The sequence below is a fragment of the Rhinolophus sinicus genome, linkage group LG13, assembly GCF_036562045.2.
Source record: "Rhinolophus sinicus isolate RSC01 linkage group LG13, ASM3656204v1, whole genome shotgun sequence".
NCBI classification, from domain to species: Eukaryota; Metazoa; Chordata; class Mammalia; order Chiroptera; family Rhinolophidae; genus Rhinolophus; species Rhinolophus sinicus.
Window position 1 is genome coordinate 34,076,748 of NC_133762.1, and position 136,733 is coordinate 34,213,480.

The 136,733-nt window shown below is 47.7% G+C and overlaps 2 protein-coding genes across 3 annotated transcripts; one reads left to right on the forward strand and one right to left on the reverse strand.

The window, feature by feature from the left end:
• Positions 1-3,754: 3,754 nt before the first annotated feature.
• LOC109457388 (bactericidal permeability increasing protein) lies at positions 3,755-32,345 on the reverse strand. Its single transcript, XM_019750246.2, has 15 exons — positions 32,127-32,345; positions 29,299-29,413; positions 27,918-28,046; positions 26,298-26,459; positions 24,991-25,054; positions 20,413-20,476; positions 18,922-19,013; positions 15,760-15,936; positions 14,607-14,666; positions 13,053-13,220; positions 11,881-11,948; positions 9,615-9,657; positions 7,011-7,074; positions 5,863-5,939; positions 3,755-3,986 (listed from the first exon to the last, which is right to left on the reverse strand). The coding sequence occupies exons 1-15, from the start codon at positions 32,254-32,256 to the stop codon at positions 3,948-3,950; spliced, it is 1,452 nt and encodes a 483-aa protein (XP_019605805.2). The 5' UTR covers positions 32,257-32,345; the 3' UTR covers positions 3,755-3,947.
• A 15,556-nt stretch (positions 32,346-47,901) lies between these two features.
• Positions 47,902-96,044, forward strand: KIAA1755 (KIAA1755 ortholog). 2 transcript variants are annotated; one of them, XM_019750244.2, is made up of 16 exons: positions 47,902-48,001; positions 50,031-50,194; positions 59,385-60,084; positions 70,498-70,695; positions 74,200-75,538; positions 76,015-76,212; positions 77,580-77,703; positions 80,273-80,366; positions 81,221-81,307; positions 82,647-82,763; positions 84,544-84,642; positions 85,584-85,732; positions 87,884-88,022; positions 89,294-89,416; positions 89,945-90,166; positions 94,009-96,044. In XM_019750244.2, exons 3-16 carry the CDS (start codon positions 60,082-60,084, stop codon positions 94,708-94,710), a joined length of 3,594 nt encoding a protein of 1,197 aa, XP_019605803.2. In that variant the 5' UTR covers positions 47,902-48,001; positions 50,031-50,194; positions 59,385-60,081; the 3' UTR covers positions 94,711-96,044. The 2 variants fall into 2 exon arrangements, with proteins under 2 accessions (XP_019605803.2, XP_074173429.1); XM_074317328.1 differs by lacking the exon at positions 70,498-70,695.
• The last annotated feature ends 40,689 nt before the right edge of the window (positions 96,045-136,733 follow it).

Consider the following 136,733-nt stretch of genomic DNA (forward strand, 5'->3'; position numbering starts at 1 on the left):
ATTTCGCTGTGTCTTGATAGCTTTGGTGCCCCAAGGAGCTTCTGTTCAAATGAAAATTTCTCAGCAAGGAAAGATTCTTTAATATTTGCCAGAGCTCATTTCACTGGATTCTTTTCCTGGAATTCCACAGGGCCCTTGCTTTCATAGAAGGGGAAACTGAGACCTAGAAGGGGAGAAGGACTGGTCCAAGTCACACTGTAAGTTCAGCACTGAACCCAGATTTCTGGCCAGGCTGCAGTTCTGATTCTTGGGGCCAGGCCCATCCAGGCAGGCAGCCCTGGATCATACTTTGAGAATGACCGACATAGTGGCTTTGAGTCACTCACACGTGAATTCAAACCCTAGATCATTTTGAAAGTAAATATGTATTGAGCACCTATTGTATGCCAAGCATTATGGCGAAGAACTGGGTTTACTAATGTACCGTGTTTCCCCGAAAATAAGACCTAGCTGGACCATCAGCTCTAATGCGTCTTTTGGAGCAAACATTAATATAAGACCTGGTTTTATTTTACTATAATGTAAGACTGGGTCTTATATAATAATATAATATAATATATAATATAATATAATATAATATAATATAATATAATATAACATAACATAATATAACAGGTAAAATATAATATACTAGGTATAATATAATATACCAGGTATAATATTGTAATTGTAATATAATATAATATAATTTTTGCTCCAAAAGACGCATTAGAGCTGATGGTCCAGCTAGGTCTAATACAGTCTAGAACTAACTTTGATTACGACTTGTCAGGTGCTGTACCACAGGTTTCACATATATTTGATTCTCATAACAACAGGTACTATTATCCTCACTTTACAGATGAGAAAGTAGAAGCCCAGAGAGTTAATTACCCAAAGTCACACAGCTGGTAAATAGCAGAGCTGGGATTTGAACTCGAGGTGCCTGGGAGCACAGCCCATGCTCCTACCCAGCAGGCCACAGCCTCTTAATGACATACTGACTCTTCCCAACAACCTGATGCCAAAGACAAAGGCAAGGTTTCTGTCTCTAATTTTCAGAGGAAGCAATAGAGAACCGGGGACGTTAAGTAACGCCTGGAAAGTTGTGCAGCCCCTGGGGGGTGGGGTTGATGTTTGAAACCAGGCCCAGGTGTCTCCACAGCCCAAGCTCTGAACACTGAGCTGAATGACTTCGGGCAGGCCATGTCACCTCCCTAAACCTCAGACTCCTCATCTGGAAAATGGGGGCCCCTCTTCTACTTTTGGGGTTGTCATGAGGATTGAATGAGGTGAAAAGCATGAAGAGATTGGCCCAGGGCAGGGGCCCTCGTGACCGTTAACAGGATGTAGCAAAATGGTGAACACAGGGATTGTTTCCTCACGACCCACCCCCTCATCTCCCCACATAGGGTATCCCTTCATCGTATTTAATGTCACCATTTCCAAAAGGAACCCCAAGCTTAACCCAGAAGGCAAGCTTTCTAAATGGTGAGCTTTGAGCCGGTCTGGAGCGGGCAGTTCTTTTTGTTTTTTAACAGCTTTATCGACATGTATCTCACATACCATAACATTCACCCATTTAAAGTGTACAGTTCAGTGGTTTTTACTATACTCACAGAATTGTGCAACTATCGGCACAGTCTAATTTTAGAACACTTTCAACACCTCCCTCCCCACAAAGAAACCTCATACACACCAGCAGCCATGTGGAGCAGGCAATGCTTAGCCTGAAGGGAGAAACGGCTCACATAGTGGTTTCTAGGCAGCCTGGCAGATAATTTGGATTGTCTTGAGGAATGCTCCTCACATCACACCTCTAAACAACTGCCTATTTCTCAGCCATTAGAGAGAGGTCCCCAGGGCACAGTGTGTTCCACTCAGCAGTCTTTAGCCACAAGAAATATTGCACTTTTTCCCTACAGAGGGGGGCAGGGGCTGTCTGAATGTTTTGGAAAGTAGAGGGTAGGTGTGGCAGGGGGCCAGCTATGTCCAAAGAGAATGGTGGGAGAGGAGGTGAGGGTGGGGGAAGGCAGGGTTGTGTCCTTGTACTTATCAGCTCTGCTCCCCCCTCCAGCCAGAGGGGTCTTTTTAAAATGTGAATTGGATTGTGTTATCCTCCTGCTCAAAACTCTCCAATGGCTTCCCTTATTTATTTTTTTTGGAACAAAATCCAGAGTCCTATAGAGTCTTTAAGACCTCCCAGCCTCATCCCACGGTGTACTCCCACTCACTGTCTTCCTTCCAGCCTCACTGGCTGGTTTTCTGTTCCTACTTAGAGCCCCCACTGGACAAGTAGAAAAAGGTACATCGTCTGGGTGGACAAATTAGAGAAAGGATTTTGTTCCTTCAGCCTGGTGCCTTTTTACAGTGCACAACCTATGCAACTGAACACAGTCCTCCTGCCTTAAACATGCCAAGCGCCAAACATACAAGATTTTGACACCTGGGAGGAGTGGAAAGAGCATGGCAGAGAGGCGGGGGGGAATCCCAGGTCTGCCACTTGCCAGCTGTGTGATTCGGAGAGAGTGATCCACTCTAGAAGGATTGAACCCTTCCCACCTTGGGGATGGAGAGTGTTGAGGGATTCAATGAAATCATTCATGGGCTATGCTTGATCAATGTCCCTCCCCTCCCCCGTGTGGCCCCCAGAGCCTCTACCTCCATTTAGTAGAGAATTGATGATGTTTGCAGACACATGTACATTTTTCTTTAAAAACAAAAAATTTTAAATACCTTGTATGTATCTGCTTTTTATCATCACAAATGCTTCTCTCCATTGTTACTATCACCAACCTGGATGAAGTCAGAATGACAATAATAGATTCCTAATTTGTGCCCACTTTTTTCCACTCTTGCCCCTCCGATGCTTTCAAAAGTCACAACAAAGCATTTTTAAAACTAAATCACTCCGCTGCCAGCCTCAAACTCTTCCTCATCCTTCTGGTCTCAGACCAAATGTCAACAGCTCAAAGGGGCCTTCCAGGAGTGCACAATCAATTTGAACTAAAATGCTATTAGGACCCGTCTCATGGCCTGAGATAGCCATACCTCATGTCCCACGGCAGGAAATGTCCCAAAGCCCTGGACGAAACTCTCCAAGGGCCCAAGGACAGTCTGGCCTGGTTATCTGGCTTCTACCCCAGCCTGGAGAGTCATGGGGAAGTGCTAACTGCAGCTGAGGATGTGACTGACTGAAAACTCCAATGGCCTCTGTCCCCTGGCCCAGTGTTCTGCGTTGGGCCCAATGGCTGGACAGGAGAGGAGAGCATAGATTACGGGAACCATCACTATGGAGCCCAAGCGTGGGTCTGGGGAAACAGGCTGTGCAGGATAGCGTTCAACAGCGACACCTTGTGGCAGTGGAAGGAACAACAGGACTAAGTAAACCCCAAGTACTCTTGGGCCATGTGAAATGAGGGGTGTCCTCAAAAAGGAGCAATGGCATGTTTTACCAACAAAGGTGTGTGAGGGCTGAGGAGAACAATTAGAGAAATAAAAAGGCATCTGTATTTGTGTTGTACACTGGTCCTGCAGGTCATGCTGGGTATGGCCAGTGAATGAATGCATGGACATAAAACAAGAAACAACAGCATCACACAGAATTCCACAGGAAAATAAAAAACAGGGTTTTTTGGTTATTTTTTTTGTGAAGCACCCAGAGAAATATTGTGGTTACAATTAAAATGCAATTTTTGGAGGAAATATCCGTGCAGGCTTAGCCTTTGAAAGAAGCTCATAATCCCTAAAATATACACCACACACATTTCTAAGGGACAGGGAAGTCTTCTCATGTTTATAGATCCTGTCTGAACCTGAGTTCAGAGAAGTTTGCAAGGGTCTCTGGGTCAAGAGCTAGAGAGGGATGCCTGAAGAAAGGTGGCCTGTGCCCCACGGGTCCGTCAGGAATGGGTGCTGACAGCCTCTTGCCTCGGTGTGGCTGTCAGTTCCCAGGACCCATGGTGACTTCAGCCGTAGTGAACATCCGCTCCGAACAGCAAGAAATCCTAAGGAGAGAGGAGAATGTTGTCATCAGCTAGAAGTGCACCCCTTGTGAGTGTGAGGCTGCTGGGTTTTCTGAAGGAAACTTGGGAGTCTGCCTGTTGGAAAGGAGAAAGCAGAGTGGGGCCTCTCTGCTGACAGAAAGGCAGGAGTGAATGGGGGCCACGCCAGGTCTCGCCTCTGGGGTCTGCGCATCAATGGCTGCCAACACCTGTGAATCTGTCAGCAGTTTCCCTGGCAGCTGTTTCCTTCTCAGATGTGGAAACCCCGGGGCAGCTCTGGAGGCCTTCATTTATCATCCCGGCCTCGTGGCAGCTCAAGGGAGTCCTCGCTCCAGTCAAGGCTGCAAAACCACCTCTGTTGGCTTCTTCGTGCCCTTCACTTAGAATTTTCAGGAATGAAAAAATTAAATTGTGCCACAGGCCTTTTTTTTTTTTTTTTTTAAGGATGAACTTGGTAAAATGTGGGGAACATAGGGGTCGTGTTTCCTCTGCTCTCTCAACTAATTTTCTAGTCTCTTAGCCCCATTAGTTCCCTGGTCTAGAGAACTGGGGATTGAATGGACGCTGGGAGTAAGGGAGAGCGAAGAATTGGGGTGATAGCGGTTTCCCATCAAGGCCACGAGTCTATCGGGAAAGCCATTGACCAAGGTAAGGAATGCAACAGGAGGTGAAGGTTTGTTGCAGAGTGATCAGCTTCGTTGGGACGTGCTGGGTTTCAGGGGCCTCAGGGTGGAGGCACTGAGGAAGCTTGCAGATACACAAGTCTGACGTTCAGAAGAAACTGGAAATGCAGCTGAGGCACTGGGTGGCACAAAGGTGGCTGTTAAGATTGAGTTGGTGGGGGTGGCCGGATGTCTCAGTTGGTTAGAGTCTGAGCTGTGAACAACAGGGTTGCCAGCTCGATTCCCACATAAGCCAGTGAGCTGCACCCTCAACAACTAGATTGAAGACAACGAGCTGCCACTGAGCCTCAGGAGGGGCGGGAGGGTGGCTCTGATGGTTAGAATGCGAGCTCTCAACAAGGTTGCCGGTTCAATTCCCGCATGGGATGGTGGGTTGCGCTCCCGGCAACTGAAAATTGAAAATGGCAACTGGACTTGGAGCTGAGCTGCATCCTCCACAACTAGATTGAAGGACAACTACTTAGAGCTGATGGGCCCTGGAGAAACACACTGTTCCCCAATATTCCCCAATAAAATATTTTTAAAAATAGACTGAGTTGATGGAAGTGCCCAAGCAAAGCCTGTAGTGGGGGAAGACAGAAGCCTGGTCAGAAACCCTGGGGGAATTCCCTGGGGAAGGAAGGGGAAGGAGGAAGCAGCAAAGGAGAGATTGCAAAAATCTGGACAGAGAGTGGCTGGAAAACTGGGCGGGGTTTCTTTGAAGCTAAGAGAAGAAATCTCCCAAGGACGGGGTAAATAGTGTCTGATGCTTTTGGAGGTCGGGCTGTGGGGAAGCCAAGAGGAGGCCACCCATTCTGGTATCTAAATCGGCCAGATGCTGACCACGCTTTCTACGCCACGGGCCTCGAAGAACATTGGATGCAAAGGAAGGCATGCAACACACGTGTCAATATTTAAACGCAGGCACCTTGGAAAAGTGGCTCTGGCTGCCAAGCGAGCTCCGTTTTTACCAAGTGTCGTGTGGGAATGATGTAGCCAATGGTTAAAAGCAGGAACCTGGCTTTGGATCCGGGCTTTAATAGCTGGGTGGTAGTTCTAAGTCTTAGTCTTCCTTCTCTGTTTACTGAGAGTCCCCACCTTTCACGGTCGTTGCAAGGATAGAATGCACTTGCCACGAGGCTGGCGTAGAGAAAGCGTTCAGCATCCAGTCGCTGTTGTGGTGGCAGATTTGGTGAAAAGGGACCTTTGGTACTTACTTGGTGAGACTGAAGCAGCAGGTTGAGGAGCTGGATGTGGGAAGGCATTGGGAGAGGGAAGCCTTTCTGCAGCCTCTCTGCAATGGAGGTTGAGATAAGGATCAGGGGAGGAGAAGGTAGAGGGAGCCCAAGAGAGCCTGAACCTGTGTGCCCAGCTCTGGATGGGGATTGCCACGGACATGCAGGCCTGAAAAGAAGCCGCCCCTGGAGTCTCCCACCCTGTTCTCCAGCAGGGTCCAGAGACCCGGGACCCTCGCTTTTCTGCCCCATCACCCCAACTCACATCCAGGACCTGTGTCTTGCCCGTGACTGCCCTCCTGAGGGTGATGGATGGCACTGCTGGTAGACACCAGGCCTTAGTGACCCGGGCAGCTGCTCACAGGGGTATGGACAGCCCATGGACTTGTGATTGGGGGTATCTACTCGTGTGCACTTGAAGCGCCTCAATGTTGGGAGGAAACCAGAGATGGGCAGTGGCCAGGGCCCAGCTCCTCCTATATCACCACATTCGGAACTGGAACTCCAGAGAATTCTAAATTCAGCCCTGGTCTCCTGGGTCATTATGAAGCTACATTTGTTAAGGTGGGAGGATGTCATAATCTATATAATAATTTGTTGTCTTAATTTACCATGTCTAAATATTTTAGTTACACATTATGTGGGTCTCTATGTGTACCAATGCCCCTGATTCTGCAAGGGTAGGGGCAGGCTGCCTGGAGCCTTTCCAGTGTGGCGGGCATAAGCCCTTAGTCAAGCACCTACTTCCCTGGCCCTCCTCTCAAGGTTGAAAAAAGACTGAGGGCTCTGGCTTCAGAAGTGGGATCAAACCCAAGCTCCATCTCTCACCTGCTCTGTGACCTGGAATAAGTCTTAACTTCTCTGATCTCCCATGAAAATTGAAGATATTAATAATCTCCCATCTCACAGGGCTGTCACAAGGGTTGGACGGGCGTAAGGATTGGTAGGAACTCCACCCATGTGGGTTCCCTTTTCTCCACTCCTTTTCTGGGTCAGAGGTCATTTGAGGTTCATTTGAGGTGAGTATCCCTCAGCCCCCACAACTGGGGCCAGGTATTAGAGGGCTCTAGGAATTAACCCCCTGACTTCCCGTAGGACTGAAAATCAATCGTTTCTCCAACGCTCCTTACCGTTAACCTTGGGAAGCACAACAGAGGGCACCACATGATTCATGACGGTCTGCAGCAATTCAACCTAGACATCAGGAGGATGGGACCCACGTCAGGGCACTGAGGCATCCGTAGTCTTCCGTCACCCTCCCTCCCAGGTGGGGCAACCTCCCAGATGGAAAACCGCTGACAGATGGACCCAAGCGATGACGTGAAAACCTTGCGCCCCGATCAAGTTCACAGAAATGACCTCTTTTGCCCTAAGGGTTCCAGATACAAACCAAGTTCTAGACTATAAGGAACAAGGCAGAGGTAAGGAAAGTCAGCAGAGAGTATTTAAATGTGAAAAACCTTTGTGTAATCTCATGTTCTCACACTGTGGCCTAGAGGGCAAATTGGTTCAACTTCCCCAAGGGCTATTCAGCAATGTTCATCAAAAGCCTTAAAAATGTGAGTGCCTGGTGGGCTGCAAACCCTCCTTTAAGGCATTTATCTTAAGGAAATGATGAAGGATGTGGGCAGAAACTTAGATGCTCACTGGAGTGATAAATATAACCAAAACGATAAATTAAAAGCAACCTACATGTCCAACACTTGGGGAATCATCTGCGGGACAGGGTGGCATTTTGATACTAGGAAATATTATGCGGCGGTTATGAATGACACTGTAGAAATATACTTAGCATCACTGAGATATTCATGATATATTTTTGAGTATGGAAAAGCGGGCTGTAGAAACCACAGGATTCCATTTTGTCATTAAATATGCATAGCAAAAGGTCAGGAAGGATATCCTCCGAATTATTAACTAAGTGGTGAAAATAAGAAATGGGTTTTATATTCTCTGTTTTGCAAATATGTAGGTTCTGATTGTTCTACAATGTATATGTTTTGCTTTTGCCATAATAAAAAAGTTCAACAATAATGTAACACCCTCGAGAGGATTGACTGCTGTGGTGACATTTACAACCTGGAAATGTGTACATGTTTGTTCCTGGAACAATCGTTTCCTTCCCTAGGCTGTAATTTTCTGGGCTCATCAAATGTGATGCCTTTCTAGAAACTTAAAGTTTTTACTTTCTGCAGAAGTAGAAGTTAGTTGCCCACTGAGTCAAGCTACCAAGAGAGCCTTGGCAACCGTAAATCCATGAAAATACGGTGAGGTTGCTTTGGGTCCTTGAGTTTGTTGTAATCTCATCAAACGGAAATGGCTGGCTGGGTTTCCATCAGATTTGGAGGGGACATCGAGATGGTCTGACTTTGGGGTTGGGTGGATTACAAGGTACCCACTAGGTGGGGATCCTGGGGGTTCATTTCAGAGATCCAAGGAAATGTCCTCCAGGGGTTCAACAAGAACCCCTGGAAGGTTCAGGCCACATGTAGTAAAACTGTAGACAGAATCAGCATGCTGCGACTTCTCATGAAAGTCACAGGGCAATGCTCATTCAGGGCATCTGTTGATGAGCATCTGAGCTGCTATTTAGTGGGCAACCCGCCACCAGTGCCCTCCTTGGGTAAGGGAGGCAGGGGTGAGTCTACTTAATGATGGGCAGTGATTCCGGGTAGTGCAGTCATCTACCTGGGCTGGCAAGATACTTGCTTCTCTCCCTCCCACCTGCCCTTCTCCATCCCAGTAAGTGACTCTGCTATTCATGCCATTGCTCAAGACAAAACTTATTCTTCATCGCCCTTTCCCTCAGCACACACATCAGGTCTCTCACCAAGTTCTGTCTAATGCTATGTCCAACATACTGTATGTGCCCAATCCACCATCCTTCTCCTTCCTTCCCAGCCCCCATCCTCTCTCACAGAGGAAAATGCACCCACCTCCCCACTGATTCACGTGGTCTAACTCTTGTTCCCCATAATCCATTCTCCTAACCCCAGCCAGGGGCATCTTTCATACAGGTATAAATCATGCATGAAACAGTTCACTGCTTTTCACTGCCCTGGGGATACAATCTAGTCTAGGCCAGACGGCCTGGGGTGAGCCATCCCCAGGGCATTTGCTCCTGCTATTCCCCTTGCTGGTTCCCTCAGCCCAAATATCACCTCTTCAGAGAGGCTTTCCCTGATTACACCATCTAACCCTCACCCTTCTCATCCTGTCTCCCCCACCCCCATTTTGTTTTTCCTAGTGTTGATCTCAACTGAAATAATCTTCATTTCTTATTGTCTGTTTCCCCACTGTGATGTGAGGCTCCAGAAGGCGTGGCTTGCCTGTCTTCTTCAGGAGCGTATCCCCACACCTGGACCGGTGTCTGCCCCCTACTGGGTGCTCAATAAAGTAATTTACTTGTTCATTCAACAAACATTCGTTGAGCAGATTATCCAGACCAGATTTCGCACATTTAATCCCATTTAAATCACACCACACTAACTCAAGTGGAAAGGATTGTCCCTGATTTTGGGGGAAGTTCTGAAAAGGGAAGTGACTTGCCCAAGGTCTACAGTGAGTAAGAGGGAGCAGCAATTCCAGTTCAAGTCTCTGCCCACAAAGCCCCTGCCATCATTATTTCACATGCAAATTATATGCAAATGACCCAGTGGCCTCCTGAAATAATGCCAAGAACAGTCATCTCAAGCTCAGGGGAAGGAAGGAGCCACGAAGGGCCTCAGACTCACCGAGAAGTTGCCGATGTCTGAGTGCTCCAGTTTCAGGAACAGCCTGTAAGAAGGGGTTGGGGAAGCTGAGACACCATTTGCCTAGCTCATACTAGAGTTTAGTTGCTGGCGAGAAGGGGCCCACTCTGCTGGATGTTGCCTGGTTTTTCCACCCAGTACCCATCCCCCTTCCTCTAGTTATAGCCCCCTGATTTTTCCTTTGGGAAAGTCACTCATTCTCTGCATTGTTAGTGGTGAGCTCTGGGATGGGCTGGCCAAAGGGCAGAGTCCACCTCCCTTGCCACAGTGATTGCTTCAGGGATGGATGGACCTGTGACCCTTGCTGGCCCAATAAGAGTCGGCCCCAGGACTTCTGCCAGAAGGACTGGGAATGAGATGTTATCTTTTCTCCAGGAAAATTAGGGAGCTGCTGGTGATCATTTTTGCCACCACTTGGTGACAGGGTACTAAGACCTGAAGCCAACATAGGGGATAACTGAGCCAAGAGATGGAGAGAGTCAGAGTTCCAAAGGTATCATTTAATCACTTGAATCCACCCTTGCCTGAAACCCTCTGACTTTTCAATTACCTGAGCCAATAAATTATCCCTTCTTTATAGCCTTTATGGCATTCTAACAGTGATCTCAGAGAAAGAGGGAAATAAATGGTTGCTTATTGAATCCGTATCATTCACCTTGTTGGGTGCTTTATCCCAATGAATTCCTTTAACACCTCAAGAGGCAAGGGCCATCCGACTCCCATGTTACAGAGGAGAAAACTGACACTCAGAGAGGTCAAGCAACCTGTCCAAGGTCACGCAGCTAACAATTAGCAAAGTAACATTTCAAACAGATCTCCCTGATGCTAAAGCGCTTGTCTCCAATACCCTACAAAGCTTGAAAACTCACTTGCTCTTGTTCACCACTTGGGAGCCCCAGGACTCCTGCCCGATGGATTCTCAACCCCCCACCCCTGCATACTTCAGAAAGTCTGTGCTCAGCTATAACCCAGCTGTATCCTCTCCGGCTCCTCTGCTTGAGAGGCCCACGGGTGTTTCAAGCAAAATTAAACCCACATGTTTCCAAAGCAGTAACACTTGTCAAAATGATGCCACAGGAAATGAGCAGCATGTAAACCTCAGGAGCCAATCTCAAGATTAAGAAGGACAGCTCTGTGCCAGGGAGAAGGTGGGTATGGGCAGGAATGTGGGTCAAGGCTCAATTTAAACAGTGTGAACGTGATTAAGAGGTAGATGCCAGGTCTAAATGTTGAAGTTATCACATCTACTCTCTCCAAGTGTCTCCCTCTCTCTCCTTTGTCTATCACCTTCTCTCTGTCTCTCCCTCTTCCCTCCTTTTGTGTGTCTGTCTTTCTCTGACAGGCTCCCTCTTAATACGTCTCTCCATCTGTCTGTCTCTTACTCTCACTCTTTCTCTGTTTCTCCCCTTCCTCCTTTGCCTTTGAGTGTGTGTGTGTGTGTGTGTGTCTTTCTCTTTGAGTGTCTCTCTGTCTCTCCCCCACATTTCTGCATTTCTTTTTTTTCTGTGTATCTCTTTCTCTTTCCCTCTTGCTTACTGAACACTTATTTTATCCCTTGAAGTGTTCCAAACACTTCGACACATATTAATACTTCATTTCATCCTCACGATGATGCTGTTGGCAAAGAACAATTTTGGGGCTTATTTTAGAGCCAGGGACCCAGAAGTTTGGAGGGTTTGGTGCTCGCCAAGGTGAGCTGTGCTTCACAGTCAGGCAGCCTCAATGTCAGAGCCCAACTCCTAACCACAACCTTCTCTGCTGGGATTCAAACCCAGGCACATGGATCCCAGCGTCTCCCAGCAGGAGAGGGCTGACAAGTCCCAATTATGGGGGTGAAGTAATTGAAGTGGGTTTTCCAAGTGCCAAGGAAGGTCGGGGACGTGGGGTGGCTGGGGACTGCTGCGGTTCAGTGTGGAATGAAATCATCAGCGGGCACTGTTCAGCCACAAGTGGGCCCAGGATGGAGGGGTTTCCTGGGATGCAGGACTTTCAGGGCAAAACTGGGACACTCTGGGTAAATTGAGCTGGTTGGTCACCCTGTGATGTGTGGCCTTGGGCAAGTCACCATCTCTGAGCATTAGTTTTACTGTCTGCAAAATGGGGATATTGTGCCCTCTGCACACTGTTTGAAGCTTACATGTGCTGGGGAACAGGAAAGCAATGACACAGTAGTTGGCACATTGTAAGGTCCACGGACACTAAGAAGGAATGGGTAGCCCCTTCCTCCCGTCCCCAAGGGCCCACTTACTTGTCCACGCTGAGCTCTCCGACAAGCCTGTCAGACTTGACGCCGACCTCCACAGAAACGTTCGTAGTCTGCAAAGCAACAGCCTAAGAGGTGAATCCTGATCCAGGGGCCGGGGGCTGTGGAAGGCCTTCCAGCCTGGGATGATCAGCTTCAGAGAGGCCGTCCGAGGAGCCCACACTCCCAGGTCACACCCACAGAAACCCAGGAGGCAACAACTCTTCCTTGTTGCTCCGTGCTTGTGGATGAGTCCTGCACTGTTGACCAAATACTATCTTCTCCCAGCTTCCAAGACCGTTTCAAGTTCCCAGGCTACTCCTGAGCTATGTGAGCTAGACTGCAGGACTGGAGTCCAGGCCAGCCCTAGTCTCACAGCCACACATTCAACAAATATTTACTGAGTCAGAAAACCAGGGTTTCCAGCTCAGCTTTCCGGCCTGCTGTCTGTGTGACCTTGGCTGACCCCCTGAGAACCTATTTAATCTGCAAAGCAGAGAAAAGGGGTCTCAGCTCGAGACTGGGCAGATCTGCCTGAGGCCTGTGAGTGCTTCCTGGTGGGGAGAGAGTCTGGCCCTCCCTCCCAGGGGCTGGACTGGGTGCCACCAAATGTTCGTGGAGTGACAGAGTGATCCGTTGAATGAATGCACAAATCAACAATAGAATAAAAACTTGAATAAGTGAAGGATTAAAAACACAAATGAAGGAATAAACATAGATATGTGTGGATGAATAAATGAATGAATGAACAATCATATGCAAATGAATGCTCAATTGAACAGAGGTAGAAGTGAATGAATAAATGAATAATAGTGCATCTATGAACCAGAAAAGATCTAGCCTAGTTCAAGTTAGCCATGTAATGAGTCATTGAATAAATTAATAATTGAATGAATAAATGAACAACACACAAATGCATAATTGAATGACCAAAGATACGAGTGAATGAATCAGAAACAGTACCCATATTTAAAGCCAATGTTGGAATGAATAATCGAATGGATGAATTCCTGTAGGAGCCCGAAGCAGTTAGTATGTCTCAGGCCCTAGAGCCAGCCAGGTTCGAACATAGTCCTGGTTCGAATCTGGGCAGGAGTCACACTGGTCGCCTGACTCCAAGGGCAGTCTCACGGCCCTGTCCAGAGCTCCCCATCTGCCCACACCCGGGAACAGCTTACCATGCCAAGCAGGAAGAGAGGGGCCAAGGAGGAGTTCGGGAGGACAGCAAAGGCCTGGGCCTCCAGAACAGGGGTGAGGGCCAGGCCAGCGGGAGACATGGTGAGGTGTGGCGGGGAGGACGCCCAGATGAGCAGCTCCATCATCAAGTCAGGGAACATCTTGGCCACCTGCACTCCCCCGTGGGGACAGCCAACAAAAGGGATGATTTTATTGAATTGTTTTTAAATCCTATCTTGTCCTGGCCCCACATAAACACCTCCAATGTCTTCCTATTGTTTTTTGACTAAATCTAAAGACTGCATGATCTGGCAGCTGGCGCCCTGCCAGCCTCACTCCACACGCCTCTAATGCCAGCCACATGGGACCCCTGTTCTTTAAATATGGCCTGCTGTCCTCCTAAGACTCTTTGCACTCTCTGTTTCCTCTCCCTGAATGCTTGCCCCTCCATTCTTCCCTAGCTTGGCTCTTTCCCTTCCCTCGGGTCTTAGTGCGAATGTTACTTCCTCAGAAAGCAGTGGTGGCTTTTCAAGGAGAATGAGGAGGGCTTTGGTGGCACCCCATCTTTGCTGGCCTCCAATCCTCCCCCACGTAAACTCACAGTCTGAGTAAAACTAATGTGATTGTTATGCAAATCAAGCTTCAAGACAGTTCCCCTGGCCCCCTTCTCAGTGACACCTTCTCCACACCAGTACCTCCTGTGTAAAAGTTTCTAGAAGTATCATAATTGGAGAGGTCGTTAAGCACTGAATGTTTGTGTCCCCCTCAAATTCGTATCTTGAAGCCCTATCCCCCAGTGTGGCTGTATTCAGAAATGGGGCCCTGAGGAAGTGATTCAGATTAAATGAAGTCATAAGGGTGGGGCCCTGATTCAATAGGATTAATGTCCTTATAAGAAGAGACACCAAAGAGGTCACTCTCTCCATATGTACTCCCAGGAAAGGCCATCTGAGGACACAGCCAGAAGTTGCCCATCTACCAGCCAGAAAGAGAGCCCTCACCAAAAAAACAAATCGGCTGCCACCTTGATCTTGGACTTTTCAGCCTCTAGAACTGAGAAATACTTTCTGTTGTTTAAGCCACCCTGTCTGTGGCATTTGGTTATGGCAGCCTGAACAGGCTGAAACAAAGGCTTTCCTTGGCCACCTTGTCTAAAGGGACCACATCAACCTATTGGATTCACTTATCACAGTCTGCATTTCCTTTTGCATTGTTTTGGGTACCTGGATAATAATTTTCTCTCTCCACTGGACTGGAACTTGGGGAGGGCAGGGATAATGGCCTGTTTTGCTGGATGATCAGCACAGGGCCCCTGGCAGATGCTTGTTGAATGGATGAGCCCCAGCAGCTACCCTCACACCTGGGCACCTTGCTACTGGAAGCCTTTCTCTGTTGAGGGGACGGGCTGCACAAAGCTACTGCCACTCTCTTAGGCTGGATTGCCTCTGGATCTGGAATGGGGGCTCCCATAAGGTCACTCAGCAGAGCCCCATACTCCCAGCACCCCCAGACTACTTCATGAGCTGATGAAAAGGAAACAGGAGGCCTTTTCTTACCTGGGGTATGAGGACTCCAAAGGATTTGGTCGTCAGTCGGAATTTGGATTCCTTTGGAATCTGTAGCAAGGGAAGAAGAGAAAAGGATTCTGGGGGATTATGTTATAGATTGGGTTGGGCAAATTCCATATGATGGGTGAGAGACGGAACATACAAACAGACAACGGCCAGACCACGTATGACAGTGGAACGCTGACCTACAGTTTCTGCAGCAATCAACCCAGAATGGTCAGGACCGGTCAGTGACCTCCAGCTTCCCAATTCTTTTTGCCTTTGAACAAGTCAAATATGCTCCCAAACCAATCACACAGGATGCCCAGCTTCTATTAACCCACATCCAGCTTCCCCCCAGTCTGTAATGTCCCTAAGCACATCCCTGAAGCCCTCTCTTTTTCTCACTACAAAGTTTTCCCACCCCTTTGCCTGTCTTTGCGTCTCTGCCAAATGTCACATGATAGTTGCTGACCCCCTTGCTCTGAAGAGTTCTCATGCGGGTGGTCTTTGTTTATTTCTGCAGGGAATAGGTGGGGGCTCAGCATCCCTGAGGTGCCCCTACAGAGAGGGAGAATCTGGCATCTCTTCCAGGAGCAGCATAGGAGGAAACCCATACAGTTGGTGACTGGGTTGGGATCAGGTCATACCTAGACTCTGGAGAGGTTGGTCATCTTCTCATTTTACAGATGGGTAAACTGAGGCCCAGAGCAGGACTCAGCCACGAATATATAGACTGAGACAATGAGGGTGGTGATAATGATGATGATATGATGCTAAGACTGGATTACAGAGCGTGGCGTGTGGCAAGTACCCCGTCAATGCTGCCTGTCACCTGTAGTACTCATCGAGTGCTTCCTACCTGCTAAGCCGGTGCTGAGAGCTTTTCATGCATTTATATCTCATTTAATCCTCTCTACCCTCCTTTGGAGTAAGATACTGTTCTTTGTGTTTTACAGATGAGGAAATTGAGGTTCGGAGAGGTTGAATAATTGGCTGAGAGGGGACCTAGCTGGAAAAGTGGGGGCTGATGTTCAAACTCAGGTCGGGCTGACTCTAGCGTCCAGAACTTGATCTCCCCTAGTGTGAACAAAGACTCAAACCCAGACCATCCCTTGCACTCTGAGACGTCTTCCCACATCCACCCCCAGCCTGGCCTTACCATGTCGTCCTTGACGGTCAGGTTCAGGACTCCCGCCTGTTGGTACACGAGCCCGGCCGTGTTGAAGAAATAGTCGGAGATGCCCAGATACATCATACGGTCGTGGTCGGTGGGAAAGGCCAGTGCCGGCGGGGCAAAGGGAGGGGGGTTGCGGTGGGCCAGACTGAAAAACTCCCCCTGGGGGTGGAGGCAACAGAGTGAGACCGGCATCCTTCAGGAATTAGAGGTCAGTGTGTCCATTCCAGGAAAAAATAGGCTGAGGAGACCAACCATGCGTTCACAGAGGAGAAAGCGATGGCCAGAAGCCAACAGAAGCCATCCAATGCCTCCTGGGTGCTTGTGTCTAACTGTTCTTCCTGCCAACCCTGTGAGGCAGGTGCGACAGTGTTCGTTTTACAGGAGATGACACTGAGGCACAGAGGGGTGAACTGACTTGCCCCAGGCCCCTTGGGAGGTAAGTGCCAGCCCAGAATTGAACCCGAGTATCCATGGTCTGGCAGCTCCCAACCTTTCCACCTGCTCTGCCTCAATCTTGCCAGGAAGCACCGAAATTCTACTAAAAGAACAACAGGTTCTGTTTGTTTGTTTTTAATCTATCAAACTAACAATCATTTTAAAGAAAGAGGTAAACTCTTCTGTGTTGTGGGTGTTTTTTGAATCCATATTATCCAGTTTTGGGTGAGAGTTTCATATGCTGCTGGAGAATATAGGTTCATATGTGTCTGAAGAACAATTTGGCACCATGTTACGAAAGCAAATCATTTATTTAGCTAAAAAAATAATTCTGAGTTATAAAAAAGCACATTGCAGATGGATACATATGGTAGGATACCATTTATGTAAAATTTAAAGACCTATAAAACATATTGTGTAAGAATTATTGACAGACATAGATATGGAGTAAAAGTACAAAAACACAGGCAAGAAGGACACACGACGTCATCAGTGTGATCACCTCAGAGGGGTGGGAGGGGCAGGTTTGGAGAGGGGGTACAGGGGGGCCTGAGCTATTTATTTCTATGATGTTTCATTTTTAAAAAATCAGAGGCAACTATGACAGAATGGTAATATTTCTTAAATGTGGGTGGTGGGTATGTGAGTGTGTCATACTTTCCGTACCCTTGAATCACTTCATCATTGTAAGTGAATAACCATGACACCCACATTGTAGATTACCACGTGACTCTTAAAAATAGTAAGATGGACGTGTGTGCCAACCAGGACTCCTCTCTGAGACATATTGATAAGTGAGAAAAACCAGCGGGAGGAAGAAGAGTGTGGATCCATTCAGGGAAACAGGTCATCAGGAAAATCGAGATGGGTTTTCATGGGCATGTATTCAAATGCTTAGAACCAGCAAACTGGAAGGTTAACACACCCCCTCCCCCCAGGGCTGACAGTCATTACTTCTGGGCAGGAACCTGGGGGCGGGGGGTTCTCCAGCGATGGGGGGATGGGGCGGGGAACAGGACCTTTTCATCTCTCATTCTCTGGGGACAGTTTTGTATCCTTGAAGTCCTTTATTCTGCTGTATTACTTAGATTCTTTTTCTTTTTTTCGTTTCTTTTTTTTTGACATTCAGTATTATTTTATATTCGTTTCAGGTGTATAGTAGTTAGATATTTATATAATTTATGAAGTGATCCCCCGATAAATCTAGTACCCACCTGGCACCATCCATAGTTACTGTAATATTATTGACTGTATTTACTTAGATTTTTTAAAAAAGTATACTATTGGTCCAGCAATTCTATTTCTAGGAAATATTCAAGGATGGGCAGGAATCCAGCTACCAGCTCTGCTTGCATTTATGGGGGAAAATGACAAGAGCCCAAATGTCCGAGGAAGAGGCACTGTCCTTATCACAAGCTGTCTATGGATCGACCCAACAGCCAGTAAAAGGGCTGCAGGAGGACATCCCGGAAAGGTGCTCACAAGATATTGTTCTGTTTTTAAAAAGTTATAAAACAGTATGTCGAACACGACTCATGTAAAAATATGTATGTATTTATGTCTATGTCCACATATGTGGTTTTTTCTGTGCATTTGTTTCTGTATCTTTTATGCATGTATAGGTATATTGTCCTGTTTTTTGGACTAGACAATGGCTGGAGGGTTGGAGGGATCTAATTTGTGTGTCAATAGTGCATTCTCTGAGTTGTCATATTTGGGTAATCTCTCTGTCTTTCTTTCTTTTCCATCCTTCCTTCTTCCCTTCATTCCTTCCTTCCTATGTATTTATATCTCTGCTCCTCTATAGTTTCTACACTTTCTTTTTTTACAACACATGTGTTTTAGAACAAACAAGTAAACAATAAACGAACAAGCTAATCACGATTTGGGGAGGGACTGAATGAGGCACACCAAGAGGGAATTCAGGGAGTGAGACTACTCCAACTGGGACAGTCAAGGGAAGGCTGCTGTGGGAGTGACATCTAGCACAGGCCCACCTGGATTGTCAGAAGAGCCAGCAGGTAAAGGAAGGGAAGGGAGGGAGGGCAGTTCAGGCAGAGGGACAGGATAGGACAAAGTCCCTGATGAGGGAACAAGCTTGATGTATTGAAAAGGTGTCTGGTTGGAAGGTGGTGAATGAGGGGGAAGTGGCATGAAATGAAACTTCAGCCAATCCACATTTATTGAGCACTTACTATATGCCAAGCGCAGTTCTAGATGCTGTACACACAGTAAAGAACAAAGCAGTCATAGCCCCTTCTCTTTCATCCTAGTGAAGGAGACAGACTCACGATTCTGTGTGTATGTGTTAGTAATAAGTGCTGCTGAGAAAAAAAAAACAACGGGTATGCGGGAAGAAGAGGGAGCTAGCTATTCCAGCAACAATGGTCTGAGAAGGCATCTCTAGGGAGAGGATATTTGAGCAGACTTGAAGGGAGGAAGGGAGAGCTTATGTGGATATCTGGGCGAGAGCCTCCTGGGCCGAAGGAGCAGTAAGTGCAAAGGCCCAGGGGAGAGAGTAGGCACAGTGCACTTCAGGAATGGCAGGGAGGCCAGTGTGACTGCAGCAGGGGAAGATGCAGAGAGTGGAGCAGGGGTGGTGATGGTTGAGGACAGAGAGGAAAGGGGTGGGGTCATTGTAAGATTTGTTTCAAATGGGGATGGGAGACCCCTGGAGTGAGGGCATATGATTCTCAGAGTAAGTCTCACCTTCAGCTGCCCATCCAGGGTCTCAGCTGTGGCTGTAGGAGGTGCCAACAGCGAATAATCGATTCCAGCCACATCATCTATTTTGGCTGTCACTAGAGGGAAAGAAGATGGACCATGAGCTGGCTCCCCATGGCAGCGTCTTTGGGGCCTGGGATGCAGGGTCAGCATCCCCTAAAGTTGAATCAAGAACTGCAGTGTTATTCCATTCACACCTCCTCCAGGGAGCCCACCCTGAGCTCCCTTTAAAGGAAAATGAACACATACCCCGTATTCACAGACACCATCTTCCCCCCAGATGAGGCTAAAACACAGTGTCAAGGAGCAGAGACACCTGGGCTTGAATCGGACTCTATATGACCTTGGACATGTCCTTTTGCTTCTCTGAGCCACTTTTTATCATTTGTAGAATGAGGTAATAACTGTGGCTCACAGGTGCTGGAGGAGTGAATGAGAAGGTGTGTGCCCAATGCCCTGTACATGGTAGGGGCCCAACAGCCAGAAGGCATCGATATTAGCAGTGATAATATCCCAGGCTGAGTCCAGGTTGGCTCAGGTTTGAACAGCTTCTCTATTTCCCAGTAGTAATCAGTGAGAATTAAATGAATATTGGCTCCTCCTTTAGCTCCTCCTTCCCATGTTAGAGGCTCAAAAATGGCAACTTGTCCAAGATGGCACAGCTGGTGAGTGACAGAGCTAGGACTCAAAACAACATCTTTTTCCCGTCTGATGAGGCCAAACCTTGGACACTGGAACTGCACTGAACATCCCCAGGATTGGCTCTGCCCCGGGAGGGGTTGGGTGGTGCCTGGAGGACGGTAATGCATTGTCGGTGGGCACGGACTTTATGCGTGCCACGCCAGATTTCCCAGAGAGGGAGTCCAGGTAGCAGTTTGGGGCACAGGTTCTGGAGGAAGAAAACCTGAATTTGGAGCCTGCTTCTGCTTCTTACTGGCTTTGTGACCGTGGGCAAGTCACAGCTCCTTTCTGTGCCTCCGTTTCTTCGTGGTAAAGTTGGGAGGCCGAGAGGGGATAATTCTGCTGGGTGCATAGCATATGGTAAGCACTCAGCCAGAGCAGTCGTCTCGCACATGCTGCAGCTCTTCACAGTTTACCAAGCACTTAGGGATAGAGAGTATTGTCCCCATTTTAAAGATATGGAAACTGAGGCGCAGGGAGTTGAAATGACAAGCCTCAAATTTGAGGCCAGTTATGCGTGTCTGGCCTCAGAAAGCTAAAGGTATTTGGTTGTTTGGCCCCTACAGGGGTAGGGGAATGAGTGGTTATGGGCTGCTTTTCCACCTCCTTCTGTACCCGCCACAGGACCTGGACCATAGGGCTCCAACGCCAACTGCCATTTGAAAATAATCTGTTCTACCCATTCCCACCCACATCCAGTCCTGTCTAGAAAATTGCTGACCTCATCATACTTTTTCTATCTACATCCCTCTTCCCCGCTTTATCCTAGACTCTTCAGTCCTACCCAGCACTCACCTGGCAGTGTCTGGAAATAAGGTTCCAGCTTGGAGGACACAGAATCGGTCACAGCCTTGCAGATCTAGGGAGAACAAAAGAAGTGATCAGTGAGGGCTGCCCACAGTGGAAAATATGCTTTGGGAATAATGATCTGGACACATTTTGCTTTCCGGGAATGTTTCCTTGAAAATCATGAAACTAATCAAGTTTCCCTTTTCTCTTTGGCTACCAGGAAGCTCGGAGTCCAATATGCAGTTTAGAAATAGTAACTGTATATGACTGGGTGACCTGTGTATCTGCATTTTATTTCCTACTCTAGAGTGGAACTTTCCTAATGGGTATTTATGGTTTCTATTATTTAATGTGGGATTTTTTGTTTGCTTGTTTGTCTGTTTGTTTTTGCTGCCTCAGATCCTTTGCAGGATGAAGTGGAGAAAAAACAAACAGGAGGTTTCAGTGGTCAGCCTTCTCCTATCTGTGCTTCTGGGAGCTAGTGGCAGGCCCTCTCCTCAAGTCTGCATGGGACCTCTCACATGTGCTGAGTATGGCCAGAGAAGCCCTCCCTGCCCCCCACATGACTCACAGGGGAACAAGTACAGGTCTGAGAAGACCTGGGTCACATGGTAATTCTGTCACTAAGAAAGTTACTCCACTTCTTTATAACTCTTTTTTTTTTTTAATCTGTAAAATGGAATGTGGCGGGTTATATATTCCATTCCACTTGCTCTTCTGGACTAGGGTCTTGCTCCACCTCATCAAGAGGTGGAGTCTGTGAATTCTCCCCTAGAATCAGGGAGGGTGTAGTGACTTGCTTTTAACAAAAGAACATGGCAGAAGTGACATTGTGTAACTTCAGAGATGAGATCATAAAAGGCTGTGCAGCTTCCACTTTGTCACTTGAAAGGCTGCCTCTCTGGTTGCTCCCTCTGGAAACCTAGTGACAGGCTGTGAGAAGCCCCAGCTCCATGGAGAGGTCACGGGTAGTTGCTCCTGTCAATAGCCCCACCTGAGCTGAGCCTCCAAGTCTTCCCAACCCAGGCACCATGAGCATAAGAGAGGCCCCCTCCAGGTGGTTCCAGCCCTGAGCTTTGGGTCTTTCCAGATGAGACCCAGATATCATGGAGCTAAGCTGACCCCACCGTGCCTATTAATTTCCTGATCCACAGAATACGTGAGCATTATAAAGTGGTAGTTGCTTTATGTCACTATAGTTGGGGCTATTTCTTTTGAAGCATAGATAGCTGGAAAACAGGATTAAAATCACAGGCTTCCCTTACTTAAAGGCATTGGGGCTGGGGACAGTGGGGTCCCTACCTTCCCTCCAAGTGTCACCCCAAGTCTCTTTGCCTCATTAATCCAATTGAGTCTCTCCAGTCCTTGCCTTTCTCAACTGTTGGCATGGTGGATCACTGTCTCCTAGAAATGCTCCTTCCAGAGTCCCAGGACCAAGGACAGTTCCCACTCTCTGACTCTTCCTGGGACACCCTGATGAGCTCCTCTTTGCTCTTAAATATCGGAGCTCCTCTGGGCTTCCTTCTGGGCTCCCTGCTCCTTCCACTTACGGGCTCCCCCAGAGCCATGTTATGCAATCCCATGGCCCCTGCTATGGTCCATGCAGAGGTCACCGCACCCTTGCTCCCAAGTGCCAAGGAATTAAACCTGCCAGTAACAGCCCCAACCAAAGAGGGCTGAGGGTTGGCGGATAAACAACCCAGCTTCCTTACCCCTTTGGGGCAGTTCTGAGGCGTGTGTTCCAGGTTCCGCTGAGACCCATCCACAGGACTGCACCCCAGTTGCCCACAGCAGTCGCACACTCAGTGACGCTCCTGTCCGGGCTTCCTTCCACACCCCTTGCTATGCTGCCTGCACCTGAATCTTTTCCCAGGAAACTACCTGCACCTGAATCTTTGTCTCAGCACCTGCCTGGGGGTGGGGTAGACCCAAGCAAAGTCGCCTCCGCCATATTCCCAACATGTGTCTAACAGACAGGCCTTGGTGTGCAGCCCAGACTTCTCCCCTGAGCTGCAGCCTGAGGGCCCCGCTACCTCCTGGCCACAGGCCCCCAAGGCCAACCCATCCCAACCAAACCCCTCAGGTGCTCACTCCTCCTCAGGGTTGCATCCCTTTCATTTGCCCAGAGGGCGCCCTCCACACGTTCCTCCCTTTTTCTCTTCTGTCAATCAACTTATTGTATCTCGGGGAGGAAGGGAGGAAGGGGGAGGCAAGGAATGAAGGAGGGAGAAAATTTGGTTTCTTGGAGTGTGTTTTTATCACATACGAATCTGGATGTCCCAAGAGGACTTAGAACGCTGTTCTCTAAGGAGCCTGTACCTCTTCTCCAGGTGGCCCAGGGGCCAGGGCAGCACATCTGGAAGCTGGAGCCAGCTGGACTCCTGAGCTGCCGTCCCCCTGCCACTAGCCTCCAATACTGCTTACCCATGAGCCACCAGATGGCTCCAAATCACAGCAAATCACATCACAGCCTGGAGCCTGGCTTCCTGCTGCTGGCCCCCACTTCCCATGCTCCATCCTACCCGACCGCCCACATGCACACCTGACAGACTGAAGCAGGCTCCTTCTTCTCTCAGATACCCACCCTTCACTCTGGATTCCTTGGGAGTCCACTCCCCGGTTCACACCTCCCCATTTCTGGCCTTTCCTAACATCATAGACGCCCTGTCACCTTGTTCATTCTTTCACCCATCTATCTGTCCATTCATTCGTTCATTCAGGCCAATATTCGTTTCTAAACAACATCTTGCTATGACTAAGAGCTTCGCCTCTGGAAGTGGGGTGGCCTGGGTTTGCATCCTAGCACTATCACTTCCTCTCTCTGTGTCTCAGTTTGTTTATCTGTAGAACAGGGGTTATCATGATACCCTTCTTGTAAGGATTTTGTGTGGATTAAATGTTAGAATCCTTGTAAAGAGTTCTTAGCATAGTGCCAAGCCCACTGTAAGCACTTGACCTATATAGGCCATTCTCTACCTCCTCCTTCTCACTGTCACCACCGTCATCTTCACCATCATCATCTTCACTAGCAACAGCATTATTACTTTTTCGCTTGGGTGCTACTGAGAGGCCACCCTTAAGTTGCTACCAAGAAATACCGTGTTTCCCCGAAAATAAGACCTAGTCGGACAATCAGCTCTAATGCGTCTTTTGGAGCAAAAATTAATGTAAGACCTGGTATTTTATTTTGTTTTATTTTATTTTATTTTTTTATTTTATTTTATTTTATTTTATTTTATTTTATTTTAGCCAGTCTTATATTATAATAAAATAAGAGCGGGTATTATATTATATTATAGTAAAATAAGACTGAGTCTTATATTAATTTTTGCTCCAAAAGACGCTTTAGAGCTGATTGTCTGACTAGGTCTTATTTTCAGGGAAACATGGTAATCTGTTTTAATAGTTGCAAATATTAAATATATCCTAACACTCCACTCATACTATTACTTAATTGCACAGACAGTTGAACCATGGGTCTGCTGGGCTGGTGGATGAGCACGCCGCCTCCATAATCTCAGTAATCCATACAATAGCTTCATGAAGAAGATATCAATGTCCCTATTTCATAGATGGTGAAAATGAGGTTCAGAAAGGTTAAGTAATTTACTCAAGGTTACACAGCTAGTTAAGCCCTAGGACCAGAAATAAAATCCAGAGATTCTGACTCTGAAAGTCATTCTATAATCCACTGTGTTATGCATTTTGACAACCATGCATTGATTTTTAAAAAATTAAAATAAAATTAAAAGCTTTTGACAGAGTGCCTGTCGATAAATGACCTCACTTGGTTGATGTCTACCTACGCACACTGTCGGTGGCTTCGACAGGGAGACACGTCTCCCATCTGGAAGACTGCACAGCCTCCTCAGTCTCCCCAAGACTGCTGCCCCCACTCTTGGCCCCTCCAGCCATTTCACAGCAACCAGAGAAAGTGTTCTAAAACACAGATCTGGCCAGGTCCCCCCTTTGACCAGAACCTTCAATGGCTCCCCACTGCCCTCTGGAGAGAAAGCTCATGCTCACTTAGCTTGTGAGACAGGCTCACAGGATTCCTGGAAGCTGATGGTCTATTAATAGAAAACAAGCCCAATGAATGGCCCTGTTCTCCACTGACAAAGTTGCCGGGAGATTAGGATGTAGGCAGGGTTGGACACTGGCTGGTGCCAGTTCCAGCCTCAGGAAACAGTTTAGCCACACACCAGACTAGCAGCTTCCTCAATTGCACGTTTTCTGGGTGGGGAGCACACTGAAGGGGGTTTGGCATGTGATGGGGCTGGGGAAGGAGGCCTGAGGGCTATGAGAGGCGAGGGTAGGCAGGACTGTTGGGGAGAGAGCAGAGGTGGCCCAAGTGGACGTGGTAGGGGGTTGCTGTGGGGATGCGACCCTTTCTTAATCTCTCACTGGACCCCTCCGAAGAATGGACATGACTGCATTTTAGAGCTGGACTTGTGGTTTCAAAGGGTTGTAAGGACTGCCGGAGAGGTTGGGGTGAGAGCAGGAGCGTCCGGTGATGCGTGAGGTGTATGGACATGGAGTGCCCGTCGGGCTCGGACCGGTGAGGACAACCTGAGCCCCTCCTACCTTGCTGTTCATGGTGTCTCGGAGCGAATTCTCGATTTTTTTGTGGAATAGTTGGATCAGCCACCTGGAAATTGACATGTGGGGACATGCATGAGGCTTCCCAGGGGTCCCTGGGCTGCACTGGGGAGGCTGCCTCATCTGGGAAGCCTTCCTCCCTCCTCCAAATAGGACTAGGCACCCTCATCTCTGGGCTCCAACTGCACACAACCCATTAGACGTCTCGCACCCTGTGTGTGGTTACCTGCGTATGAGGTTGTATCTTCCAAAGGGCACGGCTGGGCCCCTGCCCTGTCTCAGCCTCATTCCTCACTACTCCGCCTCTTCTCTGCACTCCAGCCACACTGCTCTGTCCTATCCTCTTGTGTCCAGTGCTTCCTCCCACTCCAGGGCCTTTGCACACGCTGTTCCCTCTGCTTAAAACACCCATTGTCCCCAATAGCTGCCTAATCAACTCCTACTTATTCTTTTCATCTCAATTCAAATGTCTTTTCACCCAGGAAGAGCTGGTGAGCCCCCAGATTAGGTCAGATCCTCCTGTACGCGGTGTTCGCAGCACTCTGTACCTTTTTTTCTTAGTTCTTACATCCTTTTGAAAATTCCTCATGAGCCCCTCGTTAATGCAATGATTTGATTAATGTTTGTCTTCCCCACTGGGCTGGAAACTTTAAGAGAACAGGGACTGTGTGGCTAAGAATCTGGGGCCATGTAGTCCTGGGCTGAATTCCTTCTCAGCGCTCACTAGGTATGAAAACTCAGGTGATTTCCTGTCCTTTCCATGCCTTGGTTTTCTTGCCTGAAAATGGGCAATGATAACCTCATAGCCATTGTGTGGATTGAATGGGACACGACACAGGCTTGAAATAGTGCTGGGCACACCGTAAGCCTCCAGTTGCTGTTAGCGATTGCTAAATTGTTGTTGGCCACTGCTGTTTCCCGGGCGTGCTGCACAAGCCTGGTACATAGTGGATTCTTAGTCGATACTTATGGGCTGGATGGATGGGTGAACGCTTATACCTTTGTGGTGAGGAGTGTATAACTTAAGTCCACATCCAGTGTTTAGCCCAGAGCCTGGGCAGAGTAAGTGCTCAGTAAAGTCAGCTGAATGCATGTTGAATGAACGAGTGACCCTTTGAGGCAGGGAGAGTATCCACTCCATGTGGGACCCCTGTTCCCTCCCCTATACCCGCGGCCTCTGAATGAGGCCTGGCATGGAGGTGGCGCTTGGGGTGTGTTTTCTGAATATGGAGAAGATTAGGACAGTTCTCTGTGATGTCCCGCCTCCCATCCACAGCCCCAGGAGGTCCTACCCCAGGCTGCTGCCTGAGACGTGCACGCTGACGCTGTCAATATGGCTACTGCAGCTGGAGCAGGTGACGGTGGAGTGGCCTGAGGTGGGGTCACAGCTCAGCTTCAGACCAGCCGAAATGGAGATGCCCTCCACTTTCAGGTCAAAGTTGCCACTGATTTTGCTGAAGGGAGACAAAAAGAAGACTTGGAGCAATCACTTTCTTCCCCACTGCCATTTGAACGTTGGTTTTGCTATTATCCCCACTCCAGGTGAGGAGACAGAGTTCAGAGAGGGAGGTAGCTTACCCAAGGTCACACAGCAGCTGAGTGAAAGAGCCAGGATACCAAACTAAAGTTTCAACGCATGTCCTCTTGGCAAAACCCTGCTCTTACTCACTGCCTCAGACTCTATCCATGCTGTGTGGCTTTGGGAGTGTTTCTTAACCTCTCTGAGCTTCAGTTGCCTCACCCGGACCCTGGATCCGAAGTAGGCACCAGCTTTGCCACTAAAAAGCTGGATGCTTGGGGCCAATGACTTTAATTAATGAATACCCTTGTTCATTAAATGGGGTTAATAATGCCTCCCTCAGAGATGAAATGCATTTTGGATAAGACAGTGAACATGAATGTAGTCTGTCAGCTCTTCTATAATGTGATGAAATATCGTTATTATTATTATTTTTTTTTGTGACCAATAAGTGAAATGAGATGCAAAGGAGCCCAAGTGAAGAGTTAAGCAATTCTTGTTGTGGGGACCAGACAGACCCAATGGCCCTTGTAAGGGAAGGCAGATTCACAGTCTAATTCTCATCAACGTGCCTTCTCCATTTTCTCCCTGGATTCCCCACAAAGAAGTCGCTAAAGTGATTGGTCAGTCCATGCCACTGTCATTAGTGGACAGAGTCACTGTGGTGAAAGTCCAATATTTAGATTTAGAGTTGTGGTTTGCATGATTTGCCCCAAGTTTTCACTCCTCTCTGCACCCGTACTCTCGCCCTGGCTTATGTTGGGGGAATGGTGCATTCCCATGGTCTTGACTTTGGGCGTGGCTACATGACTTGCTTTGGCCAATAGCGTCTGACTAGAAGTGACCGTGGGCCAGTTTTGAGTCTAGGCCTTAAGGGGACCTGCATGTTTCTGGTTGCTTTTTTTGCATCCCTGTTATCACCAGGAACATGCTCTTGCTAGCCCACTGGTCCAGGGAATAGGAGGAGATACAGGTGAAGCACAGCTGCCTCGGCTGAGCCCAACCTAGACCAGGGAACCCCAACTGACACACAGATATGTAAGTGATAATATATGACTTGCTTTAAGCCACTGAGTTTGGGATGTTTTTTACACAACAATATAGCTAACTGATAAGGGGTAACTTAAAGGTACCAGTTAGTCTTCCATCCTAGGCAGATGGCACCAGCTTAGCCTTGCCAGTGTCCTGCATTGAGATGTAAACAAATGTTCAACTATTAACCAGGGGTTATGTTGAATCTTCTTATGTGGAAAATTCCCCCAGGAACCCTGTGAGGACAAGTAGTGATGTGCAAAGTAAAAATTGTGCATTCCTGAGATCTTGGCTCTCATCCCTTTCAGTACCACCAAGAGCTCACCTATACACTCAACAAACCCCAAGCTTGGAAACGTACATGAAATCCTTTCGTGCCTTCCATTTTCCATTGATCTTGATATTGGCATTTGTCATGGAGAGTTCAAGGCCCTCATTGGGTAATAGTTTTATCTGGGAACTGGGAAGCTGGACTCCACGGATAGCCATGCTGCAAAGAAGAAATGTTCAGTTAGCCTCAGTCAATAGCTAAAGTAGACTCACCACACCCCACCCCAGCTCGTCACCTCATCCATTCCAGGAGAATCCAGAAGCTATGAGAGCAGCCTTGGGAATTCTGTGGGCATTGGGCAGAGTGGCTAGGCTTTGAAGTCAGACAAATCTGCATTTGAATCCTGCTCTTCAGTTTACTGTTGTGTGATCCTGGGCATGTCACTTAATCATCCTGAGCCTCAGTGTCCTCATTTGTAAAATGGGTACAGTAATCTCTATCTTTCAGGGTCTGTGACTATCAATGAAGATAACAAATCTTATTCCATTGACTATAGGTTCGATAAAGGGGTGGAATGTGTCTGTCTTTTTTTTGCTATTGTAGCAAAGCCTACTGTGTCAGACATATAGTAGGTGCTCAAAAATATTTGTTGAGTGAACAAGTATATAAAATTCTCTATAGGACATTTATGGGTTGTTTGCCCAGCATCCACACCTTCTTCTTGTGGTTATAAAACTGTCATTTAACTTTGGAGGAACATCCTCCCCACATACATGCCATGTTGTTCCAAAGAAAGTTGATTTCACCTCCACCTTCAGGGGGTGGAGCTTGGGCGTAAGCTAATTAGCATATCCTATTCCCCTGGCCACAGTGATTGGTTCAGGAGTATGTACATAACCTAAAATGGACCAATCAGAGTGAATCTTAGGGTTTTTTGCTTCAGTTGCAAGGAGAAGGTGCTCTCTTTCCACAGCACTGGCAGTGCGGAGGAGATGCTGGCAGCCATCTTGCCTCTTGGAGGGGACATCCTTGCTGGGAATTAGACCTCCCAAAGGTAAGTAATACTGAGAAGTGGCAAGAGAGAAACAGGGTTCAATGACATTTGATCTTGTCTCAGGCTGAACCCAAAGCCAGACTACTCCAGGGACATCTCAGTAATGTGAGCTGATAAAATAGGCAGTTTTGGATTAGGTTTTCTGTTCTTGAACCCCCTCCTCCAAATCCTAATTGATATATGGGCCTGGCATAGAGTTTTGGGGTTCATGACATCCCCCAAGGAGTCATGGTGAATGCCTGACAGACAGTTTTCGTGGCTTCCTCCATGCTCAGTTTGGGGGATTGTATCTCCCTGGGATGGTGTAAACACTGCCTTTGGGATCCTACTGTCTCCGAGTTTAGCAGTTGGTGGCTCTGCAATTCAAGAACTTGGTGGCCCCAGAACACTACAAAGTTCTGCATACTGAGGACTCACCTGTAGAAGTTATATGAACCTTTCCCCAAATGCTTGATCTTAAAGCTTCCTGAGAAGGAGGGAATCTCCATCTTCTCCAGCTCTTTCTGCAGCGAGGCCACTCCCTGCTGGCTGGCTGAGGGCAGAGAGTAGGGGTAATAGTCAGAGGCAGAGCCTGGGAGCCTGGGCTGGCAGGTCAGGGCAGGTTCTGGGCCTTTGCCCCTGTCCGTTGCAGGGACAATGGGATTGAAAAGGTCTAAAGCTAAGGTTTTCTGTAAAGGGCCAGATAGTAAATATTTTTAGCTCTGTGGGTCATACTGTCTCTGTCACAGCCATTAAGCTCTGCGGTTATTGCCCCAAAGTAGCCATAGACAATATGTAAACAAATGGGTATGGCTGTGTTCCAATAAAACTTTATTTATGAGCACTGAAATTTGAGTTTCATATAATTTTCACATGCTGTAGGATATTATTCTTCTTTTGACTTTTTTTCAATTATTTAAAAATGTAAAAGCCATTCTTAGTTCATGGGCCACACAAAAACATGTAGTGGCCCAGATCTGGCCTGTGGGCTATAGTTTGCCAACCCCTGGTCTAAAATATCACCCCCCAAACACCCAATCATGCATCCTATGGGTATTTATTAAACACGTACTCTGTGCCTAGTTCTGTGCTATGCCCTCACAAATACTGCATCTCTTTGGCTTTTGGACTCTCTCCCCACAGGACTTTTGCACGTACCATTCCTGCTGCCTAGGAAGCCCTTCCCTCCTACTTCACCAGGTCAACTTGTAGTCAGCTCGGTCATCACTTCCTCTGGGAACTTTCTCTGACCCAGCAGATGAGAGCAAACCCCCTCGTTACCATGCTGTGGGCACCTCCTTTGGGGAGCCCATTACTGTTTGTACTAATGCATTTATTCATGTGACTTCTTGATTAATGTCTGTCTCCCCCCAAGGTCAGTGGCAATGTCTGTCTTATTTACTAATGTAAATAAACGTCTCCTACACTTACCACAGTGACTGGCACTTAATATTAGAAGGCACTTAATATTTGTTGGATGAATAAATGAGTGAATGCCCTAATGTCAGGAATTCTACCATCCGTTATTACATCGCTAACAGCATCAAAGAACCAATGAGAAGGCAAATGTTACCTGAGAAGGAGTAATTAGTAAACTGAGGGATCCCAGGTTTTGTGTTTTCCAAGAGCCAGTTAGGAAATAATAATAATAATAATAAAACATTTTTCAAGCTCTGACTCTGTGCCAGGCACTGTTCTGGGCTCCGTACATGTATTAAGTTACTGAATTTGAATAACCTAGGAAGTAGGTCCATTACCACCCCCAATTCTCAGGTAAGGAAGCTGAGATTCAGAAAGGTGGCCACACAGCTGACAAGTAATGGAGGCAGATTTGAATCCAGGCCTTCTGGTCCCAGAACCCCTGCCCTGGGATAGGCCTTTCCAGGGGGGTTCAAAAGTAAACAACGCATACATTGTCAGTATGTGGAAGAGAAAGAAAATGTGGGATGGCTGGGATCGATGTGTCAGCAGAGGCCAGGTCTTGAAGGGTCTTGAATGCTATGCTTAGGTGTCTAGACATCTGAAGGCCTGAGGGAACCACTGAATAGGGTAAGTCAGGAGAGGACATGAGCAGATTTGCTGCATTTCAGAAAACCCACTGTGATTGCCACCTGGGATATGCATAGAAAGGGAAAGTGAGTCTGCCGTGACAGAATCAGAAGACTTCTGGGTTTAAAGTCTGAGCCCTAGTCTCTGTTCCCATGAAGCCTTCAGGGCAACCCTGGCACTGTGTTCAGAGCAGGGCCTGAACTCCTTTCTTTTAGCTCATGTGGAGCTTTCTGTTTGCCCCCTCGGGATTCAGAGGTGTCCTGCCTGGGCTGAGGTAGGAATTCAGGGATGATATACCAGGTTCCTCTGATGTCCTGACGCCCCTAGTGGTACACCAGCGGGTAAGGTTCTGCCTTCTCGGTGGGACTTCTCCGGGGCTGGTTATGCCCCACTGTTCTGCCTTTTTGCCACTGGGAGGCAGCATTGAGCAGTTTCACGCTGGGCCGTCAGACTAAGACCACAACTCAAATCCAGGCTGCGGTCTGGCCTACGCAGTACCTTGTCCAAGTTTCAGTTTGCTCATCTGCAAATGTTGCTAGGAACAATACGTCCGACCCAGGGGTGACACGAGAGTGAAACGAGATGGTGTGTGTAAAGCTCCCAGAGCAGTGCCTGGCACAGATCTGAGTGGGTCAGCAGGACTGCTTCCTGGCCCCTCTCCTCTATCGGGGCCTGGAGGAGTGGCCTGGGGGACCCTCTCTGGGACACCCAGATGGGTAGTGTGCACAATATGGCTTCTAAGCCCTGCCTGGAGGAGACCATTAAGAAGGGCCCTCCCCACACTCTTCCTGCACACGCCCCATCCCTCGCCCCCCAACCTTCTCAAAGCCTGAGTTATGCTCATGCTGAAAACTGAGATAGTGATCTCCAGGCAAATGTCAGGGCCGAGAACCAGCTTTGGAAGAAGTAAAAAGCCTGAAAGCTCAAGTTGGGGTTTGGGTAGAGGCAAGGAGGGGACTGTGAAGACCCTCAGAGGCCTCAATAGCAGACTTGGCGTCCTCAGGTCCAGCACCTCAATCTCAGCACTGCCACTTCCCAGACCTGTGATCTAGGGCAACGCACCTCGCCTCAGTTTCTTCCTATGTAACAGGGTGAGAAGGCCTATTTTGACGAGCCGTGAGCAGGCCATACACTGGATTTAAAGGGCTGCACACAGCAGGTGCTCAATAAATGCCCCTCAGGGGTGGGAGAGGAAAGGGAGGAAGGCATCTGATTACCGTAGTCCAGGCCCTTCTGGGTGATCCTGGCCACAATACCGGGGTTGGTGGTCGCTGTCACAGCTGTGCCCAGGGCAGCCAGCACCACCAGGGTTGCCCAGCTCGGCGTGTTGTCAGGGCCCCTCGCCATGTCTTCGTGCTCCAGAGCTGCCAAAGCCTTGAGTCCTTGGCAGGGAACCAGGGACTTATAAATGAGCAGGCTGGGGAAACGCAACTCACTAGAATGTGGAAAGGAGGAAGGAACCTGGGTGGGGGCGGGAGAGGGGGAGGACAGCGGCCTGTGGTTCCCCACAGTGGTTGGGGCCACAGGCCCAGAAGACAACCAAAAGTAGAGCCTCGGAGAGGTGTGTGTGTGTGTGTGTGTGTGTGTGTAAGTTGGGGTCTCTGACTCTGGGCATCGTTCCCTTCCCAAAGCACTCCATCCCCCTCTCTGAGTCCCCACCCAAAGCCCTTTATCTAAGGACTTTCTTAAAGCTGGATGGTGTCTGCAGTAGTGTTCATTATATTTTTCTTAATTTTCCTGCTCTACTGAGGTACAACTGACATATATAATAAAGTTACATATATTTAATATATACAATGTGATTTGATATATGTATACATTATGAAATGATTGCCACACAAAGCTAATTAACACATCCAGCATTTCATAGTTATTATTTTTGGTGTGGGGTGAGGACACTTAAGATTTACTCTCTTAGCAAATTCCAAGCCTACAATATAATCTTAACTATCGTCACCATGCTTCACATTAGAACCCCAGAACTTACTCATTTTTTAAACTGAAGTATACAGAGGGTGCCAAAAAAGTATACATATTTTAAGAAAGGAAAGCTATTAAAATTGTAACACTCAATATATACCAATAACAAAAGATGAATATAAGTCACGTTTGACTTCTGCAATTATAAGAGGTGATCAGAGTGGTTACCATCAGCGTCCAGACACTTCTGATTACGGCGAACTACTGCTTGAGCAACACTGACCAAAGTGTCCACTTGTATACATTTTTTGTCACCCCTGGTATATTTTTCTTTCTACTTTTGATTTCCTTGATATTTTCTACAGTAAAACATTTAAGAAAACAGAATCGTTATAATTTTCTTGTCCTGAGAGGCAGTAGTGGTAATAATTAAATGCTTGAATTTTGGAATCCAGTGTCTTCGTGTGATTTTAAATCTTAGCTCTGCTACTCTCTGGCGGTTTGACCTTCCCTTACCTTCAATTTCCTTTTCTGTAAAGTGGGGATAATCAGAGTGCTCTCCCTCCCTGGATGATTGTGAAGTCAGAAAGGGCTTTAAACCATGTAAAGCACAATGCCCCTGCATAATAAGCACACAAATGGTAGCTATTAATGTCACTCTGATGTTAAAAGTAATCCATGCTCATTGACCAAAATTTGAGAAAGAACCAAAAGGATAAAAATTAGGTGCAATTCCAGAGACAACAAACGGAAGTGAGAATTTCTCCCCCAACTCTTTTTTGTTAAGCATAAAGAGAGTGTTTGATTTTCTAACAAATAAAAATGGGATCACCCTGGTCAGCTTTGTAAAGTTCCGTTGTTTCAATAAACAGTATGTAGTGAACGTTCTCCCCCAACACTAAAAATCTTACATTCACAATATTTCATTGCTTCCTCATCCCACAGTTTTCTTCATGAAGCGTTTCTTCTTGTTACCCCTTTTATTGACAGATGTGGGACCTGAGGCTTCCAGAGGGGAAATGTTCCTTCCACAGTCACACAGCTAGCTGCTAGCACAGCTGGGATTCAGATGCCAGACACATCCCCCACTAGCCTGAGTCCTTCAGTGCCTTGGGGGTTGTGGGGTGGGTGACACAGACATTCTGCCTCAACCTCAGCTTTCCAGACGGGCCTCTGTCTGCTCAGCTCCTGCCCCTCCCTCTGCAGCAGCCTCAGGCCCTCGATGGGTGGGAACCCTGCCGGGCAGCCAGCTTGGTCTCCATGGTGATGAGAGGAGGGGTGGGCCTGCAGAGGGGAAGGCCAGCTTCTCTCCTGCTGGGTCCTCATCAGCCCCCTGGCATCCTGTCTCCATGACTCTGAAAGTTTAATGAAGCCCCCTGAGCTTGGAGGACATGAGACCTACTGAGTTTTTTTTTTTTTCTTCTTCGCCTGTTTCTAAAAGGGTCTCGCTTCATGCCCCCATCCACAACAACAAGAATCCTTCTGGTTTGCTTAAGAACGAATACAAGGGCAGCCGGATGGCTCAGTTGGTTAGAGTGTGAGCTCTCAACAACTAGGTTGCCAGTTTAATTCCCGCATAGGATGGTGGGCTGCGCCCCCTGCAACTAAAGATTGAAAACGGCAACTGGACTTGGAGCTGAGCTGCGCCCTCCATAACTAGATTTAAGGACACTGACTTGGAGCTGATGGGCCCTGGAGGAACACTGTCTCCCCCAATATTCCCCAATAAAATTAAAAAAAAAAAAAAAAAGAACGAATATAGTGGAGGATGTGGAGAAAAGGGAACTCTTAAGCACAGTTGGTGGGATTGCAAATTATTGCAGCCACTATAGAAACTATAGAAACTAGAACATTATGACCTAGCAATTTCACTGACCCAGCAGTTTCACTTCTAGGTGTTTATCTGAAGAAATCCAAAACACTAATTTGAAATGATATATGCACCCTATGCTCATTGCAGCATTGTTTACAATAGCCAAGATACGGAAGCAACCTAAATGTCCATCAACAGACATTGGATAAAGGAGATGTGGTACAGTTATGCAATGAAATATTACTCATAAAAGAATGAAATCTTACCATTTGTGACAACATGGATGGACCTGGAAGGTATTATGCTAAGTGGAGTAAGGCAGACAGAGAAGGACAAATACCATATGATCTCATATGTAGAATCTAAAGAACAAAATAAATGAACAAACAAAACAGAAACAGACTCTTAGATGCAGGGAACAAGCTGATGGTTGCCAGATGGGAGAAGGGTTTGAAGGTGGGGTGAAAAAAGTGAAGGGATTAAATACAAATTAGTGGTTACTTAATAGTCATGGGGTTAGAAAGTAAAGCATAGGGAATATAGTCAATAATATGGTAATAACTATAGTGCCAGGTGGGTACTACACTAGTAAACTATATAAATGTCTAACCACTATGCTGTACACCTGAAACTACTATAAAATAATATTGAATGTCAACTGTAATTGAAGAATTTAGAAAGGAGGGGAAAGGTGAAGGGGAATAAGAGGTCCAAATCTCCAGGTATAAAACAAATAAGTCATGGGGATGTAATGTGCAGCCTAGGGAATATAGTCAATAATACTGTGATAGCAGGTACGGTGTCAGATGGCTGCTGAACTTACTATGGTGATATTCTCTAAGTATATAAATGTCAAATTACTATGGTGTACACCTGACACTAATTTAATATTGTATGTTAGCTGTATTTTAATGAAAGTATTTTTTAAAAAAAGAATGAAAACAGTGGCTATCGACAGCATCTACTATATGCCAGACACCTTACACATGTTTTTTCCAAACAAAAACAACCCATGAGGGAGATGAAGAAACTGAGGCACAGAGCGGTTATATGCCTGTCAAGTTCTCACCACCTTTCCTCAGAGAAGACTTCCTCCCCCTACTTGGGGCAGTTGCCAGGAGGACTTGTCACCCTGGGTCCTCACCCCAGCTCTACCCTTCTGGGGCCCCAGAGTCTGTATCTGTATAAGGAAGATGGCTAAGAAACAGACAAAACACAGAGATCAAGGACCTGTCAGAAAATTAGATTTTTGAAAAATTATCTTACACAATTTTGAATACCTGCAGTGCTAACTGCACAGAATTCCTGAGTCCCCTGGGCCTGGACAGATACTGCATTTGTGAGGGTGTCAGACAGGAAAGGCGCATTTAAGAAGAAATTCACAGGGGCGGCAGTTACCTCAGTTGATTAGAGCACTGTGCTCTTAACAACAAGATTGCCAGTTCAATCCCCACATGGGCCACTGTGAGCTGCGTCTTCCGCCACTAGATTGAAACAACTACTTGACTTAGAGCTGATGGGTTCTGGAAAAACACACTTTAAATAAATTAATTAATAAATGAAATTCACATGACTGTGACTTACATTGCGACAAAATCAGAATCTTAAACCCAACTGGCAAGTTTACGAGTAAGCCACCCCCATTGGCTTCCCTTTGATGGCTGACCCCCAGCCAAATCCAGATGAGTCCATCAGTGACCCCCCCACACCTCTTTTTTAGTACTGCTGCTGACCATGGAGGTTACTCCACTGCTTCAGATCTGACTCTCCAATCTGTTTGAGTGACAATGTCTTCAACCCAAGTAACAGAAATCCCAAACCCATATTGGCTTCAACAATAAGCATATTTATTATCTCAGAGAGGAAGTTCAGAGAGGGCAGTTTTGAGGTTCTGGTTAATTCATCAGCTAACAGACATTTACCATATTGCCATCTCTCTGTTCTGCAATCTAAGTGTCTCAGATTTACCCTCACACTGGCTTCTTTCATGGTTGTAAGATGGCTGCCACAGCTCCAGCCATTGCACTAAACAGACTTATTCCAATGTCTCCTCCTCCTTCTCCTCCTCTTCCTCTTCGTTTTTGGTCTTTTTATTATTGTTGTAAAATATTTCAAACATATAGATAAGAATGGACCACAATGAGATATCACCTCACCCCAGTCAGAATGGCTATCATCAACAAGACAAATAGTAACAAGTGTGGGAGAGGCTGTGGAGAAAAAGGAACCCTCATACACTGTTGGTGGGAATGCACACTGGTGCAGCTGCTGTGAAAGGCAGTGGGGAGGTTCCTCGAAAAATTACGAGTAGAATTACCATATGACCCAGCAATCCCTCTCCTGGGTATCTACCCAAAAAATCTGAAAACATTTATACATAAAGACATGTGCTCCAATGTTCATTGCAGCTTTATATATGGTGGCCAAGACATGGAAACAACCAAAATGTCCTTCGATAGATGAATGGATAAAGAACTTGTAGTATATATACACAATGGAATACTGTTTGGTGGTAAGAAAAGATGAAATAGGACCATTTGTGACAGCATGGATGGATCTTGAGATTGTAATGCTAAGTGAAATAGGTCAGGCAGTAAAAGCTGAGATTTCACTGATATGTGGTATATGAACCAAAAACAACAAAAGAACAAGACAAACAATTGAGAAACAAAAACTCATAGACACAGACAATAGTTTAGTGGTTACCAGAGGGTAAGGGGGTAGGGGGGTGGGAGATGAGGGTAAAGGGGGATCAAATATATGGTGATGGAAGGAGAACTCACTCTGGGTGATGAACACACAATGAGATTTACAGATCACAATTGTACGCCTGAAATCTATGTAACTTTACTAACAATTGTCACCCCAATAAATATTAATTTAAAAAAATTTTAAAAATTAAAGAAATTAAAAAAAAAGAATAGACTACTCAGGTTTATAAAATCTTAACATTCTGCTATATTTATTTCTTACAGTTTGTCTTAGTTCTGTGAATTTGAATATATGTATAGCTATGTGTAACCAGGACCACAGTAAGGCTATGGTTCTATCATCCACTCTGACTCTCTCTATTCCAATTCAAACATAGCTTAACTGAGAAGGAAAATATATGATATCTGTAGGAATTCAGAAGTGAGATGGATTAAGAGTTGGTTAATTCAGAGATTGGTTCTGTCCATCTTTCTACTCTGTTGACTATTTCCAAAGGAAATTGCATTGGATTTGATTATTGACTGTTGACTATTTCCAAAAGAAATTGCATTGGATTTGGAACCTGCAGACCTGGGTTTATAGTCCCAGCCAGGCTACCTATTCTGTGTGTGACTCTGGTCTTGACCCTTCTGAAATTTGGGTTCCTTATTAAAGATAGGGAAACCCATCACGGGGGTTGTTCTGAGGATTAAATGAGATTATAGATGTGAATCAATTCGCACGGAGAAGGTGCACAGTAAATAGTCATCATTCAGCCTTCATCACTAGCTGGCTGGAGAGTCCCAGAGCCCGCAGGAATATACTAGTGGCCCCACAACTGAGCTGTCTGTCCTCTGGTCTTTGGATCTGGGCTGGGTACATGCAAAAAGAGAGAGGAACGAATGAGCCTGCCATTCAGATGGCACCGTGAGGAGAAGCAGCCAGTCGCAGCCCAGCACGGTAGTTAAGAGGTGGGCTGGGAACTTACAGACCTGGGTGCAAATCCCAACTTGCCACTTAGCTCACTGTATGAGTTTGAACTTAACCTTAGTTTTCTCTTTTGTCCTCAGACTCCATCCTCAGGTGCAGGCCCTTCGTCAGGGCCAGATGCTCAGGTGTGACCATGAGGCCATACCTGTGGTCTGCTGAGGCTCCATACGCCTATCCCTTCCCTTCAGCCCCGGATTCTCCCGCCCTTTCTCTCCTTCACCCACCCAGTCTTGTCTCCTCTGTGTACTCGTATACCGTCGGTCATTTTCGGATTCTGGATTGGGGATCCAAGAGAAGGAGGGGGCTTGTGTTGGGTTCTGAGGGTGCAGGTGGGGAGAGGAGGAGGTCCTCAAGACATGTGGCCTCAAGATGTAGTATCTAAACGGCAATTAGACATTTTGCCCCATGGAGATAACCTCTTGAGATGTTGTCTCCCCTCCCTTGTTCTGCTTAAAAAACGTCTGTGTCCTGAGACTTGAAACTCATACAAGGGCTCCTTTGGGTTCCCTGGTCGTGAGGTGGGGGCAGATCTTTCTCATGGCATTATGATGATGATGACGATGATGATGATTCTTATTATTGCAGTCCCGAATGAGATCACAAGGTATATTTAACAGCGGATAAATGGAAGAAGGGTCAGAACCCAGAGCATAAATTACAGACAATAAGTGATTAGGGCCTGAGGAGGAGAAGCTCGGTCTGACCTCGCGATCCCCACAGGCTTCCAGGAGGAGTGAGAACGGACCTTGGCGCTGGGATTGCCTGGGATTGCAGCCCACTTCCCTGTCTCGGGCTGATGGAAGGAGGGCTGCTTCTGCTACTGAAGGCATTGGCTTTGCACGAACGACAGTTTCTCAGAAGAGCTGAAGGTCGAAGGGAAAGCAAACAGAAAGGAAGTAGCTCCGGGGGGCGTAGAGGGGAGAAAGAGTGTTGCTCTCACTTCTCCTTTCTCTCCGGAAACTGAAGAACTTGGCCTGTGTTTCAGGGTTGGCTGTAGGAGGATCACAGGAACTACAAAGCAACAGGCACTTGCCAAATGTCCAAGGGCCTCCAACTTCCAGAGCTATTTCCCCTCAATCACATTAGGAAATAGGCATGTGTGCTCAGACAGCTTCAGGGGACCAAGGGTCGGTCCCAAAGAGAACTGTTGCTTGTAAAGAGCAAAGTGTTCCCTGCCTAGCCCTGTCTAGTCTGGGGACACAGACAGGCCTGGACTAGAGGAAGTTCAGTGAAGACTGGCCTGGCTTGGAGTCCTGGCTCGCCTCTACATGGCTGTGTGAACTTGGATGGATCTTTGCTCCAGGGTCCTCATCCATAAGAGCTGTTCCATCTTTGGAGGGCTTAAACTGCACCAGAAACCAAGCCAAGCCCTTGACTAACATTCTCTTTTATTTAATCCTCACCCATCCCTGAGAGTTGGTCTCATTGGCTCCATTTCACAGATGAGAAAATTGAGGCTCAGAGAAGTTGAGTACCTTGCCAAAGGTCACACACTGAGACGTGGCATAAGGATGTTGAGGGCTTCAAAATGAGGAAGGTAGCACTCCCTATTGGGTTGTGTGATGGAAGTGAGTATGGAATGCCAGGACTCTTGGAGAAACATGTCCCCTGAGCTGAAGGTGGGGGAAGGGCAGACCAGGTGGAGGGAATAGCTCAAAGGCAGTGGCAGTGAATCCCCAGGGGATGCAGTGTGGAATTGCAAGGGGGAGAGGTAACAGGGGCTGGGCCATGGGGTCATAATAAGGTCTTATTCTTGGAGGCCAGTGACCTTCCTAAGGTTTTCAAGTAGGAAGGTCCTCGCATGATAATCGTTAGGCTCCGCCAAGAGCATGCCTTTTATATGCAAACCACTAGGATCCAGTTTCTCTAACTCTCACACACCAAGCCAGTATTTCCCGTCTCAACCTGTAGGTTGAGAAAAAGAGCCAGTATAAATTTAGCAACCTTTTAAAATGAATTTGTATTGTTCTAACTCCCGGTTTACAGACATTTGAGATGCGGAGAACCAGAGCATGTTTGATGACATTTGATAGTGTTTGGCTAAGGGACCTCTGCATGCCAGAACTTGCCCTGCCAATTCCCTGTCCCCTCAGCCTCTACACCTGGGGAGTTGAACCCAGAGACTATGATGCTCAGAAACAAAGTACTGATTCATGGTCAGCTGGGCCAGTGGCCAGTGGCTGAGGTTGGGCAGGAGCATAGAAGGAGGTCAGCCTGGCCTCTTCCCACTGCCCACCACTTCCCCTGTCAGCCTTCGGCTGGCTGCACGAGGGAGAAATCCCAGCATGACTGGCTTGGGTGGAGGGAGAGAGAAAGGGGGAGAGTTTGGGCTTAACTTCCTGGTCGCATGGCACAAATTCAAGAACAGAGAAAGGGCACCTGCTTGTGTGGCCTGTAGCACAGAGATTCCTGACCACTAGAAAACAGGGGCCAATCCATGTCCTAAAATCCAGCCAATCAGAGTAGCCATTCCAAAATGCCTACCAGACGGGGAAGTGAGCTGGGGACAGGAGAGAAGCAGGTGGGGGTGAGAGTGTTTCTTCCCCCACTTGGGGATGTGTGCTGGCCTCCAGACAATACTCATGATTGCGTGGGTTTGCAGGCCCTTGGAAAGAATTCAGAGCCTTCATCCCCACCCCCACCATGACTGTCCACAGCCCCGAGGCCAGGACTTCCCTGGTGACAGTTGAGCTATTAAAAGATTTTTAGCAGAGATATCACATGAGAAGATGTGCTTTTATTATTATTAGCTGGCATTTATAGAGCACCGGCTCTACGCGAGGCACAAGGTTATCTGTGCTTCCCAGTTCATTTTGGTCAAGTTCATTCTGCCTTCAAGGTAGAGGCCTGGAGAACCTGGTATGATTTCATACATCAAACTTTTATCCTTTCCATGATTTCTTTTCTGCGCACATCAGCCTCAGTTGTTTTCTGTTGCTTGCAGTTGGGAACCCTGATTAGTACAATATCCGTCAGTGTCTGTGTGTCTGTGGGATGTACGAGCATGCACGTGTGGCCCTGAGGGACAGAGGTGCCCCCAGTGATAAGAACCACAAAAGGCAGTGTCCTGGGATCTGAGAGTCTGAAGAGGGAGGCTTCTTTTCTGAAAGAAAAAGGCAGACAAGCATTTACAAAATGTTTCCATGTGACACATCTCATTTAATCCTCTCCACCAAGGAAAGGGTTAATATTTGATGTTTGCAGATAAAGACCCCGAGGGTCAGAAAGGTTGCTAGTCTCAAGGATCCTAAGGGATGAGGCTGAGAACAAGTCTAAACTCTGGCCTCTTCCCACTTGCCACTGCCTGTCCCATGGAGCTCACAGAGGTGCCTTGAGGACAAAATGGGTGGGAGACTGGCCAGGTGGGGACCTCAAAAGGGATGGAGCCATATGACATCTATAAGCACCCTCCCGACCGATAGCTCCAGGGATAGCTCTGTAATCCACATGTGGATGATAGTGTTTCTTACCTGTTTTGTTCCTTGATTTATCCTAAAGACCTAGAACAGCTCCTGGCACGTAGCAGATGCTCAGAAAACACTTGTTGGCTGAAAGAGGACCCTCAAAAGAGATGATAGTGATGGTGGTGAGGGAGGTGGCCGGTTGAAAAGAGGGAAATATTAGGAAGTATTTCTGTAGATTGTGCATATTCCCTTCCAGAAGTTCTAAATCACAAGTGAAGAACTTGAATCATTTAAAAATTATTTTGAGGATGTCAGGACTATTACCCTGTGACTGCCACATGCCCTGAGATGGGACCAGCAGGCTCATACGTCTATCAGCTGGATTTTCACAACAATCCTAAACATTTACTGAGCACTTCAATGGCCAGGCGCCATTCTAAGCTCTTTGTACACGCACGCACGCACATATGCACACTCGCTATCCTGATGAGGTATGCGCTGTCCTCATGTTACAGAGGAGGACACAGAGGCACAGAGAGAGTCTAGGGACACACAGTTAATAAGTGATTAATTGGGAGCCCATCCAGTGGAAACCAGAGCCCACCCTCTTGACCTTACTCACATCTACAAGAGCGCAGGCAGTGGGGGAGGGACGAGTTACTGGGGGCCACTGGCTCTGAGATGACCAGGCTGCCTGGTGGCAACTGAAGGGGGTCTCTGCAGCTGAATTCTGCTCCCTTTCTCAGTCTCCTGTCTTGTCTGCTCAGGGAGGAAAATAAACATGGACAGGACGAGGCTCAGGGTTCATCTCGGGGCTGCCGCTTTCCCAGCTGCGGTGTGGCTGCCTCCTCCCAGCCTCCCCAAGCCAGCCCTGGATTCCAGCAGTTCCAAGGAGCCAGGACAAAGTGTGGCCATCGTGGGAAAATTAGCAAACACAGGAGCAAAAGAAAATAAAGACCAGTCTTCACTCAGAGAGACTCGTGGACACCATTTTTGGGGTTTATCTAGCAGTTTGTCTGTCTAGCAATATGTGCATATTTGTATGTACACAAACAGAAGGAAATCTATTCTGTAGTTGTGTAACATGTATATTCATTTGACAATATCATGGGTGTTTTCAACACCATTAATTAATGTTCTTACAACCTATGTTTCTTGAGCTTTCCCACTGTTGGTTTATTTTAATTTACGAAGATATTATAGGCAGCACCTTGTATGCAGTATTTTTTGTTGAGGTATAATTTGCATACAGTAAAAGTCACCCTTCCTACCGTTTATGTCTGTATTTTGATAAACCCATAGTCAAGTAATCACCACCGTAATCAACATATACAACAGTTCTTTCACCCAAAAGAAGTTCCCTTGTACCCCTTTGTAGTCAATCCCTCCCACTAACCTAGTCCCTGGCAACTTTCAATGCTTCCTTTTCTTATAAATTTGCCTTTTTAAGAATGTCATCTACGAGTGGAATCACACAGTACATAGCCTTTTGAGGCGGACTTCTTTCACAGAATAGTATGTTGAGGTTTATCCATCTATCAACAGTGTTTCTTTTTATTGCTGAGTAATATTCCATTGTATGGATAAACAACAGCTTGTTTATCCATTCACCAGTTGAAAGAATATGAGTTGTTTCCAGTTTTGTTGATTGCATATAGAGCTGCTATAAACATTCACGTACAGGTTTTTGTGCGGACGTAAGTTTTATCTCTGTTGGGTAAATACCTAAGAGTGGGGTTGCTGGATCCTATGATACAGCCTTAAGTATATTCAACATCATTTTAAACAAACTGTGTTTTCTTTATATTTGTCTGATGTCATTATTTAAAAACTCAAACAATACAGATAAACTGCTAGCAGTTTAATATAAATCTTACTTTCTTTGAAATGTATCTATGAACATACCTCTTGATTATATAAATAGGATTATATTATATATGCTCGTATGTATATAGCATACAATCTACTTTTTTCAATATTTCTTTCCATGTCACCACATTAAAATCTATCATATCTTTTTACATTACTACACAATGTTCCTCTATAGGGATGTACAGAAATTTATTTAAACAATCCCCTCTTGTTGGACATACAAGTAGATTGTTTTCTATTTTTTGACGCTTATAAACACTTGAGCTAAGTGTTTCACTTTTAGAGTTTTATTTCTTTAGGACAAATTCCTAGACATGGACTTTCTGGGACAAAGACTTACATGCCACTTTATTTCAGTTTGCTTCTTCCTTAACATATTTTTCTCATGTGTATATGAAAAGCTGATATACAACACAACCTGTGTTGCAAATCCAGAAGGAAAGAATGGTCTTTCCAATAAACAGTGCCAGAATAATTGTCATATGGAAGACAATGAAAATGATTCCTTACCTCATACCCTACATTGAAAAGCCTTTCCAGATGGGTTAAGGATTTAAGCATCAGTGGGAAAACTCATGATTTTAGAATAATATATAGGAGAGGATCTTTATGGAAAGATCCTTACCAAAGCTTCGTAAAATAAGATATAAAAAGTTTAAACCATAAAGGAACTATTTGATCATTTTGACTACATTAAAATGGAGAACTTCCATTCATCAAAAGAACCCATCAAGAAAATGAAAACAAGTCACAATTTGCAAGAAGATATTTGTGACACACATAACGAACCCCAAAGTAGCATCCATAATATATAAAAGTACCTATGAATTAATGAGACCAAAAAAGAACACAATTGAAAATGTGCAAAACCATGAAGAGAAAATTTCATAGAAGAAATGATCCATAAACATGAGAAAAGACACTGCACCTCATTATCAGTCAAAGAAGTACAGACTAAGACCCAATGAGATATCATTACATACCCCTGGAAGGGCAAAAATTTGAAATTCAGAGAGCACCAAAGGATAATGAGGGTCTGGAGGAAGCCGGTGGGCATATAAACTTTGAAAAACAGTTTTCCATTCTCTTCAGTAAAACTGAAGATGCTGCAATGTGATGTGAACACAGATGTATATGAACTTTCACTCAGGTTTACCCCAAGGAAACACATCTGTATGTCAGCTACGTATGCAGGAATAGTCACAGAAGCATTTTTCACAATAGCAAAAAAACTGGAGGGAACCGAAATATCCATTAACAGTAGAAAATCGATACATTGCAATATGCAATTGTACACTGAAATATGCAGACAATGAAATACTACATAGTGGTGAAAGCAAATGAACGCCCGCTGCTGTGTTCACATGGATGAATCTCAAAAGCAGAATGTCTGGGGGGAAATGCAAGTAACAGGAGAATGAATATAGTCACTATGACTCCATTTATATAAAGCTTGAAAAGGTACAAAGCAAAAGAAAATCTTGTGTAGGGATTTATATGTAATGAGTAAAACGATAGAGAAAAATGAGGGAATGGGTTACCTCCAGCACGGGGCAAAAGCATGTTTTTGTTATTTTCTGTATCTTATGGTGTTTTAACATCCTAAAAATCTTGCTGGCCCAGGAGAGAGGGCCCTCCCAAAGCTAGCCAATTTTTAGAGATTCCAGAAGGTTCGGCCAAGAGCATGCCTTTTATATGCAAACCACTAGGATCCAGTTTCTCTAACTCTCACACACCAAGCCAGTATTTCCTCTGCCCTAAATTGTCCCAGGGCGGGCTATCGGAGACCATCTCTCTAGCCCAAAGTCCGCTGGAATTATTGAAACCAGCCAATCCTAAACTGTTTGCTCTGCCCTGCCTTGCCTTTCCCGTGGATTCCCCAATAAAGGCCAGCCTTCAGTGCCCCCTTCTACTCTACTTCGTCTTCTAATCACCCTCCTGTTGTTCCCACTTGGCCCGGAGTGGCGTGGTGCGCCCTCTTCCGTTGGGAAATGTAAGTAACAGATTCTTCTTGCCATGACATTAGGCCCTTTTAGTCACCAGTCTCCTCCACAAATTAAAATCTGCGAGTACAACCCTTGAGACCGGGATTTGATCAGAGCGGGCACACAGAAAGCACCAAGGTAATGGTAAAGTTCTATTTTTTAAATGCACTAGTGGGCTCAAGGGCATTTATCACTGTTCTTCAAACTGTCCACGGACGCCTTTGTATCTGTGGAATAAGGCCACAAGGAAAATGAAAGCAATCCATAATCATTTTGTTTACTGTGAACATAACACATCATTGGACCAATGTTTTGGTAAGTGTACTGTGGTTATATATGATGTTAAAACTAGGAGAATCTAGGTGAGGGGTGTATTGGAACTCTTCATACTATTTTTGCAATTTTTCTGCAAACCTAAAATTATTTTTTTTTTAATGTTTTAAGTACTTCAGAAGCCAAACCATGCAGGGTCTTGGAGGCCACTCTGAAGTGTTTGGATTCTGTTTTCTGAGCAATGGGGCGTCACTGGAGGATTTCCAAAAGGTGGGGCAGCGTCCAATGGATGTGAAGACAAAACATAGCTTCTTAAGAATTTCAAATATTGGCAGAGATGTGGAGGCAAAACTTCCTGTCGACCAGATGGAGATTGCCGTGACCATGGCTATGTGGGCCCTGTGATGGGGGGACAAGTGTTGGGGGGAGGGCCAGAGAGAACACAGCATCTATTGATCAGAGTGGACAGCAGATGGGAGGGAATGTCTCACAGACACGTCATAGGAGGGTCCTGGGGGAGATGGGGAGGAAATGGGAAGGACAGAGGCTTCAGGGGCTGGTGGGGGAGTGAGAAGGAGGTCTGGGAACTGAGTGAGGCCTGGGGAGCCCCACCTCAAGCTTCCTGTGGCCCTCAGCCTTCTCCGTCCTCACGCCGTTCCACCCCCTGCACCTCTACTTTTAGCAGGTCGCCTCCTTCACCTCTTTTCCCCTTTTCCCCAACACCCAGGCATATACACCGTATACACCTGCCTCTTCCCTTCCTCCCTTGCTCTCAGCTCCCAGGAGAGTCCTAACCCTCCTCTTCTCTGATTTTTTTTTTTTTTTTTAGAATCTTCTCAGCTCACAAAATTCTCCATCATAAAATCAGATAAAACTTCCCTTTAATCCCAGGCCTCTTTCCAGCTACCATCTCCCTCCCTTCCTCAGCGAAACCTCCTCAAAGCCTCATTTGTCTCCGTGGTCCAGACTCTCACTTCCTGCCCTCAGGCCACCCTCCCCACTCAGCCGCTGGAAACTTCCACCCCACAGATAAGAGCGAGACCTTGCCCTGGGCCTGCTCATCCCCATGTCTTACTGTGTGTCTCTCTCCATAACACCCCTCACCTCCTGAGGTCTTATATACTTATTTGCTTATCATCTGTCATCCTCACTAGATTGTAAGGCAGATGTTATGATTTGCATCGTGTCCCCCCTCCAATTCACATGTTGAAGTTCTAACTCCCAGTAGCTCAGAAAGTCACCTTATTTGGACCTAAGATCTTTACAGAGGTCATCAAGTTAAAATGAGGACGTTAGCGTGGACCTTAATCCACTAGGACTTGTGTCCCTTATAAAAAGGGGAAATGTAGACACACATATACACAGGGAAGATGCTGTGTGAACATGAAAATGGCCTTTCACAAGACAGGGAGAGAAGCCCGGAACAGATCCTTCCCTCATAGCCTTCAGGAGGAAGAAAACCCTCCCAACACCCTGATTTCTGGACTTCCAGTGTCCAGAACTGTGAGAAAATAGATTTCTGTTGTTGAAGCCGCCCACTCGGTGGTATTTTGTTATGGCAGCCTTGGCAGACAAATCCAGCTGATGACAGCAGGAACTTTTTGCTCAGGTCACTGGTTCCAGTGCCAAGAACAATGCCTGGCACACGGTAGGAACTCCATAAAAATGTTTGTTGTGCAAAGGAATGAAAGAACTTCTTTCCAAACTCAGTGAATGCTTTTTTGGTCACCTGGTACTTATTTTTTTTTTTAAAATAGATTTATTAGAATAAGGAAACATGTAAAAGATACACAGGGATAAACAGTGGAAAACATATCCTCCCAGAGAAGTTTTATGAAATAGACATCAGATGCTTATGTAGGTGGGTGGCCTTTTGAAGACGCTCTGGTTCTCTTGTGGGATTTTATTCCACTCCTTAAACCCAGGAGTTTCCTGGGGTTCTGTCCTGGGCCTTCTTCCCTTCCTGCTCAACAGTCATAAACCATCTCAAATGACCAGTGGGTCCAGCCTCTCCCTGGCCCTTTATTACGCTGCCAACTCCCTAACTCCACTTTCCAGCTCAGATCTCTCTAGAGCCCCAAATCGTCATCCCCCTGGACAGGAATGTTCCACAGGACCTTAAGCTCAGGAGTTCAAAGCTAAAGGTATGTGTTTCTCAGTCCTGCTCATCCTGGTCTGCCTCCATCTAACAGATGGCCCCGCCTCCCACCAGTAATCTGACGCCATCCTGGACTCTTTCTCCCCCAACAATAGCAACCAATTGAGAGCCCTGTGCATTTTGCATCCCAGAGAGTTGCTTTAGCGTTTCTTTTCTCCTCCTCATCCCTGCAAGCCCTCCCACCACAGTCCAGACCACCATCTCCCCCACTGCCTGGACCACTGCCGTAACCTCCTCACTGAGCTCCACATGGCAGTCAGAAGGACCTGTACAATCTAAATCTGACTATGCTCCCTTCTCTGCTTAAACCTTTTGCCGGCTTCCTACACTTTACAAAAAGAAGAAAAAAGAAAATTCTTAGCGTCACTTAAGTTCCTCCTTGAATTGGCCCCTGCCAATGTTTCTCCAGCCTCATCTCACTCCTACCTCAGGACCTTTGCACTTGCTGCTCCCTCTTCCTACAAAGCTCCATCCAGTTTCTTCACCACTGACTCTCTTGTTTCCTTCAGGTCTCCACCAATGGCCATTTGCTCCGACAGGCCTTCCCTGGCTGCCCTTCATGAAATAAGACTCCCTAGCCACTTCCCCTGCATTATATTTCTCCTCAGCACTTTTCACCTCATATATGTTATGCACTCAATTGATTGTAGTTTGTGTGTTTTTCTCTCCTTCCCACTAGAATGTAGGTCATGAGGGCAGAGACTTTATCTGCTTTGTTCACTGTGCCCAAACCCAGTGCTTGAATAGGGAATGGCATACAACAGACATAATCACTCAACAGACATAATTACTAGTGAGTGAGCTTCTCGCTCCTTCCTGTCTCCCATTTTGGCCTCCAGCATCACTGAACTGCTTTAGGCTGCCCACACACACCATGCTGCTGCTCACCTCCCAGCCTTTGCTCATGCTGATCCACCTCCCTGCAGCACCCTTCCTCCTTTGCATAGATGTTTCCTACGACTCCTTTAAGGTTCTGCTTGGATTATCATCTCCTCCAGGCAGCCTTCCCTGATACTGTCCTTTGCCTGGGTTAACTACTCTTCCCTGGGCTCCTGCAGAACCTTGGACATCTGACCATTGTGTTTTGAAGAACCTGTTTGCTGTTTTCTTGCTTGCTGATTGTGAGCATCTTGTGAGCAAATCCTCTCTCTGGTAAATCCTTAGCATACAGTCTGGTATAGTCAGTGCTGAGTGAATGTATTTATGAAGGAAGGAAGGAAAGAAGGAAGGATTCTGCTTTGGTCTAGCCACACAACTTGCTCTGTGACTGAGTAAATCCATGTCCCTCTCTGGACCCCAGTTTTTCTCAGTCTGTATAACCAGGTGTCTCACTAACCAGCTGTGTTTATTAAAAACACAATTTCTGGTCTTAGCCCTGGGGGTTCTCATCCTGGAGAAGGACACATCTGCATGTAATGCGCCCAACCGCCTCCCCCCCCCCCATGGGTCATGCTGATGTGGCAACAGCTGGACACCATGGCTTCTGAGGCCGCTTCTCACTCTACAGACCTGAGATTCTGCTTTGACAAGAAACCAGGAGTAGAAGATGGCACTTGATGGCCCCTGGAGGACAGTCCTGGAGGACTCCGGTGGGGGAGCTGCAGTCAGGAAGAAGACGATGACCCCTCTCCCCAATCAGGGCTGCAGACTGAAAGGAGAGGAAAACTAGGCACAGCTGCACAGGACAATTTAGCCCTTTCCTCAGGAGCTAAGTTCTTGGCTGGCTGAGAGGGAGAGGCCATAGAATGACCTCGGCCCCCTCCCTGTTGCTGCCTCCACAACACCATCTGTCCAGTGTTTTCACACTGTCTGAGCCTTTTCAACCCAGAAAGAGGCCCAGGGTGACCTTGGGTGGTCCTGCAGTCCTGAAGTGGGACCATGGGGGACAGGTGCTGTCCCCATGAGGAATGAGACAATTCAACGCTGAAAATCCCAGAGATGTGGGTAAATGAGGATAAACTGCACTCCTTGTTGGAGGTGTGGCTCAGGGAGCCCTGCTTTCTATTTTTTTGCAGCTCTGCCAGTCCAAGGTGATGTGGGGAAATTCCACATCTGACCTTGTCTGTGAAATGGCTGTCTCCACAGTGGCAACTCTGGCAATGCCATAAAGAGGCCTGTTCGGGGCCTGCCATGCCCGACACGCTGGGATTTTCAGGTAGTTGGAGCCCTGGTCAGGACGGTGAGTTCAAATCCTGACTCTGCCATGGACATGCTGGGTAGCGTTGGAGAAGACTGTTGCTTTCTCTGGGCGTTTATGCAAGGCAGGTGGGGGCAGAATGGGGGGTGTCTAACGGCAGTCTGTAATTCAGTTACCCTATTCTTGCACAGCATGTCAAGGGTACGTGCTATCAACAGACTTACCACTGTTGAAGTTGCCTTAGTCACCTGGCTGAGGTAGTGTTTGTCAGGTTTCTCTACAATAAAGTTATTCTTTTACCTCTTTCCATACTGTTTTCTTTGGAAGAAGTCACTAAATGCATCCACACTGGGGATTTATGCTCCATCTCCTTGAAGGTAAGGATCTACATAAATTATTTGCAATTCTTCTGCATGGGAGATTTGTCTGTTCCCTCCTACTTACTTATTTATTCACTCATTTATTTTTATTGCTATAATACTTTATTTTCTTGCTCACATTGTTCCACCTTTGGTGATTAGGAGATCTTTTGGTTGGATCCTATGTCCCCTTTCCTTCATTGCGGGTTTTGTTCATTTGTTTTTAACACTTCCTTATTTTCTGGCACTATAAGATGCTCCAGGCTCATCTTGTATATTTTCTACTCCAGCCCTAGAATCAGACATTTCTCAAAAAAGTTCTGTTTTCATTTATTGGAAAAGAATATACAAACCAAGATTTGGGTGCTAGGTGTGCTTTTTGCTACTGGGGTGTCATTCTGTGCCCACTCAGTTGATGGCATAAGGGAATATATGTGTAAATGCTACCTTCTGTATACACACATATCTATAAATATTTCTACACGTAATCTATCTATAAATCTACCTATTTATCTACATCTGTATCTATATTAAGCTAAGCATGAGGTCATATTGTCTCCAGCTCTCATCCATTTACCACATGTAGCCGCTTGCTTGTCTATAACGTGTTACTCCAACAGCAACAAACCTGCACCATTCTTCTTTTGATGAGCTAATGGTCCACACTTTGGCTACCCCTTTAAGTTGACTCTTTTCACTTGAACTATTCATTCTTTGAGAGCTTCCTTGCTTTCTAACACAAGATATTTCAGGTTTACCTTGTACTTTCCCTCCCCAATCCTGGAATCAGCCATTTTTCTAAGGGCTTCATTTAGTGGGAAATGATATTTAGGAACCAAGATCTAGGTCTGGCGGGCTAATTGCTATGGGGTGTTGCAGTTCCTGGTGCTCTCAGTAGGTGGAGCCAGGGAGTGCGTGCGTGCGTGGGTGTTAAAGCATGAGCTCATACTGCAATTAAAACTCGTGTCTGCTATTAAAACTCATAGCCATATATCCTTCCTCGGTTCCATACTTTTTTTTTTTTTTTTCACTTTATTGGGGAACAGTGTGTACTTCCAGGACTTTTTTCCAAGTCAAGTTGTTATCCTTTCAGTCTTAGTTGTGGAGGGTGCAGCTCAGTCAGCTCTAGGTCCAGTTGCTGTTGCTAGTTGCAGGGGGAGGAGCCCACCATCCCTTGCGGGACTCCAGGAGTTGAACTGGCAACCTTGTGGTTGAGAGCCCACTGGCCCATGTGGGAATCGAACCGTCAGCCTTAAGCATTAGGAACATGGAGCTCCAACCGCTTAAGCCACCGAGCTGGACCTCGGTTCCATATTTTTAACGTTTTTTCCCATAGTGAGAATCCAGGTTCCCAAATCATCAATATATGTACTCATGTCTTCTACTGTACAACAAACAGATAATTGTTTCAGAATTACACCATCAGTACCTCTGTTAATTTTTCTGTAGTTCTCTTTGTCTTTAGAATATATTCCACCAAAGTTACTCGAATTAATTTTTTTCTTTGTGTGGTTATATTAATCTGACATACAGTTAAGCTCATTTTTTTCTCCCTGTTTTCAAGTTTAGGGTTTAGGTTTTCATCTTTTTATTTAATTTTATTTTTGAAAATGTAAAATGTTTACATAATTAAAAAGTCAAAGACATATAAAAATATATTCAAAGAAATCTCACTTCCATCTCTTCTCGGTTGCATTCCCGCTAACTTCTTATGCGTAACCATTTTCAATTAAGATTCTCATTTATCCTTCCTGGGTTGCGTTTGCATAATTAAATAAATATGTGTGTAAACAAATAAATGTTTTTTAAAATGTTCCTACATGAAAGGCAGCATAGTATATACAGTCCTTTATACTTTGCTTCTATTTTATTTTATTTTTTACTTAAATATATGCTGTAAACCACTCCATATGGCTTCATAGAGGTCTTCCTTCCTGCCTTTATGGCTGCATAACGTTCCCTTGGGTGGTACCATGCATAGCTCATTCACCCAGTTACATACGGATGGGCATTTGGGTAATCCAACATTTTGCTCTTATAAATAATGCCTCAATGAATGACTTGATGTGTATATTTTTCATATTTGTGGAATCATATCTTTAGGATAAATCCTAGAAGTAAAAACATCTTGGGTCAGCGGGTACAGCATATATCCTTCTGGTAGATATTACCAAATTCCCTTCTATACGGCTTGTTACCCACTGGTGTCCCCTCCAACGATGTAAGAGAGTGCGTTTGCCCAAAGCTTCCCCAACATATGTCATCAAACTTTTGAACTTTTGCCAACTTGATAGATGAGAAATGGCATTTCAGCATGGTTTGGTTTGCATTAAAACTTCTCATATACATTTCCCCAGAACGTGTGATGGGCCATTTCTAACAACCCCAATAGAGAGGATCAGGGGTGATCTCCCCCCACTGGTGGTTGGTGTTTGTGCCTAGGGGACAGTGGGGTTTCTGCAGAGAGTCAGTGCCTCACTCTCCCTCTTGGGTTTCTGAATGCCACTGACCCTACCCTCAGCCCCCCACCAGCTGAGGGAGCAACTGCTTCTTCCACACAAAGGAGACTCTGAGTGAGGGGTATGACTTGGCCTCTGAGAAATGCCGAAGTCTTGACCTCCTCCACAGGTCAGAGAGCCAGCTGGGGCTGAGGGACGAGCAAGCCAAGAGCACAGGGTGTGAAAGACTGGGTGGGACTGCTGCTTGAGGAAGCTGGATTTGGAGACACAGGGCACCCCGTCTCTCCAGGCTGACTGACTCAGCCTCTTGCTTACCTCTCAGCCTTAAGGCTCATCAACTGCATCTTCCCCTACCTGGCTGGCTGCCTAAGTGACCTGCCTAAAACTTAGAGATGACCGTGGCACTCTTGGATTACAAACTTCTTACCGCTCTCCAGGATGATGAACTCAGTTGGGATCTGATCCCCACTCACTTTCTCAATGGAATCTCCCTTCCTACCGAACGCACCCCATATCCATCCATCCATCCATCCATCCATCCATCCATCCATCCATATTAGTTATCTATTGGTTCATAAGAAATTACCTCCAACTCGACATCTGAAATAACAATAAACGTTTATTGTTTCACACCATTTCTGTGGATCAGGGTTTTGAAAGCAGCTCAGCTGAATGGTTCTAGTTCAGGGTGTCTCGTGATTTTGCAGTCAAGCTGTCAGCTGGGTCTGCAGCCATCAGAAGGCTAGACTGGGCTAGAAGGCCCACTTCCAAGGCGGCTTACTCACATGGCTGGAAGTTGGTACGGCTCTTGTCAGGAGACCTCAGTGCCTCAACACATGTGTGTTTCCATGGTTACTTGAATGTCCTAAGAACATGGCAGCTGGCTTCTCCTATAGCGAGTGATCCGAGAGATAACAAGGTATCTTTTATGACCTAGTCCAGGGGTGTCCAAACGGCGGCCCGCGGGCTGACTGTGGCCCATGATCCATTGTTAATTGGCCCGCAGCAAATTCCAAAAATATATTTAGTTTACTTAAATAAACCAGGTGAGGCAATACGTACTTCACCTCGAGTGAGTGGCCCGGCTGTTTGTGTATTTTACCACATATGGCCCTTGGTGAAAAACGTTGAAAAAAGTTTGGACACCCCTGACCTAATCTCAAAAGTCACACACCGTCACTTTCTCCACATTTAAAGAGGAGTCTCTAAATCCAGCCCACACTGAAGACGGCGCCACCTTGGGAAGAGAGGAGTGTTATGAAATTTGTGGACATGTTTTAAAATCATCACACTATCCGTCTAACCTAGCCAATGAACATTTATTGAGCACCTGCTCTGTGCCCAGCCTTGTGGAGCAGCTCGTAGTACAGAACCTTGAAGAACATACCATCTAGATTGGGGGTGAAAACTCAAAGGCCCGCGAGGTCCAGGAAGTAGCTTGAATGAGTCAAGTGAACCAGGTGGGGCTCCAGTGAGCTGCTACCATGGGCCTGGATGAAGGGAGAGGCTGCTGCGCTGCTCCACAAGTTGGTGTGATGTGTCCCTATTGGTAGATGTTAACAACTAATTCAGTGTGGTTTTTTTTAAATGCTGTTTGCCTCAGTTGGCCTGTATATCACCAGTTTGCAAACTCTTGATGCAATCACACTGAATTTCTCAATGTTCTCCCCAAACATTCATTCAGTCAGCAAACGTCTATAGGCACGGGGCCTCTTTCACACATTTCAGGAATGACTCTCAATCTCCGCCTGCACACACTGTTTCATGCTTTTCTTATCGTTCTCTCTTCAGTGAGCTTCTAGTCTTCCTTCACAAGCCACGTGCCATTAGCCCTTCCTCAGGGAAACCTCCTCTGAAGCCACCTCTGGGGGCTGTTACCAATTCCCTTTCCTATACTCCTACCATATTTTTGTTCACAGCTCCATGATTTCACTTCCCTGCCTCCCTCACCAGAAGGTGAGCTCCTGAAGGATCAATGAAAAGACCACGTGCTACTGAGCAGAGGTGGACCAATCACCCTGGGGCACTGGGCAGGGCTTCCCCGAGGATATGGTCCTGGGAGAATGAATAGGACTCGAAGAAAGCAGATCCCCTGGCAGGGGGAAGAGGGTGAGCAAAATCACAGAGGCAGGAGAGCAGGAGAGCGTGGATGGTGCCTGAGGCTGGCAGAGTCCCAGCTCCTTCCTCCTTAGACCTCCCCCCAGCTGGCAGGGCTCTCAGCCACCTCCCTAGATGGTGAGGGGCGAGGTCTGAGGAGCTCCAAGTGGCAGAGGAAGAGTCGGCTGGAGCAAGAAACCCAAGTCCTGCATGAGTCATCGATGGAGTCTGTCCCACAATAACAAGAAAGGGCTGGACTGGGAGGAAAGAGAAACCCCACGGGTGCAGGGCCCAGAGTGGTGGGGACTAAGGCGTGGGTTGAGGGGAACAGGATGGCCCTTAGCACCCCCTGCCTTGGGGCATCTAGCCCCAAGTCCTCTTGGGGCCTTGGCCTGGGTTTACTGCCCTTGGAGCTAGACCCTCCTCCAGCCCTCCCTGGCAGCTCCCTTGCTGGTGGGTCTCCTTCCAGCCCCTGCCCCCTTCTGCTCTTTCCTCCACCCAGCAGCTAGAGGAATCTTTTGAAAGAAACACATCTGATCACATTACTCCCTCTTTAATTCCCTCCATGGCTTTTCATGGCTCCTAGGAGAAAATTCAAACTCTCTGTGATCTGCAGAGCCTTGCCACCTTTCCCACATCTTCCTGTGTCCCCTGTATGTCTCACTCTGCCTCTTTTGTGCCTCCAACCTGCTCTCCTGCCACAGAGCTTTTGCGCGTGCTGTTCCCTCTGACTTCAATGCTCTTCCCTGACTTCTTTCACTAGTTAATTCTTCCTCTCTTCAGCTCTCAGTTTAAGCCTACTACATTTTGAGCCACACGAGAGCAGGGGCTGTCTGTCTCGTTCCCCAGCACCCAGCACACTATCCCTGGCATACAGTGGGTGATCAATAAATGTACCTCATGACCTCTGTTCTTTGCAGGACACGACAAATGCTGGTGGTTATTGACTCACAGCCAAGAGGGGAGGGACAAAGCAGAGTTACTTGTTCCAGGGTACAGCTGAGAATGCTGAGGTTCAGAGAATTCAGACAAACTCCCATGACCCTCCAGGGAGTTAGTGGGCAGGCAGGGACTTGAACTCAGGGTCCCTCTATATACATCATGGGCTCTGCTACCATGAAGCAATTTTAGGAGCAGACCAAGTATAACAGGTAGTTATCTTAGTTGGGCAGTGTGACACTGTAGGAGTCACCCCTCTCTGGGTGGAGGTCCCTGCTGTAAATTAGGACAGTTGAAAAGGAAAATTTTAAGTCTCAGTGTCTTCCACAGGCTTTGTTCCTGTGGGTTGTTTCCATTTCTGTCCCTGCCACCAGATTGTGGGCATCCTAAGAGAGAGTGGGACAGTCTCTGAGGTACCTGTATGTCCACAGGCCTCCTTCCTTCCCATCTCCAGACAGGGTATCAGGAAGCTCATTTAAACATCCCATTTCCCCTGTAAGAAGAGAAGCTCCTTAAGGGATTAAACCATGTCTTTTCATCTTTTTTTTCTTCCCAGCATTTATGAAGTGGGCAATAACCATGAAAGCTTGTGTTGACTTAACCTGTGTTTCCATCTCCCTCTTTCTGGCTTCTTTGACGAACTTCTCCCCACTCCATGCGGTCCTGGTAGAGCTGCTATCCTGTGCTCCCAGCCGGGGTGGGCTTTAGAATCTATTTTGGCCAATCAGACAGAGCTGCCTGGGCTCTGCGTTGAGGAAAATTCTGAGGCTGCTTCTAGGTTCAGCACGAAGTTCCATGATTGATGAATGACGTCTACTATGGGTAGGAGAGGGGTGAGTGCACACACGTGTGCCAAGTGTGTGCTATCCTTGTAGTAGGAACAGATAAACGTGTATTGAATGAATGAATTCTGAATTCCATGACATTCTGTTTAAATTAGGTGACACCCTTTCTCCAAGTGAAACCATCCCCTGCTGAGATGTCCTGATACCTGGCCCTGGGCATCTCCAAAACATACGTAGAGTCACTATTTGCTGGGAACGTATGCTCTGCCCTTTCAATGTATCACCTCAGTGGCTTCTCACAAAAGTCTCATATGGAGAGGATTATAATATCCATTTTATACTGAGGAAATTGTGGCCCAAATTGGGGAGGGATGTACTCAAAACTACACAGTGAGTCAGGAGCAGAATCTATTTCCACATCGCTTCCCCATTTCCTCCACTCCGCCATGTTGTGTAAGACCAGTGATGGGTTTTGTTATTTTTCCAAATCTAGTGTGGCAATTGGAGCATGATTCAGTTATTCATTTACCAAAGAGAGGAAACGAACACTTGAACAATCCTTGGAAAATCCTCTGGAAAGTCCCTGAGAGGTGAACCCAGCCCAATCCAATAGTTAAGCCTGTGTATTTGGAGGCGATTTCACAGCCATTGGCCCCTAACATAAACACCACCATTTTATGTGTTATATGCTAATCCTGCTGCATAGGAGGCAGTGTGAAGCACTTACATTCATTAACTTATTTAATTCCCACTCTCTCTGTCTTACAAAGGATGAATCTGGAGCTCTGAAAGGTGAACTTCCTTGAGGCCACACTCAGTACGCGGCCAAACCATAGGAGGGTGTATGTGCATATTTTGGGGTGCATGTGGAGTTGTACTGGGTCAGTAGGGAGTAGTTTTGGAAGAACATGCATGGGAATAAATGATATCAAGAGGCCCGAGGTGTGGACTGTAATTGAGCACTTGTTGTTTATAAGCCATTTCAGATCCATTCTCACCCTTCTTATGCAATCTAATTTCCTTTTGGGGGACCAGCTAGTCCTATATGTTCAGTGTTAGGGGACCTTGGGCACGTGACCCAATTAGAATCTCTCCTTTACGTCTTTGAATCTAGCAAGGAGTGACATAAGGCTTGATATTCATTCATGTAGCACAGGAAGGGGGGTTAATAACATAATTTCTGGAAACGGATAGCCTTATCCAATTCTGGGCTGTACGGTATACTACTATCTTACATTGGGCAAGTTGCATAGCCTCTCTGTGCTTTGGTTTTTTTGTTTGTTTGTTTTTTCCATCTGTGAAAAGGAGGACAATAATAGAAGCTACCTCATAACTATTACACACTTGGAGAAGTAGCAGAAATGTAGAAAATTCTATTTTGGTGTGTGTCTGTCTTAATGTGATTCCATCTGTCTTCATGGGCTCTCAACCCATTCCTGCCATTGAGAGCCTTGGAGCATCTCACTTGTTCCCGTGTTTTGCAGAGGACAGGCTCCCAGCCTTCTCATTGATTTTGTGTGCACCTGCTTAAAATTTCTCTGTTTAACTCAGAGTCAATCTCTGTTGCCTGCAACCCCAGAACGCTAGCTGTCATGCCAGTTCTGTTTCACTGCAAAGCTGGGATTCTAGAAACTCCAAGCTCTGATCCCCTAACTCCTAGTGGAATTCTGCACCTGACATCAGCAAGTCTGTTCTCTCCCAAACTCATGTCTGAAGTAGTGATACCAAAACCATCCAGAGTGACTCCCAAAGGCTGGAGAAAGTTTAGCTGATTGCTTAGTAAATACCACTGAGGGATCCTCTGAGCTATGTGGCATTGTGAAACTATTGGAGATTACTAGTCCTAAATTAACAATGAGCAAATGGAAGTCCAAAGATGTAAAAGGACTTGTTAAAAAAAAAAGTGACATAGTATGATGGACTGGCTCCTAGCTCAGGTTCTTTCTGCTAAAACATTGATTAACCTGTGTGGGGTGGGTGATGGGCTGTGAATAAGGCTTGGGCTTTGAACATAAACCCTTACTATTGCACTTGTTCTTTTTCAGTTCTTTGCTTTCTTCAAATTTCTTTAAGCTTAGTACTACCTCAGGGCCTTTGCACATGCTATTCCTTCTGCCTAGAACTCTGTTTCTCCCCTGAGCCCCTCCCCCACTCTTCATCTAATTCTTTCCCCTCTTTCAAATTTAGGCTTCTCTGTCCCTCCCAAGAGCATGAACTCTAAGGTTATCCCCTTACAGTTCCCATGGGCAACATTTTTCTGTTTCCTTAGCAGTTAACACACTCAGTTATTATTATTATTTTTTTGGATTATCGTTTTCTGGTCTATCTTACCCCACTAGATTGTACTTTCCCTGAGGGTAGAAACCCTGACTTGTTCTGGCTCGGTGCTTGGCACAATGTTCGATAAATAAATGGATGAATCCCAGAGTCATCCAATCAGAAATCATCTAGTTTCTAGTCTCTCTCCAAAGTTGAGGAACAATGGCTTGGCCAAGGTCACAAAGCTAGTCATTTTCTGGTAGATACAAGACACTTACTTCATGCTACAAAATCTGAGTCAGGTATCATCGTCATCACCAGCCCCATTTTACAGATGAAGAAACTGAGGCTTACAACAGTTCCTGACTGGCCCAAATCTCCTAACTGGGAAGTGGACGAGGAGAAGACTCGAAGCCAGGCCTGATTCCGAAGTCTGTAGGCTCTGCCTTGCTCTGCCAGTCTGTAAATGGGGGCCGTCGAAGTGGGTGGCGCTGTGAGATGGAGACTGCAGCACGGGGGGAAAAGGAGGGGCGGTAGGACAAGGCGGCGGGCCGGCTCGAGCTCCTCTTGGCAGCCTGCGCGGCCTGGAGCCCGGAGAGGGGCGCCTGGTTCTCATCACGCGCGGGGCGGGCGGGGCGGAGGCGAGGCGCCGGCACAAAGGGCCGCCGTCGAGCTGCCTAGTCCCACGCAGGGAGCCGAGCTGGGACCCGGGCAGGGACCTCGGGCAGCCCCGCCCTGCTCTGCCCCGCCCCTGCGGCGGCCCCTAGTTGGTGGCCCGGCAGCGCCGTCCGCGTCTCTCCCTAGTCTCCTGTCTCTCGTAGTCTCCAGCCTCAGTTTCGCCCGTCTCTCGGGCACCTCCTCTTCCTGTCTCTCCCGCCTCCTCTCGGAGATGAAGCCGTGGTCGGCGCCCCGGGCTAACCTGCTCCAGTGCTAGGCAGGCGCCTGGGGACTGCACCGGACAGACTCATCCGCGGAACGACTGACCAGGCGCCCAGGAGAGGAGCAGCCGCTGCAGCTTGTAGCCCATCACCATGGTAACGCCTGCCAAGGCCTGGACCACCTCCCTCTATCTTCTTTTGGTGGGGCCCTCGAGGGGGTGTCCAGTGCAGACCCCGATCTGTTATGTAGAGACGACCCTCAGTACCAGGGGTCTGTACTTAACTGCCCCTCACCATCAGGGTTGGGGTGTTGGGGAGGTGCAGGAGCCCACCCCTGGCGATGTCCTCTCTGCGTTCTCGGCCTCCCTTTCTCTATGTGTAAAGAGAATGTTGTAAGACCAGATGACTTGTAAACTTTGATATTGTCCCATCGCACGGCTCTGGAATCCTGGCTCTTGGGCCTTGGACCAAACTTGGGGAGGTATTGCATTTCAGACTTGGGCCTGAGCGTCAGATGTGCCCACTGTCCCCGTAGGGGATTTGGATGGAGATGGGGGTTAAAGACCCCTCCCAGCCTAGTCAGACCCTGCAGGGCAAGGAGGGTTAGGGTGCAGAGAGGAGAGGAGAAAGTTGCTCACCAAAACTTGGGATGGTTTTGCTGTTTTAGACACAGGACAGAAAGTCAGATATGCACATTGTCGTGATTTGAGGTGCTCCCATGGGAACTGGGTGGGTGGTAAGCTTGTGGGGGGGGGGAGTGGGAGGGCAATACCCCCCATACTGTGACTTCCTGGGCTGGCACCTCAAGATTGAGACGAAGCATGCGTGTGTGTGTGCGTGTGTGTGTGTGTGTGTGTGTGTGTTTGAACAGAGAATGAAAGAAAAGTCTGTTTTCAGAGAATCCCGGCCCAGCTCCAGAAAGGTCCAGGAGCCTTGGGCAGATTCACACCAATCCACAGGAGTGGTGGGGATTTGGAAAAGGGCTGTAAAGACAGGCCAGGGCTTTAATCCCTTGACTGTGACGGACTGTGCTGCATTTGTGTGAGTTTTCACTATGCGCACATCCACATGCAGAAGAATTCTATATAGAGACGTGTTTACACACACACGCAGAGCACACCACAGCATGCTCCTGCTGACTCACACTGCTGAACACACATGCCCTCTCACACAATGCAAGCTTTGTCCACCTGTTCTCCCATACTGCTAAAATATGGGCACACACCTGCGTACACACCAGACATATTGCAAACGCAGGCTCCTAAATTCATACACCAGCAGGGCAGGTGTACACACGCATTGCTCTTGGAGCTGTTTGGTAATAATCATCAGAAGCTAATGTTATTCACCTCTCACCACAGGCAAGGCCCTGTACGAGGCAACTTACATGCGGGAGCTCTTGTAACTCACACCACCTCTAAGAGTAAACCTGCCCAAATCTCCACGCACAGATGGAGACCTGAGGATTGGGACCTTAAGTGGCTGCCCAAGGTTACCCTATCAGGAAGTCGGAGTTAGGGCAGTGTGAATTCTGAACCTGTGCTCAGCGGTCACCCCAGAACCACCCCAGAGGCAGCGGGACCAAATGGTGGTCACTAAACCTTGCCTAGTTTTGAACCTAACTCAGTTGTTAGTTTTAGAATCCAGAAACTGTTTTGTGGAACCCCAGGCCTAAGATCAAGGGTCAGGCACTGGGTGGTCCTCTCAAAGGATGAGCAACTCTTTCCTGAATGGGAATGATGGACAGAATTCCTTCCCACCGTTGTCTTTAACTATTAAAGGTTGTCACTTGCCCACCTCTTTGGCCTCCTCACCTTTGGACTCCAGATGCTCTGACCTTGGAGCCTCTTATGTTTCATACTCCCTCCTGTGAAAGGGCCTTTGCACGTGTTGTCCTGTTGGGTGGAACCCTTTCCCTAATGAATCCTGTACATCTCTACCCAAATGTCACCTCCTCAGGAAAGCCTTTCCTGATTTCCCCCACTCTCTAGCATGCCGTATATCTCTCCTTCATAACACCCATCACAGTTATAATTTTCGTGGGATGATTTAATTAATGGCTATCTAGCATTCTGAGGCAGCCCAGTGTCAGAACATCTTATAACAAAGGGTTTTAGGGTTTATCCAATCCCACGTTGCCAAAATTTTTGTATCATCATAACAATTTTTGCATATCCACGTAGTCCTGGATAAAGTATTATAAGGAAACAATAAAACCACTAATTATTATTTGCTTAATATTTTTCTTTAAATCAACTTACTTTATAAATTTAAACATATATTTAAATAGGAAATTTTATATCATGGCCATGGAAAGTCATCCATTGTCAGAAACGGATAGTAACTATAAAAACATGTACAGCAAAAGCAAATCCGTGTTAGAAAATTCTGGCTGGATGAGGTTGGCTGTGGATGATTCAAGCCCAAGGACTGCTTTCTTTTTGTTAAAAGGAATAATGACTAAGTGTTGAGAGGTATTTAAGCTATACTGAGCTGAGACTTTCTCTTTGGTGTCATCAAGAGGGCCAGAAGAGAATTGGAGTAACTTTCTTACTGTGATTTGATGTCGAGTTCATGTTCTCCCCAAATCGTCTTGTGGATCCCATCCCATGCTTTGAGAAAAACTAGCTGAGTCCAATCCAATTCATTCAACATTGCCAAAGTACTGACTTCATGGTGGCCCCCACAGAGCACCCACTGTGTGCTAGGTCCCACAGAGCACCCACTGTGTGCTAGGCCTTGTGTAAGGAGCTGGGGGAGAGATGTGGAAGCCCTGGTTCCTGCCTTGGGGGCTTGCAGTCCATGGGGAAGGCGGGCCCACTCACTGAAGATTCTGGGCTGTGTGACGGACGGTGGGTATCCCACCCTTTGCTTGAAAGCACATGTGCAATGAGAAGAGAAGAGATACAGATGGAACAGAGCTCTGAAGCATGGGAGGGAGTTTGCCCAGTCCAGGGAGGGATGCACTGCTTCCCAAAGTGAGGTACCTACCATGAGTCCTTGGAGGGCAGACTTCCGATGGCACTTAGATGAATATTTTTTTTATTTTTAGCTTCTCATCTTAATGAGTATTAGGAAGTGATTTTAACACCACAAGCACATGATAATAAATACAAATAAATGTATTCAAGTTGAAAATGAATTGACAAAGAGATGAATATGAAGTAAATAATAAACAATATTAACTAAATAATAAATGAGGACATGTGAACAGCAAGAAAAACTCATGAATGCAGCATGTGGGTGATTGCAGAGCTCTGGCTAGAGTGTAAAGTGTGTTGGAAAAAGTAGGAAAGGTATGCTGAGGGTAGACTGATGGGCCACCAATGCCAGGCCGAGTTGCTAAGGCAACAGGGAGCCACTCGAGGTTGTTGAGCAGTAGAGGGTCACAAAGGCCACTGCAGTGGCCAAAGGGAGGCCTGGCCTGGTGGCAGAGAGCCTGGAGAAGAGGCAAAAGAGTTGGTAGTTACATGCATAGGTTCATATCCCATGCATGTAACTAGAGGTGGAGACTTGGGCTCAGTTTCTTACTGGAGGTGGAGACTTGGGCTCAGTTTCTTAACCTGTAAAATGGGAATAAAAATACCCATCCGCTAGACTTGTTGGGAAGATGAAATAAAATAATACATGCAAGGTACTTAGCACTAATACAGAAACGTTGCTCAGAAAGAAGAAACTCTAGTTATAATCGTTAACATCATGTGGCTTGGGAGGAAGATGGTGAGCCTCAGGGCAGGGCAAAGGGGACAGGAGAACAAAAACAAACAAACAAACAAACAAACAAACAAAGGCTCAGAGAGGTAGGTGAAGAGACCTGCTGAAGATCACACAGATGATACATGACAGAGCTGGACTGGACATGGGTCTTCTGACACCCACTTGCTTCTCAGTTCACTGCAACTGGGCTGTTTTTCCAGTTTCTGAAAGTTTTTTTTTTAATAAGGAGCCAGTTCTCACTCATACCTCCACCCACACAAAAATAAAAACGATTTAAAGCAGGAGAAGTTTTAGTTGGATGAGAGCGAGAACTTCCTGGCAGCCAGAGCCCCAGAATGCTCGTTTGAGAATCTCCAGCCTAGAGAAGTTCAAGAGGAGTGTCCCAGGTGGTTGAAACTGGTGGTCACCACCTGACACCCCCTGAGTTGTATCTGGCTCACAGATATGTTTGTTTTGGCCACAACCAACAGTAACAATTGGGAGGTTTTACTCAGGGATCAGTAGATCAAGCGTTACTGGGCTAGGGCAACACTCGGCTAAAGCTGATGAGATGAGGTGTGTGCCTCAGGCTCCACTACTCCCTTTTGTTTCCTGACAGTGAGGGTGACTGTCAGGGGCCACTCACCAAGGGGCTAGAGGGGTTGTCTTCTCACACTCAGTGCACTCCATCTTCCATGTCACCTGTCAGGCCCCTGTAGGCATTTGCATTTGCAGCTGCTGGTTTAGACTCTCCCTGGGCCTGAGTAGAGAGATGGACGGGACAGATCGTTTTAAACTTTCTCACCAACTGAGGAGTAACTGATCCCATGTAGAAACCACATCTTAATTCTGAAACTTCCTGGACCTGATTATACCTTGAATTCTAGAATGGCCCAGCTGGAAGGGCCACTGGAGATAGATAAGTCCAATGTACCCATTTTATATGTGGGCAAACTGAGGCCAAGGTCACCTAGTGAGTCAAAGGTGGAATCCCACCTTCTCAAAGCATTCCTGTCACAGAGGAGAGCAGGTGTTGAAGGCAGCCCTAGGGCACTGCCGACTGCAACTTTTTTCAACGCTCTGTCTTCCCAAGCTAAGAGGTGCTGATGCTGAGTGATTCTAAGATCTTTGCCTGGTGGAGCAAATGAGTAAATCTGAACCTTTAAGAAAAGTTCAGCTGACATCTCAGGAAGCCCGACTAACAACATCTGGTGAGACCATTTAAAAAGAGAACCAGCCTTAAAAATATATACAACCGCACTTTTATTCCCCCCCCCCCCCCCCCCGATGATAAAAGCTCTACAAGTTGGTTACAGAACGTTTGGAAAATCCAGCAAACTATGAAGAAAATGAAAACGGTGCCTTACAAGGCCCTGCCCGTCACAGCCCTCAGGGGGAGCCAGTTAACACTCTTTGATGGCTTCTTGGCTTACACACGGTTTTTCACAGTGGAGATCAGACCGCATGGGAAGTTTTCTTTTTAAAAAATTCCAATAATCAGAAGAGTAGTTTGTTACTTTTGGGGTGGGAGTGGGGGTGATGGAAATCCCGGATATTGATCTGGGTAGTGATTATAAGGGTACGTACATAGGTAAACATGTATCCACCTATGCCCTTCATGTTTGTTTATTTTACTATATAAAGAGAATACTTAAGAGTACGATAATAATTGAGGCACATTGCAAAGACACTGAGACAGAAGTATACAAAAACATTCCTCTTTTTTCTTCCTGTGCCCAGATGGAACTACTGAGAACAGATACTTCTCTGTGTCCTTCTGCAGCATGACAACGTCCCCATGTCAATCTAGAAGGTCCATGAGCATCATCTACCTGGGTGCCAGCCCTGTGGGCTGGGTATAGCTGGTCCCTTGGTGGGCGCCTTCTCTGGCCCTGAGTTGCAGGGGAGGGGCCTGGAGGCTGCAGACTGGCTCTGGCTTGTCTCACCTCTTCCTTTCCAGCTTCACGCTGTCTCCTGCCGAGGAATAGTTAAAGGCCCAGCCAGGCTGTGCTCACTGGGAAGGAATGGAAACATGTCGATTAAGTTTCACGGAAATCATTTTGAGGGGCCCACGTCTGGCCAACGGTGTTTGGGTTCCTGTGGTCCCAGGCTAAGCTGCCCGGTTGATTGTGAGTGAAGAGTGGCCAGCTTTCCTTCCTGCAGCTGCCAGGGTCCTTCATGACATGCTTCCCCCAATACTTGGAAGTCTTATGAACCCCTGGGGTTCAGGCCTGTAGCAGGTAATGCTCTGGCCAAGGGCTCGGGGTCCTGTTAACTTGGAACATTCTTCCTCGTTACTGGCTGCTCCTTAAATGGTTACAGTGTGTGCGGCCAGCTGAGCCAATTTGTGAAAGCCAAGGGCGTCCCAGTCTGCGAGCCTTAGTCTCTGAGAGGTAAACAGCTTCTTTAGGCCCCATTAGAAACAGCGCAGGACAGGCAGTTGGGAAGGCCACCCCCCAAGGCTGGTGGCTGCTGGTGGCCCCAAAGGAGATGAGTCCCCAGGGTATCGGGAAAGAGGGCAGACTTGGCTGATTCAGACCTGGTTTGGATCCTGGCTCTGTCTTCTTTTCTCTGTGATCTTGGGCAGGAGTAGCCTCAGTTGTTTTATCTGCAAAATGGTATGTTCCAATTAGGCCCTAGCATCATTGTGTGGCTAAGCAAGTAGGTGTGAGGAGAGGGCCTGGTGCACAGTAGGTGCCTGGAAACTGTTGTTATTCTTGGAGTGACCAGAGTGGATTCAGGTAGAGACCAGGCGAGGGAAGATGTCTTCACACAGAAGCTGTAACTTGAGCTTTGCCTGACAGGATGAGGAAAAATAAATAATAATTAATAACAAGAACAGCAGCAACGTCTTTTATGTTTCTCAAGATGCTCTGTATCCGTTATCTCCTTGTATCTCCAGAACAATCTCTGAGCGAGACAGGATAGGAACTAGAATCCCCATTTATAGAAGAGGAAACTGAGGCATGTCAAGGAACAGCTGGTTTAGCTCATTGCTCCCAGAGGTTGGGATGTAGACGCAGTTGGGACACAGGTTGTCACAGACTGGAACTAAGCGACATGGAATCATGTGGTGAGAGAGTCGGTCCCTTTTGAATTCTCCTCTCACCTTCTGTGGACCCCAAGAGAAAGCCTCTCTCTGGGGTTGATGTGTTAACACCTTTCAAATGTAAGGCAACCTCACTTTGAAAGAAAGAGAAGACTTACTGAGCATTTAGCAGGTGATCAGATGTGCCTAGAATTTAATGGCAATATTTGTTTTCCTTATTTACTTTTTATTTTGGAAAATATTTTATTTTAATAGAAATAGAACAGTAAATATAAAACATAGTTTATGTAATAAATGTGAATTTATTATATATTTATATAAAGTACATACTATAGCTATGATAATAATAAATGACATGTTTATAGAAATGAAATAATATGAAAACCACCCAATGCATCATTGGGTTTTTTGTGTTTTTTTGAGTTTCATTCTATTTATCCAATTTATACTGATTTTTCCATTTAAAGTGGTGATAGAATAATAATATAATATGACCACAAAAATAGCAGTGATGCGTGTTGTTGATGAGCACCTACTAAGTGCCAGTCCTGTGCAGAGAATTTACATGTATTATTTCATTCAATCTCGCTCAACTCCTTAAGGTGGGTGTGATGACAATCTCTAGTTTTACTGATGAGAAAATTGAGGCAGAGAGGTAAGTAACTTGCCAGGTCCAATATCAGAAAGTGACAGAGCCAGAACTTGAACTTGGGCAGTCTGGCTATATTCTCATAACCAGTATGGTGACATAGAGTCTCCTTTTAAAATGCAATTATGTAAGTTTTTTAAAAAGTGAGTGGATTTAAAGAAAAATAGTAAGTGCTAATAGCACCAATGGTACTAGGATATGCTAAAAGTCATGAAGGTGACAGTGAACGACTGAATTTCCCAAAACTAAACGAAACAAACCTAGCCCAACACCATGTGCACACAAGAGGCTCAGAGAGGAAAGACATTTACCCAAGAACACACAGTAAAGTGGAACCCCAGGGAGCCAAGGCCCTGGGAGAGGCTAAGTAGAGTGGGAAGGGCATGTGGCAGGGGAGGGGTGCTGGCCTAATTGACTCAGTGTGTCTGTGTGTTCACAGATGTCAGACATGGCCTTCCAACTCCCTGTCCCTGGTCCCACTGCTGTCATTAGGATTGCACGGGTGAGGGGTATGTTTTGGGGTTTGACCTTGTTTGGAGGGGTATTAGTAGAGGTTATCAGGCCAGCTGAGTCAACCAGACTGCCAATTGAAGGCCCCCACCCACCTCATTGTGAAAATAGCCCCTCCTGGGCAAGCGAATTTTCAACATTAAGGACCTGTGGTCCATCGTCCCTTCTGAGCTTACCACCATGACAGTGCCAGGTCCCTCTTTCCTTCAGAGTGAGGGCGACAGACATCCATTCATTCATTCTACAAAGAACGATCGAGGGCCTGCCCTGTGCCTAGTGCCATGTGGGGAGTGAGACACAGTGGTGACACTGGCATTTGTCTGAATGCCCTGGGCCAGTGTCCCATTTTCCAGCCTCCTGACATTAGAATCTTGCTGGGATCGAGAAAGGCCATCTTCCTCCTCCTCTAAGTCCGTATTTTATTTCCTTGTCTCCAGAGGCCGCATTTATAAAAATGAGGATTCTTATTTATTCTCTTCCTTTACATCCCTTATCAATAGATGGACTCAGAGCACGCAACCAGTCTGGGCAACTATTAGGCTTTTTAATGGCTTCCATTAGGCTTTTTAGGAGTTGAAAATCATAACCATGGATTCCATTACTGTACCTCGGTGGGAACCTCTGGCCTTGTCCATTTTACAGATGGAAAAACTGTGGTTGAGGGAGAGACATGTTATTCATCCTTCCACGACATCTACCGAGCTCCTATTTTGTGCCAGCGGCTGAAGGCCCGAGAGGAATAGAAGCCAGTGCCTGCTGTATTCATTTCTGTTGCTGTTGCAGCAAGTGATCACAAACTTAGTAACTTAAAGCAACAGGAACTGGTCATCTTGTGGTTCCACAGATCAGAAGGCAAACTCAGGTCTCACTGGGCTCGCGTCAAGGTGCTGGCAGGCTGCCTTCTTTTCTGGAGAGTCTATGGGAGAATCCGTTCGCTTGCCTTTTCCAGCTTCCACGTGCTAGGAGCCGCCTACATTCCTTGGCTCTGCCTCCATTTTCAAAGCTAGCAGCATCCCCTCTCACTGATCCTTCTTCCATAGTCGCATTTCCCTCTGACTCTAGCCTCTTCTGTACTGTCTTGCACTTTTGAGGACCTTGTGATTGGATTGGACCCACCTAGAAAATCCAGGATCATCTTCCTATTTTAAGGTCAGCTGATCAGCAACCTTTATTCCATCTGCAACATTCATTCCTCTTTGCCACGTAAGGTAAGAGGTTCACAGGTTCCAGAGATTAGGATATGGGTATATTTGGGGGCCATTATTCTGCTGACCATTCCTGTCCTCAGAAAGCCCGGAACCCACGGAGGGAAACAACAACCCATGTGGGAACCACTGTGATAGTGGCACCATTGAAGCCCAGAAAAGGGGGCACTTGACCCAGGGGGATGGGAGGAGGTAAGTGAGAGAAAATCTCAGCCAGGTAAAGAGGGAGTGAACGTGGAAGGTCTCCAGGGAAGGAACAGCATGTGCAAAGTCCTGGAGATGAGTGAGAGAATGCACGTGTCATCGTGAGAGGCAGTGAGGCTGGCGATGAGGCCGGGTTGGTGCTCAGTGGCAAGGTCATGGGGCATTTGAACGCCTGGTGGCAGGGTGCTTTCTGAAGGCAATGGGGAGTCTTTGAGGGTTTTAAGCAGGAGACTGATGAGGTCAGGTTTGTATTTGGGAAAGGTCACTCTGGGGTCCTGGTGGAGAGTAACTGGAACTGAGGCTGACTAGAGATTGGGAGCCAATGAAGAAGTGATTCATGGACCAGGTGATGGAGGCCTGAATCGGGGCAGGAGCAGGGAAACAGAGCAGAACGAGTACGTTTTTGAGCTTTTGGAAGCGAGAAGACTATATAAGACATGGCTGAGAGCTGTTTGTGGGCAGGGGAGGCAGGAGTCGAGGGCAGGATGATGAGCAGATTTCTGGCCTGGCAGCTGACTAGATGGTGGGGACATCCCTGAGGTAGGTACATGGGGTGGGGGGCGGAGTGGTGTGAGGACGGTATTGAGTTGGGTTTGATGTGTTCATGGTCTGTGCTTAATAGACCTCTAGGGAAGGCATCCAGGAGGCAGCTGGATATAGGACACTGGAGCTCACATATCAATTATATCAGCTAGTATTAATTAGTTACTGCTGTGTAAAAACCCACCCCAAAATTCAGTAGTAAAACACAGCCATCACTTATTATCACTCAGGCACCTGAATGTTGACCAGGGGTTTTCAGATCTAGGCTGGGCTTCACTGATGGTTCTACTTCTAACTATAGGTCTTCAGGTCAGCCAAGGGGTGGGATTTGGAGATACTGATCTCTCCTCCCTGTGGCCCTGACCTGGGTGCATCCCCTAATTCCTCCACCCCACCTTGGAGCAGCGGATGACATTTGAGCAAAGACCTGCAGGAGGCGAGGGAATGAGGATGTCTTGAGGGAGAATATTCTAGGCAGAGGGAGCAGCCAGTGCAAAGGCCCTGAGGTGGGATTGTGCCGAGTGTGTTTGAGGAACGTGAAGGAAGGCTAATGTGGCTGGAAGGGGTGAGTGAGGGGGAGGGGGCAGGAGAGGAGCTCACAGAGATAGCAGGGGCCTTCGTCACGTGGGGACTGGAAGATCATGGGAAGTGGACACTACCCTTACTGTTACAGCTACTGTAACTTTTTTATCCTCTCGCCCTGTCCCCCCCAGGACCCCCCATCCCTGGACGCTGCCATCCAGCATGCCCTGGCAGGCCTCTATCCTCCTTTTGAGGCCACGGCGCCCACTATCCTGGGGCAGGTGTTCCGTCTCCTGGATTCAGACTTCGGGGGGGATGGGCTGAGCTTCCTCCTGGATTTCCTCATCCCTGCCAAGCGCCTGTGTGAGCAAGTGCGAGAAGCAGCCTGTGTAAGTTGGAAGGGATGCCCCCTAAATGGAGCAGGAAGGTCACTGGGCCCTTTGTTCTCTGACATCCAGGAGTCCATCACATTTACACTTTCACGAGCGGGGAGGAGGTCTGGATAAAGGGCATCCTTGTGGGTTCCCTGGCCCCCAGGAGCCTGCCCAGGGGCTGACATTGTTGGCATCACCAGACTGCTTTGGCTGGAGTGGGGCAGCTTCAATGGAAACAGCAGAGAATGTTCCAGATCTTCCCTGGAGCCCTTGAGTCCGTAGGACTCGCACTTTTCCCCCAGGAGACGCCTTCAAACTCAGATCTCAGGAGGCCTCTCCTGAAGCAAAATGGAAAGAAACGTGTTTTAGGCAGGACTCATTGGCTCCAAATGACAGATCCTTACTCAGACCTGGGCAAGGTGATCCAGCTTCAGGCCCAAGTTTATCCACTGATCAATCCCCTTAAGGACCCTTCTGTCTCTTGTTTCTTTTCTCTGCTTCTCCTTGCTTGCCAGCATCATTCTTACAGGCTAGGTGTTCCCACAAGGCTGGAGCCCAGGGCAGCTCTGGGATCAAATTCTACCTTGGAGAAGAAAATGAACTCTTCCCCATCAGCTGCACATAGAAAAATTGCCAGGAAGGATCACGATTCGTCAGGCTTGGGTCTTATGTCTATGCCTGGACCAATCACTGCAGCCAGATAAATGGAGAACCAGGATTGGCCAGGCTTGGGTCATATGCCTTCCTCTATGGTCAAAGGGTAGAGATTGTTTTAAGAAAAGACTAGGGAGAGGCCTTTGGAGACCAAACCTCAGATGCCCACTGCTGGAACTTGCCCACACCCTTCACAGGTTTGCCAACTGTGCCCTGCTCCGCTGTTATTTAATGTCCATTCCCTGCCACCCCAGCCTCAAGAATCACTAAGAGGCTTTTAGGTCCCACCAGCCTTTCCTCAGTTGCTGATGCTTGCCAGGGACATGACACACCAGGAGCAAAATGTAAAGGTGGGACCATGTGCATTCTTTCAGGGGATAGAAAGAAATGGACTGTGGCAGCTAAAAGGTCAGGCTTAAGAGCCAGAATTAGAGATGGTTGGAGCTGAAAGGAAATTGAAATCATTCATTTAATGTGCTTAGCTCGCAGAGCTAGCTCTGTACACATTCATTGTTATTATAGGAGAAGGATGATTCTCGTTTGCAGCCAACTCCCACATATCCACATTGCATTATTTCATGTGCATCCTTACCCATCATTATTTCTTCTCCCTGACAAGCTATACCACTGCCCACTTCCGTTATTTGGCCATTAAAACTGCATTTGTACTGTCCTCTTCCCCATTTCTCCCAGGGACAAGGGTCACAACCTTTTGATTTCTTTATTTTTAATTATAGGTGACTTTAATTTAATTGTAATGATAGGTGAATTTTTGTCACCTCAGAGCAGTGGGTAGTAGCATGGAATTAACCGTATGGCCTCAGGGTCATATGAACCCCAGGATCAACTCCAGGCTCCATCACTATGAACTTGGGGGATCCATGTCACTGCTCTGAGCTTCAGTGTCCTTATGTGGAAAGTGGAAATATTAATAACACAGCACCTACCTCGCAGATACTCATAGCACAGAGCCTGGCATGCAGTAAGCGCTCAGTAGCTGCTGCCTGTGCCTATCCCATTTCCTCCTTTCTCCCTCTGCAATAAGAATGTGCTAGCCTCCATGTTTGCCTTCATTACCGCCAGCACCCAGAGGCAGACAGCTATCCTCCGAGGAAGTCTCGTGGGGCTTGGGGACAGATACAGCTGGCATAGTCCTGCTTTTGCCACATGTCAGCTGGGTGACTACACATCCATTTCACCTCTTTCACCTCTCTGAGCCTCATTTTCCTCATATGGAAAGTGGGACTAATAATGCCTGAACTGGCTGCACCCCTGAGTTCCAATGAGAGTCAAGCAAGATGGTTGTAATCATTATCTCTGTGGTGCTTTGCTATTTGCAAAATACCGCTGGGCTGTTCTGTCTCATTCAGTGAGAAGGTGAGGAAAACATGTGGTAAACAGCAGAGGGTGAAGTGAAAGGGGTGGAATACCCCGCAGACTCGTGGGCTTTATGGATATGCAGCTTCTCTGAGGCAGCCGGGTCGACAGTGTAACTGATACGAGCGAGTTTATCAACTTGGGGTACAAGTATGATCAGATCTCATTATTTCTCCAACCAATAATTCCAGGAAACACCTGCTTCATTAGAAGGCAGTTCAGTGTTCCCCATACACATCCAAATTATGTAAGATTATCCAGGATTTACTCAATCTATAGGAATCAGACTCTTTTCCGAAAGCCAGGTAGAGAAAGACCTGTTCGATGGAGTGTTGTTTCTGTGGTTGCCACATGGTGTCACTGTTGGACACGGGTCCTGCACAGCCCAGTGAAGACGCTCAACTAAGTGGAACACACCGGGGTCCAGACAGACTCCAGGAAGACTCGCTGTATCTGTCCATGCAGAGAATTGCCGGCACCTTCTGTTAAACAAAAAAAAATTTTTTTTTAAATTTTGCTTCCCCTGCCATGTTGTTACCCCTAATGCAAAATGAAAAAACAATAAACAAATAAATAAAGAATAAACATTCAGGCCCAGGAGAGTGGAATGTCTTTTTCAAGCTCGTCTAGAAAGTTACGGACAGGGTCATATTTCCTGACTTTTCACTCAGTGTTGCTTCTACTTCACTCTGTAATCTCTCTCTTTAAAAATTAGAGAATGGTATAAAAGCAGTAAATGATCTTTTTTGTTTTTTAATTGAAAAATCTCCACAGTTTTCCACAGAGTGAATGCTGTCAAAAAGAGAGGGAATTAATATTTATTGAACATGTACCTATTACATGCCAGGCATTATGTTGGTTTAAAATATATATACATATATATACATACATATACATATATACATATATATACATATATATATATATATATATATATATGTCAATCATTGTACTTCATCCTCATACCAGCCCAATAATACCAATATGTATCGTTATTCCTATCTGCAAATAGGAAAAATGAGGCCCGATGAAGTTAACTAATTTGCACAAATGAATGATTCAGGCCTTGGAATCCATGTCTCCCTAAAATGGAGGGCTCCAAGTTGAGCTGGGTTGAGAAGAATTTTGGAAAGGTGCAGGGGAGAAGAGATGATCCTCATGGGAAAAGTGCTTGCTGACCAGGGCCTGGCACTCAGAGCTTTTCTCCCTTGGCCCAGTAGGCTAGCAGGTATTTTCAAGGCCAGGGCCAGGACTAGGGTGAGGCAAGAGGCACCAAAGGTGCAGTGTTTCAGAGGTGCTCACTCTCAGGCTGTGAGGCTTGCAGGACCCCGAGAGTGGGGCCTCCTAAGATGCTACATCCTAGCTTCTCTCTTGCCTCACCCAAGTCAGTGACCTGTTCCAGATTCCTTCTGGGAGGGGGAAGGAAGTAGACCCATGGGCGGGGCTTTCAGGGCCAGATTCTCTGACATCGTCCCCTTCTCTCCACAGGTCCCCTACTCACACTGCCTCTTCCTGCATGAGGGCTGGCCGCTGTGCCTGCGGGATGAGGTTGTGGTCCATCTAGCACCCCTCAATCCCCTCTTATTACGCCAGGGAGACTTCTACCTTCAAGTCGAGCCCCAGGAGGAGCAGTCTGTCTGCATCGTGATCAAGTGCCTCTCCTTGGACCTCCGCACGGTGGACACAAAGCCTGTTCCTGCATCATCCTACCCTATACTTTTCACCCAAGAGTGGTTGGAGGCCATCAACAGTGACTTTGAGGGCAGTCCCCTACGCAACTGCCTGGTAGCCTCAGAAGAGGGGATTGCCCCTGTGCTCTGGGCCAAGATAGCCAGCCCGGAGTTTGTGGTTGACACCCCCCCGGCAGTGCCTGCTCTCTCCCCGGCCTGGGGGTCCCTGCAGTTAGAGGCACTCGATTTGAGTGGCCCTCAAGAGTGTCACCAGGCCAGGTCCCCAGGAAGCCAGGTGCTTCTTAGCCGGAGCTTGGCCAAAGGTAAGGGCAGGACATCTGGGAGCAAGTACCCAGGACTCATCAAGGTGGAGCAAGCCGGGCCTGGGGATGTGGCCTTCAGGATGGACGATATGGTCAACCAGGACTTGGGGGGAGACTATGTGGCTCTCCTGGACTTTTCCCGAGAAAGCAAAGGAGGGTCTCCCAGTAGGGAGGTAGAGACACCCAGTGGGTGTCCCCTTGGAGCACTGGAAGAGCCATCCGGAACTAAGGCAATACCTGTCTCTCAAAGGCTGCTGCCTCTCTCAGGGGCCAGCAGGGGACTTTCCTTGGAAAAACTGGCTTGTGCAAAGCCAGCAAGCTTGGAGGAGGAGCCCTGCACTTTGGGCTTGAGGGGAAAGGTCGACCACAAAGCCTCCTCCCACAATTCAGAATGCCCGTCCCAAGAGCCCTACCTCAACGTCCTCGAGAAACCACTGCACTCTGCCTCTGTCCTCGGGACAGGTGTCTCAGAAGAGCCAGCTGCCTCCAAGATGCAGGGGCCTCTGGGAAACCCAGAGGACATGGTCCAGTTCAGGCCTGGACCAAAACAAGCATCCTTTCCCTGTCTGTGCCCAGCTTCTCCTCCTGCTGCTCCAGCCCTTGAAACCAAGATGGGAAAGAGGACCAAACAGGGAAATGGGAGATTTCCCCAGTCTGTGACCGACACCTCCTCTTCCGGATCCCCAACTCCTGGGCTCAAATTCTCATTCTTGAAGGGGCAGAGGCAAGGCCCCGTGCCCCCTGAGAAAGCCTTGCTCCAGCATGACGGGCCCTGGAAGGTCTTGTTTTCACTCTATTCCCCGAAACCCAACCGCGCCAAGTACTTGGGGAAAGGTAAGGTGCCCACTTGCTCAGCTGGAGAGGGAAACTGTTCTCTGGATGGGATCAGGCTGTCAGGAATAGAGACCCACCTGAGCTGGCTCAGTCTCAGGAGTTTAGAGCACAGGGTGGCATGTCAAGAAGCTTGAAGTCTTTTGGGTCTGGAACTGAGCAAAGTACTATAACTGTCCTATGGTGGCCTGAGTCCACACCCCAGGGTCATCACACACTGGCTGGGTGACTCTGGTCAAGGACTTAACTTCTCAAAGTCTGGGTCTCCCTCTCTGAGCAATGGGGATCTCACTTGCCTTGCAGAGTTGTTTTGAGGTTCCAAGAGACACGAGAAGCAAGGAGCTTACCACAGTGCCTGGCATATAGTAGGAGATCAATAGTCGTAAGCTATTATTATTAGTCAGAAGGTCAAAGAGAAAACATTTTCCCAGGAAAATCCATCTTTTGCTTAACACCCTTTTCTTTGTTGCTTTTTCCAGCTGGAACAACTCAGACAAAACCATCTGGCCCGGCTGCTGACTCAGGCCCACTGACTGGAGAAAAGGCTGGTTTCCCAGAAGCTTCGGCAGGCCCTCCGGGAAAAGGCCCTACTCTGGATGAGGAGCTGCCGGGGCCTGAGCCCAGGATTGGGGCACTGAGTGTGGAGATTGTCTACTCCAGGATAGCATGCCTGCCAGGTCCTGGGGTTATAGGGACCGGTGGAAGTGGAAGGGAGGGAGCTGGGGATGGGGAATTCCCTGAACATCCTCAGATGCCGGTGGCTGTGGGGGAAGACAGGGAAAGTTCTGGAGGCCTGTGTTCTGGACTGAGCCTCCCTGGGACTTAGATTCATCATCTTCCCAATGAAGGAGTTGGATTATATGAAAGCAGTTTCTAGGTTCCCATCCAAACATCCATCCATCCGTCCATCCATCCGTCCATCCATCCATCCATACATCCATCCTTCCATCTACCTACCCATCTAAAAATCCATCTAGCCATCCATCCATCATCCACCCATCCATCCACCTACCCACCCACTCATCCAAACATCCATCCATCCATCCATCCATCCATCCATCCATCCATCCATCCTACTTTCAGTGAGGCACCCAAGGTGGTTGTCTTAGGCTTCCCAGAGAGAGGGATCCTTGGGAAAGTGATTTGTTTTATTGAAGGTTGCTCTCAGGAAAAGAGGAGTGAGGGAAGCAGGGCAGGATTGGGGACGAGCTAAGCAAGGATGTGGCCTGATCCCACAGGGAGCTCTGGGGCATGAATTACAACACCGACCTGATTCTATCTTAAGGTGCAGGAGGCTGGCCTTTTTGTGCTTGAGTCTGTCGGTCATTAACCCAGGCTGATCCTGGGTGGGAATGCAAACTGAGCCAGTGCTCCAGTTCAGCAGAGGGCAATTCTTCAGAGAAAAGGGCATCTGTGAGCCATTTACAGCCAATACTTACAGCTGCTGGGGGATGGGTGCTCTGGCCTGATGAGGGTGTCTGTGTGGGTCATTAATAGCATCAAATACACAGGGCGTTATCATTCCTGTTTAATATTTATTCACCGTTGCAATAAATATTTATCGAACACCCACTGTGTACCAGGCCCTGAGTTTAGCACTGATGATTCTGCAGGGAACATGTCTGATATGTTCTTTGCTTTCAGGAAGTCTATATTCTAGTGGTGGAGAAAATTCAACAGGTTATTACAACAGGGCATTGCAACTCAGTGTAGAAACATGGTGACCAGGGGCTTCGGTGGGACAGATGTCTGTGTAACCCCAAAACTCATTCCATGGGCTTTACTTCTCAGGGTGCCCAGGACAGAGGGAGACCAGAGGAAGGTGAGGCTACCTCTTTATTGAGGAGGGGTTCAAGGATGAATTTTCTGAGGAGGTGGCTTTTGAGCTGGGTCTGGAAGGATGAAGAATTCAGAGTTCACAGGGGGAGGAAAGGGCATTTCATTTCAGGCAGAGGGACCAGAGACCTGGAGGCCACAGAACAGGTTCTGGTAGAGACATTTCCACTGAAGTTCTCACTGCATACATGTATCCTCTCTCCCCTAGGTGGTCGGGACAAGGTGGGGCGGCCCCTGCTTCTGGTGTCGACTATCCAGGAGGCCTGGGAGGCGCCATGGTGCACGGTCTCAGAGGTCACCAAGCTGCTCTCCTACCTGTGCACTGTCCCCAGGTAAGAGGCTGGGCTGGCTGGCCACTCCATCGCCTCTGATCTCTCAGCCCACAGCCCAGGACCAGGCACCGAGTGGAGAGACCCATATCCTCCCATCCAGTCATCGGTTCCTGGAGCCAGTCCCAAGCCAGATGCTGGGGACACACTTAGTCCCCGTCATCGGGGGTTCCCAGGCTGGTGGGGGAGATAGACAGCGTGCAAGAAACAAACCACGGACAAGCAACTCTCGGGAGTTGTTAGTGTGGTAACGAAAACAGAGGAATGTTGTAGATCCGTGATTCAAACTCGAGTATGCATCAGAGTCACCTGGAAGACTGTTAAAACAGTCTTCTAGAGTTTCTGATTCAGTAGGTCTGGGGTGGGGCCTGAGAATTGTGTTTCTAACAAGCTTCCTGGTGATACTGATACTGCTGGAGTGCAGACCACCTTTTGAAAGCCACTGTTGAGAGTGAGAAAGGTGGGGGCACTAATTCCAATTAGGACATCAGGGAAGGCTTCCCGGAGGAGGTGATAATTGAGCTGGCATCTGAATGATAAATATTTGTGGAACAAATGAAGGGTGAATGAGTGAATGAATGAATGAATGAATGAGTGAGTGCATGATAGAATGAGTGAGTGAATGATGCGTGACCCAGCTGATTTCTAACACCCGTCACGCCTGCTCCCCCCAACCCCCCTCACCACCATTCAGACTTCTTGTTGGACTGGCTGGAGAAGAGGCACCATCTTTTCCTCTGAGTTTCAGCCCCAGCCAGGGTGTTCTCAGAGGTGATGTTTGCTATAGACCCCAAACCAACCTAGAGGTTCTTCTGCTAGGGGTAGTGGGTAGCGGGATTGGTGGAAACCTTTGGAACCTTCTCCATGCACTCTGCCCCATGGGAACCATCACTGCCATCTGCTGGCCACTGAGATTTTCTTTCTCTTTCCCAAGGTTGAGTGGTTTCTCTGGCCCGGCAGGGAGGTGGGACCTCCTTTCCTGTGCTGAGAAGTGGCCAGAGTGGTAGACAAAACCCTGGAATCCCACCAACTTGCTGTGTGACCTTGGGGTGGTAACCTCCCCTCTCTGAGGCTCACATGAATAAAGGGGATGACCAAGTGGGCTCTGAGGACCAACTGTGGTCACAAGAGGTGGGGGCGAGGTGTAGTGTAAACTGTGGAGTGTGGAGTGCATGAGATTCCTGTGTGCTGGGCTTGTTTTTCCCTCCTGCTTTAAACCAACATTGTTGGCACCTGCTCTGGGCCTGGCTTCATGCTGGGACATTCCAGGGACCCAGACACTCCTCACATCAAGTCTTGTGCTCCAGGGACCTCCAGGCTGGTGGCAGAGGCAGGTGTGGAAATAAACCGCTCTCCCAACACGGGCATAGTCCAAGGCAGGTGAGGCGTGGGCCATGAAGTCAGAGACCTGTCACCTCTGAGAGCCTCCTCTCACTGCCACGTTGCTGCTCTGTGCCTCAGTTTCCCCTTGGAGGACAGTAATTATATCCTTCCTCTGCACAGTCACTGACTGCTGTACAGTGATGAATTCACCACAGCCCCATGAGGCTAGCACCAGCATTATCCCCATTTACACATGGGAAACAGACTCCCGGCGAAATGAGACAACTTGCCCAGGTGAACAGATACCAGAGACAGCAGTGCCCCAGCTCCACCCCCATTCTGGCCACTTTTGCTTTAGTCTGTGAACTGGCTGGTTGTAAGGCTTGGAAGCAATTGGGGTTATTTTTCCACACTGTCTGATCGTCAGAATGGCCAAGGGCATTTGGAAGCACACAGACTCCCTGGCTTCACCCCTTACCTGCCAGCCAGGTGTCTGGGGGAATGGGGTGGAGGTGGGGGTGAGGGTGAGGGATCGGTGTTATAACAAGTTCTGACAATTGGCTAGTTTGGGAGATCCTAAGGTAATAACTGAAAAGTGCAATGTGAACCAGTGAGGGTGTTTTAGCTGCACGTAAAAAATTCCAATTCAAAATGTCTTATCTGATAAGGAAATTTATCATTCTGTGTCTCTGCCTTATGGCTCTTTGTAAGAACTTTTAAGGGACAGACTGCCTTTCCCCAAAGACCCCTTGCAAACTTCCCCTCACATCTCATTGGCCAGAAAGATGTCACATGACTCTTATCTAACCCAGTCATTGGCCAGTGAAATTGGGTCCCTACTGTTGGCCTCAACCAATCATAAACTGGCCCCTGGAGTGTGTGTGTGTGGGGTGGGGGGGGGTGGAGACATGATCATCTGGAGGAAGTTGGATTCTTGAACACAAAAAGGGTGGGTGAATGCTGGGTGACTCACTCAGCATTGAGTGGCTTATAGTTTATGATTGGTAAGGTTTAAGAAAGGGCTGTGTGAGGTACTGGGGGAGCACAGAAGAGGGAGCAATGGACTCTGAAGAAGAATTCTGCAGGGCTTCCTGGAGGGAGGGGCATTGGATCTTGGTCTTGCAGGATATAGGGTCTACCAATTACTCAAGGCTTCTAGCAGCCAGAAAACTTTGCCTTTCAGTAGGTCCTTCACCCTGAAGAGCCTGGTCTGGCCAGCAAGACTGCCAATTCTGTTTATCACCTGCAGGCCAGAAGATAAAACCAAGGGTCTGGCAATCGTGATTGATGCCAGGAAGCAGCCTCCACACCCTGGTCTGGTCAGTGCCCTGCAGGCCACCCAGGTGAGTGAGAGATGGACAGCATCAGCCTAGCAAGTCTCAGGAGCACCAGGGACCTTCTGATATTCATGGAGCCCAGTGGGCTCCGAGCTGGGGCCAGGGCTCCCAGGCAGGGACTGCTAGTTGCAGCTAGCAGAAACCCCAGCCTGAACAGGCTGAAAGACAAAAGTTGTTTATTGGTTCATGTGACTGAACAGTCCAGGAGTTAAATCCAACTTCAAGTATGGCTTGATTCAAGGCCTCCAATATTGTCACCAAGATCTGGTTCTTCTCTCTCCATTTCTGGCCCCATTCTCCTGGGAGAGTGCCTGTCTCAGCCAGGTCCCCCTCTTGGTGGCAGTCTTGCTCCTAGCAACTCTAACTGCACCTGGTCTTTCATTCAAGATCAGTAGGAAAGTGTGCGAGATTCTTTTCCCAGAAGTCCTGGCAAAAGTTTCTTCTTAGAGCTTTTTGGCTCAGATGTCCATCCATCAGCCAATCTCTGTGGCCAGGGGAATGTGAGGCTGATTGGCTTAGATTCAGGGCACATGAACCTCAGGAACTGAGATTGGGAGAGGGAAGAGATTCCTAACTAGCAGGTATAAGCAGTAGAGTAAATGGTAGTTCAGCCTATGCTTACCTCATGGTCGGATCTCCTCCTCCTCACTATGTAGGTGGGGAAACTGAGGACTGGAGGGGGCAGGTCATCTGGGAAGTTTACAACACAGCTTGGACCTGCTTCTCTCTTGGTGTCCAATGGTTCACCCTCCAAACATACCACACAAGTGTCCTAGGCTTGGGGAACCCCTCTTAGTGGAGAGGTTCAGAGGACAGTGAAGACCTGGGCAGAGCAGGTCTGAAATCATTCTCTCTGACAGGCTCTGGACCCAGCCTCCATTGGTGCCATGCTCTTCCTCGGGGAGAAGGAGAATGCTGTTCCACTGGAAACATTACCTGACATCCAGGTGAGGGGGAGGCAGCATTGGCAGAGGTGGAATGGAGATGCTGGGCTTTCGCTGAGCTGGGGTGTAGAATTGCAGAAGTCACAAGACAGGAGAGGTCCTGAAACCATGCAGTGTAGGTCGATAAATACAAGGCCCAGATGCTACAACTCTTCAGCCCTGCCCTGGTGGCAGGAGCTTGCCAAATTAGTCACAAATTATTTCTCTCTGGCAATCCTAGCAACACCTGGTGGGCACCACCATGTGACTGAGAGCTGCACATGGCACGAAAACTATTTGAAAAGCTTCATTCAGTCAACTCCTCCCCCCTTGTTTTCAGATGGGGAAAATGAGACCCAAGGCCACACAGCAAGCTGGCGGTAGAGGTGCCTTTTCCACCCGATCTTCCCGTGTTTCTCTCCCTAGTTTCTCTCAGCATCTCCAACTCAGATGCAGAGTTGATTTGGGACTTAGCGGGGAAGAGCCCGGCAGCTCCCTTTAATTAGTGCCATGTACCACCATCATGAGTGTGGGCACTCGCCCTCTACCCTGCTTCAGGAAATGATTTTAAAGACCTCCTTCTTCCTGGTTAGTGACAAGGCCTTGTGAGCTAGAGATGTGCCCTTCAAGCTTGGATGTGCCTATGAGTCACTTGGGCATCTCATCAAAGTGCAAGTTCCAATGAAGTAGCTCTGTCTGAGGCATTTCTAACAGACTCCTCGGTGATGCGGATGCCGCTGGTCCGTGGACCACACTTTGAGGACCAGGGACAACAAGTGGGCCCCCAAACCACAGAAACTGCCCAATCCCAAGCTTAGGTATCTGGAGTTGTTCATAGCATAAACCTCAAACTTCACTGCCTGGGTGAAGCAGTCACCTAGTCCCTCCTCCATGTCTTAGGGGATACTGTAAGGATGTGATGACCTTTCTCAACAGCCTCAAGGAGGAGACACCACCTTGGTGAGTCACCAAAGAATAGTGTAAGGGTTACAAAGAAATTACATGACAAGGGCCACCTTCAATCAGTGTGTGATTGCCTGGAGAGCAGGGCTGGGAAAGAACAAAGCTCAGAGGGAGCCAGTGCTGTGATTGATTAATGATGTCTGCCTTGGGCATACGCAAGGAGAGTAGTAGTACAGTGCTGTTTATTTGCCATTCCTTACCCAGGGTCTGGTTCTGAATTTTGATCTTTCAGCATTCCCAGAGAGGATCCATTGCCCAGAAAGCAACTCTTAAAGCAAGGGCCAGCCTTACCTGTAGGAGGTAGAGTGGTGCTGGGGCTGGGATCTGGGCAGGACCTTCTCAAATGTCTGCCCCCACCCGGAGTTCCCTGGTCCTCCTGACTTGCTTCTTTTGTCTCCAGGTAGAGGTGCTGACTTCCTTGAAGGCCCTCAGTCACCACGTGGACCCCAGTCAGCTGCCCACAGCCCTGGAAGGCCCCATCCCCTATTGCCACAGCGAGTGGGTGCAATTCTTCCAGGTGGCTACCATCACAGCCCTTAGGCCCGCACCCTCACTCCTTCTCTTCCTCCCTTCACTATCCTGTCCCGTGGCTCCATCTGCACAGTCAGGTTCAAAACCAGTCACACAGCAAACATTTATAATGAGGGTGCAGAGTGGAATGAATTGAGAGCTCAGGCTCTGGGGCCTGATTGCCTGGATTCCAATTCCAGCTCTGCTGTGTGACCTTGGGTAAGTTATATACCTTCTCTGATTCCTTTTCCTCATCTATAACATGGCGGGTAATAGTAGTAACTCCTCAGGGGGTTACTGTGAGCAGTAATTGAGTTAATGTGGGTAAAGAGCTTAGAAGAGCATCTAGATCATGCTAAGAGCTATGTCTATGTTAACTGAAAATAAATTTATAGACATCTGCTCTGTGGACCCACACAACTCAGGAGCTCAGGGTCTGGTGGGGGAGGCAACGTATTCCCTTGTGTAAGAGGGAGGAAATAAGGAAGCTGCCAGTGCTGGGCTCTTTTCCTGTGCGATTTCAATCCCTCCTTACCACAACCCTGGGAGAGGGCATTTCATACCCAGTTTCATACATGAGAACACCCAGGATGGGGCAGCTTGAACAACTGCGCACAGAAGGTTACCAGCTTAAGCCACACCGACACCATGCCCACCAGTGCCCATGCAGGGCTTTCTAAAGACCAGGACAGTGCATCCTCAGCGCTATTCACATTTGGGGCCAGATAATTCTCTCTGGTTTGGGGGCTGTCTTGTGCACTGTAGTATGATTAGCACCACCCCCGCCTCTACCCACTCTGACAGTAGCACCCCAGAAATGATGACAACCAAAATGGTTCCAGACATGACCAGTATCCCCTGGGAGGGCAAATTCACCCCGACTGAGGACCATTGGTCTATATTACCAGTCTGTCACCTGGTGGTCTTCTATTAAAAGTCCTGTCTGTTTCAAAGTAGGCGTTATGTTCAAAATTCAAATGGTACAAAAGGGTATAGACTGAAAATTTTTCTTTCCTACTTGTCCCTCAGACCCCCAGTTCCCTTCTCCAGAGGCCTCCAGTTAAGGCAATGGCTTTCGAACTACATTTTTATTTTACAATCTTCCCTTTAGATGAAATCTTACCTACAGACCCAGAATATAAAACATTGATGACTACTATAAGACCCGGTCTTATTTTCAGGGAAACACGGTAACACTATATTCCGGTTACTATTCTAAGTACCTTGACCAAATGAACCCATTTAATCCTCACACAAGCCTATAAGGCAGGAACTACTGTGATCCATTTTACAGAGGAAGAAGCGGGGCACAGAGAGGTTAAGTCACTTGCCCAAGGCCTCACAGTGCGTAAGTGGTGGGGCTGGGCTGAAGTGGGACCCAGCAGAGGATGTTCCTCCCCCCTGCCCTCTCACTCCCCCTTCCTTCCTCTCCTCCAAGGGATCCCCACTGGCTTGGGGATCGCTCAGGCCTGTCTTTCTTCTCCCTCTCTCATTTCCAGCATCATTTCCAGTGGTTCTCAAAGTGTGGTCCTTGGACCAGCCTTGCCAGAATCACCTGGGAACTTGTTGCAAATGCACATTCCCAGGCCCCATCCCAAAAGAATTAAGTCAGAAATGGGGGAGTGGGGTTCAGCAGTCTGGATATTAACCAGCTCTCCAGGTGATTCTGACGCAGCTAAAGTTTGAGAACCACCACCTCATGTTCCCCCTGTGTCCTCCTGGGTTGGGGAGGCACCCTCCTTACTGGCCTAGGCTGACACCCCCCATTCTGGCCTTCCATCCTGCAGAAGTCAGACCCTTTCCTTGCTGATCTCCGCCAGGCCTCCTCCCTGCTACAGGCTTCCATCAAGGAGTTTGAGAAGAGTGACCCCCCTGGAGGGGCACAGGTGAGTCAGGAGTTTGGGGCGGGAAAGACACACCCCTTCCCAGATTGCACAGAACAGGGGCTCAGTGAAGGGGATCGCCAGGGTGGGCACGATCACCCGTTTGTCATGCATTCGTTTGACTAATATTTATTGGTACTCACATGTGCACCCAGACGCCCAGCCTGGGGCAGACTGACTTGTCCCTGCCCTCATGGGGATCATGGTGCAGTGGTAGAGGTAGTTGTTTACAAAGCAAACAAAGAAATGGATATGTAGTTACAAATTGTGCTGAATGCCATGAAAGTAACATTGAGAATAATGGAGAAGGAGGGAGGGCCTCCCTGAAGAGATGGTATTTAAATTGAGGCCTGAAGGATGAGAAGGAGACTGCATGGGAATAGGCAGGGGACTGGGTTCCATGTGGAGGGAAAGCACGTGCAAAGGGCCTGAGGTGGGATTGTGCTTGGTATGTTCAGGAATAGCACAGAGGTCAGTGTGAAATAGAGTGAGATGGGGTGGGGGAGGTGAGAAGAAAGCTAGAGGGTCTTCTGGATCCAATGGGGGCTGTATCAAGGAGGAGTTGGATTGAGATTTCATTCTAAGAGGGGAGGGAAGCCACTGAAGAGTTTTAAGGAGGGGGTTGATCAAATTTACACTTGGAGATACTTCCAGCTGCCATGTAGAGAACAGACTGCAAGGGGGAGCCAGAGTGCAGCAGGAAGACCAATGAAGAGGCTGGGATGGGTGTCCCAGCAAGAGATGATGCCACTTGGACCAGTGAGGTTGCCATGGCATTGAGAGGAGTGTCTTGAGGATGCGTTTTAGAGATAGGAAGGATAGACTTTCTGTAGGACCTTGAATGTCCAACTGGGGGAGTCGGTATGATCTGGGTGAGAGGAGCCCTGAAAGGTTGTAGAGGGAGAGTGGGAATTGGGTCTCAGGCCACCTCCTTCCACTGGCAGGAGGCCTCCAGGTGTCTGAGCAAGTCCAAGTTGCTGATGGAGGCTGTACTGAGGGATCCAGGCCTGCTAGGCCTCCAACGGGAAGGCGGAGCCACACTGGCCAGGCTGCAGCAGGAGGCCAGCAGGCTAGACTTCAACCCAGATGTCAGGTATGGACACCCAGGCTTTTCCTCTCCCACCCCCACCCTGTTTCCTGGCCTGGGAGCTTGGAGCTGAGAACACATAGGGTGGACCCCACAGATGCCCAGGATGGGGATGTTTGCAGGGCCCATATCCTGGGCTGAGGCCTTGGCAAGTACTCTGTCCCTTCTTTGCTGCCCTCCTACAGCCTTGGCTACCTTCAGGCTGGGATGGGCATCGGAGGACAGCCCTGCCTATATCTGGTCATCCTTACGGACCAAGCACTTTCTCTGACCCAGACGCTGAGCTGAGCCTGGCCAGGAGAACCTCACAATGTGCCAGGGGTCTCAGAGCCACAGAACAAATAATATTATTCCTGGATAGGAACGATTTCCTTAAATTTAGCAGGGGTGGGGGGGTGTTGCAAATCAGTAATTAAATCAATCAGTAATTGGAAATATTTTATCTCTGCTAGAACAAACAGTTCCAAAGTTTGCAAAGGCTTCTGAGGACAATTTTATTTAACCAACACCTAAACAGCCCTTAGTATGAGCACAACATTGTTTTAAGGCTTTTACAAGTACTAAGTCGTTTGATTCCCACCCATGAGGTGGATCCTGGTAGTATCCTCATTTTACAGTAGAGAAGGCCTAGTCACAGAGAGAGGTTAAGTGACTTGCCCAGGGTCACACAGCTGAGATGTGGTGGGGCCAAGACTTGAATCCCGGCAGCCTGGCCCAGAATCCTGCACACACCACCCTGAGCTGTGCCCACAGACAGAGTCACCCTGATGTGAGCACTGGGAGGCAGAGGGCCCTGGTGCTGGGTGTGGAGTCCTCTCCTTGTCCCTCATGCCATGTAGTGGTACTGGCACTGTTGTTCCCAGCATGTTTCCGCCTCACTGGCTGAACGCCAGCCCCTTCTTGTCCCCTGGAGGCGCCTCCAGACAGTTGGCCGCTGGCAGCTCCACCAGGGGGCGCTGTAGTCCCACGTGAGCCGCTATGCGTGTTTGTTCTGCAGATGAGACCCTGTAGCTCCCGCCTACCGCCCCTTTCTCCCTCCCTCCCTCCGCCAGGCAGACTGGCATTTTCCATTTCGTTCAAGCACCCTGAGCCCTCATCTGGAAGGGCAGTGACCTGTGGGGAACGGCAGTCAGATGGGGAGGCCCAGAGCAAGGCTCCCTCCAGGCAAGCAGGCTTTCCTTTCATGTCCTCTTTTCCTTTTCCTTTGGAAGTAAGACCCTCCCCAGGGCGGAAGAGGATGAGATGGGATTTGAAGGATGTTGGGAAAGCCCCGCGATTCCTCCCTTCGTGCAAGCTGTACCATACCTGGATCCCATACACGGTCCTCCGTTTATGCTGGCTTTGACCATTTTAAAAAATTATGTGCAGAAAAAGTCCTGGACTGGGTTCCAATTCAGACTGCCATGCTTAAGAGTCAGATCCTCTCTCTGGAACTCAGTTTTCCCATCTGTAAAATGGAGGCCAGGTGGGGAGTTGTTACAGCTACTCTTTATCACTGCAGTAGAAATAACAAGCACTAGCAAACACTGTGCTGGGCCCTGTGTTAAGTGTTTTGAATGTGTGAGGACTGGTTCTCAGCCCTGGATGCCCCCAGCACCTCATGAAGATGTTTAGAAAGCACTGGTGTCCAGCCTGTACTCAGAACTGACTCATTTAGCCTAGGATGGGCCTGGGCATCAAGATTTTTAAAGCTCCCAGAGGGTGTTCTAATGTGCAGCCAGGACTGAGGGCTAGGGCGTTAGATCATTTCACCCTTGCAAGCACCCTGTGAAGTGGGTTCTGTTAGCTCCACCTTTGAGAAGTGAAAAACAGAGGCACAGAGAGGTTGAAAAATGTGTACAAGGTCCCATGATTAGAAGGTAGTGAGCCTGGGATTTGAATCCAGGTCTGTTCAGCTTGGTTCACACCTGCCTAGGTAAGGGGAAGGTCATTTGTTTTCCTGCTGTGTCCTCTGGTCCTCCCAATCTCATGGAAATCCCAGGTTGAAGCCCAGAAAGGTATAGAGACCTGCTCAAGGTCACACAGCAAGTCAGTAGCTGGAATACCCCAGGCTAGGACCACAAAATCACTGGGAGTTGCGGGGACAGGCTTATGCTGGGCAGGGGTATGGGGGCTGGGGTGCATCTTGGGCCTTCTCTACTCTTTTTTGCCTCCCAGGAGCCATCTGGCTGAAGCTGCCGCCCTCTATAGCCTCATGGATGAGCAGCTGCATGTCCTGGTCACCACATCCAACCACCTCCTGGGGAGGCTGGAGCTCCGTGTCCGCCTGGGCCGCCTGGAAGCTGCCATTCACCAGGTGAAAGGGGAGCCTGGCCTGGGGGATGTGGGAGCTTCTGCCTGGCAGCCCACCACAGGGAATGCCCTGCTCCAGGCCTGGCCAGGTGTTTGTTCTGGTGTAAGGACAGGCTGGCCGTTCTTTGAGGGCAAGGCAGGCATCCTTGGGACATGGCACATGACGTGGCACTCAGTGAGTGCTACATGGGAGAAGACCTAACCCCAAAAGCTGCACTTACTGAGCACCAACTGTGTGCCAAGCCCTGGGCCAGAGCTTTTGCGCACATCATCCTCTTCCAACCTCATCACTTACCAGTAATGTGGAGACAGTGCTGGGATGTCCCCCTCTCATAGATGAGGAAACTGAGGCTGGGAGACATATGTCACCTGCCCATGGTCGCACACCTGGGGATCTGATCCTGGAGCCCATACCTGGCAGCACTTCATCCAACTACCAGTGCCTAAAACCATATCCCTCCATGCTCTGGGATGGAGCTGTGCTCCACAGCCCGATGGCCTGGGTTCCACTCCTGGCTCTGACACTGACTGGCTGTGTGACCCTAGACAAGTTACTTAACTATTCAGTGCCTTGGTTTCCTGTTAAATAGGGGTCATCTTAGTGCCTGCCACGCTGAGCTTTGTGAGGTTAAAGTGAGTGAATGCACACTCTTGAAGATACCCCAGAAGGGGCCTTCTGCTCATGGCGTCAAGAGCCATGTTACCCCCTCTTTCCCTCATTAAATCCTCGTGTCTGCCTCATTTTGCCGCTGAATAATGGAGACCCAGGAAGGGGAAGTGCCTTGCCCAGTTCACACAGAGAGTTCGTAGCAGGCCCAAGCACCTTCTTCTACAGCAGGCAGCCTCTTCTCCAGCACTGTTTATGTGCCCCCAGGGATGGGGAGCTCATCACTCTTGAGGCTGCCCCGTTTATGATTGGGCAGCACCGAGTGGTTAGAGTGAGCTGAAATTTGCCACCCTGTGACTTCATTCAAACAAGTGTGCCCTGAGGGCCTGTAATGTGGAGGGCACTGGCCAGGCCAGATGCTCTGGAGTCCCACTCAGGGAGCCCTTTCCCCTTCGGATATTTGTAGGATATGACAATGCACTCCCCCTCCCCAAGTTGTCTCTTTTCTTTCTCAGACTGGGAGGGTTTCACTCTAGGCCTATGGGCACAGACCCAGCCACTGAGTGATTGAGGACAAGAAGACCTCAGCCTCCAAGGAAGTCAGGGAGCTGGCCAAGGGACAGCTCCCCAACAGCCCCTCAAGTCCAAACCTCCCTCCCCTGCCACAGGTCAGCAGCTGGATGGAGCAGGAAGGAAGCCGGTGCCTGCAAGCACTGACCCCCAAGGACAGAAGCTTGGAGACAGTGGAGAAAGCCCATGCCGAGTTTGAGGACTTCTTTCTTCAGGCTGCAGTGCGTTCCTAAAATTGAGGAGCAGGACGGGAGCAGATGGAGAGGGTAGTAGAGTGGGTGGCACTGCTAGGGCTAAGATGTGGAGGTGGAAAAGTGCAGAAAACTTCCAGAGACAGTGAGGAGACCATCTTGGATCACAAAAGGTTCAGCATAGATGCTGTCTCTTCCAGGAAGTCTTCAGGGACCACCAAGTCCAAAAACAACCTACCTCGGAATCCCTCATGGAACTCCCAAGGCCAGTGGGGGATGGAGGTAGAGGACAAATGGGGAAACAGACAGAAAAGTTAGAACTGTGGGGACACAAAGATTTTGGGGTCAGGGAAGTTTTCCAGAAAGAGGTGATACTAAGCAGAGTCCCAGCTAGGCCAAGTGAGCTGCCTCAGCAAAGGCCTATCCCCATTGTGTAGATGAGGAAATTGAGGCTCAGGAAGGCTCATAATTTAGCAGTGGGGCAGTGGAGGTTCCTGACCCTGAAGCAGGCCTCAGCCAAGGTGAGAGCTGAGTGGACCCCCTTCCTCTCCCACTCAGGCCCAGTACCGCCGAGGCCTGGAGCTGTCCAAGCAGGCAGCCCAACTGGGAGCTGCAGCCAGAGGGGCCGGTGAGGCAGAAGGAACAGAGTTCCCGGAATTGGCAGCCTTTGCTTCCACACAGCGGGCCTTCCAGGCTAAGCTGACCCACTTCTACATGGCCATTGAGCGGCAACGCACAGACCTGGAGACTCTGCTCCACCTGTACCACTTCTGCAAAAAGGTGAGCCTTGTTGTCTGCCTGTACAGACCACCCGCTCCAGCTGAGCCGTAGGGTGGGGGCAGGGCGCAACCCAGACATAGCGCGAGGGTCCTCGCATGCTTCATTCCATAGTCCTGCTGGGGTGGGGAAAGCATTACCTGCATTTTCCAGGAGGGAAACAAAGTTGGAGAAGTTAAGTCACTCTCCTAAACCAGGTCAGGCTGATCCCTGACCCTAGTTTGTCCCACTACACCAGGCCACCCTCAGATGCTTCTTAAATGTTGGAATTAGGGGAAGGAGCTGAGGTATTTCTCAGAATCCACTCGAAAACATAGGCTTTCTCGCCATGCATAGATCTCTGCAGGCAACTCCAGGTGTCAAGACTAGGCTAAGAACCTTGGTCTTGTCTCACTCCAGGTTTGGAAAAACAGGATCAGAGAAGGGCTGTCACTTAGCCGAGGTCACACAGCAAGCCCATGGCACCATTACAGTGCTCTTTTCCATGCCTCACCTTGCCTGCACAGATGGCGCCAGCAGGGGAAGGAGGGGACAGTTGGCTGAGGTTGGGCCCAGAGGCTGTTCTGAGCTTGCTCAGAGCAGAGGTTTCAGTCGTAGCCAGGACCCCAGAGTTTGGCAAGAAGGGTGGAGGGGAGCAGAGGGCTACTGTGGTGGGGTGGGGGTCTGGGGCAAGCACAGAGTATTGGGGTGGGAGGCAAAAGAAACTCCATTACTTTGCATTTATCATCTCTTGGCAACCCAATGTGTGAAGGTTTATCAGCCCATTTTACAGATGAGGAAACAGAGGCCCAAAGAGGGGAAGGGCTTTGCCTAAAGTCACACAGCTGGAGAAAAGAAGAGCTGGAATTTGAACACAGATGTATCCATGCCCTATAACATGCCCTATGTTCTTCTCCAAAGGTGGGAAGGGAGGTGGGGAAGTGGCAACCAATTAGTCACGTCCAAGCAAGCATGCTGATGATGACAATTAGGTCATTACTCTGAGGGTAGCCTACATGTTGACTTTTTACACGACAGACTCTCCTATAAGTGCTTCACAAACCTTACCTGATGGAATTCTCACCATATCTTTATGGGGGAGGAGGTACCAACATTGTTTCCATTTTACAGATGAGGAAACTGAGGCCCAAAGAGGAAAGTGGCTTGCTCAAGGTTCCCCAGAGGGTGGATGATCAAGCAGGATTTGACAGAAGAGCCCCCCACCCCTCCTAAATCTCCTACCCCTCCTAAATCCTTCCTAAACTCCTCACTTTTCTGATGGAGAAATGGAGGCCTATGGGGACAGGTGAGCAGCCTGAAAGAGCTGTGACCCAGCTGAAACAAGAACCCACCTCTCTGGCCTGGTCCCAGTGCCCTCAGCTGCCCCTCATACTTCCACCCAGGACAGAGCATGGGAAGAGCTTGACCCCAGCCCCCCAGCTGTCAGGCGAGCCCAGCACACAGGGGACAGAGAACACAGGATGCTTCGGAGGACAGTGGGAGGGACTCTAGTCAATCACTCCTGGGGCACTGGGAGAACAGGCCTCTCTCTGTCTCCCTGGGGCAGCAGGCAAGGGAGGCAGATGTGGGTCTTGACAGCAAAGGGACCTCCCCGCTCCCAGCTGTCCAGCAGTTAGGGAGCGAGGCAGTTTGCGCCTGCATGAGCTGTGTGACCTCAGACGGTCTCGCTGCTCTGGGCTTCAGCTCTTCGTCAATAACAGTGACGATGACGATGATGATGATAACAGTGGTAACCAATGCTTCCGTCCTTCTTATTAAGTGCCCTGTTTCAGTCATTTCACACATTGTTTTATTGTCACACTAACCCAACGAGGCAGCTACTATTATTATGCTCCTTTTGTGCACAGGAAACACAGAGAGGTCAAATTACTCATCTGGGGTCACACAGCTAAGAAGGGGCAGAGATGAGATTCAAACCCAGATCACCTGGCTCTCGTGCCAGCCTTGCTGGGTAGAATTAAATTGCCAAGAGAATTGAATTAAATGTAAGTAACTACCCCTGCTCAGGCTTTGCTCAAATTTAGAATTTGTGTTTTTAACACCAATATTATTATAATTAGTAGCAGTAAATGCCTCATGGTTGAAAGGTATCTGGAAGCTTCTCCCTTGCTCATCAATTTTAGCCAATTTCAGCCTCATTGGTCTTCCCTGGGGAAGCCAAATTTGCTCCAGCTCTGAGGCCTTAGCACTTGCTGTTCCCTCAGCCTGGAATGCTCTTCCCCTCGACCACCTGGCCTCTTGTGTTTCTTCAGCGCTCAGCTTACATGTCTCCTCCTCACAGAGGCCCTTCCTGACCACCTGCCCCCCCTTCCTTCTTATCACCCTGTGCTTAACCCTTCATGGGTCCCTTGGTGATCTGGAATTATCCTGTTGCTTCATCACTTGCTTGTCTCCTGTGAGGTGAGCTCCTAAGGCAGCAACTGGGTCTGACTGGGTCCTGGTCCTGTGTGCAGCGCCCAGCGCAGGGCCAGCACTCAGAGGGACTCGGTGAGCACTGTGGATGCCTGGCCAGGTGGCTGGAAGAAAGGTGAGGAATCAGGCAGAGGAAGGAAGGCTGGGAGTACATGTGGGAAGGTGGAGTCCCACCTAGACCTAGAAATCATACAGGAGGTGGCAGCCCTGACCTTCAGTTCCACTGTGGCCACCTCTCCCTGTTTGACATGGGCAGGCCTTCTCTCCTCTCTGGTCCTGAATTTTAACCCATACAACAAGGGTTCCAGCTCAGGCTTGAGGATGGAGTCCTAGACGAATGGACAGGCCAGCCCAGTGCCCTGCTCAGCCCTGGATGGAGAGCGTGTGTGCAGCAGCTTTGGCACTAAATAATAATAACACGATTGTGCCGCTAACGGAGATTTATGGAGCCCTTTCCCAGCCATGAGCTCCGTGTGCTTCCGTGAATATGAAGCCATTTATCTAAAGACAAGTTCCCTTAATCCATGGAAAGATGGTTTCCTCAGAGAAAATGGTTCTCCAATCCCCCACAGCCTAACAGCTCGCTGTCGGCTTCTAAATTAAGGGAGAGAAAGATTATGTTTTTCACGAGCTGCTGGGAACATGTCGGCTGCTTTGCAGCCTGCAGACATTTTGTGGGTGAAGTGGGGACAGGCAGAATCCCAAAATGGGGCTGAAGGGCTGGTGTGAGGGGGCCGCTGGGCTTGGGTTGGCTGGTGGCAGCAAGGACCTGGCCCTACCTGGGTCACTTTCTCCTGTGCAAGGAGCTGCTTGGAAGATACTCTCTGAGTTCAAATCCCTGCTCCTCTCTGACTTGCAGTGTGACCTGGGCAAAGGATTTCACGCCTCAGTTTCTTCCTCTGTCAAGTGGGCGGCTGGTATAGCTCAGCGTGATCCGACGTGAGATGCACAAAGCCTGGCAGACAGGCAGTGCTCCATAAATATTAACCAGACTCCTCCCTCAGTACCATTCGTAAGGGGTTAATGCAATCTGAGAATCCAAATGGGCAGCTCTCAAAAAGCTTTTCATGTTCCTCTCGTACCACCTCCCATTGTTCAAAAGGAGAAACGGAGCCCCAGAAAGTCGTGAGGACTTGCTGGCCCCTAGGTGTGTTCGACTGTGCCCGAAGTTCCCAAGGGTGCTGGGGACCATTTCCCGGTGGCAGGTGTGTGTGCCCTGGGGAAGAACGGGAAACCACTGTCATCACTGGCAGCAGATAATGTCATGGCCCCCTGAGGGGGGCCCTATCATTTTGGGGGGCACGTTATTAATTCAATCCAGCAATACTTATTCTTCGCGTTCTCGCTCCGCTCAGAGAGGTACATCCTGACCTCATGGAGCCCCCATAGTCCCGCTCCTGACTTGAATCCCACCTCCCTCTCTCGTCTCCCAGATGACCTGGTTTCACATGGATTGTCAGGACCTGATGACCCAGCTCCAGCTGGGCAAGGTGCAGAGGGCCAGCCCTGGGGACCAGCGTCGCCTCCACCGCTACCTGCAGCGCCTGGCATCCGAGTTCCCTGCAGAGAAGCTCACGGCCATGGGGTTGCAGGCGGCATCCCTAAGCCGGGAAGGCCTGGGCCAGGACCTGTGGGAGGAGGCCCGGGTGAGATACGGGGAGATCCAAAGCCTCCTGAAGAAGGCATTGGCACACTGTCCGTGCCCAGCGGGTCCCACTGCCCACTCAGCACACCCGGAACTACGAGGGCTAGCCACCAAGGGCCAGGGTCTGAATGGAGAAGTCACATCCAAGGAAAGGCAGGACTGGCCCCTCCAGGACTCACTGGGCTTGAATCATTCTCCAAAATCCCGGTGGCCTCGTCGGGCTCCCAGAATGGGACAGAACAGAAATTTCCAGGCAGGCCCTCTGCCCCAGGATGTTGGCCAGGCCATAGAGGCTGATGAAGGCAAGGACCCCCATGAGTCCCTTGATCCTGCCCCTGAGCGTTTTCTCACCACCCTCTTCTCCCGGCACCGGCTCCCCAGGAAGAGTCAGATGCCCCGTCCCATGGGGGGCAGCTCCTCCTCTGAGGGGACAGACTCACAGACTTCTTTGGAGGACTCACCCCAGACAAGTCCCCCTGCTTCCCTCTAGCTGGGAGCCCCCCCCCCCAGCCCATCAGAACATGGTCTGAGCATTCAGCGTGTGCTTGGCCTGTGCTAAGGCGACAAGAACCGCACCAGGAAACTCTGGGAAGACCCAACCCTCACAGTGAGAATAGAGAGAGTGGAGGTCAAGACAGGGTGCCGTGAAGCGTGGGGTTGGCTCCATCAGCCCCAGGTACACACCCCTCCCGAGGTCTCAGCCTTAGGCAGGCCACATGCCCAGCTGGAGTTCAGGGGTACACAGCTTCCCCTTTGGGACACAAGGGGCATAGTTGCCCTCATACAGAACCACAGGTGGGAGATTCGGGAATGGCTTCTGGTCTCAGGGTCCTATGGAAACAGACCCCAAGACAAAGATCCCAGTGCACGTGTACTTGACATTGATTCCAGGAAGCACTGGGGGAGGAGCAGGGAGGTGAACCTATGAAAGGAATAAAGGGGATGTTTTCAAGCAGATCACCCCAAGCTGTTTATTCATCCAATGGCACCACTGGCCCCAGGCAAAGATATTCACCTGCTGGAGGCCAGTTAGTGCCCAGGGAAGGACAAGAAAATGTCTTCTGCATCTCTACTCTCTCACTCAGCAACTCCAGCTACCATGGGCCATCATTCTAAATTCAAGGAACCCCTAGTCTTGTTCTTGCACTCCAGAGAGAACCCTCAGTCTGCTCGTGTTCTCTGTCTTCCCTCCCTACCACATCTCCTCAGACTCTGCCATCCATTTCCCCCCTCTCTTTAGGCACAGCCTCTGGTGCCCAGAGACGGGTTCTGCTGATGGAACGGGCCAGACGAGGGTACGGAGCCCTGTCCTTTCCGACAGGTGGTGCGGGAAGCTGGTGACAGTGGGCAGAGGCCCTTACATTTCTGATCTCAGAGTATCTAGAAGACACAGAGCCTTTCACCCTGCCCAGAGTAACCCCTGCTAGCACCTCCCCTGAATGTCATTATCCCGAGAGAGTGTGTGCCCTGTCTCTGCCTTGGGATGCATTGCCAACATGGCCTTCTGGCAGCCTAGCCCTGGAATTTTCCTTTCTCCGGGGAAAGGGTGGGGCACATGTCCTCCCACAGATGAGGCTGTGGAAGGAGAGGGAGGCAGGACTGGAGCAGGCCGAGGAGGACAAACGGGACTTCTCAGGAGTCATGTCAGCAGAGAGAGCCACACAAACCTTAATGCCCAAAATGGCTTCAGGAATCTTCCAAGACTCCAGATTTCATCAATTTTGGTCTGGGCCTGTCTGCCTCAGAACCAGTAGCAGAGCTGATCTAAGGCAGCTTCCGGGGGGGATCCCACCCCAGATAATTAAAATCAGACCCTTGGGGCCAGCAGTGCCTGGAATGTGCATTTGTAACCAACTGTTCAGGTGTTTGCCATGTGACACAGAGAGGTGGGGGCTGCTGTCTGGAAACACTTGGGGCTGGAGTCTGAGCTGGCCCCCACCTCCCAAGTCAGCTCTGATTCTCGCATCCACTCTTCCGCCTTCCATCCAGACAGGCCTGAGAAAGCAGGAGAGTTTAATCAGCCCATCTCCATCCATGCCTGTAGCCTCAGAGGGGGGCCTAAAGCTCTAAAAATGCTGTTGCTATAGCAACAGCATCCAGCCAGTGGGGACCACAGGCAGGGAGCCAGGGTACCTGGGGTGCAAGGATGGAAACTGACTTCAGAGAGACTATAGCTACTGTGAGGGATGAGGAGGGGGATGGATGGTCCAAGAATCCTTGAGAGGGAGGGGTCTCCAAAGCCATCTTGGGTGTCCCTCTGTCTACTCACAGCAGCCTCTGGGGGGAAAGGGGGTGCAGAAATGAAATATAATAATGAATAATAACATGAAAATAATGAATAACAACAACACTAATAGTTAACATTTATTCTGTGTTTTCTTTGTGCCTAGCTTGATGCCAAGCCCTTTAAATGCTCATTGAATTTTTCACAACAGTCTTATGAAGCCAATACTAATTTCACCCCTTTTTAATGAGGAGGAAGCTGAGACTAAGAACTAAGTTTAGTTGTGCCTTGCCCAGTGTCAAGCAGCAAGTGGCAGAGCTGGGGCTGGATACGATGGAAGCTTCTGGCTCACACTTGGACAAGCCTGGGCTGATTGCTGGGTCTTCAGTGGCCACGGGCTTTATCCCACAGCAGTACTGCTGTGCCTGGCCACTGCCCTGTACCCAGGGCTTGGTCTTGGTCCTTTGGGCAGCACTCATGTCTGGTCTCCTGTAGCACACGAGGCAGTGCTGTCCAGTGGTCAGTCACACAGCAAGAATTGGATGGATTGAGTTCCTGCCTAGGTCCCACCACTCACAAGGTGTGAGTCCTTGGCCAAGTTATGCTACCTCTCTGTGCCTTATTTCCCTCCCCCGTAAAGTGAGAATAATTAGACCTCAGAGGTATGTTGTAAGTATTAAATGATTTAATATGTGGAAAGCCCTTAAAAAGGTACCTGGAACGTAGTAAGTGCTCATTAAATGGTATCTAGTCTTGTACTTGGGCACCAGCCTGGTTAGCCCTGCTTTCATTACCTGACAAATCAATGAAGAAATTTCTCCAGAGGCCACCAATAAATGCCCAAAGAGTTTTTCTCTCCTTGAATCATGTCGATTTCCTACTTAGTTTTCTGGATCCTCAGTTGTCTCTTAAAGGCTCAAGAGACCTGATTTATTGACTTTTGCCCTAAGCTGACCATGGTGGGTGCATGGGGTGGCCGGCCCTGGAGATTCCCCACTAGTGACCACACAGTTTTGCATCAGCAAAGCCTCCTCCCCCAAGAGGCTGCTCTGAGGACATGGAGGTACAATGTCCTTCTGTGAGATTTTTTTTTAGAAAATTTGAAGCCTGTTCTGGTGGGAAGAAGATGGGCTGACAAGGAACTCCAAGTCTGCCAGTAACATGGCATGAATATCCCACTGTGATGAAAACTCCGTTTTCAAGCTCTAGAGGTTGGTGGGCAAGCGGTGGTAGAAGGAGCATGGCCTGGGTGCCAGGGACGTCACATGCCACTTCCACCTCTTGTTTACTGCCTGTATGACCCCAGGCATGTTACTTCCCCTCTCAATTTACCCTATCTGTCCAATGGGGACATTGGATAGATAAAGGTGTTTCTCATCTTTGGACTCAGAGAGCCCTGCCTTTGAATCCAGGCTTAACAGCCTGGTGACTCTGAGCCAATGGCTCTCTCTCAGTTTTCCCCATCTGTCCAATGGGTTTGTCAAGCCTGCTGGCCCAGGATAATAAGATCTCTGAATCCCTGAGCTCCACACCAGGCCTTTTTCCTCTCCAGAGGGGTGGCCGTCTTGTGAAGGAGCAAAGCTTTAGAAGTCCACTGGGCAGTGGCGTGGGGCACACGTAGGACTGGGCCCAATAGAAGTTTAGGCACTTTATAGTTTACAAAGTAATTTTTTGTCCATTTCCCTGTTTGATATTCACTACAACTTTGAGGGGCACAAAAGTCATACTCTAGGATGTCCCCATTTTACAGATGAAAAGACCAAAGCCTGGAGAAAGGAGGTGACTTGCCCAAGGTCACACAGCAAGGAAAGAGATAGAGAAGGGAAATTTCAGAATCTGGACCTAGTTCTGATCAATGCCAAAGCCAAGACAGCAGATGAACCTCCGTCTTGTCAGCCACTCTGAGGTGGTGCTACATGCATTTATGCCCTCAAATTACACCAGACCCAAATAGGACAGCTGGCTGGGGTCAGGGCACAGGCTGCCCTCATGAAACAGAACTGTTCTGTTCTCTGGGGGCTGTGAACTGGCTACCAGCCCAGGACAAACCCATCTGGCCTGAAACCCCACCCTCTTCCAGATGAAACATAGCTCTTTGAGGCCAGAATCTGTGGCCTCATGAAAAGTAAGTGCTCTGGCCGGGCAGCAGGACTCTTAGAGTCCCATCCCACTCTGTGTAGGATGTGATGGGGGACCCTGGGTGAACCACCGCATTTCCTCAGGCCTCACTTTCCAGATCTTTGAAATACGGGGGATGGGCCAAATTGCAAACTGGTGTCATCTTGCGTGCAGAACTCCTGATCTGTCCTCCCAATCTTGCCTCCCTCTGTTCACTGACCATCCATCCAGGCACCCTGGCTGGAAACCTGAAAGTTGTCTTTGAATTTCCCCATAGCGCCTAAAGCTACACCCCTCCCCCCCAATTCTTGCAGTCTTCCACTTCTCTCTCCCTCCACCTTCCCCACCCTCATCCCAGCCTCTAGCCTCTCTCTCCTGGACAGCTATAACAGTATCCCCAATGGTCTTCCTGCAGCCATTTGAGCCCCTTTCATCTGTCCTCCACGTAGAAACTACAGGGACCTTTGCAAAATGTAAAATAATGTCAATGGATTCTTAGATATGACACCAAAAGCGTGAGCAACAAAAGTAAAAACTGATAAATTGGACTTCATCAAAATGAAAAACGTTTGTGCATCAAAGGACATTATCAGGAAAGTGCAAAGACACTCTACAGAATGTGAGAAAATATTTGCAAATCATGTGTATGATAAGGGTTTAATATCTAGAATATATAAGAAATTCCTCCTGCAACTCAACAACAAAAAGACAAACAGCTCAACTGAAAAGTGTGTAAAGAACTGGAATAGGCATTTCTCCAGTGAACATATAAAAAATGTCCAGCAAGCACATGAAAAGATGCTCAACATAATTAGTCATTAAGTAAATGCAAAACAAACCACAATGAGATACCCCCTTACACCGACTAGGATGGCTATAATTAAAAAAGTAGAAAATATTAACAACAAATGTTGGTGAGGATGTAGATAAATCGGAACACTGATACACTGTTGGTGGGAATGCAAGATGGTACAGCTGCTGGGGAAATGTTTGATGGTTCCTCTAAAAGGTCAACATGGAATGACCCAGCAATTCTACTCCTAGGTATATATACCCCAAAGAATTGAAAACAAGGACTCAGACAGATACTTGTATGCCAATGGTCAGTGCAGCATTATTCATAATAGCTAAAAGGTAGCAATAATCCAAGTGCCCATCAATAGATAAATGGACAAACAAAATGTGGAATTTACATACAATGGAATATTATCCAGCTATCAAAAGGAATGAAGTTCTGATGTGTGCTACAATATGAATGATCCTTGAAAACATTATGCTAAGTCAAATAAGAGAGACAAAAAGAACCCATATTGCATGATTCCATTGTATGAAATATCTAGAACAGGCAAATTCAGAGACATAATTAGTTTAGACGTTACGAGGAGTTGGGTGGAAGGGGGAACAGGCAATTATTTTTTAATGTGTATAGAGTATCTGTCTGAAGTGATGAAAAAGTTTTGGAAATAGATCATAGTGGTGGTTGGCTGCCCATTATGAAAGTAATTAATTCCATTGAATTATACACTTAAAATAGTTAAAATGGCAAATTTTATATTATGTGTCAATTTGCCATAATTAAAAAAAATTTTAAAGAAAAAAGGACTGATACATGCAACAATATGGACGAACCTTATAAACTTTAGGCTAAATGAAAGAAGCCAGTCATAAGAGATGACATATTGCATGATTCCATTTATATGAAAAGTCCAGAACAGGCAAATCTATAGAGACGGAAAGTAGAGTAGTGGTTGGTTAAAGCTGGGGAGTGGGATGGGAGGGTATGGATCCCTAAAGGGTAAAGGATTTCTTTCGCTCTTCGCAGGTCATGAAAATGTTGCACAATTGACTGTGGTGTTTACACGTATCTCTGAATACACTTAAAAAACTCTTGAATTGTACATTTTAAATGGGTGAATTGTATGGTATGTGAACTGTATGTCAATAAAGCTTTTTTTTTTGCTTTTTTTTTAAGCCAGAGACGGGTTGCAAAGAAACAAAATGTGCTCACAGGGACTCTGGGTGTAGCACTGACAATATCTGCTTACAAGCTCTTCTTTATCTCAAGACCTGGAATGTTCTCCCCCCATTTTTTAAAATTAAAATGTATTGGATGACAATGGTTAGTAAAATTACATAGGTTTCAGGTGTACAATTCTGTATTACATCATCTATATATCACCTTGTGTGTTCACCACCCAGAGTCAATTCTCCTTCCATCACCATATATCTGACCCCACTTATCTTCATCTATCACCTCCCTCCCCCTTTACCCTCTGGTAACCTCTAAACTATTGTCTGTGTCTATGAGTTTTTTTCCTCTGTTTGTCTTGTTCCTTTGTTGCTTCCCCTTTTCAGTGGTTAAGCCCTCCTTATCCTTCAGATATTAGCAACAGGGTCAGGCTTTTCTGGCCACTCTGAATGAGTCAAAACCCTCTTTTATTAAAAACCATGTACTTCTCCTTCATAGCACTGATCTCAATTGCCATTTTGTAATCTTTTGTTAATGCCTGTATCACCTACTAAACTGTGAGTTTCATGAGAGTAGGAATTGAACCTGCCTGTTTAATGTATCCTTGGCACAGGGAAGAAACTCAAAATTTGTTAGATGAATGGGTAGATGAATGAATGAACGCCAACTTTGATCGATTAGTAGAGACTGCCTAGAGCACCTGGCTGTCTTGGTAAGAAAAAAAATTCTATGATTGATTAATCATGTCTGCCATGGATGCCAGCAGGTATAGAAGTAATAGAGGTATCCCAAATTTGCCATTCCTGAACTAGATAGGGCTATGCCTCAGGGTCTCCCATCAGAGGGTGCTCTAGAAACAGTCTCATCTCTCCCCTGCTCCCAGGAGGGGAATTCAGTTGTCATCCCAGCTGGCTTTGATAATCAATCACACAGCCTTTCGGTGCCCATTAGGCTTTGTCACTGAGCCACATCCAGGTGTGCCAGGCAAGAACAGGCAGGCTCATTTGCATCTCATCTGCATGGAAATTTGCATACGCCTCCACAGCCCTGTCTCCTTGTAATTTTCAAGTTAAAATGTCATTATCACTCCTATGAACGATGTTATTTCTTGATTTCTTTCTCCCTGCTCCCCTACCCCCACTCCCTCCTCTGCCTCAGATACTCAAGCCTGGGCTGGGAGAAGAAAACCAGTTTGAGCTCTGTTTCTGCTGCTGATTCAGTTGTGACTTCACTTTCTGGGTCACATTTATGCCATTAGGCACGGGGCAGGGATATGGCTGTGGTAGCTACCCTTCAAGCAGCCACAGGAAGGTGCACCCAAACTTGACCACTCAGTGTTCTCCACACACAGCCTCCGATTCCCCATCTCTCAGCCTTTGCACACGCTGTGCCCTCCTCCTGGAAAACCTTCTTCCTTTGCTAAGAGTGAGTGTTCAGTGTCCCCACCCATTCGTTCTCTATTTATATTATGTCAGTGGCCCTGCCCGTTGGCCATAAGCTGGTTAGATGAGGAGATGGACATGTGATCCAAGCTCACCAATAAGATTCTTTTCCCAGGATTTGGATTTGGGGATCAGAGCTGCTAGGCAGTTTCTGAACTGAGCATGTGTAAACTCAAGTGTAGAGGGCCACTGTGTCTAGCCATGTCCATAGAAAATAGAAAAGTCCTTGGTGGGGGATGACTAAAGTTGACAGGCCCAGAGCCAGACTCAAGAGTCCCAGAGGCAGCAATTGCCCTGGCTCCAGGTCCAGCCCCTACTCTCCACCCCGGAGGTCAGGCTGGCCTGCTTACCACTGGTTCTACCATTCACCAACCCCTCCTATCTTGCCTCATTTTGCCCTGTCTCCTCTTTTCCTGCTTTAGCAAGCTCTAGGGACTTGTGTTCCTTGCAGCTGCGATGAAACACTAGGCAGATGAAATGTGAGCTCAAGGACCCCAAAAGGAAATTCGGAGAGAAAAGAATTGAACATTTGACATTTCAAAGAATGCATGGAAATTGTCATGAAGATAAAAAGCTAACTTCAGTGAACTTTCTTTTTTGGTACTCGTACCGAGAAATGGGGCCATCAGAAGCTCTTTAGAAATAGGAGCTATGACTCTCATCTTTCAAAGAGCCTAGACTGTGACCCTACACAGAGGTCACCTCCTTCAGGAAGCCTGCCCTCATGCCCTACTCAAGTCAGAAAGCCTTCCTACCTGTCTGAACCCCCCAGACCTCGGTCTATCCATCGTGTACAGCACTCTCTCCTTTAACCTGGCCTTCTTCATTCCCATGGGATAGTGTATAAACCAAGGGCAAGGCTGTCTCTGAGGTCTCAAGATTTGCCCCTCTCAGTACCCGGCATTATGAATTCATACCAATCAAATTAATACAAACTAACAATGGCCTCTGATTTACTGAGCACTTATTCTGTGCCAGCATTGCTGTGGATGATTTACCTGTGTTATCTCATTTCATCCTCACAACAGTCTTATGGGGGGTCAGTCAATTTTATAAATGAGAAAACTGAGGGCCAGAGAAGTTAAGTAACAGACTTCAGCTCACACAATCCATAAGCGGTAGCACCAGCGTGCGAACCCAGGCAAGCTTATTTTGAGTATGTGCTCTGAACCTCTACATGTAGATTTGAATCTCTTTTGGGGTGCCCCATGACTTGAGGAGTTCTCAAAAATATACTTGCCCCAGAACTCTTTGGCCCTCGCCTGTGGCTGGTGCTTCAGTGTCTGACATTTGTGTTTCTAATACTTTGAGTTCAGCAATGACCTATTGGTAGGGTGACCAGACATCCGGGTTTGCCGAGGACAGGCTCGGTGAATGTCTACTGTCCCCATGTAATTATTAATAGCTCCCCAAAGTGTTCTGGTTTGGACAATCAATCAATTACACGGTCACCCTGCCCATCTGGTGCCTTTCACTGAAGAACAGTGACTTCCTGGGAATGGGGGGCGAAGGGATGGGCACGTCTGCTGCCCTCTTCACACCTGAAGAACTCCCTGGGGCAAGGAGGCTGAAGCCAGAGCAGTCTCAGACCAACTGGAATGTGGGGATGAGTCATGGGAAATGTCTGATCAGCTGAAGTCGTAAGGAGGGTGCTGCTGTCTCACCTCTGTTCCTCCCTCCATCATCCCACTTACCCTGGGGAAGGAGCCATGGGCAGGATAACAGACAGGGTCCAGCTGCAGCTTCTTTTCCCTACCCTGAACTCCTCCAGAAGAGGCGTGATCTGGTTTCCTCACTGGACCTCAGTTTGTCAATCTGTTAAAGTGGGACAAGTTATCCTGGCTCTAACTGCCAGGATGTGGGGATAGGATGGCTGGGAGTGGGATATCTGTGGCTGCTTCCACACCCCCGCCCCCTCCAGGAATTCCTGTTGCCATAGCCGCATCTGGCTGGACCACTCAGTGGAAGGAGGCGGGGCCCTGGGTTCCAGTCCCAACTCTGCCCCTGGTTTACTGGGAGACCCTGGGGCAAGACCCTCTCCTTCTCTGAGCCCTAGTTGCTCCTCACATTGCTGGGGAGAGCATCAGATGGTGGAGGCAGAAGTCTGGAACAAGTGGGATCAGAAGCTGTTGTTAATCTAACTGGGGGCTGGTCTGGCTCTCACATCTCCCCTCAGGATCTCAGCAACCCTGATCTCAGTGATTCTTTCCACTCTGAAATCTGCTTACGGTCATGTGACCCTGGTGTACGCTTTCGGGGGCCCTATTTCAACCATCTGCCCAGAGGTTCGCTCTGTGGGCGCAGGCCAGGAACCCCGCTCCACCCTCCAGCCCTCAAGGCATAATCATATCCTCTGGCTTGGGGAGACATTTCCCAGTTGGTTTTGTCTCGACATTTCCCCATCTGCTTGGCCAACACCCTCCTGCAAATGCTGGCTTCACCAAGACAGATGCGTAGGTGGGGTATTTGCTTTTGTTTCCTTCATTGTTTATACGAAAAGGCTAACAACCCTGATAGTTAATATGTTCTCCTGCTGGAGGGGCCCCAGGATTAGCTCTGGAAGCTCATCCAGGATGGGGCATAGACTGGGTTTGACCAAAAAAGGGCTGGACTGGGTCTGAGGGAGGGGTCTGAGCAGGATGGGCTCCCAGGGACGGCGCTGACGCTGCCTTGAACCAGCGAAGGGAGATCCAGGGTCCTTGCACCATGTAGATGGGACAGACTGCATTTCCCAAAGGTGCCCGTGACGTCTCCCATCTCACACGCATTTCTTATGATGTGCTTTTCTGCCTGTTGAGCAGTGGGGATCTATGTTCCCTCCCATATGCGACTACTTTGACCAACAGAAAATGGCTGAAGCGATGCCATGTGGCTTCTAAAGCTAGGTGATAATAATGCACTTCCACTTTGCTCTCTTGGAACCGAGCCACCATGCTTTAAAGAAGCCTGAACTAGTCCACACGGAGAGAGACTGCTCGGAGGGGCCATTGTAGGTGTTCTGGCAATACCCCCACTGACCTCCCAGCTGACAGCCCGCATCAGTCTCCAGACCTGCAAGTAAGGATGCTTCCAGCTTCCAGCCACTGAGTCGCCCTTCACATATTCCCAGCTGACATAATGGATCAGGACAAACCTTCCCTAGTTGTTCCAGGTCCGAATTCCTGACCTACAGAATCTGGGTGCATTATAAAATGGTCCTCTTACACCACAAGATTCTGGGGGGTGGGGACACAGAGATGGTACCGGACACAGTGGGCCTTGCTGGCGGCTGCCCCACTGGAAGTTCTGAGCTGTCCCTGAATGTTGTGGGTCTCATCACTGAACCTCAGCCAGAACATCCCCTTGTTCAGGTGAGGAAACAGGTTCAGAAGGACCAGGGACTTGCCCAGGGTCACACAGCCTTTACTGGCTAGCTGCCCTGCTACAGGGGAAGCTCTGATTAAACCAGATCCCTTAGCGCAATCAGCAAAGACAGCTGCTTGGTTGGTCCCCTACCTACTTTTTGTAAATAAAGTTTTATTGTAACACAGTCACACCCATCATTTACATATCACCTGTGGCAGCTTCCACACTACAAGGGCGCGGTCCAGTACACCCCACAAAACCTAAAACACTGTGTCCACGAAAGAAATGTCTAAACCTGTAAAGAATTTTTATGAGTTTATCTGAGCCAAACTGAGAACATATGCCAGGGAGCAAGATCGCAAATGCTCTGGAGAATGGCAGTTTTGTGGCTTATTTTATACACTAGAATCCAAGGAGGACACATAAGGAGGGTTCCATGAAATCCATTGGTGGTAGATTAACGAGGCGGGAGAAAGCAAAGCAGGGAAATCTCTGGGATTGGATAAAAAGCAAAATGGAGACACACACACTTCTTTTACATTGGTGGGTGCAGGACATTTATAGCACATAGAGATGGTATGGGGGTACAAGATAACATTGAGGGGTTCTGTGGTCTCGTGCTCTGGCGCCAGTGGTCGTGCCTTTGAGGAGTAGGAAAAAAAATTACTCTGACATTTCAAAGGTATGTTATCTTACGTGCAGAAGAACAGTGGACAGGACTCACTACAGGTAAAGACTGACCTTTGCTAAAGAAGCTATCTATGGATTCTGGGACGTGACAACCCACCATGACCTGCTCAGTTAGGAATTTGTGATTAGGCCATCCTGTGTGGTACTTTTGATCACTGAGCTTGTCAGGACTGCCATGTGCATCCCTCCCCCAAGCTTGTCAGGTTTATTATATGGCCCCTTTTTCATTCACAACTGACTATCTGGACTTTTACAGAAAGTTTGCCTTAAAGGCTTGAGGAAGCTGCAGCCCCTCCTGGAAGCTCAAACCTCCCCAATGGTGAGGTGGAAAATCTTCTGCAAAAAGCTTAACATTTGACCCCCAGGAGACCTAATGAGACCTAGGGATTCAAATGTCCTTCTCTCCAGGCCTCACTTTTCTCTTCTGCAAAATAGAGCAATGACTGTTCCTGCTTCTGACAAGTGCTGAGTAGATGGAAAAGCCCCTCTTTGCACAATCTCTGGCATACAGCAGGCCCTCACTCGTCCCCTTCTCTTCCACCCAGAGAAGTTTCTGGCATGCAGGGATGGAGCTGCAGCCCCTAGAGAAATTGCTTGCTGGCACCCGGTGGCTTCACCTCATTTGTGATGTTAATTGCATAGATTTGCATAATGTGTTCACTGAGGTGTTATTTCACTTGCCCATTTAAATCATTTAATCATTTGTGGTTTTTCCTCTCCTAATGTTGATGATGCCAAGATGGAGGAGGGATGTGAAAGAAAGAAGGTGACCGAGTCTCCAGGTCTCTCCCTCTTTTTCTTTCTCTCTGCCTTTCTCTGTCTCTCTCTCACACATACAAACACCCAAACACACTGACAAAATGAGCTCCTGAATGCAACCCCATGTCCAACATACGCTCCGTCTCCATCACTGGACTTCAGCCATAATGGCCTTCTTGCCATTTCTCACACATTAAGCGCATTCCTGCCTCAGGACCTTTGCCCTTGCTTTTCCTCTGTTTGGTAAGCCCTTTCTCCAGATGCCCACGTAATTCCCTCTCTTACTTCAGGTCTTTATTCAAACATCACTTCTTCAGAGAATACTTCCTTGACCTCCCTGTTCTATTTAGTAACTTCTATCTTTCGGTCTTTTTCTGTGAAGCACTTGTCTATTTGTCCTCTGTCAACTCCCTTAGCAGAATGTAAGCTGGGCTTTTGTTTTTTTGGCTTGTGTGTTGTTGTTTTATTGCTCTCTCTCCTAGTCCCTAGAACAGTGCCTGACACATAGTAGATCCTCAGTAAATATTTGTCAAATTAATGAACTTGCTCGTATTGAAGGATCTAAGGCCCCAAAGGGATAAAATGTGATGCCCAAGGAGTTACACTCAGGCGCTGTCAGCTCTGAGTCGAGGACCCTACCCAAGACAGGCAGGGCTTTCTCCAGAAATGGAGTTGTTTCTGCAAAGGTCCTTACAGCAGTGACCCCAGGTTATCTTCCCACAGGGGCTGACATTTTCCAGCAGGCAAGAACAGCTGTCTGGGCCAAGCAAGCCTGAACTGTCAGCCGTCTGGGGAACTGGCAGTTGTTTTACAACCCAGGCGTCATATGTGGGTGCCCTCGGCGTCAAACTGATAAGCCCAGAGGTCACGGTCTGACTATGGAGGGCTCAAGGAGGAAGGCACTAGGTCACAGGTACAGAGAGCTCAGAGTCCTGAGATGGCTGCTGTTCCCACTTTTCAGTCGATGTTGTGAGCTGAGGGTTAGAGCTGGAAGTCCAAGCCTCTTCTGCACCATTGCACAGATGAGGAAACAGACACAGCCCAGGAAGTTGGTTTGTCCATATGTTCTGAGCAGGACCCACCTCCCACAGGAGTTCCCAGGCTGAGAGGCCCCTGGTCCAGGAAGCATTGGTAACTGTTTCCACTGCCTGCGTTGTGCCTCTTCCTCCTCCAGACCCACTGAGACGTCACTAATTCAGGGAAGCTCTCTCCAACGCTTTTGGTTTAGGTCAAGTTCCCCTGTTCTCAGCAAACCACACTCTTTCCCTTCAGAGCCCATATCTCTTCCTAGTGACAATCTGGTGTCTGTGTTCCCAGCCAGGCTGTAAGCTGCACGAGGACAGGGACCGTGCAAAGCCATTCCGTTCACCACCCTGTTTCCACAGCCTCATACATACATGGTGGGCACATCGCAGGGTCTTAATGACTTTTGGTTGAATGAACACGCACACAGCATATGCAAATATGGGACATTACAGATGATGAGACCACCACATGTTCTGGCCTGAGGACTGAAGTGATTGCTGAGCTCCCCTCAGCACCAACAGCAAAAGCTCTCAGGCAGGGCTCTGCCTATACCCTCGGATCCCGTCTGCTGCACACCAGCTCCTAAGGTGCTCTCGTTTCCAGCAATGTCGTGCGGGGCGGCCTGCGGGGTCTCTGGTCCCGCTCCCCACATAAGAATGCAGGATATGGCTACGCCAAAAAGGACACCCACGGAGCCATAGATTGGGGAGTCATACCACTATATTCTCGCCGGCGGCTGGGTTGGAGACACAGGAAACAGGAGCCACACAATTCTCAACCCTCACTGCGCCGCTTGCAGACTCAGCCACCATCTTCTTGCTAGCCCCCATTTTCTTGCTAGCGTAGCCATAGCAGTTATATTAGTGGCCAATGGCGCACTGGTTACAGCTGACGGCCAACTAGCCACAGCTGATGGCCATCCAATCACAGTTGATAGCCATCTACTACCTGAGCCAGCACCTTTCTATGTGAGGCTGAGAGCCTGGAAACTGCTCTCTGGGGCTCTGTCCCCACACTCCATCCCTACAGGCTCTCGCCTCACAATCTACGCGACAAGTATCTTCCGTGAGGGGTCCTGTGCGAGGAGCCTGGAGGTGAATGCAATATCCTGGGCACAGCTAGGCTCTCTGGGCACAGCCAGGGTTTCTCAGGGCACCACCAGTACTTCTGGGCGCAGCCAGACTTCCTGGGCTTCTTAGGGTACCACTAGTTTTCCCAGACACAGCCAGGGTTCTCAGGGCACTGCCACTCTCTCTGGGCACAGCCAGACTTCCTGGACTCAGCCAGGGTTCTCAGGGTACCACCAGTACTTCTGGGCGCAGCCAGACTTCCTGGGCTTCTTAGGGTACCACTAGTCTTCCCGGACACAGCCAGGGTTTCTCAGGGCACTGCCACTCTCTCTGGGCACAGCCAGACTTCCTGGGCACAGCCAGGGCATCTCAGGGCACAGCCAGACTTCCTGGACTCAGCCAGGGCTCTCAGGGCACTGCCACTCTCTCTGGGCCTCTCAGGGTACCCTGCTGGAACAACAGCGACTCACAATCAAGGTGCTTACATATTCTCAATGGTGGCCAGTCAAGACACAAAAGCAAATATCCCCCAGTTCCACTACATGGTGGTATGTTCCCAAACAAACAGTCAAGCTGTCCATTAAATTAGGGATGGAAGGCAATTCCCCATAGTCCATAGTCATTCGCCAGGGCTGTCCTGGGGGTGAGGGACAACCTTGACCTCACCCACATCTCCCACAGAGGACTCAGCAAGCCTTTCCTCCTGGGACAAGTCCCGCATCTGGGCTGCCTGAGCCAGAACTTCCCAGCCCGCAGGGCCGCAACGACCTTTGCTTTCTCCGGCCTGTGCTGGTTGGGGAACCGTCCACATCTTTCCACCTCTCCACAGGGCTCCATCTCTCCAGAAGCTGCATGGCTTTTCCTGTGCTGGTGGGAGAAACGTCCACGTCCTCCCACCCCTCCATGGGAGTCACACTCTCTGGCAGCTGCTCCTCCTGGTCTTCCTGAGACTGAGTGTTCACACGCACAAACTGCTCCACTGTCCTTTGGAGAGCTTTGGCCAGCACCGTACCCTGCTCGCTGCACCATTTGTCGTGTGGGGAGGCCTGCGGGGTCTCTGGTCCCACTCCCCACACAAGAATGCAGGATATGGCTACACCAAAAAGGACACCCACGGAGCCATAGATGGGGAAGTCATACCACTATATTCTCGCTGGCGGCTGGGTTGGAGACACAGGAAACAGGAGCCACACAATTCTCAACCCTCACTGCACCGCTTGCAGGCTCAGCCACCATCTTCTTGCTAGCCCCACATTTTCTGCTAGCGTAGCCACAGCAGTTATATTAGTGGCCAATGGCTCACTGGTTACAGCTGACGGCCAACTAGCCACAGCTGATGGCCATCCAATCACAGTTGATGGTCATTTACTACCTGAGCCAGCACCTTTCCACGTGAGGCCGAGAGCCTGGAAACTGCTCTCTGGGGCTCTGTCCCCACAAGCAGCCTTCACCTATATCCTTATCATGGGCTGCTCAGGCTTCCAGAAGCCCAGGGAGAGCTAGCTGGGAACTGATGCCCCCTGCCCACTCCCAGTGGGTGCAGCTCTCCACCAAGGCCTGCTGGCTACAGGGTAATAGAGACCCTGGTCTCTGTACCTTCTGCCCAGCAGGGGGACGTACCTGGCTGGCACACCTTTGCTTGACTTCTTACTTTGCCCTGTTCCACTTCCCTGCTAGGCTTCTGGTGTTTCCTGGAGACACAACTTAAAAACCACTTTTGCACAGATCCTGTCTTGGGGTCTGCTTCAGAGGCTCCACCTAAGAGAGTCCATCTCACTCAGGATGGACCCTTTCACACCTGGCTAAAGCTCGAGTCAGACACACCTGGGTCCAATCCCAACTCAGCTTCTGACCACTGTGGGGACAGAGCCAGGAGTGCAGTTTCTAGGCTCTCGGCCTCACGTGGAAAGGTGCTGGCTCAGGTAGCAAATGGCCATCAACTGTGATTGGATGGCCATCAGCTGTGGCTAGTTGGCCGTCAGCTGTAACCAGTGAGCCACTGGCCACTAATATAACTGCTTTGGCTATGCTAGCAAAAAAAATGGGGGCTAGCAAGAAGATGGTGGCTGGCAAGCGCGGATTGCAGTCAGCACTGTGGAGTGCGGGGTGCGGATTGCAGAGTAGTGGATGGCAGGCTGGGGCCAACCCAGCCGCCAGTGAGAATATAGTGGTATGACTCCCCTACCTATGGCTCCGTGGGTGTTCCTTTTTGGCCTCACCATATCCTGCGTTCTTATGTGGGGAGCGGGAGCTGAGACCCCGCCTGATGCCCTGAATGACACCAACTGTGTGGCCCTAAACAACTTCACTGACCTCCCCGGTCACCTCTGCAATAGGGTGTGGCAAGAATTAGAAACGGTATTTGTGAGGATCTGATCCAGACCAGGCCCACGTGTTCACAGAGAGTTAAGTGTTCCGCATTTTCACCAGCATATTCTATCTCTAAACATCCTGGACCCCACTGCCTGTTGAAGCCCAGATGGGGAATACAAGTTCAGAAAAGCAGCCACCCTGGTCCTGAGCTGTGCATGTGCTAAGGGCTCAGGGGTCTTGTAAGGGTGAAATTCAGGGAATCAACGCAGTTAGACTTATCTAGTTTGCAGTTTAACTCACCGCATAGGTTGCTATCTAGCCACCTGTAATTAGACTTAGTTTGTCTGCAGATTGATCCATCCTGATATTCAGCTGTTTCTCTTTCTCCTCTCCCTGATTAACCGAAGAACTCTGTTCCCTTTCTCACAGCTACCCATTCCTCGTTAATTAACAATGTCCTAACCTGGAAAAAGCAATTTCTTAATCCTCAAGCTCCTGGACACTGGAGTCCAATTTACGACTCCCTTGCAGTTTTTCCTGGTGACGCGGCCAGAGCCTGGAGATAACATCATCTTCAAACACCCCAGACCCCAGGAAGGGTGTCAGCTCTCCACCCTGCCTTACCAACGCCCACTGTCCTATATAAGAATACGCTAACCTGAAGTTAGGGGCAGCTGTCCACTCTGAGACTCTGGACTCTGCCCCAGCAACCCCTCCCCGCCCCCCGCAACCCCTCCCCGCCCCCCGCCCACCAGTGTTTCTCTCCTTCCTACCCTGGCATCCGTCTTCTTTAGACACTGCCATGGGCATTCTCTCTGCCCTAACTTTAATAAAACCTTTCTTCATTCTCCCACTTTGTGGAGTCTGTGAATGCGTTCACCTTCTGTTAATGGCCAGGGGTTAATTTTATGCCATGACAAGTCTGTTCTAGAAAGTTCCAACAAAACTGTCTTGACGTCAGCTTCCCCATTTCCTATGAATGTCCTTGGCTCCGTTCCCAGCACCTTTGTAGCATCTTCTTGACCCTTGTCTGGTGTAGAGGAGGTTCTGGGGAACCTAGAAACATGAGCATCGGGCTTGGGTGACCCTCGGAAGATCTGTTTGGGTTGGCCCGTGCTTTATCTTTCCCCAAGCCTTGCTTTGGCCTCCTAGCAGCTCCTTAAAGAAGTTGCCCTCTCCTGATCTCCTGTTCTTCCAAGCCTTTGCATCTGCTGTTCTCATTTACCTGCCTGCCTAACTCCTACACATCCTTCAAACCACAACTCCAACATCACCTCTTCCTGGGAGCCTTCTGAGACCATGCTCCTCCCCAGGTTGAGTTTAGTGCTTTCTCTGGGCACCCACATCTCCTCTTTTGACCTAACCTCGAGTTGGCCACATTTGTGCGTCTTTGTAATTGCCTCTAGTCTTATCTGTCTCCAGGAGAACTGGGATTGATCTGCTCATGACTGAATCCTGAACACCCAGCACAGGGCCTGGAACACAGTAGGCAGTCAAACAAATGTTTGGTGAATGAATAAATGAATGAATGAAGACACCAAGCCACCGTCAGATATCTCATCTAAGTTTGTAGGGCTGGGGTAGGGGTGGGTACAACAACTCATCGTGGGTTTGCCTGTTTTTTAAATTTTTTTATTTTTTTGTTTTTTCCTTTTCTCAGGAAATGGTTTCAAATGTGAGGGGCCCTGTCCTAACTCTCTCATTACCAGGAATGTGTGGATCCTGGCATTACGGGAGTATCTGGCAGGGGTTGGGGGAGCTACTGACACCCTCCCCGTTGGAGCCTCCTCCCACCTTCTCTGTGAGACCCTGTAGTGTTGTGCAGAGCTGGACACAGGGTCAGCCAGATCTGAATTGGAATCTTAGGCCTGTCACTTTACTAGCTAATTGCCCTGTTTGCTGCCTCAGTTTTCCTACTTGTTAAGTGGACCAGCTTAGAAGTCCTTGCAGGCATTCTGTGGCTCCTCTCCCTATCTCTTTCCCCTGGGAAAAATAAAGAGTCAAAATATGTGTCAAGAGAGAACAGGGGAGTCTTTTCAGGAAGAGAAGGCTGGAGCTGGGGGGCAGGGCTGGGGGCTTCCCACTCTTGAGGTTTAGTGCCCTGACAAGGCCAGTCTAGGTCCGGGGAGGGCAGCTTTGCCACTGAGGCCCCCAGCTGGGCTGGGCAGGCTGAGCTGGCAGAGGGAGGAGGCTTGTTTTTCAGGGCCTGGCCTTCCCTGGGGGAGGCCCCTCCTTGGCCTGCTGGGCTTGGCCCAGCCCCTGGCACAGCCAGGCCTCTTTGCTAGGAGTTGAAGGTACTAGGGGGGCAGCTCTGGCCTGGCCTCAGATGCTGACCTTGTCCTGCTTTGACTTTCCCGCTTTAAAAAACAGGGACATTTCTTTCCTCCTGGCCACCCACAGGGGCCTGGCTCTCCTAGACCAGGGACCAGTAGTGGTTAGGACCGAGATGAAGCCTGTAGCTAGCAGTGACCACAGGAATTGATGAGGGTGACATTTATAGACAGCGTAGCATGGTGGTTAAGGGCCTGATGGCCATTTTATTTGAATCCCAGCTCTGCCTTTTAACTTCTCTGGGCCTCAGTTTACTCATCTATAAAATGGGACTCATAATAGTGTCTATCTCTTGGGGTTGCTCAGAGGATTCGATATGTGATTATTCACTGGTAACAGCATTTGGTACATGGTCAGTGCTCTGTAAGAAGTTTGTCTGTGGACCTGTGGGAGACAAGAAGTCGAGACCCTTCTCTGAAAGTCTAGTTCGTGGGGCCTGAGTAATGTGAAATACATGGGTAGCAAGACAGACAGGGAGAGTCCAGGGCGGGAGGAAGGAGAGAAGAGGGAGACTCCCGGGCAGGGTACAACATGGGGTGGGTGGATGGGGTATTGCTCTGACAGGGAGGATGGGCTGCTTTTTGGGAAGAGACCCTGAGAGTGTGGGCATGTGGTGGGAGTAGGACGGGTGCAAGGCCCTGGACTGGCGTCAGGAAAGCCTGGGTCCCAGCCCCAGCTCAGACCTGCCTTACTGTGTGACAGGAAAACCACTGTCCATTTCTAGCCCTTGATTTCTTGGAAGCTGGAAGCCAGAGCCGTCTGGGGTCAAAGGGTTGCTGCCAGCACAATCCATGGTTGGGGCTGACTTCCAGAAAACCAGCTCAGGAGCCTGTCAAACTCTGAGCCAGTGGCAGAAAAAATGACTCATCCTCACTCTGATTATCGCTTCCCTGTGGCCCCGGCAAAGGCCTTATGCCCATTTCACAGATGGGGAAACAGCCTCAGAGACTAAGCCACTCAGTAATAATTCCTCACCTTTCAGTGGCAGGGATGGGTTCCAGAGCCCTCTGTATGTATGAGAATCCATTTAAATACAATAAGCTATGTTTGTCTGTTACCATATCACACAAAACAACGGAGTGGATTTTTACATGCTAGGGATGATCTGATTTTAAATATAGGCCACCTCGAGTATTCAGAACTCACTTTGGGATTTTCAGGTCTACCCAGAGCATCTCAGGAAGAAAGCAGTTACCATCTAGCAGGCCTGAAACTGAGGTACAAGGAGAGGCCGATGGGAGATGAGGCAGTGGTGGAAGGATGGGTGCTCCAGAGGCAGACATCGATTTCTGACCAAGCTACCACCAGAAGGTCAAGGGCGTGCTGTCGACGTCGTATGCTCCTTGGGGACAAATAGCAGGACTTATTTATTTAATGACTGACATGACATTCTCACTGGGGTGTTTGAGGCCAAGTCCCAAACCAAACTTCTGCTCTCATCCACCAAACCAGCGACTCCCACAGCCATCTCATCCCAGACAATAACAACATCCTCCTTCTTTAGGTCGGAATCGCTGGAATCATCTTTGATGCCTCTCTCCCACACTCACACTTAATCAGCAAATCCTATTGGTGCTACCTTTAAGATAGATCCAGAGTCTGACCCTTTCTCATCACCTTGCCGGGTACTTCTATCATCTCCTGCATGGATTACTGCAGTGACCCCCGTCACTCGTCCATCAGTGTCGAGCCTCCCCCATCAGTCTAATCTATTCCCTCCACAGACTCCAGAACATTCTGTTGCAACCTAAATCTGATTGCTTTTGTCCTCTGCTCACACTCTTTCAATGACTCCCATCTCACTCAAGTGTAAAAGACATTGCCTTTGGAATGTTCTAGAAAGCCTAAATAGTCTGGTATTCCTTGTTGTCTCCTTACAATATATCTGGGAGGTAAGCATGGGAGGAAGGATTGCTCTAACTTTATACATAGGGAAACAGAGGCCTGGGGCATGGAGCATTTGTGCCTGGGGCTGGAGTGCAGGTCACCCACTTGGGGACTCTGTCCACCACTCTCTCCCAGATGCCTAAGCAGGCAGCTGCTGGTATCTCTAATCTGTTGAGACCGCTTACCCCACCCTCTCCATCGAGCGCTGGCTCCCTGCCCATTCTCCAGAGACAAGCCAGATGCTGAAATAGGCTTGTGGACACTCTGCACTTGGCTGGGACCAGCCCCTGGATTCCACCCCTTTTTAGGCCAGATCAGAGCAGTGCACGGTCCACTCTGGGCTGCTGAGTAGCCACCAGAGGAATTTAAATCCCCTGAGGCCTGGAGTGGGTCAGCCCTAGGGCAGCCTGCTCTACCATGGCTATTCCTCTCACTTGCCCAGTGGCCGTGGTCAGGTCCCTTCTCTGTTCTGAGGTGCACTCTTTCCACTCCTATGGAGTTCTAACATTTAAGAATTCGAAGAACAAGTCGATGACGCATGGGTTGCCTCCTACGAAGTCAACAAATAACCAGAAGCCAAAAGATGCCAGAGATCAGCTCACCACTGCCCAGAGGAAAGGTCTGGGGTGGAATGTCACGCGGTTCTGTCCCCAACCCCATCCCGTTCGACATGTCTATCAATCACTTTAAAGGTGGAAAGATGGCCTCTTACAGAGTGGCTGAGAGAGACGATAAAGCATTGAAAACCAGAACCAGAAAATCCAAAGACCTTGAGCAGCTGGAACAAAGGGCTGCGTATAAGAAGATGAAATATTAGGTGGGTACAAAAGCCATTGCAGTTTAAAAGGTTAAAAAATCATTGCAAAAACCGCAACTACTTTTGCACCAACCTACCATACTAAGAGTGACTGTTAAACCCTGTATTTGAACCAGACACAACCAACTGAATTTGAGATCAGGAAGAAAGGGGTGAGATGGAGCCGTGTTAAGTCAGTAGTTCTTTAAGGGGCACTTTACAAATGCATGGGGTCATTTTGGGCTGTCACTATAATTGAGGGGTTCTCAGGATATTTAGATGGCAAGGACCAAGCATACTGCCCACCCCACAAGACAGAACAGTTTCACACTGTTGAAAATCTTCCTACGTTCTTCACAACTTTCAAATGTCGACCACTTGAAAACTCACAACAAATATGAATGGGGGGGGGGGGATTTAGTGTATCCTAATGCGGAAAGGTTTTTATAAGAAGTTGCACGAAAAACTCAATAACTTAGGAAAAGGTTGTTATTGACAAGGAAGCATAAATGGAGTAAGGACAGTAACTCAATTATTGAATCATTTTCTTTCTGCCCAGCCTGTCTAGTCGATGTATTAGACCATCACCAACTACATATTTAGAGGGAAAGGGTTCCAAGGCATGAATGCAGTTACTGCAAAACAGTGAAACCAACTGTAAATATTTAATAGAGGAGATACGTAACTCTTTTCTTTTTTTTATAGGCTTAGAGTCAAGTATCAGTAAATTAGAGATGCAAGAAATCTCATTGAATTTCTTTAAGGATGATCGTTTTGAGTCTATGTTGGGAAAATTACATTTTGAGTTACTTCTTGTTTTGCAATCTTACTCAGAAATTACCGCCTAGATGCATTGCATGGTTTCTTGATGGAGCTGGATGGAAAGCTTCCTTTTGTGATCCATCCACTTGCCTCCTCTGCTTAATGAAGGATGTGGTCGCAAAGGGCTTTCTGTTGTTGTTGTTGTTTTTAAGTTCTGAAGGTGAAATGCACCCCTCTATTGAGAAGTGAGATTCCAAGAAAGAGGTGTTTCCTCTGTGATCACACCACTACCCTGTCCTGTGTCATCAAACAGGAATTATTTCTCCTTACACTCAGAGGCTCACCTTTCTTATTCTCTCCCCTTGACAGGATGCAATGTGCCCTGCTGTGTTCTCCCTACTCCAGGTAAGGTTATTTCTCTCCTTCTCTCATCTCACACAAGTAATTCAGGTTTGTTATGTCTTGCCCTAACAGCAGTTTTAATTTTAATTTCCACCTGCACCTTCTGCCCTGTCATTTTCCTGTACTTCTTGTGTGTAATAATGTCTGATCTGTTTACGTCTTTGGAATCCAAACTTGTTCATTATGGGTAGATATGGGTTATTATGTCTTAAGGAATTGTGGCCAAAAACATATTGAAATACACACAATTTTATTATAAATTGCTTCATGTTTATATCTCCTTTATATTACAGACTGGGTACCATATTGACATATATGCGTGTGGGTAGATTATCATCCATGAATTTCATTTCAGAAAATTAAAATGGAAGGAAGCATAAAATATATGCTATAAAAAAGGAGCTTTGGCAATTATGCTTTTGGGTTTATACCCAACTAGAATGTTTCACATGTTCACTAAAAGACATGTGCAAGGATGCTGGCAGCAGCACATTTGTAATAACCTAAACAGGAAACAATGGGATATCCATCAATGCTGAATGGACACGTAAATTGAGGTGAGTCACACAGCAGAAATCTCCACAGCAAGAAGAACGAGCCTTTTACAACTAAGTTCAACAATGCAGATGAATCTTATCTGAACATGCAGTTGAGTGAAAGTAACCAGACACAAAACAGTACGTACTGAATGATGACATTTCTATAAAGTTCTAAAACGAGCACGACCAATCTATGCTGTTAGCAGTCTGGAGAGCAGTTACCTTTGGGTGGGTTGTAGTGATTGGATGGAAGCATAGGGAGGACTTCTGGGGTGATGGTCATGTCCTGTTTCTTGATCTGTCATGTTCAGTTTGTTGAAAATTCATCAAGTTGTACACTTATGTACACGTTTCTGTATATATGCTTGCATTGGTCAAAGTTCTTCAGAAAAAGAAAACCAATAGGAGAATATATATATATATATATATATATATATATATATATATATATATATATAGAGAGAGAGAGAGAGAGAGAGAGAGATCTATATATCAATACCTCTATCTATCTATCTATCTATCTATCTATCTATCTATCTATCTATCTATCTATGGGGGGGTATTTTAAGGAATTGGCTCATACAATTTTGGAGGCTGGCAAATCCAAAATCTGCAGGGTAGCCCAGCAGGCTAGAGACCCAGGGAAGAGATGATGTTGTTATTCAAGTCCAAAAGCAGTTCTGCTGGTAGAATTCTCCAACAGAGGTCGGCTGCTGTCTATTAAGGCCTTCAGCTGATTAAACGAGGTCCACCCACATTATGGAGAGTAATCTGCTTTATTCAGAGTCTACTGATTTAAATGTTAATCCCATCTAGGGGTGGCCGGATGGCTCAGTTGGTTAGAGAGCAAGCTTTGAACAACAGGGTTGCTGGTTTGATACCCACATGGGCCAGTGAGCTGAGCCCTCCACAACTAGATTGAAGATAAGGAGCTGCCGCTGAGCTTCTGGAAGGACAGCCGGATGGCTCAGTGGGTTAGAGCGCGAGCTCTTAACAACAAGGTTGCCGGTTCAATTCCCGCATGGGATGGTGGGCTGCACCCCCTGCAACTAAAGATTGAAAATGGCGACTGGACTTGGAGCTGAGCTGCACCCTCACAACTAGATTGAAGGAGCTCATGGACCCTGGAGAAACACACTGTTCCCCAATATTCCCCAAGTAAAATAAATAGATAGATAGATAAATGTTAGTCCTATCTAAAAAATATCTTAACAGAAACATCCAGAATAATGTTTGATGAAATATCTGGGTACTGTGGCCCAGCCAAGTTGACACATAACAATGCTCTACCTCAATAAAAAGTTATTGGGGAGTGGGGAGTCTTTGGACTGACAAGGTTGAGAACCACTCATTTAGGAATTCACATTATGATTATAGTCACCATGGAGCCAGGTTCACATTAGGTTGCATGAGTAGGAGTATTGTAACTAGATTAAGGGAGGTGATTTTTATCTCTCTATCTCTATCTCTTTCTGCTGATCAATTATCACCTGGAGAGTTTGGGTCATTTCTGGAGGCTACCCCTTCATAGTAACCCAGGTTGTCACTGGAATGATGTGACTAAAAGAGTGGCCAAAGGATAATGATTTGGCATATTTGGGGCATGGTTCACATAACAAAGGAAAAGCCTTAAGAAATGAGTGAGTCCTTACCATGATAAAGGACATCTAGGAAAACCCCACAGCTAACATCATCATACTTACTGGCAAAAGACTAGCAGTTTTCCCCCTAAAATCAGGAACAAGACAATGATGTCCACTCTTGCCACTTCTATTCAACATTGTACTGGAGTATCAAACCAGAGCTATCAGTTAAGAAAATAAAATAAAAGTCACCCAGATTGGAAAGAAGTACAACTATCTCTATTTGTAGATGACATAATCTGATATAGAGAAAACCCTAAGGAACCAATTAGGAAATTATTAGAACTAATGAACAAGTTCAGCAAGGTTGCACAATATAAGATCAATATACAAAAAAAATCAATTGTATTTTTATACACTGCAAATAAACAATCTGAAATGAAGTTAATAAAACAGTTCCACATACAATAGTATCAAAAAGGATAAATACTTAGGAATATACTGAAAACTACAAAACATTATTATTGAGAGAAGTAGTTCATGTTTATGGATCAGAAGACTTAATAGTGTTAAGATGGCAATACTCTCCAGATTCAATACAATTCCTAACAAAAATCCAGCTGGCTTTTTTGCAGAAAATGACAAGATGATTCTAAATTACATATGGAATTGCAAGGGACCCCAAACATTGAAAACAATCATGAAAAAGAACTAAGTTGAAGGATTAACACTTTCCTGTTTCAAAACAAATTACCAAGCTATAGTAATTAAGACAACGTGTGTGGGCATTAAGGATAGACATACAGAACAAGAGAATACAATTGAGAATCCAGAAATAAACCCTTACATTTATGGTCAATTGGTTTTCAACAAGGATGCCAAGACCATTCAATGGAGGAAAGAAGTTTTCAAAAATTATACTAGTCCAGCTGAATATCCACATGCACGCAATACACAAAAAACAACTCAAAATGGATCATAGACCTAAATGTAAGAGTTAAAATTATACAATGCTTTGAAGAAAACATAGGAGTAAACATTTGTGACCTTGGGTTAGGGAAAGCCTTCTTAGATATAATACCAAAAATACAAAGGGCCAAAGAAAAAAATAAATAAATTGGACAATTAAAACTTTTGTGCTGCAAACTATCATTAAGAAAGTGAAAAGACAACCCACACAATGGGAGAAAAATATTTGCAAATACATATCTTATAAGAGAATTGTATTCCAAATATATAAATAATGCTTACTGTTCATATACATAATAAAAAGACAACTCAATTTAAAAATGGGCTAAGGATCTTCATGAAGAGACATTTCTCCAAAGAAGATATACAAGTGACCAATAACCACATCAGTTATTAGGGAAATATAAATCAAGTCCGTAATAAGATACCACTTCACACCCACTTGAATGGCTATAATCAAAACGAGAGACAATATGAAATGTTGCAGAGAATGTGGAGAAAATAGAAATTCATACATTGTTAATGGGAATGTAAAATAGTGCGACAACTTTGGAAAAGAGTTTGGCAGTCTCTCAAAAAGTTAAACATAGAGTTACCATATAATCCAGCAATTTCACTCCTAGGCATCTACCCAAGAGAAATTAAAACAGTCACAGAAAAACATGTACACAGGGCCCCTGGTTAGCTCAGTTGGTTAGAGCGCAGTGCTCTTAACAATAAGGTTGCCAGTTCGATCCCCACATGGGCCCCTGTGAGCTGCGCCCTCCACAACTAGATTGAAACAACTACTTGACTTGGAGCTGATGGGTCCTGGAAAAACACACTTAAATAAATAAAAGTTTTTTTAAAAAGCAACACAAATGTTCACAGTTGCATTATTCACAATAGTTTAAAAGTAGAAACAACCCAAATATCCATCAACTGATGTGTGGATGAATAAAATGTGGTGTAGCCATATACTAGAATATTATCTGGCAATAAAAAAGGAATGAAATTCCTATAAATGCTACAACATAGTATAATGCTTGAAAGCATTATACCAAGTGAAAGAAGCCAGTCACAAAAGACCACATGTTTTATGATTCTCCTTATATGAAATATCCAGAATAGGCAAATCCATAGAAACAGAAAAGAGATTAGTGGTTGCTGAGGATGGGGAAGGAGGCTGGAGAGTGACTGACTGCTCATGGGTATGGAGTTTCTTTTTGGGGTGAAAAAAGTGTTTTAATATTATATTATGCTGATGGATCCACAACTCTGAATATATTAAAAAGCATGAAATTGTGCACTTTTAATGGATGAATTTTAGGTACTTTAATTATATCTCAATAAAACTATTTTCAAAAACAAAGGGTAAATCCTTGATTCCCTGGGTAGAAGTTTATCCTGAGGCAGTAATGTCAACAGACTTAAAAATGTAGTTCATGTTACTTAGAGTTCAGTAGCAGAATGCAGAAACCACATTTACTACTTTAAACAGGAAGAGGTTTAATACGGGAAGTTGGGCTCTTGCAAAATTATTGAAAGACCTAGACAGTGGGCTAGGCCTCCAGGAATGACTCTCAGAATATTACCACTAGACCATTACCCATGGGAGCTGCTGCCTCTGCCACAACCCAGAAGCTTGGAAACTGTTGTCCTCAGAAATTTGTCACTTTACTTTTAATCTAGGGGTTAGATGTTGCTGATGTTCCAATTACCACCTGTGTACACTCATGAACTGGCGACTGGACACTGAGACCATGGCTGCAAAAATCTTAATGCCTTGACAACCAGCAGGAAAACCCAAAGCAGGAAGAATAGACCTCTATCTTACTTTTGCCTTCAAAATCTCACACATGTGCACTTAAAGGGCATGACCTAATTGATCTCCAAAACCTAGCTGCAAGGGAGTCTGGGAAATGCAATCTTCAATCTTCAACCTTCAGCCTTCCAGCCCCTACAGTACAGGAAGGCACATCAAAAGATGTTGAAATGGATGTTGGATGAGCCAACCCACCATAACCAATGGCTGCTAGGATGACTAGTGTTTGCAATAGTGAAAACATGGGAAACAACTTAACTATGCAACAAAAGGAATTTGATAAATTAAGCTTCATCTACTTGGTGATATTCTAGACAACAAATAAATTTGTGTTGTAGAAATACATGTTGTGACTTGAAAAATGTTGTGCACACTCTAAAAAAAGACAGGTGACAAAATAATACTTACAGGCAACTTTCATGAGAGCAGGAACCAGCTATGTCTTGTCCACCTGTGTATCCCGCTGCCTGGCAGATGGTTGGCACAGAGTAGGTGTGCAATAAACATTTATTGAATGATTGAAAGTGATTCTATTTTTAGAAATTAAAACCATTAATATTCCATTTTTAGAAATGTAAACCATTTATACATACACATATGTTTAAATATGCTATAGCAATATTGAAAGAAATACAACAAACTGTTAACCGTTATTTTCTCTAGGGGTGATACTTGAAGTGACTTTTACTTTCCTCTTTTGGCTCTTCTGTATTTTATAAATTTTGAATAGTGAACACACATTAATATCAATTAGGAAAAAACCACAGATGTTCTGCTAAAGCCACAGAAAGAAAACATCCTGTCTCATTTCTGCAGGGTCTGACACAGGGCTGAGCCCAGAGTGGGTCCCCATTCATGCTCGGTGACCAAGGGAATACATCTCCATTTGCTGCCTGAGGGATTTCTGGGTCACTCTCAAGGAACCTGAGCGTAGAGCTGAGTTCTAAGATAATCCTGACTCTAACACAGTATTGCTTCGCCCGGCTAAAACTGGCCAAATGTCAAAGCCATGTGACCTTTCCCAAGTGCCAATCTTGAGTGCTTATAGAGGCTGTGCCAGGGTGAGGTCATGCTCCAGGGTCTTTAAGAGCTAGATTGATGACTCATTCCTGTTCCTCCTGTGTACCCATCAGACCCTGGGGCCATTGCGACTTGGCCTGCCACGCCAATAAGCAGGACTGACCTCACTGCTACCAGCTGGGCTCAGACAGGCCAAGGCTCTGTGGAAACCGGAAGGGGGGTGGTGTCTGTCCTCTAAGGCTGTCCCTTGGTATTGTGAGGAGTCCCTCAGGGGATAGTTTTTACCACTTCCACTTACACAACTGTTGAGGTCTTAGGTCATCTTCAGAATTGCATAGAGACCAGAATGAGAAAAGTGAGAATCCCAGTTGCCACCTAGAGCCACACTTGGGCTAGTGAGGTAGAATATCAGCCTTGGTTTCCCCATCTCACCAAGAGCCAATTTTGAACACACACTTTCTGCCAGTGGACAGGAGAACTGGTAATAGCTGGCCTTCATCTTCCTTGGGGTCTTAGTGAGGCCTGAGAATGTTTAATAGTCAGCACCAGCTAGCATTTCACTTATTACATCCATTAGCCAGATGGGAAAACTGAGGCTCTAGAGAGGAAGATCCAGGGTCATACAACCAGAACAGGGTGGTGTAAACAGAGGACTCTCAGATCCATCACGTTCTTCAGAGACTCCAAGGCAGGACCAAAGGGGAGAAACAGAGAGGGACATCACAGAAAGATGGGAACTGGTCCTACTGGGAACAGCTTCCCTCATAGGACCTGCAAACATACCCCAGCCTTGGGCTCAGTCCATCATGAGAAACTAGGTGAGAGAAAACTGTTTTCTCCCCTGACCAGCTCTGGGTACCATTTCCCTTGTTAGCTTCAATTTGATTATATTTAAAATAGAGCTCTGGAATTATAATAATCACTAAATTCAAGCTCTAAAACGCTATAGGTAATGATTACACCATTATCTTCCCCAAACTCAGCCCTAACCATGCCACTCTCCCATTTAAAAGTGTTCCCATGGTTCCCTGTGGCCTGAACCTGAACCTGACATACAAGGCACTTTGTGGTCTGGGCCTCACTAAGCTTTCCAGCCTTAACATTCCTTTCAAGTACACCTGAATTTCAGTCACACTTTTTGACACCCCCTTGCTATGAATTCTCCACATTCTTCCTCACCTCTGTGACTTTACCCCTGTCTGGTGATAGCTCCCATTGCATCAAATGCTCCTCTTTGACTTGTCTCCCTGACTAACTCATTTTCATACTGTAAAACCCAGATTAAGTATTACCTCCTCCGTGAAGCCTTCCCTGATCTGCCACATAAAGAGTTTCTCTCCCATCTCACTTCCCTCAGGCCCCAAACTTTCCTCCACCACAACCCGGAACAGCTTATGAGAATTACTGTTTACCTAGTGAGTATATTATAATCTGTTTCCTCCACTGAGTTCCTTGATAGCAGGAACTGTGTCTTATTCATGACTCAGCCCACAGTAGGTGCTCAATAAATGTTCAATAAATAAATTATCCAATAAATAAAGTAATCTCAAAACAAAGAAAAGGAAAAAAAAAAACCCACACAGTTCTGTCTCTAACTCTTTATGGGTCTCTAGACAATGTGAGTCATATCTGGACCTTAGTGTCCCTAGCTATCAAATAGCAAGGCTTAACCAGTTGGCCTCTGAGGGCACAACCTCTCTCTCCCACAGCTGTGACAAATCAGAGGCCCCAGTGATGCAATCAGTTTACGTAAGAGCTAGTTAAAATGAAGAAGAAATTGAAACAGAAAAGTTAAGCAATCTCCAAGTTCACACAGTATCTAATGTGTGGGGGCCAAATCTTGACCCCGTTCATCAGTGTGTTTCCTCCAAGCTCTCTGCAGCCTGCCACGCAGATGCAGCACACATTTCTCAGGTCCCCATGCTGTGCCCAGGTGCCCACATCAGGCAAAGCATTACTCTCTGGCAAAGAGAACAGCCAATGCAAAAGCTCTAAGCTGAAAGCATGCCTGGTGTGCTGAAGAAATGGCAGGGAGGTCAGCATGGTGGGAGCTGAGTGAGCAGGGAGAGCATGACAGGAGAGGAGGTCAAGGACAGCAGGGTCAGACCATGACAGCACTGGGGACGACAGATGAGAACTTAGACTTTCATAGGAGTGAAATGGGGAGCTATTGCAGGCTATTGAGCAGAGGAGTGGCACGATCTGACTTACATTTTAAAGGGATCCCTTTGGCTGCTGTGTGACTAGGGGTAGAGGGGAGGGACAAGGGAGGAAGCAAGGAGACCTAATTCCAGATGAAAGACACCTGTGGCTTGGACTAGATTGGCGGCAGTAGAAGTCCTGAGAAAGAGTAGGATTTTGGAGATAGTTTAAAAGCAGAGCCACCAGGATTTGCTGACATATTGGGGATGGGGCCTGAGTTGGGGGGCGAGGGCAGAGTCAAAGTTTGGGGCCTGAGCAGATGGAATGGTAGCGCTGCCATCCACGGAGATGGGGAGACTGTGGGAGGACTGGGTTGGGGGTTGTGGAGACCAAGAGAGTCGAGGAGGTGATTGGAAACCTGGGTCTGCAATTTAGGAGTGAGAACAGGGCTGGAGATGCACATGTGGGGTCATCCGTACACGGACGGTGTCTAACGTCACAGGCTGGCTGGCTGTGCGGATGAAAGGAAATGATGAATGTCAAGTGCGGGTAAGTAAGCGCTGAGTGAATGATTGCCACACAGCTGTGTGGTGGCTGTCGTCGGGACATGTGCCTCTGAAGTTAAACTGTGAAGGATACACAAGCAGGAGGAACAGCATGGGCAAAGGCACAGAGGCGGGAACCGGGCCCTCCCGCCTCCCTAGCCCGGCCTGTGTCCTCTCCCGCCTGGACTCTGACACCAGCCTCCTCTCTGCGCTCCTCACGTCCTTTCTCCCACCCCAGTAACAATTGGCCCCTTATAGGGAAAAGGTAGTTTGTAAAAAGCATGGGTTTTGGAGCCAGGCAGCCCTGGTCCTAGGCAAGTGCGTCAGTTTCCTCACCTATAAAAGGAGGGGTCATTCAAAGGCTTTCACAAAAGCCACTGGAGGTGGCTGAGCTGGGGTTTGCTGCTCCCTGTGAACCTGGAAGGGAGGATTCAGGAAGGCCAGAGTCCTGCCGGCCTCTGCCTCTGCGGGGTACCCCAATGGGTGGCCTATCCGAGCGCCAGCAAGGCAGTGGGTGTCTTGGAGCTGTTGGTCTAGAGACATACACTTTTCTCGGGGCTACCTGACAGCAGTCAAGAAGGGGACGGCAGTAGGGGGTGGGGAGTGGAGCTAGCCTGTTGGATTTAGCTGGTGGGATGTGTCAGAACGGAGGAGCGGGACCCACAGGGAAGAAACAGACTGAGCGTGAACCCAGCCTGACAGATGCCAGGGCCCGTCCTATCTCCAGAAGTGTCACCCAGTAACCTCAGTCAAGCTCCTGCTCTCTCTGAACCTCATTCTTATCTGGAAATTGGACGACAAAACCATTCATCACGCAGACAGAGACCTACTTGAGAGAATGACAACTTAGGGTCTTTTGGAGCCAGACTAGGCTGAAAACTAATGAGGAAAAAGAAAAAGCCACAACATGTGTAAATCTTCTCCACACAGAGCCGGCCCACAGTAGGTACACAATGATGCCAACATCCCCTCACCTTTGCCCCAGAGCTGACTCGAGGGAGCAAATGGAATCAAGGTTCTTGAAGCCCTTGGAAATAAGAGTCATGAAAACAGCCAAAATTTGTGCTGCTTGTCCCTGGGCCCAATGCTCGGCCATGCAATCACTCATTTATTCTTGAGTCTGGGAGGTTGGTACTCTTATTGTCCCCATTATTTGGGTGAGAAAACTGAGGTGCAGAGGCAAAACGGTGTTTGTAATCAGGTCATGCAGCTGGAAGCTGTCCGACCCTGAAGCCCTCCATCAGCTCGGCTTCCAGGCTTCCTGATAAGCCTGGGGACAGCCCTGAGCATCCAGGGACGATGATCTGGGAAGAAGGTGGGTCCTGAGGTAGGACTTGTCCTGATCCCAGATGAGATATCAGTCACTTCCATCTTCCCGCCTCCATCTCCCAACAAGCCAACAGCCCCACTTTCTCTTATGAAAGGACAGGGTTAATCTAATTTGAGCCTCCAACACATGCATTCCGTGACTCATTTTTATTTTAAAAAAGCTTAAAAAGAAGAAGAACCTCACCTGTCAGGTCTCATTTAGAAACCTGAACGTTCTGAAAAGATTGACGAAGAAAGGGGACTGCGTCTCTGAGAAGACTCTCAGCAAAAAGGGTGATGCTAATCCAAGGTGACAGAGGAATTTTTTTTCCTAGGCCAAGAAGGCAGAGACTGAAAATTGCTCTTCTAGGGGTCAACCAGCTGGGGTGCAAGCTCAGGAAGTCGTCTGTGGGGTGAGGACTGAGTTCCCCTCCCCACCCCACCCCCACCCCCCACCCCCCCACCCCCCGCTCCATTTCCTGCGATTGTTTATCAGAAGATAAAGCCTTGTGGACTCCACTCTTAGAGTCGCAGCACGTGGGAATCATGGACTCTAGGCGCATCAGAAATTCATTATTTGATCCAACCTCGTTATTTCTCAAATGGGCAACTGAGGCCCCAAAAAAAGGAAGTGAAGCATTCATTCAATCAACTATCAGTGAATACACATTGGCTAGACCCTTCATGGTGAAGCTGCTAGCCTCCCACCAAGGTGACCAGGGATTTAGAAAGGCCGCTGGGCAAACGTTACGCCTTTGATTTGGATTCAAGTTTCTGCTGTGTGGTCTGGGGAAGCTGATTTAGACTCTCTGAGCCTTGGCTTCCTACGTGAAATGAAGAGAATAACCCCAAACCTCATAGACTCGTTGGGAGGGTTAAATCAGCCAAATGCAGGTGTCTCCATTCAGCTCTTTGGTGGCATGAACAGGCACAGACGGAGGGCAGCTTAACAACATCCAAAAAATCAACTGGAAGGACATGGGGATGGCTCACAAGTATTTATTCCAAAGAAAAGAAAACATATGTCCACACAAAGAGCTGTACCTGTGTGTTTATAACAACAGCTCTATTCATAATTGCCCAGGACAATCCAAATGTCCTTCAACTGGTTAATATATAAACAAACTGTGGTATATCCTTTCAGTGGAATCCTAATTATATAGCAATAAAAAAGGATCAACTGCTGACACCACCACTACATGGATGAATCTCAAATGCATTACGCTCAGTGAAGGAAGCCAGACTCAAAAGGCTATCTACTGTGGGATATCACTTAGCTAACATTCTAGAAAAGAGAAAACAATGTGGACAATAACCAGATCAGTGGTTGCCAGAGACAGAGAGAGGGCAGGAGAGAATTGCCTGCAAAAGGGCAGGAGAGATGTTTGGGGGTGATAGAAACGTGCTACATCATAATTGTCCATGTAGTCACATGACTGTATATGTTCGCCAACTCATTGAGCTATATACCTGAAAATGGTGAATTGTATATCTATTGTAACTCAAAAAGTCTACCGTTAAAAAAAATCAAACAAAAAGCTAAAAAGCCTAGTTTCAGAAAAGACAAGATGTGAAGTAGTTCTAGGAATGAAACAGTGAACTTGAACGATTCCAGGCAATGGTGGAGATATTGTTGGTTCCGTTCCAGACTACTGCAGTAAAGCAATAAAGCAAATCACCCAAATTTTTTGGTTTCCCAGCCCATATAAAAGTTATGTCAACACTATACTATAGTCTGAATAGCATCATGTTTAAAAAAGAAAACACTGCATGTGCCTTAATTAAAAATAGTTCATTGCTAATAAATGCTAATCATCATCTGAGAGTGTCAGGAAAATGGAGCTTGCTCAATGCAGGGTTACCACAAAGCTTCATGTGTAAGAAAAAAATGCAATATCTACCAAGCGCAATAAAACAAGGTATGCCTGTATTTGGAATCTGTATTGGAACCATAAGATTCAAAGTCCCAGGAGAGACTCCGATTGGCTGAGTTTGGGTCACAGGCCTGCCCTTAGCAAGAGTTGGGTGGGGTCATTTGATGGACAACTCCATCAAGATTGTAGAAAGGGGCCCTTACCAATTGTACACCTGAAATCTATGTAATTTTACTAACAATTGTCACCCCAATAAATTAAAAAAAAAAAGAAAAGGGCCCTTACCAAGAAGCAAAATGGTGGACAAGCTGTCTCTACAAAGAGGGTGCTGTCAACTGCAGAAGCCTGTAGGCGTTGGGGTTTATTATCCTGGACACTGAGGCCTGCCCTTCCAGGAATGAGGCCAATCCTCTCATTTCCTGTCATGTTGGGACATGGTGACCACAAGTCCCACTCATATGGAAAGGTCAGGTTTCAGACTAACTGGGTCAAGCTGAGTGAGGCTTCAGAACTACAAGAGTTCAGTTCAGGCAGACAGTCACTCAAGTGTCTCATCCAACAGTCAGGAGAAGCAAGTGGTCAGTTCATCTAAACATGTGTTCAGCCACTGCCCTAGAGGATCGTTTATTTCCATGAAAGAAAGTGTGTTCGAGTCTTATTGACTGAACTGGGTGTGTCAGGCAGACACAGCCCATGACTCAGCCTAAGGTGGGGAGAGGCAGGGGAATGCTGCAGAATCGGTGGTTCATTGCCTCTGCCTCCCTCTGGCAGACCCAAATGGCCGTTGGAGTGTGGCCAGGCACCCACCCCCAGCACTTTACTTCCCTTGCGTGAAATTCTAGCAGTATCAGTTACAAGCATGGACTTTGGGGCACTCACTCTGTCCCTTCCAAGCTGTGTGACTTTAGGCAAGTCATTTCACCTCTCTGACCCTCATTTTAACAAAGTATGAGATTTTTCAAGAACTTTGTTGGAGCGTGTGTGTGTGTGTGTGTGTGTGTGTGTGTGTGTGTGTGTGTGTAGGAGTGCTCCAGAAACATTTTAAGACATAAATAGGGTTGTGAAGTAAACCAAAACTCAGTGTTCAATCCTCGAAATTCTGAATTTTAGACGTGGGAGCTCTCATTGTGAATTTTCTCCTTATTCATGTGCTGGGCTTGTGGGTTTGGTTTTATAAGACTGTGCCAATATTGACCAAGTTTTCATGGGCTGATGGCAGATTTTTTTTTTTTTGACACGTTTATTTATTTTCTCTTTTATATGTTTATATTTTTTCTACCTACTTTGCCAGAAGTTCTTTATTTTGGAGTATTTCCATTTTTATAAAAGCTCAATTCTAAATGCAAACCAGGTTATTCTTTTCTTTTGAAAATTAATCCTTAATTACCAAAGTGATATATAAAAACATTACCTCACTTAAAATTTTTTCTCACCTTCCATAAAATACTGAAACCACCTTTAATCACTACTACTTGGTGCCCATTCATGGCTCCCAATATTCCTCCCACCATTGGCAGCAATTTGGAATGGTTTTTTCCAAACTTTCTCCTGTATATTCACATTTACATATTTTACATATATTTGCCTTTTTGTTCTTATAGAAAATGAACAGACTTGTGGAATCATCCCCCACATAATAGTCCCATATTTGCTTTCTTTGCTCAACATTATGACTTGGAATTGTTTCCATGTCTATACACAGAACTGCCTCTTCTGTTTTTTTCAGTGCTGTGTAATATTCCCAGGCGTGGTTATTTACCCATCCCCCTTTGTTGGGCACTTAGGTTGTGGTCAGTTTTTGCCATAACAAATAATGCTGTAAAGACTCTCCCTGTACACATCCGATGGGCACACGTGCAAGTGTTTCCCTTAGGTTTTTGATTGGAGAATGGGACAATATTTGCAAAGACTTCCAGAATTTTATGATTGGCTTTTTGTTTTATTTTTCAATCACTATTTCTTTTTAAAAACCATGTTATTAAGATATAATTCACATCCCATAAAAGTCATCCACTTAAAGTATACAATTCAACGGTTTTTAGTATGTTCATAGACTCGTGCAACCATTAGCACAATCTAATTTTAAAACATTTTCTTCATCCCCAATAAATGCCCTGTACCCATTAACAGTCACTCCTCATTCCCCATCCTTCAGCTCCTGACATCCACTCATCTACTTTCTGCCTCTATGGATTTGCCTATTCTGGACATTTCATATAAATGGAATCATACAATATGGGGTCTTCTGTGACTGGCTTCTTACACTGAGCATAATGGTTTTGAAGTTCACACATGTTGTAGAACGGATCAATACTTCATTCGTTTTTATTGTCAAATAATCAACCACCCTTTCTTGAGTGCTTTCTCTCTACCAGGTATGGTGTTAATCCTCACAAAAAGCCCGTGAGGTAGGCACTCTATTGTTCCCATTTTACAGATGAAGAAACTGGTGCTTGGAGAGGGGCTGTGACTTACCCAAGATTACACAGGAAAGTAAGTGGCAGGGCTGGGTTTGAACCCAGGTCTGTTGAACTCCCAAGCCTGTGTTCTTGTAGCTGAGCCATGCTGCTGCTAGAAGAAGCAGGAAGGGAGTGAAAAGTATCTCAGGTGTCCAACGTACAGATTATTAAGTCTCTTTACTCACAGGATGCCTCTGGGTCACTGTCATGGCTGCCGATGATTGCCCTGTGAGGCTAGACAGAGTGAACGAGACTATTTACCCAACTCCAAATGGTCCCAGATAATACCAACGTCAGAACTCTTGGGCCCGCTTATACGGTTTTTCTGACATCTCCTTCTGTTGGCACCTCCCACCTCTGGTGTTTTTTCTCCCCAATCCTAATGTCTTAACTTCTAATCTTTTGGAGCTGTTATATCACGTTAGGATGTTACATCTTTGTTAGGATTGTATGCCAGGGATGTGATAACTGGTTGTGAGTAAGGGTCTGGAGTGGGTAGTCTTATGAGTAAAGCAAATCTTGCTGCCTGAAATGGTCAGGGTTCCACTCTGCAAGAATCCTAAAACTCCCCATTCCTTGGGTGTCTGGACAGTTAAGAAATGGAAGCACTTAATGGTAACAACACTAATAGAATCAATTTATTCTCCTTAGAAAGGGCTTTCACTTCCTTTTACTTCCTTCCAGTGGGTTAGGGGTGTTGAGTCCCTTTTTTTAAAGACTGATATTTGAGGCTACATGGCCAGTAAGAGGGGGGCCGGGTTGGAGCCTGGAGCTATCGGACTCCATGTCAGACTCACCACTGATTCCACGCAAGCCTCATGTTTTACCCTACTCCCTGCTACAAAGCAATACCCACTTGCAAATTAAATAAAAGCAGTTTCCTAAATTTTCAAAATTGGGGGTAGAGGTACGGGGCAAGTACTTACTTTTCTATAGTGTTTGGAGGCCACACCTAGGGGTGAAAGCACCCAGACTCTGCCCTAATTTGCTGTGTGACCTGGGGAAAATGGTTTGCCCTCTCTGAGGCTCAGTAGTGGGCCTTCCTACTCCTGGGATTATAGGAGATCCGATTGGAAAGTATGTTGGCCCCAGACCTCTTGTCTTTGATGGAGGCAACCAAGCCTGAGAGAGACCACAGCACTATACCCTGGCTCCTAGTCTTGCCATGGGCAACTGGAACTACAAATCTGCCAACCAAGGCTCTGGACTAACCGCCAGAGCCTGGCCCAGGCTTGGACAACTCTCTCTCTCTCTCTCTCTCGCTCTCTCTCTCTCTCTCTCTCCCTCCCTCTCTTTCTGCAACAGGTCACTTATTCATTCAACAAACATTTATTGCGTTATCACTAAAAGCCAGGTGGGTGGAGGGAGACAGAGACGCAATACACTGGTCCTTAGACAGGCAGACTGTGACTATTTCCTGTGGTGCTGGGGCAAGAGGGAAGTCTTGCTCTAGGTGGTTTCTGGAAGGAGGTGTCTCTTGGATGGGGCCTAAAGACCAAGTGAAATTTTGATAGGTGAAGTGAGGTGTGTATCCCAGGTAAACAGTACAGCTTGAGTAAAGGCCTGGAGGTGGATAAAATTGCAGCATGCATCTGGGACGTAGTAGAGGGTCTGGTGAGCCTGGAAGGTACAAATGTGGGAGATGCTATAGGAGGGTAAGTTGAGAGACACCTGCAGAGTCTCGGATGCCAGGCCAGATGCCAGGCTGAGGAGCTCAAACTTCCCCCTGAGGGGTTTCAGCGGAGGAGGGGCAAGCTCAGACTGCATCTCAGATGGTTCCCTCTGGCCCCAAGGCTCCTCTCATCTTCACACCAGCCCTGTGAGGTCTGCTTTCACAGAAATGGAAACTGAAGTTTCAGTGAGGTGAACTAAAGTGCCCATGGCCCACAGAGCTTAAGTGGCACAGTTGGGTCTGAGATACAATGCTGGGGACAGGGTCAGTGGGGAGGGGGGATGCATTGTGACTGTGGAACTGAGGACACCATGGTCAGGTCAGTTTCTCCATCTGTAAAATGGACACAATGGGAGGGCCATCTCAATCAGGTGCCCTGTTTTCTGCTCTCACAACCTGGGACACACAGATTTTGCTTCGGACAGGCCACCAAGCACACTCCCTCACATAGGGACTGAAACGTCACACCTACCTCTTGACCTTTTCCCCAAGTCTCCCATCTTCAGCCCATCCCACCTCAAGGGAGTTTGGCCCTGCCCTCCCTGGACTTGCTCATGCCAGACGCTGCTAATCTAGCATTAGTCACCATTTGGTAGAAATCTGAGGCTTTCTAATACCCTATCACTATTGCCTCATCCTCCCTGTCCCCCAGTTCAGCCATCGGGGGCGATCTCTGGCTTTTGCGCCCCTTATCCTTGAGGAATGGCTCAGTCGAGCCGAGCCTGGAAGTTCAGTTTTGCTGTGTGACCTCAGGCAATTTCCCCAACCTCTCTGAACTTTAATCTTTTTCCTTTTCTTTTTTCCTTTCCTTCCATTCTTCCTTTGACTCTCTGTGACACATCCCACTCTCTTTCTCTCATGTCAAACACTTATTGAATGTTCACTGTACACCAGACATCATGGATAAGAAGCATGGACTACTACTGCTCTTGGAGGGCTCACTTGCCATGGGCTGTAGGACATGACCCAGGCCACTGAGGCCCCACCCCCAGGGTGGTGGCAGGAGATAGGACTGACCCCTGAACCATGGAAAAATCACTGCTGGCTTTTGAATCAACCCTAGGCTCCACGCTCCACTTCCTGACTGTGTGACCCTGGGAAAGTCACTTCACCTCTCTGAGCCCCGGTTTCCTCATTTAACAAATGACAGAAATCATATTGTGAGATTTAAATGGGACATCTGGCTGGTAATAAGTTATTTCAAAGTTGTAAAAATTCACCTTTTTTTCTACCTCGAGCCTGGAAATTCTTATATCAATGAAGGACTGATTTCTCTAATGGTGGGGTCCAGGTGTCATTGACCCTGGGTACAAGACTTACGTAGGAGACAGGGAGTTCTTCTGAGCACCCCCCCTCAAATATTCTACATTGTTTGCAACCTGCTTTTCATAGGAACCTCCCTTTGTGAGAGAAGGGGAGTCCTGACTCTTGATAAGATCGTCATAAAAAAGCCTTAGGTACCATTAATTGAACACTTACTATGTGCCTGGCACCGAACAGACATTATCTCTAACCCCCAGAGGTGCGGACTCTTATTACATTGAGATTCAGAGAGGTCTAGTAACTTGTCCAGGGTCACTCAGCCAACAGGGACCCCAGATACTCCCTGCTGTAACCATTCCACAGCACTTCCCCTGCACAGGATGATTAAGGGCTCTGTCTGTACTGTCTGGGGACCTTGAGCCTATGACCACCCTCTCTGAGTCTCCATTTTACTCTCAGGAAACTGGAGTTTTGAATCTTTACTTGCCCAGTGAGGTCAGATAAAGCAGAGTTTCCCAGCCCATCTGAACAGATGGGAAAACTGAGACCCAGAGTGGGCCAAGGGCCCCTGATCACAGGGCCAAGAATCCAGGTTTTTGGCCTCTGCCTGCCAATTCTCAGAAGCTAGTCCTGACCCCGGCTGGTCTTGTTCTGGGGTTGCTCAAGACACTGCATTAGTCAGACGGCCATTGTTCTATGGAAAGGGGAGAGGAAGGAAGAGGAGGAAGCTGGCTGGGTCAGACACAGGCCAGGACTCGTGCCAAACCCCATGCTGGGCATCAGAAACAATCTGATGGGTATTCTAAGACGACATGAGTGCATTCACTTTCCCCAGGGAGCTCCCAGATGGGGGTTATAAAGGACAATTAATACCAAGTTCCATTTTCAATGGAAAAGAATGGACGAAAGCAAAATCCATCCTTTCATTTGAGGTAGGGCTGACAATGGTGGACCATACAGCTTGCAGCCTTCCTTCTGCAAAGCCTGACTGTCCCCATAACTCCTGTCTTTGAGGTTCCTGTCCTTCAGGGCGTGGTTCTGGGACAATTGGCATTTTTGCTCCAAAACTCAGGGACTCCAGTTATTGATTGCTCACTATGTACTAGATGCCTGATCTTGATCATGTTGGCTCAGTCTTACTCCAGGCCTGTTAGGAATAAATCCTTGACTCCATTTTGCAGAGGGGGAAACTGAGGCCTAGAGAGCTGAAATACCTGCTGGTCAGGGAAAGAATGGGCACTCAAACCCTGGCTTCCTAACTGACGTTCACTCACCCTGCTCCTTCCTTTGAGCTCTTGCCAGCTGCTGGGAACAGTTTCTGCAGCAATGCCTATGAAATGGGGCAGTTACAAGGTCCACCCATGGGGCTATTTTCTAGGTCAGCAGGACCCAACACTGTGTCATGAGTTTGTTCACTAAGACCCCAGGCAGGGCGCATTTGACCCACAGACAAACATCCACTAAAGCAACACAGGTTTGCTCCTGCGCTGTGTCACACAGGCATGGAAAATGGGGCTAGTTCTAGAGCCTAAATCCATCAACAGATATGGAACTTATTCTAGAAAAAATGGCTGGGGGGGACCCACAGGCTCCTGTCTCTCCAGAGACCCTCCTCACTCAGGCCTCCCCATGGGTAAGAAGCATAGGAGGCCAAGGGACCGGAGAGACCAGGATGGGCGATGGCGCCTCCACCCAGGATGTTAGGCAATTGAGTCCCTGGAAAGTTGGTTTTGTTCCCTATGGCACACAGTGGGACTGCAAGGAAGATCAGTGAAGGGAGGAAGGGAAATGGGGGGGGGAGGCAGAGAGGATTGAATGGATGGGTGGGTGGATGGGTGGTTGGATGGATGAGTAGACGAGCAGATGGATGGATAGATGATTTGATGGATTGAGGGATGGTTAGATAGGCAGATTATGTGGGTTTTGCCCCAGAAAGATATGTGGATATGCCTGTCTTTTTGTGAGTATGTGCCTGTGTTACTTTGTGGTTATGCCTGCATCCGCACTAAGTCTATATCTGTATGTGTGCCATCTCTGAGTATCTGCATCTTTGTGTGTCTGTGGGTACCCCTATCTGATTTTGTGTCCACCTCTGATGGTGTGTTGGTGTCTGCGAGATCTGTCTGTGTGTGTCTATGAGCTGGGTGTGTGTGGACACCCGCTGTTTTATGTGTGGCTCTTGGTGGGTACCTGTGTGTCTA

Bases quoted from the DNA above. Each gene is read 5' to 3' on its own strand.
- LOC109457388 (XM_019750246.2), bottom strand. From the start codon at position 32,256: ATGGCGAGGGGCCCTGACAACACGCCGAGCTGGGCAACCCTGGTGGTG. The intron at 29,414-32,126 runs GTAATCAGATGC...CTCTGCCCTCAG, and splicing joins CCAGAAGGGCCTGGACTACG to CCAGCCAGCAGGGAGTGGCC. The intron at 15,937-18,921 runs GTGAGACTTACT...CTCCACCCCCAG, and splicing joins CCCTGGATGGGCAGCTGAAG to GGGGAGTTTTTCAGTCTGGC.
- KIAA1755 (XM_019750244.2), top strand. The intron at 88,023-89,293 runs GTGAAAGGGGAG...CCCCTGCCACAG, and splicing joins TGGAAGCTGCCATTCACCAG to GTCAGCAGCTGGATGGAGCA. The intron at 89,417-89,944 runs GTGCGTTCCTAA...TCTCCCACTCAG, and splicing joins ACTTCTTTCTTCAGGCTGCA to GCCCAGTACCGCCGAGGCCT.